Source organism: Anolis sagrei, chromosome 2 (genome assembly GCF_037176765.1).
Source record: "Anolis sagrei isolate rAnoSag1 chromosome 2, rAnoSag1.mat, whole genome shotgun sequence".
Classification (NCBI taxonomy): domain Eukaryota; kingdom Metazoa; phylum Chordata; class Lepidosauria; order Squamata; family Dactyloidae; genus Anolis; species Anolis sagrei.
The window spans coordinates 85956656-86072139 of record NC_090022.1 but is presented as its reverse complement, the minus strand read 5'-3'; the positions used below and the strand labels follow the sequence as shown (position 1 = coordinate 86072139).

Sequence of the window (115484 nt, the reverse complement as noted above, 5' to 3'; positions counted from 1 at the left end):
TACTAACTTTGGAGATGATTAGAAACAGCTTCCTCTGTCTCTTCCAAAATGAAAATGAGATAGATATTTGCAAGCTAAACTAGTTCAGGAATGCATCTGCATGCAATTAATGAACAAATAAAATATTTTTAACAGGGAGAAGGAAGGGAATAATTGGAAAGAGGGATTTCATGTGACAGTAATCTGGGCTAATTGCATGAGGTATTAATTTTTTGTACAAAATCTGCAGGAAGCAAAACAAACAGCAACAATTGGGGACAAATCGTGAGATTAAAGTACAAACAGTTCCCGCTCTTTGAACTATAATCAGTAGCAAATAATGGAGAAATTAATTCTGGTTTTGTTGTGCTTTCTGAACATTCCCAAGTCACAGAACATTATTTGCCACCTGCAGGAAGCCACTGTCAAGGCCATTTTGCTCTCTGAATGGCAATTTAACCACCACCATGTCTTTTCTTTAGGATAGGAATGATAATCATGTAGTCCTCCAAATATTGTTAGCTTGTAGCTTCCAGAATTCCTTGCCATGACTAGGACTGCTGGAAGTTGCAATCTAACATCTGCTATAATTCCCATCTAGACTTCAGGATCACCAGCTTTTGGGGGCACAACCAATACATCAAACACCCTTTTATATCCCTTAGAAATTGAGCCAGGGGTAAGGCAAATGCAAATTCCCTCTATGCTATATGTACATGGTTAATATATGTACACATAAACTACTAAATATGACTTAACCCATTTTCAGAGAACTGTCACCAGAACAAGAATGAAAACATTCTGCTTATTTTAAAGGAATATGCATTTTGGATTCAGACAAAGACATAGCAATGGTAAAAATTTAGGCCTCAATTTAGACGTACAGTACTTTGAATAGACCTACTAGAGTAAATGGGACCAACATAAATCCTATGGGTTTTAATGGGCCTACTCCAGCAAAGGCAAAATCTGGATCGAACCAAAGGCTAATTGCGAATGTCATCTGAGAAAGGGTTATCTTTACATTTGGACATCTGTGGAAGTTTGCAAATAAAAGGGAACCACCTTGATCCTCTAACTTTACTTTAACCACCAGTTTGGAGCTCACTGGATTTCAAACGTACCATTACGGAATGGTCTGTTCGTTTCATGGAGCTGGTGAAACTATGTTGGATGTGGGTGAGGAGGGCTTTGATATGCCAGAATTGGCCAACTTCCACCTCATTGCTTAATTGCACTTCTGTTTCCTGTCCTTCCATCTATGATGGACCTATTGGCTCTTGGAAGAGTGGACAAGGCAACACATTTATTGCAAGGCCCAATGTGCTCTGGATTACACAGCAATAACAAAAATATAACTCTGCACTACTTTCTGTCCCTCACTTAATAAACACAAAGCAGTAAAAAAAAAGATAAAGACAAAAAGTAAAAACTGTATATACATCAATCTTATATGCATTTCAAAACATAACACTGTAGTGTGACTTTTTTCTGGTATATTCTGGCTATGTAACAGGTGTGACTGGTTGAAAAAGGTGCATATATTGGAGTTTGTAATGTTGCAAGAGCTGTAAATTAAAATGTTATAGAAAGGTAAATGCAATACTCCAGGAGATGAGACTAAACATGAAACATGGATTTGAGACATTCTAGAGTTTAGTATGTTTCCATCGGAATGAAAAGATTCCGTTTTGGCTCATCTCTATACAGTTATAAAAATAAAAATAAATTGAAGCATGACACAATGACAGCAATGTGAAGAAACAGAACTAAGGAAGAGTGATCCACTTTTGGGGGAGGGGTGGAGGAATAAGAGACTGCATTATGTCTATAAATCTTATAGGAGTAGCATGGAACTCTGATTTACTATCTTCTGAGCTATAATCTTGTCAGTGGCCAAATGTAATCCCATGTGGTTTGGGGCTTTCTACTAGTATGAAACTTTGAGAATGTAGCACCCACTATGTCTGGTATGATTCTGGTAACTGGGGGCCCAACAGACCAGCATTTGAAATGCCTCTGTATGAAATGCCCTGTGATCATAGATTCACTCCCTTAATGACAAATTCCATATCATTCAGCTTTTGATTGAGGAGCAGTTTGAAGAAAAAGTTGAAATTGGACTGTTTTAGACTATGTTGCACTAACTAGTGGTGGACCTCACCTTGGCTGGTCACTCTACTGGCCCTGGTGTCAAGCCCAAGATTATATCACTATGTGGAGCCAAAGACAAACAAGGTTGTTCTATACTCCTTCGGGAAAGTAAAGGCACAGATTGAGCTCTTGCTAAGTCACTATTTGCCTTTAATGGTGATTGTGCTCTTAAAATGTTGGAATATTTTTCAGATGAGACTAAAATCCATTAAGTAACCAAGATGGTTACTTACATGAAATCAGATGTACCTTTTATAGGACTTCCACCTCAAAATCCCTCAATCATCATGACTATTCTGGGAAATATAGTCCAAAATACCAAGTTCTGATTTCACCAAAATCCTATCACTTCCTGCTAATGATTTAGAGAATGCCTTTTCTGGACACCCTTCCTTTTATATATAGCAGCTTCTTTCAAAAATACTTCTTGGTTCTATGGTTATTGCTTAATCTGTATAAACAAATACTGACAATGGCTAGAAAAAGAGCTAATACAAAATGGAGGAGTAGTAGCAGTTTTTTTTTTAAACACCCACATGTGACAAAAGTGGTAAATAGATTGCCCTAGCAGGAGAAAGAAGCTTTCCTCTGCCCATATTTCTGTATGGAAGACAGTTGAAAAGATGGTCCAAAATTATACAAAATGGTTGATAACAAAATGCTGGGAACACAAGTCGGTATGCAATTTTAGTAAAACGGAAGGGACACCAGTGCCAGAAAAGAACTAGGGCAGTTCTTGGTTTTCTAGCTGGTGACTTTGAGGCCGTAGTAAAGCTGGAGCTGATCTACACATAAGGCAGAATGAGGACCAACAAAGAAAATACATGAAGTCTGGTCCGCTATTTCACTTTTTTTCAAGTTAATGTAGTGGTCACTAGAGAGATCCACTAAGACTAACTATGGTGCAAGGGAAGAGACGGGTTAGTATATTCACCAGTATTTCAAAATCCTGCTGTCTTTTTGTCTTGAGAAGGAACCTACCACTGACTCCAGAGGCTGATACCACCCTTGAATCAATAGTACGTTGGGATGGTAGTGGCACAGAAATCTGCCACCTCATTCTGCATACGCATAGTTTGGCCCTCAGGCACATTGACAGAAATTGTCATGACTCACACAAAATAGACTGTTAATCACACTTCAAACCACTTACTAATCACTTGTTTGGCTAAATGGCATCTGATGGCAAAAGCTGATCACCATAGTAACATCAGCAAAGATAGAAGACATACCAAAACAAGAGAAAGGGACCTATTCGATCATTTAAAAATACTAACTTGGTTTTTAAAAAGATGGTTGGGTGGGTGCCTTTGGGATCTGGTGTCTTCTCACCTTAGATTATCCTCAAATGCTTATTTCTCATAAGATTCCTTCTATAATAATGCCTGGATCTGCATCTTCACAGAAAGTACCAGCCAACTCTCCCCTTCCCACCACTAGAAGAAGATCAGGATTGTGCATCTACTGATAGCAGACTGAGTGGTGTCCATCCAAGGTGAAGAGTTTGCTTCCATCCAAGCAGAAAGCCTGTCTTCCCAAGCGGCTCAGGCATTTTTCATTCTTGTATTGGCCTCAGACAGTTCCACGAATTCTGGTAAGATTAGTGATATGCTGAAAATATGTCATACGCAGAGGAACTTGGCAATGGGATGTCCTGCTGTTGCCACATTTGAATCATAAGCTGCCAGCCTCCATTTGTTCTGTATGGCCTTGGGCAAGGAAGATACTATTTGAGGTCCAGTTTAGACAACTGTAGAGCCTTAAGTACCTGTAATCCATTGTACCTGCAATACTGTACCCTTATTGCTAAATTGTTTGGCCTGCTGCTAAAACACTGCAGAACCCAGGAAAAAAAAAGAACACAGCTCAATTTAAATGTTTGAGTTTGCTCTTTTGATGGTCATCACCATAATACTGCCCTGAATGGAGAATTCTGGGAAATTGGCCAAAACTGTAGATAAGTCACTTCTCTGTGCCTCATTGTTGAGCTTTAAGCACATGTACACACATACACAGAAACTCACGCACACATCATTATCCATCCACATTTTTAGGACAAACTTTTAAAAGCTCTGATCCTCTAGTAATTGAATAGCTCCTGGTGTGAACAATAAACTTGCAAGTAACAGAAAATGAAACAAGGAAAGGTATTTACACCAGAGGCCCCTGGATGCCTTTTTCCCATATGATACAATAGGGCATGCTTTATTATAGAGAGCAGAGACTAGTTTGATCCATAAATATACCCCCCCCCTTGCAGTAGGGTCAAAGGGCTATTTAAGGAAGAGTGACCTTTCAAACAGAGTCTGAATAATATCTTGGTTTGGGATTGGGGTGTGTGGATGGAAAATGAATTCTCTGTTCAGACTGCAGTGGACAAAGTGTACCTTGCAGACTGCATGAGGCAGGCCCGTAGCCAGGATTTCGTTTCGGGGGGGGCTAAAAAAATTTTCAGGGGGGGTTTCGGGGGGGGGCTGAGTTTCGGGGGGGGCTGAATCTGAGTGAAAGAGGGTCTTCCCTAGCAAACCTTTTGTATCATTACCCCAATACCCCCATGCATATGGGATATATTGAGTATGGTGATCAGATCATGATATGAATAAACATAACAGTTTAAATAATGCACCAATAAGGCCTTTTCGCGAACCACCATGAAAATTTCGGGGGGGGCTGAAGCCCCCCGAGCCCCCCCCCTGGCTACATGCCTGGCATGAGGCCACTCAGGTCCATGTTTTTGGCCCACAGGGTTAAAAAAAGCGGTTAAAAAAACATTTTGCCCCTAAATGCCCACAAATTTGCATGTTGGGTCATCTGCTGCTGGGAGAAAAGCCCTTCCTTGAGCTGAAAATCCTTAGAAACCATTTGGGTATAAAAAATAAATGGCATTTTGTGTGTACTGTGCAAGGTCTCTCAGGGGACCAGCCCCCAACACAACCTCTAGTTTAAATAATGGAAAGAAAACCATTCCTTTTAAGGAGCATGGCAGCCACAAAAGCTAGGCCCTAACATACATTTTGCCTATGTTAATATGGACTGCAAACCTATTGTTAGGTAGGGATGTACTCTTAGTGACAGGAAAGTTTGTTACATGTTGCTATTTCTGGGTTCTGTTTTGGGCTGAAGAGGAAAGAAGGAAAGAATGTGTAAGTTTTTCATTAGCAGTCCCTACCACTACTGCCTAGCACTACTGCCACAGGAACATAGGCACACACACACACACAGAGGGAGCTCTAGTGACCCTAGCAGTCTGGCTTTAGTTCTTGTTCTTCTTGTTCTTCTTGTTCTTCTTCTTCATCTTGCTGATGTGATAGAGGGCTGTCACAGGATAGAGTAGATGATGTGTTTGCTTCATTCAATGTAGAACTGAAGGGGAAAATGGGGAAACAGTAAATTAAAATTGTCCACATGGGTGGCTGAGACCTCTGTGCTTCATAATTTTACTATGTTTAAAATTATCTTCTGTGTATGTGTGAAGCAGAAATGAATTTCATGTTTAGCCTTGGATCTCATTTCCAAGGTATCTCATTTTGTATACGCAAGTATTCCAAAATCTGGGGGGGGACGGGGACATTTCTGCCTTTAAGCATTTTGGATAGGGGATATTGAACCTCATATGAAACACTTTAAAAGACTGCTCAGGGCATATATTACTAAAAAGGAAACAAGTAGATTTCAACATTTTGGAAACTTTTCCCTAGTGTACTGCATGTTCATCAAACATTTCTCCCTCCCATTATGTTACAAACCTATATGGTTTGCAAAGAACATTTTCAGAATGGAGGAATTTTGAGATTCAACTGAATAATGTCACAGTAAAAGAGAAGATGGAGGAGATGCTCACCTTGCCCGACTACTGGAGCCCTCCTGAGGGTTGTCATTGACTCCTTCGGGTTTAGGGTCAGGCAAAGGAATGATGTAATCATTGTCTAGTCCGTTCTGCTCCACAGTAGTATAAAGCACAGAGCTTGAACTGGCATTGGAGTTGGCAGTGGACCTGGAATTGTTGAGTCCCACATTTCTGGGCCTTGTTCTCACAACTGCAGGGTGATCACTCTTCAAGAATTCTTCATTAACCTGTTGATACCTCTGAAAAAAATAAAAAAGGATGGCGCATAAAGGCACTCATGTACATGGCATGGCCTTTCAGTCTTATGTACAAACCAGGTCTTATTATATTAGCAAATCTTATCATGACTATGGATAATATTTCATTGGTAGATTTTGAATGCCATTACAACCATTAATGTACCAATGCTACAATCATAAGGTGCTTCTTTCTTCTCTATCATGCCAGCATGGGACATCTTACCTTCCTATAGTTTTCTGTCAGCAGATTCCCCAAGAGCATCACTAGCTGAGAGAAAGATGGTCTGATCTCAAATTTTTCCTCCCAGCATTTCTGCATGATTTCATAGCTGGAAAGAAGAAGGGTTAAGGAAGAGAAAACAATTTTGAAAATTATGTACTGGGAAAATGCATAACTTTTTTCCAGTGTATGAAAGATTAATATGTATGCTCACATCTCATTAGATGCATGAGTTGGCTTAGACATTCGGTAACCACGCTTGATGGCATTGTAGAATTGTTCATTCATGGGCAGTTCAGGATATGGAGTCCCACCTAGGAATTTAGATATCAAAAAGAGATTAAGCTAATAGGGTAATGGATAAACTCCTTATATTTCATGCCGATGCAATGTAATTTTTTTCTTGGAAATCTTTTTCATTACAGTGTAGCAGTGGTTAATAAACAAAGTAATAGAAGGCTGGAGTGAAAATGTGTATGGCATGAGAAGAACCAGAAAAAGAGTGTTTTTCCGTCCCCGCATATGAACCAGGAGTGAGAAGATGCAGTGCCAGAATATTTTTTGTGTCCTAAAAGCTCCTAACATTTTGATTTATATTTTGCTAGAAAGATTCCCCCATAAACACTCCCTGCAGAGCATGGGAAGCAGTTTTGGCACTCTCTCCTCTCCATTTTAGGCTCTGGAGAGGCTATTACACTGACACACCTCTCCATTCTTAATTCCAAACAGGATGTAATTTGGAGGTTTGGTTCAGAGAAGACAAAAAATGCTTACACTGGGGGATGTTGTGGGAGGTGGGTGTCCTCCCCTCCAATAGTAGGGTTCTCCAGCCCCTTAACTGCAAATTACCCATCCTGATTTTCATTTTGCAGTGAAATATAAAACACAGAAGGTATCAAATGAATGCTTGATAATATTGACCTGTATTACTTACCCAGAGTGAATATTTCCCATAGAAGGATCCCAAAGGACCACACATCACTCAAGGTAGTGTACAGGTTGTTGAAGATGCTTTCAGGTGCCATCCATTTCAAAGGTAAGAAGGTCTGTAATAAAAAAAACAAGTAAGAATACAGAATAGGCAGTCCGCAACTTAAGAACAAGGCTCTGTAGGTTTGTTCTTAGATTGAATGCGTAAGTCAGAACAGGTACATTTTAAAGTATAATTCCAGCCCCTGTGCTAAGCAAGCATAGGGAAGGGCTAACACCTATGTAGTGTTTATTTTGCTGTCTCTGCCCCTGTTCAGTAGGTTTCACCCCACTTTCTGTCCCTGTGATAATTTTGGAAAATTTGGCTGGTTGTGTAAACAAGGATTGGTAATAAAGTTTCAGTTGAGATACCTTTTCCCCATGTTAACTCTTTTAAGAGTGACTTTCCCTTCCTAGGAGTAGATTTCTATCACTTTCTGTTGTCTCACTCCTGTTTGTAACTATGAATCATTTGTAAGTTGGATATTAGTAACTTGGGATCTGCCTGTATGTTCAAGATTTTGATCAAGTCATTTGCAATGAATTGCTCTTTCTTTCCCACCACTGAATGGTTTCCCTGTGAATTTTAATGGAGACTGTATGCCAGAAGACTTAACGGAGTAAATAAAAGGAACAAACAGTTTATGAATCACAGTTGTTGGTTTTTTTTAAAAAAATGAGTCAGCTTTCCTTTGCGCTATGAAACATGTCTCTCTGGAGCTCAAGAACATCAACAGATCTCCAAGAATGCTGTCACATACCAAGTTCATAAGATATGTCAGGTAGAACATCTGAGATCACAATGTAAAAGCTAGAAAGACATTGTGACTAAGAAGAAGGAAGTGGCAAACTTAATTTGAATAAATTTGCCAAAAAATCCTATGAGAGACTCATTACCAATAGGGTACCTAGCATTATTTGGTGCTGGGAGTGCATCATTTACTAACACCTCAAAGAAGGTGGGGGAAAAGTCCAACTTTCTACCACCACCCACACATACACTTCTGGGCAAATATGTGATCTGGGAGAATGGAGCAAACTAGTCAATTAAATGTTGAGTGAAAGAATGAAAAGGAAAACAGTTTAGTGCAAAATGGCTTCTCCACCACTGCTTGGCTTGTTCCTACTCTGCACAGTACAGAGGAGTATGTGAATGGTGGTGGTGGGGAGTGAACCCTTTGCTTGGACTTTCCGCATCAATGGGTTCCCTTATATCTATCTGGCACCTCCCTCTCACCCCAACTCTTCCTTAAAGCTTGAACTCAAGCAGACCACTCCAAGCATTCTAACCTTGGTATTCCACTGATCATAATAAGTTAGAGTTGACTTGAAGGCACATAACAACAACAACAAGTATGAAAAAAACTATGCTTCTGAAAAAGATTGTTGACTGGTATTTTCCACAGCTGGAAAACAGCCAGCAAGGCTTTCCAGAGTGGTTGTATTGCTGGCCTATTGCAAAAGGGCAAGCATAAGGAGAGGAACACAATTCCCTTCTTCTGCTTTGCTGCTCAAGACAGGCAGTTCAGTTCAAGCCTTGTCACACACTGGAGTACCATTGGTACTGATTCTGACAGTAACGCCATCTTCTTCTAACATATATTTACTGTCTGTACCTCTCCATGAACAGACTTCCCAGCAAGTACACACACAGGCCTATGTGTGTATGCTTCCAAAGCTTAGGTGCCCATGAGCAATGCAGGGCTACTAGGGAATGGGCTTGGAAAGGAGCCCTCGCTACTGCAGGAACAGCAGCATAGTCTGCTGCCCTTTCATCAATGGCTGGAATATGTGGACATATAAAGGACAAAGGGTAGAAACTAGTAGTGAGTTTGTAATGATCTGGGCACTTATGTATGGACATTTCCAGTTGGAGCAGTCAGGCCCTGCAACTTTGTCTGGCAGAGAGAAAAAAACTTTATAAATACAAGAGGCACTGAAAAGACAGTTAGGAATTCAACTCTTGCTGTCCTCATTTCCTGTGTTCGTCTCCCCAGTTTTCAGCCCATACTTATTTGTGGCACATGAAAGCAGCCTGTTTCTGGTTTTCTGAGCAGCAGCTTGCGTGCTGCTTTGCTGCTTTCTTAGCACCTTTCCCTTTGTCTTTTGCGCAACCAGCACCAAAAATATTTTTCCAGGAAGGATTGCAACTGTCCAAGGTTTCATTTCCTATTTATCAGGGAGAGTGACCGGCTGAGGGAGATTCAAAAATGTGTCTTCTGTTTCCAGTCCTGTAAAATGACTCATAATAAGGCCTTCATTAGATTCGTTTAGCCTCTGAATTTCAGACTGGCCAAGAATATAAAAAGCATTCACCAACAAGAATATTTGGATGCAATGATATTCGTAACTGTTCGGAACCCATTTTAATTTTAAAATTCATTCCTGAAAAGTTATGTGGGTTTTTTTTTGTCCCAAACACATCATTTTTTCCATAGGAAATGTTTGTTGTGTATGCAACAAAAATTTACTTCCTGTGTTATTCTCACAACAGAAAACTATTTTTCCAGAGAAAAATCACAGAAATGCTGAGGTTTGAAGTATTTTCTGCACAAACCTCATCATACAAGGCATCATATTCAGCACCAAAAAGTCATGTATACTGTGGACAGTTGTCTTATTGTATAGAATATCACATTTTCTTTGCTGACTTTTTTTCGCTGAAAGCATAGTTATGATAATGCATTTTGAGAAGAAAATAATATCTTGCAAAAAAACCCCATCCATATCACTTTATTTCACAGAAAAACTATATTCTGTACCTTTTTTATTTCAGCAGAGCTTTGAGAATTGATTTTTCAGGGGAACAGGCCTTGTATAATGTGCTACACTTTTATTTGTTGTTGTTTTAATTGGTTTCACATGTTATAATGCTTGCAACCTTTGTAGACTGCTTTTGCTCTAGCTGTTGTACTATGCCTTGATACCCAAACTGGAAAAAGACAGGATATAAATAATTGCAGTCTGAGTTCGCTGTTTGGCTCACCCTACAATCTGATAGCATTCTTGAGTTTGCAAAGCTTACTCTTTATTTAAAACTATGAATCTCAGACTTCTCTTGCCCACCAACCAGCATGGGCTGAGAACCAGTGCCTGCTTGACTGCGTACTGTCATGGGATTTATGGTTAAGTGAGACCATATACAGAAAGCTAGTGACTCATGGTTAATGACCCAGGACTAATCTAGTAGAATTACAAGAGACACGAGGAGATGACAGGCAGTTGCAAAGAACAACATGTATCAGTATAAGCTATAGATGCAGTTATATCAGAAATAGCGTGATTACAACAGACTGCGAGTTGCTTATTTTTGTTTTCATATGACTTGAGGATCTTGACTTAGCTGAGGTCTAAGAGGATTAATTGCATCCTTTTGTAACACATGCCAAGACTCTTCTCAGAACTACAGTAGAGATCCTTCTTGTGTGTGGAGATACTAGAGAGCAATCTCCACTTTGGCAGAAAAAATGAAATGCAAAGATACAGAATGGGGGACGCCTGGCTCGAGAGCAGTACGTGTGAAAAAGATCTTGGAGTCCTCATGGACAACAAGTTAAACATGAGCCAACAATGTGATGTGGCGGCAAAAAAAAGCCAATGGGATTTTGGCCTGCATCAATAGGAGCATAGTGTCTAGATCTAAGGAAGTAATGCTACCCCTCTATTCTGCTTTGGTTAGACCACATCTGGAATATTGTGTCCAATTCTGGGCACCACAATTCAAGAGAGATATTGACAAGCTGGAATGTGTCCAGAGGAGGGCAACTAAAATGATCAAGGGTCTGGAGAACAAGCCCTATGAGGAGCGGCTTAGGGAACTGGGCATGTTTAGTCTGAAGAAGAGAAGGCTGAGAGGAGATATGATAGCCATGTATAAATATGTGAGGGGAAGCCACAGGGAGGAGGGAGCAAGCTTGTTTTCTGCTTCCTTGGAGACTAGGACGCGGAACAATGGCTTCAAACTACAAGAGAGGAGATTCCATCTGAACATTAGGAAGAACTTCCTGACTGTGAGAGCCGTTCAGCAGTGGAACTCTCTGCCCCGGAGTGTGGTGGAGGCTCCTTCTTTGGAAGCTTTTAAGCAGAGGCTGGATGGCCATCTGTCAGGGGTGATTTGAATGCAATATTCCTGCTTCTTGGCAGGGGGTTGGACTGGATGGCCCATGAGGTCTCTTCCAACTCTTTGATTCTATGATTCTATGATTCTATGATCTGCTCTGAAATGTGAAACTGAGAGATAGTCATGGGTTTATGAAGCAATACTTGTCGGTGAAGGTAATAAGACACTCATTTGAACATCCTGCAGTTTTGAGTATTCATTGAGTCTTTTAAAAATGAAATATACTGTGTTTAAGTTAAACTTATTATGCCTCAGTCACATAAAGAATTATGTTAAAATTTAAGATCTGTAGGAATTGTAAATTTAGGAATGTGTCCTTTGCCAATAATGAGAAAGGGTGGGATGGTAGACCTTTCACAAATTCTAATGCCTTGCAGGCATAGAGACCCCCAGAGTCCAAGGAAACATGCTACTTACATTTCCTTTGGAAATGTAATTTGAATCCCTCATGATATCTCTTGCTAGGCCAAAGTCACAGATCTTCACCAGCTTTCCTTCACAGATGAGAACATTTCTTGCAGCCAGGTCTCGATGCACACACTGAGGAATACAGAAAAATATGCTGTAAACAATTTTTTTTGTATTAACCTTCTCCCTACCCACTCAAAAGTATTATGATATTCTTTTGCAATGCCCTTTCCTGAAAAGCATTCCAAGGAATATATGTGGAAATCAATTAGCAATAACTGAGGCTGAGTTCAAAAGGTAGTTTTATTGAGACCAGGAAATGTCTTGCAAAATTCTCACTGCCTGTGCCTACATCTCTTTCTAGTTTATAGTGCACTTCCTCTGCCCTAGTATTTTGTAGTCTTTGGTGGTCTGTCACCAAAATCTGAAGTAAGTCCTCAAGCGTGCAATGTTTTACTTTTCATATGACTTAAAACAGTTGTTGATTACTCAAAGCAGATTTAGAGATATTAAACTGATGCGAAAGATGATGACATTTCTACCCCTGTGAGCAAGCAATAGTTCTCCAAAAGTGAGTAAAGATGCAAGGCCCCTATCCAAGAATATTTTCTTCGGTAATGTCCCTTATAGAACTTGATTTATTAGATGGGCAAGTATGATCTTCCAAAACTGTTGGACTGCAATCCTCACCAGCAATCATCATAGCCAATGGGGCTGGCTATTATGAGAAGTGAACTCCAAAAGCAACACGGAGATGTTGATTTTTTAGTCTCTGAGTTCCCAGTTGGACAGATTTTCCCATGATAGATTGAAGCTTTCTTGTACACAATTCTCTTGCTATTTCAGATTTCTTTCATCTTATATATATGTCAGATGAAAGAAATATGAAATAGCAAGAGAATTGTGTACAAGAAAGTTTCAATCAGTCATGGGAAAATCTGTCCAACTGGGATCTCAGAGACTAAAAAATCAACATCTTAGTGTTGCTTTATATATATATGTCGGAGCCCCCAGTGGCACAATGGATTAAAGCACTGAACTTATGGACCAAAAGGTTGCAGGTTTGAATCCGGAGAGCAGCGTGAGCTCCTGCTGTCAGCCCCAGCTTCTGCCAACCTAGTTGTTTAAAAACATGCACATGTGAGAAGATCCAATAGGAAGATAACAGCACTCCATGTAGTCATGCCGGCCACATGATCTTGAAGGTGTCTATGGACAACGCTGGCTCTTTGGCTTAGAAATGGAGATGAGAACCAAGCCCCAGAGTCGTACACGACTGGACTTAATGTCAGGGGAAAACCTTTACTTTTACCTATATATATGTCAGTTGACTCAAAAGGAATGTTCAGTTTTATGACAGAAATTATTTCCAGAATAATTCAAAGTGCTGGCGTTAGCCTATAAAGCCCTAAACGGTTCTGGTCCTACTTATCTCTCCAAACGCATCTCCTCCTATGAACCAACTAGGACATTAAGATCACCTGGGGAGGCCCTGCTCTCGGTCCCGCCTGCATCACAGGCACACCTGGCAGGGATGAGAGACAGGGCCTTCTCAGTGGTGGCCCCTCGGCTGTGGAACGCTCTTCCTACAGATATCAGATCGGCCCCCTCCCTGTTGGCGTTTTGGAGGAAAGTGAAGACCTGGCTGTTCGAGCAAGCATTCGATTAAGCAGTGTAATTGAATATAGGAATACGGAATAATGGATGATGAGATTGGATTCTGATTTTACTGATGAGACGCTAATGATTGTTATATTGATGTTTAATAATTGATGATGCTACTATTTGTTTTGTGATGTTTTTGCATTGAATGTTGCTGTTGTTAACTGCTTTGAGTCGCCTGAGGGCTGAGAAAAGCAGTATATAAATGAAGTAAGTAAGTAAATAAATAAATTCACCCTGTAGTTCTGGAAAGCCTCCAGAGTACCTGTAATGTAGACTGAACTGTACCTTGTGGGAATTCACACGAGAAAGCAACCATAGATCTTCAGTGCGGTGAACCATAGCAGTAACTTTGTCTGCAGAAGTGCTCACCACATTTACCATATTTCACTTTTCCAAAGTTATTATCAGCAAAGATTCTTGCTATGAAGAATCTGTCTCAGCCAGGGCCTGGGAGCTACCGTATTCTGTAAACTATAATAAAAAAGAGTAACTTTCCCAAGCTTTACTCTTAAGACTTATTAAGAATGATGCAGCTTCATCAAAATGTGACTGGGAAATTTAAGTCTGTGATGTGAAACAACAAGAGTAGTACATTGCAACCCTTTTAAACCATTTGATGTTTTCTAATTATTTTGTGTGTGTCAGGAGTGACTTGAGAAATTGCAAGTCACTTCTGGTGTGAGATAATTGTTTGTCTGCAAGGACATTGCCCAGGGGACACCCAGATGTTTTGATGTTTTACCATCCTTTTGGAAGCTTCTCTTATGTCCCTGCATGGGGAGCTGGAACTGACAGAGGGAGCTTATCCGCGTCCCCCCCCCCCCATTTGAACTTTCAACCTGTCAGTCTTCAGTCCTGCCATTGTGCCACTGGGGGCTCCATTATGTTTTTTAATAGGAAAACCCAAGAATGAGTGCTGTTGCCTATGGGCAAGTTCATGACAGTATAGCTCAAGTGCATAAACTCAGAGTGAAATGAATAAACATATAAAACAAGCTTTCCTTGTTTTTTCATTAATTTTTCACAAGCAATTTCTTTAGCTCTTTACACTTTTAGTAAAAGTCTATGGAAGTTGCAAAAATAGTAATAGAATAATCAGCATTTACAAAGGTCAGGGTGTGGAGCAGCAGAGATTGTACTGCTGTTTTCTTCACTGGGTACTGGAAGCAAAATAAGGTACGTAAAACATGCAGTGAGAAAATACAATGTTTACACTAGCCACAGCACTAAATTTGTGGCACAGAACATGTGATTTATTAAAATATTTATATCCCACCCTGTAATATAAGATCACAGGTAGCACACAATGGATTCTATTTAATCATTTTAAACAATTTAAGAATGTTAAATCAACAGCAACAACATTTTAAGCATCTAAAATCATACTAAACACAACTTAACAATGTAAAATATAATGCAACCTCCATTTACTAGGCACTCCCAAAATTGTGGATAATAGCAAACTCTATACTGGTATTTTGACTGTTCTTGAACTGGAAGATTACAATCAAATGGTACCAGAGGACCTCAAAAGACCCAGAAACATTTCTGGGCGAGGATTCTTTTTGTCGTGTGGGTAAGAGGCAGGATTTGAATGCAATATTCCTGCTTCTTGGCAGGGGGTTGGACTGGATGGTCCATGAGGTCTCTTCCAACTCAATGATTCTATGATTCTAAGTGAAGCTGTGGATATGGAATCCATGGATACCGTAAGAGAAAACAGTTCTAACTGTGTATATCTTCAGGTTCAGATAACATCTTTAAACCTCTCCGCAACCCGCACAAAGAATTCAATAAAAAGTTGTTTTTTAAAAAAACAACAACCTGACACCAGAAAGAAAGAAAGGTTAGTGCTAATTAAGCTTCTGAGATAAGAGCAATGCACAACTGGGGAACCACAGTAAAGAAGGCCCATGGGAGCCTTAAAGGAGAGCCTCTCCACCACATCAGCATGGCCCCCAAATTTAAGTAAAAAGGTAAAGGTTTCCCCTGACATTAAGTCTACTCGTGTTTGACTCTGGGGGGTGGTGCTCATCTCCATTTCTAAGCCAAAGAGCCAGTGTTGTCTGTAGACACCTCCAAGGTCATGTGGCCAAGGCGGGACCTATTGATCTACTCACATTTTGCATGCATTCTTCCAACTGCTTGGCTGGCAGAAGCTGGGCCTTCTGCCAACTGCTTGGTTGGCAGAAGCTGGGCTTCACCATGGGAAGACACCTTGCTCCCTGGATTAAAACCGCCAACCTTTCAGTCAGCAAATTTAGCAGCTCAGCGGTTTAACCCATTGTGCCACCAGGGGTCCTACATTTAAACTTCATTGTTAAAGCACAGCTTTGAAGGAATAATAGTAAAGAATAGTCTACTCTCAGAATGAGAAAGGCCATTCACAGGGAACTTCAAGCAGCTCCCTTTCTATCAGCATGCCACCCTCAGCCTGTGATTAAGATTTTGTTATTTGCCATCAAGTTGCACATGTCTTATGGCAATCCTATGAAAGAGAGTCCTTTAAGAGTCATCAACAGCTCTGTTCAGGTCTTGCAAACTCAAGGCATTGACTTTTTTATTGAACTATGTTTACTGGAGCTTAGCCAGTGTGGTGTAATGGTTGAGTGTTGCACTATAACCTTAGAGGCCAGGGTTTGAACCCCTTCTTGACCATAAAGTCCACTGGGTATGGTTGGGCATGCCATACTCTCTTAGTTTCAGAGGAAGACAATGACAACCTTCTTCTGAACAACTCTTGCCAAGAAAAATGTTTAGGTCACCATAGATTGCAAATAACTTGAAGGCACATGACAACAACAAACCCAATATGTCCATGAGAAAACTGGAAATTTATTGAATGAAAAACTGGATATTATAGGTTCAAATACTTGTTTGCCTTCAACAGGGGAGGGAAATGTTATTATAACCAAGTATGGGTCTGCTCCACATGTTGGAGTGATTAGGTAAACATTACTGTTTCCTTCTTCCTCAGAACAAGCAATGTGTAAAGGGCAATATATCAGCATTGAAAAACACATGAGTCAAAGGCAAAAAACAAAACAAAAACACCTGGTTGATACACCTTTGTGCTCTTCCAGCTGCTTCTGTGCCTTTCTTGTTCCATAAATAAGCATAAAGCAAACAGCTCCTTCTCTTGTGAAGCCAGTCACCCCAAGAAATAATGACATAATTCTGAATAAACAAAAATATTTACATTTTTGGAAGCTAAGAAGTCCATCCCTTTGGCCACTTGGAAGCTAACACCAACAAGATCTGTGTAGCTGAGGATAGGAGACTCATTTATCAATGTCACTTTCTCAGAAACTGGGAACACAAAACAGAGAAAGAATTATTGTTGTTTGCTTTCCAAATATCCCAGTGATATAAGCCTGCTTTAGCTATAGATCTCTGCTATTAAAGCCTTACTTGAACATAAAGATAAGAGGAGGAGGAAGAAACAATTTAAAAGCTTGGCTCACTTGACAACAGCTGAATCATTCAATAATGGCATAAGTGAAATACCCACATCTGTGTGTTGTTACCTTTTAAGCAATGAAAGCATTACAAATTGTGTGTGCTGCCTTCCTGTAACTTCCCTTACCTGTGGGTGAATAGGTGCCCAGCTCATAAGTGGTACCATAATTGGAGGAATCAATATCCACATACTTGATTTCACCTTTCATGTCTGACATGGGCACATAATCCAGTGATTCATCTTTACTCATATCCATATAGCCCCCATCACTTTCCACAGATAATGATGTATGGCTGCAAAAAACAGAAAGAGTTATTTAACCCACAAGCTTGTCCCATGAGGATAGAACTATGCCAAAATAGAGCTTCAAATGATAATAATTTTTTAAAAAAAACAAGGGAGGAGATACCATGCAATTGCACTTTCTCTCCTGATGTTCATTTAAAACAATGCCCAAAGTTGCTCAAACACAAACACAGCAAGTGACAAAGAACAGCACAATAAAATGGATCCAAGGCATTTCTCAGTAACCATTGTGGTCTTAGATACTGTGTCCCTATTTATGGATATCCAATGGAGACAAATGAATGTATACAATTTAATCAGCGGACCATGTGATTCTCACCTGTTTAAATGCCTTCCTCAACATACTGCAAACCAAAAGAAAAACAATAGTTATCTTTTACAAACCCCTGGTGTTTTTAGCTAGCTTTGGTAAGAGTTTAAGGGATTTTTCTTGAGTTAAAGTCAGGTATTTTCTGGTAAAGGACAAAATTGCTACAATACTAAAATACATAAATGCATTTGTGGCTCTGTATTGACACCTTTTCTTTTTAAAAGTTTTAAAACAAGTCAACACAATCTGAATCACAGGATTGTATGAAGCGGAGAAGGTTGCACTCATTATGCATGGGAAAAGGGACACTCAGTAACAATTTCTTAAAAAATGGCCAGAGTGGAACTACTGAAAGAAAAGTAAGGAAAGGGAAAGCAGTATAACTACCAATAGCATTATTACAGGCACAATTACTTTTATAATAATTATTTCCAAATTATTCTCCTGGAAAATATATTTTTTTTTGTGAACATAAATGCACATTGATTGTCTTCAGGATCTCAAGCTTTCTCTCTCATGCACACAAACACATGTTTTTAATTGAGTGTTAGTCGTTGGCTACATGTTCATATGTTTTATGTAATTGTATTTTAAATTGTTTTCATTTTATGTTCTGTTTTTAGGCACCTTGTGCTATGTGTAAGCTGCCCCAAGTCCCTTCAGGGAGATGGTGGCAGCATACAAGAATAAAGCTATTATTATTATTATTATTATTATTATTATTGCTGCCCTGAGTCGCCTTCGGGCTGATATGGGTGGGATAGAAATAGTATGTATAAATAAATAAATAAATAAATAAATAAATAGAAACACAACAAGATTAGTACACAGCAAACAAGACCACTCTGCTGGTTGTTGTATTGGATCACACGGCGGACACTTCCCAAGTGTCTAGGACTATGTGATGTATCGGTGAATAATGCATGCAGATCCCATTAGGGTGGCCTTTTGCAGCTGACACATGGTAGTTTTGTCAACACTGATTGTGTTTAAGTGCAGTCCAAGGTCTTTAGGCACTGCACCCAATCTGCCGATCACCACTGGGACCACCTTTACTGGTTTGTGCCAGAGTCTTTGCAGTTTGATCTTTAAATCCTCATATCGTGTCAGCTTTTCCAGTTGTTTCCCTTCAATCCTGCTGTTGCCTGGGATTGCAACATCGACAATCCATACTTTGTTTTTTAGCACGATGATGAGGTCAGGAGTAATGTGCTCCAAAACTCTGTCAGTCTGAATTTGGAAGTCCCAGAGTAGTTTGATGTGTTCATTTTCTGTAACTTTTCCAGGCTTGTGATTCCACCAGTTCTTTATTATGTATTTGGGACTTTTTTCCTCTTTGAAGCAGATAGCATAACTTATTATGGGGAAGGGAATTGAGGGGCCATATGCACACATAAAGTGAAAAAAAATGCCCTGTGGACTGAATATTTGCTTCATCCTAAGACTTCGTTATTTAGAATCTAAAAAAGACCTGAAAAATCAAGTAGATATATATATGTATGTATGTATGTATGTTGTGTGTGTTACCTTTTCCTCTAACTGGTGTCTTAATGTAGTTGTTCTAAACATCTGGGCAGTGACAATTCCCTCCTTTGTCAAGGAGCATGAAGAGTGGACTTAGCAGTTTATTGCATTTTAAAAGTAATCTTAATGTAGTCAATTTATTTTTGAGTGACTTGTCTGCTGATGAATACCAGGAGCCAAAAGGAATAGACTAAACAGCCTAAGTTGACAAGCAACATGAAGACATGCACATACATGCAGACATTGGTTTGAAGGAATGGACCTGTTCTGTGAAAATGGCTTTCAGATGCCTCCACCTTGTGGTGATTACTAATATTGCTCCATTATGGAAGTGGGATGCATCTAGGTGACCCTGTTTCATCAAAACAAACAACTCTGGCAAAGGAGTAGACACTGGCTCTTTTTGACACTAAGAGCCACAAAGTAAGAGAGACAACTCAGTGTTGAATTTGCCATTGTGAAATCTTGTTTACTGGTATAATCCTCATAACCTGCAGGTTTCTGTTTCAGTGAACAAGAAAGGCCATAATCCTGTAGATACCCATGGAGTAATATTAGTGCTTAGTAAGAACAGAGTATTAATTGAAAGCACCTTTGCACCCTGTCCTCTGTAGGGGCATTCCCATACACCTCTGTCTCTTGCTTTACTTTCTCGCTGCAGCACTGGAGGAAGGTGTGCTTGTTCCTGTGCAAGTAATCCACCAGGTCTCCATAGCGGCAGTATTCTGTTATGAGATAGATGGGACCTGCAAAGAAGAAGATCAGTTCTATATAAGTATAGTATTAAAGGACCTCTTGCCTATAGCTCAAACACAGAGTGGCTGTAGCCTCACCGAGGAAGAAAACAAGCAACAAGGATGGGTAACACCTGATAGAAAGGATGTAAAGAATAAACAATATCTCAGGTGTCAAAGAGAGCAGTTTTATTTTTCTATTAGCCCAAAGTCTTTTGGCTCGTAATATTTAACACCCTTCTTCAGGGGTTGATAAAAGAAAGAAAAGGGAAATACATAAATAATAGGCCTGGGCGGTTTCGTTCGTTAATTTTGTAATTCGTTAAATATTCGTTAATTTTAGCAATTACAAAACGATTACAAAACTTATTTTTAAACCCGGAAGTGTTTTTAAATATCGAAACGGCAGGCGCCAAAAATTTTTGTATTTCCGTCCATTTCGGAAATACGTAAGATGGCCGCCTGGCGATGCTTGCTGGGAGCTCTCCTCTCTCGGCGCCGGCTGAGCAAGCGAGCGAGAGGGCGAGCGAGAGGGGCGAGCGAGAGGGGCGAGCGGCGAGCGAGAGGGGCGAGCGGCGAGCGAGCGGCGAGCGAGAGGGCCCGACAGAGTGAGTGCCTGCCTTCCCTCCTTAATAATAATTTTAATTTCTCCTCCCTATTCTACTAAATTAATAATTAAATTAAAAAATATTTAAAAAATATTTTTTAAAAAAGGGTGCCATCTTTACAAAATGTTTTGTAAATATTAACGAAATTTCGTTAATACCGAACTTTTTTAAGGGAAAATTTTGTAATTATTTTAAATATCGAAACAAAAAAAACCCCCAATTACAAATCGATTTTAGAAACAAATTTTTGCGTTGTTACCCAGGCCTAATAAATAACACATTATCATTAGAAACAAGTAACAGATTACTATATCAGTTATATATACAGGCAGTCCCCAAGTTACAAACAAGATAGGTTTTGCAGGGTTGTTCTTAGGTGTGTGTGTGTGTGTGTATCTATATATATATATAGAGAGAGAGAGACAGAGAGAGAGAGAGAGAGAGAGAGAGAGCGCTTTGGATAGCATAGGGAAGACTTAAAACTCCTGTGCTGTTTGTTTTGCTGTTTTGCTCTCCGTGGCCCTGTTCAGAAGATTTCAACTTACTGTGATAATTAAATTCTGAAAAAAGAAAGGCTTGTTATGGAAACAGGGATTGGTGATAAAGCTTCAGTGGAGATAACCCCCCCCCCCCCATGATAACTCTTTCAGGAGTGAATTTCCATTCTTAGAGTTGATTAATCTCATTTGCTGTTGTCTCACCCCATTCTTAACTGTGAGTTGTTTAAATCAGATGTTTGTAATTTGGGGACAGCCTGTACATATATCTGCCATACAAAAGCATGTAAAATGTTTAAGTTTTCAACCACTTAGAGTGTTTTTAGAACTAACATGTAATCCAGTTTCTGAATCCAGATTATCTGTTTTGAACTGGATTATATGAATTTACATTGTCATATAATCCAGTTCAAAGCAGATAATCTGGATTCAGAAATTGGATTATATGGCAGTATAGATGGGGCCTCCACTGTAGAATTAGTGCAGTTTGACACCACTTTAAATGTCCTGCCTCAATGCTGTGGAATCACGGGAGCGTTTTACAGGGCCTTATCCTTGCCTAGTGAATAGTGCTGGTGCCTCATCAAACCATGACTCAGTGCTATGATTCCATAGCATTGAGTCATGGCAAATTGCATTAATTCTACTGTGTAGATGCACCTATAATAACCCAAATAAATATATATAGAAACAAAACTCATCAAGACTTCATTGTATCTACACTGTAAACCATAATGCAGTTTGGCATCACTTTAACTCCATGGTTCAATGCTATGAAATTATGGGTACTGAAGTTTTACAAGGCTTTATCCTTCCCTATCAAATAGTGCTGGTGTCTCACCAAAGTACAGTTTCCATGCTTCTATAGTATTGAACCATGTCCGTGTCCAATGAAAAACAAAATAACAGCTATTCCAGACTCTTTTTCCTGTTATGCTCATTTCCTGAGTTAAAACAAAAATTTTGGTTGCAGAATTTATTTATTTATTTACAGTATTTATATTCCACCCTTCTCACCCTGAAGGGGACTCGGGGAAGATCACAGAATATTCAATGCCTATTACACAATGACAAGACAGTCAACAGATAGAAGTATATATATATAGCGCCCCCCCCCCCCCCAAATCTTTCGGCATATTTGGAGGTTCCAGCCATTTGGGGGGGGGGAGGGTTGCTCCATCTCCTTGCCAAAGAGCTTTCTTTGTTCGTAAACTTTCCTCCTTTTTCTGTTCAATATGCCGTGCCTAAAATACCTCCCCACTTAATGCGGTTCCTATTCACCTACTCACGTTGCTGTTTTCAATCTGCTAGGTGGGCAGGAGAGCCGGGCTGAAGGTCAGGTGCTCACCCTGACCTGGCTTTGAACTGTCAACCTTTCGGTTGGCAAGATTTACTGTAGCTGCAGCTGGTGATTAACCTGCTGTGTTAAAGCCGGCCAAGATGCAGATTTCCCCCTAATTTATGTAAAACTCCCATCTGCTGTCTGAAATGATGCAGCCAAACCCAGACTGAGAACTTTGTCAGTGTATATGTTAGAGACAGAAGAGAGAAAATTAACTTCTGTCATTCCCTGTGTTTGATTTTGTCTTGTTGCAATATCTGTCTCTACAGTATGCTATCTCTCCAATAGAAAAAATGCACTTTTGAGAACAATGAATTCTCTAGTTCATGATCTCTCTACAAGTGACTTGGCCTCCTTCTTCGATTTCAATTGTTAATTCATTTTGATATCTCCACTGTCTTCAACTGATTTACTACAACCAAGGGCCATGGCCATGTCTTTATCATCACGGACAGTTTCATTTCCCCATTTAAAGTGTCAGCTATGGGTCAGACTATATTGTCTTTTTCTTCCACTTCCTGCCCTATGACCCTTTCCCTTCTTTCTTTATCCAGTCTTCTTGCCTTTACTTTTGTTTTATGCAATCATTGGCTGAATTGTTCTTTTTAAATCTATGTTTCCCAGTGCTCCTTTCAACATGCTGCTTCGGATAGAAAGATAAATAAACTTTCTCTGATCTGCCCTTTGTGCTAATTGTCATCTTATGTCTCTTCTCCCATTCCATTCCAAAATTTTGAGGAAAGTTGGTCTTTCTCAGTTGATACCTTATTTGGCTACACATGATCTTCTTCACTTATTTCAAATCTATGTCCTTCCTAATTGTGAAAAACCATGTGAATCCAGAAGATGTCTTCATAGTCATTTATTGGTCCACTGCTAAGACTCTACCTCTGGAAGACAATCATACTCAGCCACAGTGATTGCAAATGACATGATGTTGCAATAGTCTGTTGGTAGGTTTTCCTTGTTGCCATCTCTTTTTCTTTGGCGTTACATGCAGAACAGTGCCATATGGGTTGCTTTAATTCTCCCTCTTTTTTGTGTCAGGAGCAACTTGAGAAACTGCAGGTTGCTTCTGGTGTGAAAAAATTGGCCCTCTGCAAGGACATTGCCCAGGGGATGCCCAGATGTTTTATCATCCTGTGGGAGGCTTCTCTCATGTCCCCGCATGAGAAGCTAGAGCTGACAGATGGGAGCTCATCCTGCTCCCTGGATTCAAACCATTGATCTTGCGGTCAGAAGTCCTGCTGGCACAAGGGTTCAACCCATTGTGTCACCAGGGGCTCCTTTAACAGAAGGAACAGAAAAACTCAGATCCCTCCCTCTTATTGTAAAACAAGCAGGATAGCTTTAATGCTATCTTTTCTTTAAAAAATAGATTTTAAAAGTAGATTTAGAAACAAAGAGTAAGATAAAAAAGAAGGAAAATGGGAAGTACACAGGAGAAGTACATATCATGAGACAAGTCATATGAATGATACTGAAATAAGAATTACTAACAGTCATGAAAGGTAGAATTATTTGATGTGTTCTATGACAGTGTTTCTCAACCTGGTGGTTGGAACCCCTGGGGGGGGGGGGGGGGTTGCCAAACACCATCAGAAAACTCAGTATTTTCTGTTGGTCCTGGGGATTCTGTGTGGGAAGTTTGGCCCAATTCTCTCATTGGTGGGGCTCGTAATGCTCTTTGATTGTAAGTGAAATATAAATCCCAGCAACTACAACTCCCAATTGTCAAGGTCTATTTCCCCCACACATTTGACCATGTTGAGTATTTGCGCCAAGTTTGGTCCAGATCTATCATTGTTTGAATCCACAGTGCTCTCTGGATGTAGGTGAACTATAACTCCCAAATTCAAGATCAATGCCTACCAGACTCTTCCAGTATTTTTTGTTGGTCATGGGAGTTCAGTGTGTCAAGTTTGGTCCAATTCCATCACTGGTGGAGTTCAGAATGCTCTTTGATTATAGGTGAACTATAAATACCAGCAATTACAACTCCCACATGACAAAATCACACACCTCCCCAACTCCACCAGTATTCAAATTTGGGCATATGGGGTATTGGTGCCAAATTTGGTCCAGTGAATGAAAATACACCCAGCATATCAGATATTTACATGACGATTCATAACAGTAGCAAAATTACAGATATGAAGTAGCAACAAAAATAATGTTATAGTTGGGGGTCACCACAACATGAAGAACTGTATTACGGGGTCTCAGCATTAGGAAGATTGAGAGCCACTACTCTAAGAGAAGGGGAAGCCAAAGCCATCAGGATATGCTCCAGGTGAAGGGAGCAAGAAAAAAATTGTGTACCTCCTTTTGTGCAGGCACCAAGTAGGTTGACAATGTTCAGATGAGGCCCAAGGTGGCTCATGATTTTCAGTTCTGACATGAGTGCTTGTTTCTCACTGCTTCGTGCAGTAGCTGGAAGGTGAACAAATCAAATAGTGAAATAACTTGTTAAACATAGAGTAAAATATGATCTAAATACACCAAAAGTCATCAGAAAAATCTTAAATTTGGAAAGACACAGAAAAAATGTCAGTGGAAAGAAGCAGAAAGTATAGATGCAGACAAAGGGAAAAATCAATTTGTATTCTATATTTAAAGGATTATTCAACCATTGCTTAGTTGACTTGGCCCCTGTTGGCCACACAGTACATGTTCCCGAACAGCAGTGTTTCCCATTATGTTGCATAACAATGTGCTCACTTACATAAAATTAGCTATAAACCATGAGTGATTCCACATCACTCTGGATGTAGCAAAATATCAAAGGTTAACTGTGGCTGACATTTGCATTTTTCCCTTGTGAAGCATTTTCCTTAACAAGCATCCTTTATACGGTATGCTATGTGATCAAAGCAATGATGACTGAATAAACTGGCAGAAAAGTGGTGAATGAATGACAAAAACAGATGGAAAAAAAACACAAACACAAATGAGAAAGACAGGCAGTGGTGGTGAACAGTGCACATTCATGCAGGATGAGAGACTGAGAAGATTAAAAACTCACACTTGAGCATTTTCACAGCAACCCTCATGGTGGACTGAGAATGACTGAGGCTGTGGGCAATGGCTTCCACCACACGCCCAAAGGCCCCAGAGCCCAGTGTGCGTCCTGGAGCAGAAAGATGCATTTTCATGTCAAAAACAGCATAAGAAATCAACATGTTTTCTAGATCTTAGCCGCTGTTAACAATTATGGGAGGAGCCCAGAAAATAGCTGTGTGAACATTGCTGAGCTCCTCCTTTGAGAAACTGGACAGTACGAACTATTCCCAATGAGGAATGACAAAAATTGGGAGTTACAATGTCTGGCCAAGAGCTGGTTTCTGCCTGGCTGATAAAGCGGCTGTGCTAATGATGTCTTCTTCTTAAATAAGGCTGCATGGGTTCTTCCATGTGACCACTAGGTGGGGAGCTAATTGCAAATTCCACAGCGGCTCCTTCTGACCTCAGGGGTTCATGGATGGCTTGCTATTTCAGTACTAACCGTTAGATGTGTGAACACAAACTGTTTAGTACATGAACTTTTAAGAGCCAGTGTGATACAATTGTTTGATAGTTAACATGGACTCTGAGTGACAAGGAAACTCAGTGGGTGACCTTGCACAGACTTAGATAGAGACAATAGATCTTGCCAAGTAAGCTCTAGAATGGTATTACAATGAGTTGGAGCTGATTTGGAGCAACTTAACAATAGTAAATCAATTAATATTTGTAATCACGGTCAATCTTTGCCTAAAGAAGAGACGGGAACTTCTGGATCTTCAAATGTTGTTAGATTTAAACTCTCGCCAATCTCAAGAAGCATAGTAAATAATGGTGGATGATGTGGAATTCAATAATATCTGGATAGAGTGCAATAGGTTCCACGCCTATACAAGGTTTGTGGACACCCAGTATGTGATACTTCCCCATTAATTCAGGAGTGAAAAAAACTATAGTTCCCATACAGCAGCAGAAAGTAAGAAATAGGCCAGTTTGTATTAAAATACAAATTCTCCCCCTTTAGCATTGCATTGGAAGCGGCTACAAGTAAGATATGTGGCCATCCAAAAGAAAAAAAAAGCAACGTAAGAAGAAACTTCACATGTTTAGTTAGTTCTGGCTTTTTGTGGAACAAGCTTCTCCCTTGGTCTCCTTTTCTCCTCACCCAGCACAAGCTTATCCCTTGGAACCTCCCAACTGGAATCATAAGGAAGCTGCATGGGGTCCACATAGATGTATTCATGTCCATCAGAGCTGACTGACTCAATCACCTTCCAGCGGATTTCATAGCGAGGTTTCTGGAGAGTGAGAAAAGAAAGGTGGTAGAAAGTGGCTGTTTTGTAGAACAGAATATCTCCTTTAGTATAGTAGTATGTATTTTAATATAACACAGAGAGAGAAAGATGTATAGTATAGCAACAAGAAGAGATAAATCCAGAAAAGTCCCTATGTGATCTGTAAAAACGTCTCACATTCACATATATTGCCCATCTCCAACAAACTAAAGGGCTAACAAACTAATGATAGTGGCATTACAGTTGAAACAGAAACCATCACAGCATTATATATACTTTTGCCCTACTAACATCAATGGCATTTAAAAGAGTAGAGGAGTTCTAAATTGTGGCCTATTGTTTACTGTTCTAGTAACAGGGGTTGAAAGCAACTATGGATCTTTTGCTAGTTTTTGTAGTATCAAAAGAGAAGTACTTCTGGCATTTAAAAATATTCTTTCCCTAAAACCTCACATTATCACTGATACACACACAAGTGATAATGGGTTTGTGTGTGTGTATATATATAAAATGGAAAAGATGTGTAGATCCTACCACTTCCCATACTGCTGTAAGTTTCCACTGTGCATTAGATTTTTAATGAATAAATTCCTATTTGCATATATATTCCTATATATTAGGATATAGACAATGTAACCTATATTCTGATATAATGATCAGCCCAGAACACCCAAACTTCATCCTATTACTGTTAGAGAACTATGTTCTCTTGTGTAACATCTTATAATTGAAAACATGAAGCTTCATATTTGCTCAGCCAAGCCCTAAACAGTTCCAGCCCAGCTTATCTGTCCAAATTTATCTCCCTCTATGAACCATCTCAGAGATTAAGATTGTCTGGGGAGGTCCTGCTGTCGATCCCACCTCCTTCACAGGTGTGGTTGGTGGGGACGAGAGACAGGGCCTTCTCAGTGGTGCCTCCCCCCATTTGTGGAACTCCCTCCCAAGTGACATCAAATTAGCCCCCTCCCTCCTGACCTTTAGGGAAAAAAATGAAAACTTGGATGTGGAACAAAGTGTTTGGATAATTGATTAGTGCAATATATGAACATAGAAAGTTGCAATGACTACAATATTGGATTATGCGATTTTAATAATTTTAACGTTGATATGTTTTTAGCAGATGCTCTAATGTAAATGTTTTTATTTGCTGGATATGTATTGTACGTAATGTATGGCCTCGAATCATGTCTCTATCTGCACTGCTCTGAGTCCCCTTCGGGGTTGAGAAGGGCAGGATATAAATATGGCAAATAAATAAATAATCCAAAAATATTCAAACCACATTTCCTTAAGAGTAAGGGACTCAGATAATTTCTAGCTTTTCTGTATAAATCTAATCTATCCATGAAACATGGAAAGGAAGCAGAAAGACTCTTACCTTTCGCCACACAATGATGAGGATCACCAAAAAAAGAACCATAAGGACCAGCAAGGCCAGGATGACTGAGATGATGATGACTTTAAAGGGCAAATCTGAAACAGTGAGAACATGCAACATTATTAAATAGCCTTGTTATTTATGGCTGCCAAACAAGGAAATACATTATATCAGTTTACATTGTAATATTACTTTTTAGCCAGAAGGATTAATGGGCTTACAATAAACTAACAATAAGACATCAACATTAAACAAAATGCAGAAACTCTAGCAGTGGCTCATCTCATTTTAACACAGATTTACAGTTACTCAGAAAACTGCCACAGAGCCTTCTCCAACACCTCTTGATCTTTCTTGTTCTTTGTCCTTAAGCACAAACCCTCATATCACATCATGAGTGGAAGAGCAATTCTTGTTAAAGTCTATAGAGACATTTTCTTTCAACCAAGTCTCCCCTGCAGATAACAAGTGAGATCAAAAGAAGATGATGTAGAAGAAGAATGCAGTCCTCCATTTTAAACCTCTTGCTCATTTTCTTTTATCTTATTAGATTAGATTGGCTGTGTTATCTTTTCTCAGTGTTAATTCCATGGTGGAAACAACCCCCACCCTACAGACTTCTACATTGTACAATTAATGCAGCTTGACACCACATGTCTCAATGCTATGGAACCCTGGAATTTGTAGTTTGGTGAGATATCAGCACTCTTTGGCAGAGAAGGCTAAATAATGTTAAAATCCAGAGCTCCCATGATTCCACAGTGATGAGCCACAACAGCTTAAATGACGTCAAAATACATTAATTCTACAATGCAGATGCATCTTTATTCAATGATCCAAAGCAGAAGAATTTTTCCAGAGTAGAAGAATCACATCCTGTTCAGAAAGGCACCCCAGCCTTTCTTCATCTGGATCCTGTGGGGAGCCAGAACATTGAGGAGGAGCACCCCATGGGTTCAGGAAGACCACTGAGATGTGCAGCTGAGGGCCAACATCAGGAGTCTGTCTTTCAGAGCCTCTTGGGCAAAAGGTCTCCAGTGATGGCACTCCTGGACCAGGTTTCCTGGAGGAACCAGTCATCTTTACACCAGGGCCTTGCTCTCCACAGAACTGGTTCACCAGCACAGGTAAAACTTAAGACTTAGCCATGGGGAAAAGGGTAGTCTGGCCTTTGAAAGATAAAAAGTTTCAATCAAGCTAGATGATTCATTTCAACAAACTATCTATTTCAACATATCCAAAGCACTACGCAATATCAGCTGCTTGGCATAAGATACGCTCATAGATGCCACAGACTCCTTCTCATGATCCCATTCAATGCCCCATTCCAGGAGGACATATGATATCTCCATATTCAAAGTGAAATACAAAAATATTTCCCACACCTTTAACAAACCGCACAAAAAAACCCCCAAAAACACATGAGGGGCAGAGTGAGAAGGATAACATCTCCAGAAGCCTCCACGTGGCATGTCTTTCCCGATATGAGATATGTCCTTTGTTTATAATAACAAAAAAACACTTTTTAAAAAACAGGCATTTTGGGCAGGAAATACCAATGTAGTTCACCGGGGGGGGGGGGGGGGGAGGGAACCACAATACTGTAAAAGAATGCATATTTCCTGGGGGCATGGGGATTATGTGGCCCTCCAAGATGCTTTTGGACTACAACACCCGTTATTCCTCTCTACCTGTTATGTTATCTTGGAATGACAAGAGTTGCATTGCAACAATTTTTAGAGGAACACATGTTTCCAACTCTTGTGCTAACTACTGTGGGCATTTTTGTTTCTGTTTATGGATTTCATGGCCGGAATCACTAGGTTGCTGTGAGTTTTCATTCCCTCTTGATGTTTCACCCATATCTATGGTAGGCATCCTCAGAGGTTGTGAGGTCTGTTGAAAATTAGGCAAGTGAGGTTTCTATATTTGTGGAATGACCACAAATGGGTGGGAGGAACAACTCTTGTCTGCTTGAGGCAAGTGTGAATGTTGTAATTGGCCATGTTGATTAGCATTGAATGGCCTTGTAGTTTCAAAGTCTGGCTGATTCCTGCCTGTGGGCATCCTTTGTTGAGAGGTGTTAGCTGGCCCTGATTGTTGCATGTCAGGAATCTCCCTGTTTTGTGAGTGTTCCTCTTTATTTACTGTCAGGAGAGAATGCTTCTGGAACATGGCCATACAGCTCAGAAAACTCACAGCTACCCAGTAAATTCTTTTTATTGTAGTCATGAGATTATACTCAGATTATAATCCAATATAGTCTAGTTAAATTATTTTTTATTGTTTGAAATTGATTAAATTGATTTTATTACACACTTCCCTGAGATCCAATGACAAACCAATAAAAAAGAAGAGGTTATGTGACCAGTGCAACATAACACATATATACACATACACATATATACTCAGGCATATGCTGTAGAACTCACTGTGTGGTACCAAGGTGATGTTCTGAGAATCTGCGCCTAAGAGATTTCTAGAATCACAGCTTATGAAGAGTGGCTCATCTACTCGGTTGAGGCGCAGCTTGCTTGTCACAATGTAAATCCTTAGGTCATCTCGGTAGGTGGAGTTTGTTTGTAGATCCATATCTTCAGAAGTATTCCCCAGGATTCTGGTGGCCTCCCCATTACATCTGTTTCCAGAAGACACCAGGCAACAGAAAGAACAATATAAATGTCCTTTTTGGATGTCAGATTCAATCATGCTCTACCCATCCTATGCCTAATTACTCAGAAGGATGACCTACTGCAGTGGTTCTCAACCTTTGGTCCTCCAGGTGTTTTGGACTTCAACTCTCAGAAGTTCCAGATATCTTACCAGCTGTTAGGAACTGTGGGAGCTGAAGTCCAAAACACCTGGAGAATCAAAGGTTGAGAACTACTGACCTACTGGATTCAGAGCTTTACTTACAAGTAATAATGCATTGTATTGAAAGTTGAAATTCTAATCTTACATTGAGAGCATTAACATAACCCAGGGCATCACCTGACAGCACAGAATGGAGCTATGTAGCTGAAGTCAAAGAGTTTATCACATGACCTGTCAAATTGCAATTACAGCAATTGCTTATCACACTACTTTGCTATTTTTTCTGTTGTCCTCTCAGGTTAGATCTACACTACCACATGATCCAGTTTCAGAATACAGATAGACTACATTGAACTTGATTATATGGCAGTGTAAACTCATATAATCCAGTTCAATGAAGTTAATCTGCATTCTGAAACTGGATTATATAGTAGTGTAGATCCAGCCTCAGTGGGAGTCCACTGGAAGGTGATTCTTTTAAAGAAGGAGGTCATTAATAGGTTATTTGGTTTTGTAAAAAAAATGGTTTTCAGACTTTTTTCCACCAGGAGAATGATGGGAAAGTAATGATGTCATGAGATAAAACCTAGCCAAAGACACTGTTCTTCTGCCATAATTGCAATGTGCCTGCCTTGTGTGATAAGCTCCTAATTCAGATTGGGTCTGGCCACAGCTGGGAGGGGTGACATCCTGCCCCTTGTGCTTTTAATTCCATGTGGAGTGAAGGCATAATATTTCTGTAATAAAAATAAGGCACTGCTATTGATGACTGATTGAGGTTTAACTTGTGTTTAAACTCCTGGAGTGAACTGGTTCTGTATATATACTCCAAAAAGCAGTAATAGGAGAATTCTTCAGAGCACCTTAAAAAAATTAAACCAGTATAAAGAATGAAAAAACTCAGGAAGGTTTCTAAAACTACAAAGCCACTTTAAAAATGTAATGACAGAAAATTCATTCTCCCCTCCACTCTGCCAAAAACAGAGGGTTGAAGATGTTCACTGGGCATGGCATGTTCACTCTGCTGGGAGAGAGAAAAAACCCCCAGAAAACTGGGAACCAAGATTGCCTAGTGGAGAAGAAAATATCTATTGTACGTACAGTGATACTTCACTTTCCAACTGAACGCAAGCAGCATGGTGATTGCAAGCTGCTCTCTCTGTAACACAGTTATTGAAATTAATTACAGAGAGTCCTGCGTCATTCCCACTGCCATCTTCCTCACTCAGAGCTTCAATCACAAAGGCACTATGCAAATGGTGCAAAAGAAAGCTCCTTACCGCTTGACATCATTGCAGGTAAACCAGGTAATCTCTGGCTGAGGCATTCCTTCTGTAATACATGTCACAGTTTGTTCCCCACTGCTGGTGTTGCTGTTTTCTCTCAGGTCTGTCACTTTAGCTGGGACTGAGTACATTGGAGAAAGAATGGAAGACAAGTAGGAAATTATCAGCAAACAAGAAGGAGATGGTAGGAATAAACAGTTCCCCACCACAGATGAAAGAAAGTAGTATAGTCAGCATTGTCTTCAAAAAATCCTGCAACTCTCTTAGGAAGACAGCCGGACAAATGTCATCATGTTGGAAGGAGCAAAGACCACCAGCATTGAAGCAATGCTCCTACGCCATCAATTCCGCTGGACTGGCTATGTAGTCCAAATGCTCGATCACTCTCTCCCAAAGCAGTTACTATACTCCCACCTCAAAAACAGAAAATGGAATGTTGGTGGAGAGGAAAAGAGATTTAAAGATGGGCTTAAAGCTAATCTTAAAACTGTGGCATAGACACCAAGAACTGGGAAGCCCTGGCCCTAGAGCACTCTAGCTGGAGGTCAGCTGTGACCAGAAGTGCTGCGGAATTCGAAGAGGCACAAATGGAGGACAAAAGGGAGAAACTTGCCAAGAGGAAGGTGTGTCAAGCCAACCCTGACTGGGACCTCCTTCCACCTGGAAACTGATGTCCTCGTTGTGGAAGAACATGTGGATCAAGAACAGGGCTCCACGGGCACCTACATATCCACCACCAAGACACTACACTTCGAAGGTCATCATATTCAGACAATGAGGGATCACCTAAATAAGTAAGTAATCTACATGTACAATTTCCAAGGGATTTTTTACAGGCAAAGTACATGTGTACTTTCACAATTCAAATATCCTATCAGCTTTGATGATTTTGGTAGTAAATCAGTTATGGAGCAAATCTATGCTATTACTACTGATAATGGTGTAATGTCATGCAATGTCATGTAATGTAATGAGTCACCTCTGAAAAGAGAAAAGAGGGGTAGAAATGTCATAAATAAATAAATAAATAAATGATGTACTATATAGAGAAACTCTAGTTCAGAAAATAAGATCTCTCATATGTTTAGAAATTTTATTAAAGAAAAAAGAGTTGATCTTAGTATAAAGTTGTTGTTAGAATGGAAGGATTAAGAGCTATGCACTATATTTATAATTTTTATATATAAATTTTTCATGGGCTTCCATTTTAATTGTCAATTAGCAAAAACATTAATGAAAACAGATATCTAGGCTCAGACCACATGATCCCTCAGTTCATTTAAAGTGATTTCAACCTGTTTTTGTTGGTGGAATTTGGGGGGTTCTAGAAAAACACAATATAGATCTAAATTTTGAATTTCTCCATCTCTGTCCTCCATCACCTCTGGTTTGGTGCATTTGTTCAGTGGCAAAGAAATGAAAGTACAAAAGGAATGGCACCTGTAGCAGTAGGATACATAGGGTGGAGAGACCTGGACTTCTGAAATGCAATTTTTCATTTCTTTACATACTAGGTCTCAATGAGGATATATTTAATCCAAAATAATATTGCAAAGGGATGTGCTCACCATTAATCTGCAAGTAAAAGGAGAGGTCCTCCAAGTCATCGTCATGGAAAGCTCGGACAGTGTATAAACCTCCTTCACTTTGTTTCACTCTTACAAGGGTTAGAGTAGTTTGATACCTGGAATAAAGTGAAACTTACAAAAATTAAAATACTGGAGAAAGAGCTTAGGTCCGGCAAAAGAGGCAGAAAACCTGCTGCTTTGTGAAAAGGAAAATTTGAAAACCAAAGAAAGAAACCTATACCCTTTATGCAAGCTAGAATTCATTACTCCTGAGTTGTAACACTTGTATGATAATCCGGGAATTTGCTTTCAAGTATTCAGCAAGAAACCTCCTCTGGTCCCTTCTACACAGTGGAGGCTCATATAATCCAGTTCAAAGCAGATAGCCTGGGATCAGATCCTGGGATAGAATGACTGTGTAGAAAGAGCCTCTGTCATGGTAGACAAATGCTGTGAGACTAATAACAACAACATTTATTTATATCTGACTTTATCTCTCTTTATCCTATTGCCTCAGTGAAAGGATTTCGTCTAGGAGATTTCAGTTTATTCAACAACAGACTGTTTACCTGGTTTCTGACAAATTTCTGGTGCTGATGGCAAATTCGTTGTTGCTTCCTGAGGTCAGTGGCTGGTTATTCTGAGACCAGACAATAGTTGGGCTTGGATAGGCCTCAATCTGCACATGGAAAACGTGGCTCTTGTGCAGTTCAGCAAACACAGTGTCATTCATAACAGTGTGGAAGGTCACAAAGCCATGGTCTAGATAAGGAAGGGTGAAAGAGAAAAAATATGGAAAGGCAACATGACTCTGGCTTTGCCATTCTTCCATGTGGCAGGATTAAGGTGACATAGGTATATATGCCTAAGCTTCTATTTGGGAATTGATGTGGTGAAATAGCTGGAGGATCAGGATGGCAGATAGTACCTTCAATTGCCCCTTTAAAGAGAAATGATTCTTCAGTACATGTAAAATGGTTTTTCTTATTCAGGAGGGATGCCATCTAGACTTTGGTTTCAGAATATGTCTTCATCCCCAAATCTTAACAACAGCACTGTGGCAATTTCATTTGAAACACTCATGATTCAATAAGATAAGCCATAAATATGTTTATGCCTGCAAGTTAGCAATTGCAGAATTATGTTAAATGAAAAAAACAAACAAAAATAAGCAATTAAAGAGAGAAAACCAATAATTAAAGATCCATCCACCTCTTAAGGAAGCAGAAATCGGTATGGGTAAATTCAGGACAAAGAGGAACAGGTGAGGAAAAACGTTTTGACTTGACAAATTCTGCTGTAGAGAAAGTTAGAGGCAGGAGAGATGCAATTTCATGACAGGTAGAAAGTTTGAGGTGCCCCTATTTATATCTAGAAAGTATAGGTTTTCAATATCTTGGGTGATAAGCAAAAAGATTTTGGCCAACATACCAAGCACTCTGATATTGATGCCTTGTGCTTCTTTCCTCCCATGATAGGTATCAATGGCCTCACAAACATATGGTCCTTCATCTTCTAGCTCAACGTTGTGGATGGTTAGTGTGGAATAGTGGTAGATTCCTTGTGCAAACTGTGTATCTATCTTAACCACCTTGCCTACCTGCAGAGGGAAAGGAAGAAAGATGAGGCAAGCAGCACCTAGCAATAGAAGGAATGAAAGAGTTCTCCAGACTCGGCTCCTGTGTTTTGCTGGAGGAGCCCTCCTGTGTGTGACATCAGTCAGGGCAACATCATATTGGAAGATAAGGAATTTGCACAATAATGCACATTGCTTTCAAAGAATCAAGGCTTCTTTGCTGTGGCATCTCAGCTATGAAACACATTCCTCTTAGAAACCTAATCAATAATATTGTTGTTCTCATTCCAGTATGAGTAAAAACATTATTTTACACATATCTCATAGGATTTTCTAGGCAAGATTTGTTCAGTGAGTGAGAGAATGTGACTTGCCCAAGGCCACCCAGCATGTTTCCATGGCCGAGCATGGATTCAAACTTTGTTCTCCAGAGCTGTATTCCAATACTCTCAAACCACTACACCATGCTGTGCGTCTGACAGAGTGTGACTTTCCCAATTGTTTAATATGCTTTAGCCTTTTAAAATGATTTTATTGTTCACATTGTTGTTGGGTGCATCTTCACTGGCACTGGTGGGAGTGGGGAATCAGTTCTACAATGGTTACACAATATAAGCATAACACTGCATTGAATTATAATAACAGAAGTCACTGGATACTCTGGAGCTTTCCCAAAACTCTGCAACATCCACACAGTGACTTTGGGCACATGTAATCAACTGTGCCATTTCCTGTTCAGGAAGCGGCCACCACTGGTTACCCCACCATCCCATTTGGTGAATGGAGTATAGCTTCTGGTACCCCAGTCTGGATCAGCATCACCTTTTCTGCCTTGTTAAGATGCAGCCCCAAATTAATCATGTAGATTTTACTGTACACCATTTTCAGAACTTCAGATAGAGGGCAGGATATACCTTTTGAAAAATGGTGATGGTGATGATGACATCACACATTTGTTAAATCAAGCAACTATTTTTAAGAATGTGGCCAAACACCATGCTTAAATGATTAAAGATAAGATGTTTAAGAACACTGACAGGAAGTACATCTTATTCCTTTGTGTTCATATTACCCCTACTAGCATATAGCATCTGTATTTTATATAACTAATCAGCACATATGATGATGGAAGGTCTTTGGAGAAAAGCACATCCAATGAAAGAGATGGAATATACAAGACAAAGTTGTTCAGTATTGTTCAGTATGTTCAGACCAGGTTTTCTGCAAAGTGCCTTCTTTTCCTTTCAGACTTCAAGGAGTCATGCCTGAGTATAATGAAAATGTGATTATCATAATCTGCACAATGAATTACATTGCTTTCTGAGAATCAAATAATGGTAATCATAAAACAGAAACCAGACTTCAGCTACAACTTGAAAGCTAAGAAAAGTTTTTCTGGATGTGTGACAGCTGAGTTATGCAGGGCCAGAGTTTAAATGAGCACATTAATTAATCCAATAATGTTTTCATCAGTATTATTCTAGCTCAGTGGTTCACAACCTGTGGGTCCCCCAGATGTTTTGGCCTCTAACTCCCAGAAATCCTAACAGCTGGTAAACTGGCTGGGATTTCTGGGAATTGTAGGTCAAAATACCTGGGGACTCACAGATTGAGAACCACTGCTTTAGCTGCTCAGGAATAGATGTGTAGGACTACAGGCTCCAGAATTCCTCAGCATTGACTATTCTGGTTTAGGGCTGCTGGAAATTGCAGTTCCACAACATCTGGAGGGCCACGGGATTTCCACCCCTACTTTAAAGGAAGACTAATAAAGGCAAAACTTGACATATCAGTAAATACATTTAATGTATTGTTTTAAATGTTGAAAATAACACCTGTACCATGTGCAAAATGAACAAGGATTTGCAGTATATAAGAGAGGTACTGGGAGCCCCCGGTGGCGCAGTGGGTTAAAGCACTGAGCTGCTGAGCTTGTTGATCGAAAGGTCGCAGGTTCGATTCCGGGGAGCGGCGTGAGCTTCCGCTTTCAGCCCTAGCTTCTGCCAACCTAGCAGTTCAAAAACATGCAAATGTGAGTAGATCAATAGGTACCGCTCCGGCGGGAAGGTAACGGCGCTCCATGCAGTCATGCCGGCCACGTGACCTTGGAGGTGTCTACGGACAACGCTGGCTCTTTCGGCTTAGAAATGGAGATGAGCACCACACCCCAGAGTCAGACATGACTGGACTTAATGTCAGGGGACTACCTTTACCTTTAAGAGAGGTACTAATGCCAAATCTTTCTCCTAACATGGGACATGGCAATGAAAATGAGAGTACCAGTCCTCCTTTTCAACAACCAGTTAACTACCAAACATCAAATAAAAATGTTTTCTGCCAGAGAAAGGAAAGCTTAGAGGTGCTCAGGCCAATCTTGCACTGGAGGGAATTCCATAGCCTGGGAGCAGCCCCTGAAAAAACCCTCTTGTGCCTCATGACTAGCAATGCCTCTAACAGTAATAGGGCTGAAAGAAAGCCTTTCCCCAAGGATCTTAAAAATCAGACATGCTCCTATCAGGAAATACAGTTTTTCAGACAGTCTGGACCCAAGCTGTTCAGGCTTTATAGGTCAAACCCAGCCCTCTGACTTGTGTCTAGAAAGAATTTGGCGGGTATATAAGCTGCTGCAAAGAAGGGAATTAAATCTTCCCTGCAGTCTGGCTGTAGTGTTTTTGGACCTGCTGAAATTTCCCAATAGATTCCAAAGGGCACTCCCAGTAATCCAAAAGGGATGCAAACAAGGCATATGTCACCATAGCCAAATATGACATCTCTAGAGAGGGTGGTGCAGAAGACTTAACTGCAAATGCACACCAGGCCACTACTGGAACTGAACACTCAGACCTCAAGGCTGAGTCCAGGAGCACGCCCAAGATGTGCATACAACCCCAAGAAACAGAGACCGAATCTATGCTCCCTGAACTGCCTTTTGACTGACAAGGAGATCATTTGTCTTCTCTGGAGTCAGTTTCAGTCTGCTCACACTCATGGCATCCAAAACTGACAGCAGACACCAATTTAGAACCAAAACAGATTCCATAAATTTGAATGGAAATTAAAGAAATAGATGTGGGCATCATCAGCATACTGCTGTCAACAAATCCCACAGCTATGAACAAATTCTATGTTAGACATTGGGACAAAACAGAGACCTTTGTGGCCAGGTTGCTTAAAAGGGAATTGCCAAGCATCACCATCTGAGTGCACCCCATGGACAAGATCCAGAGACACTGTAAAACAGCAGCCTCATTCTTGAGAGATGGCCCAGAAGAATCCCATAGTGAATGGTACTGCAAACCACTGAGAGATCCCAGGCAAATCAACAGTGGCACGATACTCTCTATTTAGATCATCCCCCAACCTGCCTTAAGCCATCTTCATTACATAACACAGCCTGAGGAAAGAACGAAACAGAGCTATATGATTCGTCTCATCTAGGGACAGCTGAGCTGGCTCCAGTCGCCCGTTCACTGACAAATTCCTATTTAATACTACAACAGTGCCTTCTATGTGGGGCCGTCATTGAAGAAAACACAGAGGCTGAAATTAATGCAGTATGTGGCAGCTAAATTGCTGGCAGGAACACCTAATCCTATGGCATCACTTGTAAGAAAATCTGCACTGGCTGCTGGTATGTTTCCAGTCAGAATCCAAGATGCTACCAATGACATGGAAAGCTTTAAATGCCTGGGGATCTTGATACTTAAAGGAATTTCTGCCCACACATTGAGATCATCGGCAGGGCATTCCTTAGTGTTCCATGGATGGGAACAATGCAGTATTTGGAGACATGGGAGAGGGTCTATGATACCCTGGTTGAGGAAAGCCTTTCTCTTTAAGAGATGGTGGGCATCAGTACTGGGACCAGGTTAAAACTTGGCTCTTCAGTAAAGTTTCTGCAGCTCAGGAAAGCCTCCTATTTATGTCCCTTTCTATCCACACTTTTACAGTGCTATGATTCCACTTTATGTAATTGCCATGGTTTCATTATATATAATCCTGGGGTTTCTAGTTAAGTGGCACTGGAGCTCTCTGGTTAAGAATTTTAAATGCTCCTTCCCTAAACTGCAAATCCCATGATTTCATATGAGTTTTCCGTGGAAATTAATTGAAATCATAGCATTATAACTGTGCAGTGTGAGAAGGTCCTCAGCATTTTATTTCCTATATCATGGCACGAGCTCTTAGGATGTAGAATAAGCTATAAATACTTTATAAAATAAATAAATTTACATTTCAATAGAAATAGAATCACTTACTTTTTGACCTGGATAGCTCCAGGTGTAATTAACCAACTGAATACCTCTTACTGTACATGACAAAGATATATTTTCGCCACGCTTCACAATAGTTTGCATTGCGCTAACAGACATGTTGATAGCAGAGTTAGGTTGAGAAGGAACTATAAAAGAGAAAAGATGAAACAAATATACAAAGAAGCCAAGCTATAGCCATCTACAGGCATGACTGCTGACATAAATGAAAATTTGTCCTACTCGTAAGCCAAGTTGTCTGATGTAGATAGCAACAATGAAGAGGTTATTCTCTTATGGTTTTAGACAGATTGTTGCATCTCAAAACAATTTAAAATATGACTATAAAACAATAACATGGTAACAATACATCTTAATTCATCAGATACAGTCCATGCCATAAAATTAAATACAACCTGCAATTGCTAGCTGTATATGACCACTCAATAGTGTAACTCTAATTAATTCCACAGAGACCAAAAAATATGGTCAAAGTCCTGGGAGTAAGATATTAACAAGATGCTAAAATGACAGTAAGATTGGTGCCAATCCTGGTAAACTTCCCTAAGGAGCAACCACTGAAAATGTTTTCTCTGTTGTGGTTGGGTACCCAAAGGTGCATGAAAAATTAATCTGGCTGTACAGCAGAATAACCAGGAACCTGTTCCAAACCACAAAATATATTGATCAGCATGGCCAATTTCAAATTATATGAATAATTTCTGATCCGTGAATATATCCACTTCCAGGGGTCATGTTGCATAGTTTCCCCCACTGTTACTTGTTTTTAGGTTGTTCCATCAACACAGAGCTATACTGCTGTTATTATAGTGCAGATTTTTTTTACACTGATGATGGAATCTTTTACCCATAATGGTAGAGGGGGATATTAAGAAAAGGCTCACCTTCAATGCTGTAGATATAGAATTGCTCAGAGTCAAACTCTTGCTCATCTATAGTTGCCCTACAGATGTATGTTGTATCATCAAAGTATCCCTTAAACCCTTGTTGTGGGTTATAAACACCAGGGACTGGGTCATTAACCTTTTTTTCATACACAGTCACTGTAGTGTTTGGGTCTGTCACACGACATGGGATGATGTCCTCCACATGGCCAGTGCTAAAAACAAATGTGTCATCATGTGTATTTGGTAGGAATGGCAAAGAGGGGTCTGTAGGAAGAAAAATATTGAGAGAACTCAATCAGTTATTCAATATCAAGAACAATGTATAGCCATTCAAAATGAAAAATTACTGACACAGGTTAGCTATGAAGGTAATTTCACACAGTCTCAAAATATACTTTTAGCTCATACAGTTCCTTGGTTGTAGGATGAGAGATAAACAGAGTAAATGTAACCAGAAACAGACAACGCTAGTGTAAAGTTTAGTTATGGTACTGGACTATAACAGTGAGATGTCTTCTATGGTTTAGGCAAGGCAGAATCTGGTTTGTAGTTAAAAAAAATGGAAATGTGAGTAGATCAACAGGTAACGCTCTGGTGGGAAGGTAACGGAGCTCCATGCAGTCATGCCAGCCACATGATCTTGGAGGTGTTTATGGACAATGCCAGCTCTTTGGCTTAGAAATGGAGATGAGCACCAAACCCCAGAGTTGGACACGTCTGGACTAAATGTCAGGGGGAAACCTTTACCTATACACATGCACACGCACGCACACACACACACACACACCCCTGCATTACCTTAAGATTGGGGGTATCTATTTTAATGACAGGGACTGGTGTTAAGTGGATATGGAATTAGAAGAATACTACATGCAAGTCTGGATTTATTGCTTTTCAAATACAAAATATCAGCCCACCACAGAGATAAGTTTGCACTAGAGGCACATGTAGTCTGAGCATGGGCCACCTCATACAGCCACCCCAACATACCCAATACACTGGATTTACCATTAAACCAAATGACAGATGCTAGGAGTAAATGCAACAGTGAGATGCTGGACGATAGAGAAGGGAGTGATGTGTGTTATACAGCCTGCTCCGTTTCCCCTTAAGCCTGCAATCCTTGAAGCCAGGCATGTAGCCGGAGGGATGGGGCTTGAGAGGCTTCAGCCCCCCTCCCTGAAATTTTCAGGGTGGTCTGCAAGAAGGCCTTACTGGTACATTATTTAAACTGTTATGTTTATTTATATCATGATCTGATCATCATACTCAATATGTCCCATATGCATGGGAGTATTGGGATAACGATACAAAAGGTTTGCTAGGGTAGATCCTCAGCCCTCCCCGCCCCCCATTTTTTTTCAAAATCCTGGCTATGGGTCTGCTTGAAGCACTAAAGAAATTGCCTTGAGGCACCTCAAGGCTGACATAAAATCAAACTGGTTGGCTTCTGAACATAAAAAGGTCGGCTAGAGTCTTCTCGCTTGCCTCAAGTAGCAAAAGGTCTTGGAACAACCCAAGTCAACAAGCCATTATGCATCATCTTGTGAAATTCACGATCATCCTTCTAAAAAAAGGTATGGGGGGATCCTTTCCTCTGTCAAGGTTTGCTTTAGTTCAGTTGAAAGTGGGAAAATATGGTATGTACAGATGTTTTCACTAATAGTCATTTGTTAAAATCTTCTGGATCATAGAGCAATATCTGACTTTACAGAAACATGAACTACAGTTAAAGGAAGCCCAGGACTATTCTGGCTTCTGAAGAGCTGAATCAGTTGCAAACTTCCTCCAGACCTATGTTACACATTTCCATCTTCCATGAACACTGATAGAAAACATATTTCAAAGAATCAACATGCAGCAATACAAATAACAGTACCTGGTACAAAAATATAGATGGCTTTTCCCCCGGGTAGCTGGATGTAATTACAGGAATACTCGCCCGTGTCGAATCCACTCACGTTCCTAAGTGTGAGGGTGTTAAAAAAAGTGCCACCCTTTTTCTCTAGAACAGTGTCTATGATGTTATGTTTGTTGTCTTTCATCCAGAAAACCTCATCCTGTCCAGAACACGTCAAAGTAAAATCACTGTAGAGACTAAGGATGACTTCACGGTCATTTGGAGAGATCTTCAGACAGCTGATTCCTAGCAGTCCTTGGGAAAAATTGGAATAAAAGAAGATGATAAGAAGGATTCAAAGGATTCACTGAGGTTAGTGTGAGAAAGCTTTCTAATAAATGGCAAACTGGATTCCGAAATATAAACTATATATTCATCTATATAACATTAAACTGCTGAGCCGTTTGGATAGCTAAATATGGGCCAAAGTAAAGTCAAGACTGTCTAATAAATAGATTTTGCAGGAAAAATGTATTCATAGGCATATATAAAATAACTGGACCTCTTTCTCAACTTAATTTTCTTCCTCAAGAAGAAGAGGCCAATGCTTCCAGCATTACTACAAGATTCCTTTTGTATTATAACTATGAGGAAAACAAAGGGCTCCACATTTACTCAGTGATGGGTGTATTATGTTAACAAGATAATTTTTGGACAACCGAAAAGCACCAATATAATATGAATACTGTTCCTTCCTAGAATTAGCGGTATGCTGGCTTTCTCATGCTGTGGAAAGAGGGACAGCTTTAATCAATAGATGAATTCCTGGTTTACAGAAATGACACTCCTGATTCAAGAGATTCAACCTGTGCATTTTTAAGAACCTGGGTGACCACCATGACACAGATTTCTGTGGTATGACTTCTTTTGGAGAGAGTTAATCAGCAGTGGATGTGAAAGGAAGATGGCAGTATAACTAAAAATAAAATTGCCAGGAAATCTTTGGGAAATGATAGGGCAGACAACCATTTCCTGGATTGCTTCCTATGAGCCCATCACAGTTTTCAGCTTCCTAGCTAATACAGAGGCTTACCCGGGTTACCACTGAGAACAGGTAAAGAGATTGTAATAACTTTCACTCATAGTATAATAGCTATAGAAGTTTCTTAGAAATCCCACAAATTCAAGGGGGCATTTTTGTAGGTAAAGGACTGCAGATGTTTAATTATCCTCTTCACAGGGCCTTTCTACGCTGTCACCAAACCTGGCCTGGCCCCATATTTAATGGTACATGTAAATGAGCCAATAATTCTCTCCCAAAGGTAGTGGACCCTTTGTGGAATCAGTAAGTAGTGTCATTTCAACCATACACCACTTCTCATTGAATAGCACAATGCAGAGGGAAAGGAAACATTTACATTTAGAACTCTGTACTCTTAAGAAAGAGAGAAGGGCTCTTGAAGATGTCAAGAGAGTCCTTCTCCAAATGGTATTGCCAATGGCAGATTTTCAAAACTCATTAATATGGGCATCCAAAACACCAAAGCCTCACTAAGGCTTCATCTTCACTGGTAGATAAAATCCAAATTATCTGCTTTAAACTGGATTATATTAGTCTACACTGCCAGATAATCCTGTTCAAAGCAGATAATATGGATTTTATCTGGCAGTGTAGAAGGGCCCTTATATATTTAGTTTAGTGAAGGCGTTAGTTAGTTATAAGTATTCTAGGTGGCCAAACATTAAGAACAATGGTTGTTTCCCCACAAACCCCATTCATGGAAAGATTGGGATCCAGTAGAAATCCAATAAAGGGGGTAGTGATTTTCAACTATTTTCACTGAAACCCATAGCACCATCTTGCACACTGTGAGCGTCCAGAATTTATCTTTCCTGCCCCATGCATTTCTGCTCCATGCTAATCCAGTTTCTGCACTTCCATGTTCGACATTATCTAGATCAAATCCAATTGAATTACTAGAAACATGAGACAGCATGACTAATAATAATAATAATAATAATAATAACAACAACAACAACAACAACAACAACAACAACACTTTATTTTTAACCCGCCCTATCTTCCCAAGGGATTGCATTGGCATTCCAAATGTATAAGCCTTGATACAGAAAGACTTGTTGTTTTGGTTTTAATTTAAACAAACAACCATCCTGACTAGCATTTTAAATAAACTTTCCACCTCTGAATAGTTTTTGGCTTGTCTACAAAATGTCCCCTTCCCACAAATACAAAAACAGACGCTCACTATGCTCAGAAGGTTGTTTATAAAATAACAGGAATAAAAGGTGTAATTACTGCAGGACTAAAACAGGATGTTGAGCATTAGCAATGGAGACTTTGAAGCAGAAAGGTTTCAAATTGGGCATCAAGGCAGCAGTCCTGGCATTGCTCTCAGTCTTAAAGAAGCCGGAGGTGCTTGTGTTGATTCACTTTGTGCCAAAGCTCTGTAGGTCCCCTGCCTGAAGGATGTCAGAGAGACAACAACTCCAGCTGGCAGAAATCGTCTATCCCTGGAGCAAAACACTGCAGCAGGCCACACAACGTGCAGGCCACCAAAATGTGAACACAGTCCACAACAGTAAGTTTTTGTGCCTGAATCACCATCCTCCTCTTTTCTTTATTTAATGAGAATAGATACTGGACATAAGATGTTAAGTTCAAGTGATAGAAGTTCACCTCACATGGCATGCTTTACACTAAGGACCTCTAGGTTTACCAACAGAACAGGGGGAAATGGCATGGCTTAATCTTATGGTATGTAATGGGTGCTTGATGAGTACAAAAGAGATAAGGTGTGTTGCAAAGTGAATGTATGCATAAGATCATGTCTATGCATTTTAAGCTATTTTCACAAATAGAGCAATCTGGTGAAAAAATGGAAACCGAATACATACACAGAGTGTTTCCATCTTTGTTGTTGAACTGTAATAATCTCTCCCTTCCAGTGCTGACCATGTGGGGCTGGGCTGATGGGAATACAACAATATCCAGCTTTCCCCTAAATGCTGTAGGACTTTTTTCTGCACCCCATATGTTTAAAGAAGCACTTTACACATAGATGAACTGTTTTCCAACAAAGGCTCTCCCCTTCCCACCAGCTGAACTTTATTTTGTGGTGGCTGTTCTATATGTATGGTGGGATGTATTTTGTTTCCTGTGAAAACCTCTCCTAGAAACAAATGCTATTATTTTAAATGTAAGATTGGCAGCATGTCATGATGTATATGCTGCAGTCAGCCCTCCATATTTGTAAGGTTAACTTTTGTGGATTTAATTATTTGCAAATTTGATTACTATGGTTCTTTACGAATCTCTAGATCCTCCCACAGAGCTCTATGGTCACCTTTTGGAAGAAGGTAACCAAAGAATCACCATAGAAAACCTAGAGATTTGTAGAGAGGTGTTCTCTCAGGCAATACAAGAGCACGTTTTTTTGTTTATGATGTTTTCCACTTTTGTGTAAATCCTACACTCCTAACCCTAGTAAAGGTGGAGGGCTGACTATATCGTTGTGCATATGTTTGGCTATAGTAAATAATTGTTTTGTATAGGAGTTAAAATATTGATAGTTCTGAATTCCATGAGCAATTCAACCAGACACACTTATGCATTAAGTGTATATCACATGATTTTCTTACCTGTGAGGAAGAGGAAAAGGAAGATGGGCATCTTTAGAAGCAGATGAAGCAACATGTGACTCTGTTTTCAAGTAAGCAATTACCTGTTAAAAAAACAAAGTATGATCAGCAGAAATCCAGATCAACACAAGCTAGCTGGAAGGTGAGCAAGATAGATACATGTGTGACAAGTAAAATAAAATATTCTGTAAATCATACATTGGTATTCTCCAGATAATTTGGGCTAGGAATGTGCATGTTTATAAATTTAACTCATATTCCAGAAAGTGTGGATAAAGACCAGCTCACCAAACATCAGACTGCAGTTGGATTCGTCACACATATTTGCTTTAGACTACCATTTCTAAAAGGCTTAGGTTTCATAGCAAATGGTCACATATGAGGTGTATTATCATTCAAAACATCTGAAGAACACCAGGTTCCTTCCTTATGCCAGAAGCAGTCTCTTTCCTCCGGGCTTGATCACTGTCAGTCTTGGCTCTGCCTTCTCCTCTCCTCTGCTTTAGTTCTCAATGTTTATAGGCTTTCCCAATAGTGTAGAGACCTTCCTTTGTATTCGTTTTTGGGTGGAGCTTAAAATTCCCTGACAGGCCAGTCTTGGTTGGTCTAGTCCATTTCCCTGTACTGGACTCCTCCCTTTTCTATAGTCATTAGAAGCTTGGATATTTTTTGGAACCCTAGACCCAAGCAATCAAAATAGGCATTCTTAGCACCTGCTGCTTTTAACAGTATTATTATACCAACAATCCAAAGGACAACAGAAGCTTTTGGCCAGCCTAAGCTTCACAGGGGAGAAGATTAAGACAGTTTGTAAGCAACAACTTATAACCCATTGCTTTGCACCAGAGGCAAGAGAGACTTTCAAAGACCCCAGAAAGATGACTGCAACCAGCAAGATCTCCTTTTGTAATGTATTGTTTTAAATTACCTATGATAGTCCCGAGTGGAGTTAACCCTTTATTCATTTTGTTTCAGTAAACTCGTTTGGTTATCTTTTCACTTTGCCTCAAAGTGCCTCTGTCTGCTAAGGGTCTTAATCTAAACAGAAGGTATCAGATAGCCCCCAAATAAAGCCAGACAATATTGTTTTCCCAAAGGCTCGGGCGTGCCATCACAGTCAGCTCTTGCCTTGATAGCAGACAATTGAGCAATGTATGTAGAAATGAGCAAGGGCTATTGTTGTCACTGCTTGGCAGTATTTTAACAATGGACACTGAAGGACTTCATATACAAGTCAAATTCATACACTGCAAATGACTGTGCTTAGTCTCAATAAACAGGCAACCTCTGCTATAATTTGGCCTTCTGCTACTCTTTTTTGGATTATACTTCTCAGAACCTCCCAACCAGTTGGATTCTAGTAGTTGTAATCCAACCTCTATTTGAAGACTAGTCCAAGTGCTGACTATAGATTCAGTTTTAGATTCAGCTTTTTCTGGGCATCTGCTCTTTGGCATGGGAATGAACCATAGGATCCAAGTAACACATTGTCGATTGCTCAACTTTAGCTTTGGAGCAATGTTAGCATCGCATATCCACCACAGCATTCCAGCTTAATGAGATAAAAAGCATCTTGTGACCACTTGTCATATTTCCTGTGTTATTCGCAAGCCAATACTGGCCCACTGGATGCAGCAAACACATGGAGTGTGTATGTGTGAAACGTATACAACTTACATGGGGGAGGATAATTGTGTATGTCTTCTGAGCTTCAGCCCATCTTCTGTAGGTGTGAGAATCAGTTCTGTACCTAATGATTACTATTTAAACAGAACTTTCAAATTTTGCAGACCATGTAATTAAAGAAATTATAGCTTTCTCAAGTAAGTCCTTCATCTCCACATTTTTACATTCGAAGAACTGAGCCTGGAGATAGAAATTTGCCCAAGCCACAATAGTTGTTCTTTTTATTGTTTTATATGATATAGTTTATAATGATGCTATGTGTATCTCTGGGTATTTTAAGTAAGAATAATCATATTATTGTTGCTGCAAATAGAAATACTACAAACAATCACAACACAGAGCTGTGCTTCTTCAACTGTCTAATATGAGGTATTTTTTAACACGGCTGAAACCACATTGTATCCATCAGTTACAATTATTTCTTTTTTTAACGAACTTTGATAGATGCTAGATGTTGTGGTGTGATGAAAGAGTGAAATATAGAATGTATTGTCAAAGGCTTTCATGGTCGGAATCACTGGATTGTTGTAGGTTTTTTGGGCTGTATGGCCATATTCTACAAGCATTCTCTCCTGAGATTTCACCATCTGTGGCAGGCATCCTTAGAGGTTGTGAGGTCTGTTGGAAAATAGGAAAATTGGGTTTATATATCTGTGACCAGGCATGTAGCCCGGGGGAGGGAGGCTTGAGGGGCTTCAGCCCCCCCCCCCCAAATTCTCAGGGTGGTCTGCAAGAAGGCCTTACTAGTACATTATTTAAATTGTTATGTTTATTCATATCATGATCTGATCGCCATGCTCAATATATCCCATATGCATGTGGGTATTAGGATAATGATACAAAAGGTTTCTAGGGTAGGTCTTCTCTCACTCAGGTTCAACCCCCCCCCCCCAACTAAACTCACCCCCCCCCCCCCCCCCAAATCAAAATTTTGGCTATGGTCCTGTCTGTGACTATATATAAAGATATATAAACCCAGTTTTCCTAGTTTCCAACAGATCTCACAACCTCTGATGATGCCTGCCACAGATGCAGAAGAAATGTCAGGAGAGAATGTTTCTAGAACATGGCCATACAGCCCAAAAAACCTACAACAACCCAGTGAAATATAGAACCGCCAATTGAGCAGCAGCCCTGTGTCTTCTGCAGCATCTGTTAAACAACAAGGGAGATACATTATGACCTACCCAATGCAGTATGCGTTGGGTGTTCCTTATCCAAAAGACTTGGGATTTGAAGTGTTTTGTATATCAAATTATTTTTTTTCTTGGATTTTGGAATATTTGCATATACCAAATGAGGTATCATGAAGAAAGAACCCAAGTCTAGACACATAATTAATTTATGTTTCACATAAAACATACATATTTAACTTAAAGGTAATGTTATACACTATGTTTTAAATATTTTGGGCATGAAACAAAGGTTTGTGCATATTGAACCATCAGAAAGCAATGCTGGACAATTTTGGAGCTTTTTAGATCTTAGAATTCTGAATAATGGATGCTCAACCTCATGATAGCTACTCATGAGGAAACATTTCAGCAAGATGCCTATTTTGTATGCAGCACCCACATATTATTAGTCCCATCCACAAGACGTCCTTAAATATAGGCAAACTCCTGCCAAGTAGGAACACATCACACTGAAGCTACTCCCCTAATGCTGGATGGGAGTATACCAGAGACCATGGAATATAATGGGCAGCTTGCTTCATAAATTGTGACTGAAAAAAAGTGTGAGTGTAATGCAAAGACATAAGCCCAGTTACCAAATAGTTTCTTGAAGCATTCTGGAGTCCTGGAAATCTTCCTCAGTTTTGTAGCATTCTTCTTGTCCCTAATGAAAGGATTGGCCAGACATGGAGTATGGAATTTGTCTTTGGAATATTTTTATCTACCTGCCTGCTTTTAAAATAGAATGTTTTTCCCACTTACATGGATGTAAGGCCCATTAGACTTAATGGGACTGACTCTTGACTGTGGTTCTGTGCACATACTTAGATGTATCTTATGCTGAATACAGTGAAACTTGTTTCTGAGTGTACTGTATACCATTATGTTATGCCACAAGTCTATGAGAGCACATTAATATTTCTGTCCAACAAGAACGAACACTCAACTTACAATGGTAGCTTGATAGCTTGACAAATGCAATTTGTGGGAAGAAGTGGGGATCCATCTGCATGGAGAAATGCTTACTAATTCAATTTGCCTTATTATATATGCTCCCTTCATTCCCATACAATTTAGCTATCAAAGTAGAGAGAGCACTTGATATATGGCAGACAGTTTTATAAAATGCAAGTACTCTAGTTTATTTAATTTCTACAAGAAGCAGTATTTTTTATATAAAATACATTATGCGGCTATATGATTACAACTTTTTCATATACTAAAAGCAAGTCATTAATTTAAATTAATTTCGGGCACAGATTCCTCACCTAAGATGTGAAAGTGGGGCAAGGGATATGCTGGGTTCAAGTCACAAGGAAAACTTCAAATTTAATATAAAATATTTATATGCAATTTTCATGTCAAATTTATATTTCTTTTATAGCAGTGCTAGTCATGTTCTTGGGGACCTATATTTAAGCACTATGGAAGCCTAGGGGGGAAAATCAGGGACTATATGTGGTGCAACATTTGAAGCAGAAAATGTGTAAAATATCCCTCCTGGCAATTGACACCATAGACATGTCTCTGAAAATCTGTTGCCTGCACACAGATTAGATAGTGAGTGTTGGCAATACTGCAACAATAACTGAAACAAACAACAAACACATCAAGCAACAACAAAAGAATTCAACGAGGTTCCATTAGTGACACAGACCCTTTTGAAATCATTTCAGAGCCGATCTTACACTGCATTCCACATTGACAGCCATCGTGTGTCATCAATGATGCAATATAAATTTCACTCGGATTATTGTTCTTAGCAGACCACCCAGTCTCATTCAACCAAAATTTGTAAAATGTTCGGTTTTATGAGAAGTGTTCTCTAACATTTCCTCAAATACAGATAATTTTGTCCTTGCTTTTCCCCTGAAGACTTTTAAGAAATTATTTTTCATGCTATTTCAAATCATGTATGCAATGTCCATGTTACTAGCTTCCTCTCTTATCACTCCTATACCTTTTCCTTCTTTCAAGCTCATACTCTGTCTTCTTCTTTGAATATAATACTTCCTTTTTACCACTTTACGTATCAAATTAGAATACCCTGAAGTGTTCTACCATTCCCCTTTTAGCAAAATAAACCTTTTTTTCAGTTCACTGGAATAACCAGTCTTGCTTTCCTAATCAAATTCTACTTCATCCTCATGTGATGAAGGCAAGCTTTGGGAGGAGCAAATAACAAAAATAATAATAATGGGAAATTATACAGAAGTCCGGAAGGGTGGAATGTGAACTATTTAAAGAGAAAAGAGGTGTGTGTGTGTGTGTGTGTAAAGGTGGTGTAGTGGTTTAAACACTGGACTGAGACTATGGAGACCAGAGTTTGAATCGCCAAATAGCCATGAAAACCCATGATTATGTTGGACAAGTCACAGAGGAAGTCTCAGAGGAAAGCAAAGGCAAACACCATCAAACAAATCATGCCAAGAAAACTCTGTGAAAGGTTTATCTTAGGATCACCATAACGAAGGTACAAACCAATTTTTCTAACCCTGATGTGGGAATACTAAAATAACTGACCATATTCAAATGCACATCACATCAAATGCACCTCCAGTCACTTCTAATTTATAGTCTTTAAGGGCTCCTATCAAAGGCACGCTTTGTTTAAGAAAACTAACTGGTGAGACTGCACTAGGCATTAAGCTGTCACATACATTTAAAAAACACTGTTAATAATGTCCACTTAGCAAAGCAAGTCAAGGTCAATTGCATACTGAAAAAACACATGGATTGAAATTTTCAAAACCCCTCACTCAAATTGCACCTCAGGAATTAGTCCGTAGCCTTAGAAGAGCCAATATTCACTAATCTTTAGTTCACTATTGGTGCTAGTACCTGAAGAGCACCCTGGGTTCCCAGAATCTGTACCAATGGGACTTTTTGTATTTCAGGAATTTTACCAGCAGTAGTTTAGAAAGCCCTCTTCCTTTTTGCTACCCATTCTGTAATTTCAAGAATTTTAGCAGCCGTGTCTTAGTCCTCTCCTGTCTTGAGCCCTGATAAATTTGAGTCATTTAAAATTATTTCTTCAACTATGACATGTTGCCTTTTCCCCCTGATTTTAATTGTCATCCTAAAATGGGACATTTGGATGCAAACTAGTGACTTGAAGCTTCTCACTAGGCAACATGAATGACAAACAAAAGGACTACGTCAAATGTTGAGGCATCTGCATAGTTTCCTGGTGAGCTACAGTTTGACTCCCCTTTTTGTTTCTAGTGAATCTCCCATGTTGAATTTTGTCCTGAAACCTGACAATTTGGATGAAATCTAAAAAAGAACTGTATCAAAATGTGAGGTATTTATCATAATGTTTTGATGAGTTATGGCTCCAAAACAAATATTGAAGCTATAAGGAAAAATGATTTAGAAACAAACTGCACGACATTAAACAATAGGTGAGTTCTGCTTGTTTTAAAGCTCTAAATAGGTATCAGGAGGAAGATTGAGATTCAGGACCTCCTGGGAAGGAGAGCTTAGTCTATTATTCCAGTAAAAATTGTCCCCTGTTGGAGATGTTAGTTGGCAGAAGATAAAACTTGGCATTCATGGCTAATATTAAACCTGTTCTATAAATGCTATGTAGAGTTATTTCATCCAAAAATAAAGTGTACTTTATTTTTGGATGAAATTTTTGGATCTCGTAACCTCTGAGGATGCATGCCATAAATGCAGGCAAAACGTCAGGAGAGAATGCTTCTAGGACATGGCCATATAGCCCGAAAAACCTCCAACAACCCAAAGTGTACTTTCCTTGTTTCAGCTCTAATCTGGACAGAATGGTTTGAAGAATACAAAAAAGGCCATTTCTGTAATAGCAAGAGAAACAAGAACTAAACCAGAGACCCCACAGCCATGCCAAAGTCTTGCGCTGCCTCAGCACACATAGTGCCTGAAAACTGTGCCAGGCAGGCCTCACTGCAGGAACTGTCTGTTTTTGAACCAGTGAGTTGTGTCTTGGCCTCATGGCTGCCTGGTCAGCACAAAGGGGGAAATGAATTTCTAAGTGGCATGTGGTCATCAGATATTTTTCTTATTCTCTCGCTTCAGCTTGAATGAATTGATTTACCAGTAAACCCCAATGTGTTTCTGATTTATTCAGCAACCTTCCCCAAAGCCATGGGATTCTTTCTTTTCTGCTTTCCCAGGTTTTGTTCACATGAAGAATTTACTTCCTGTTTATTTAGCTTCTGCAGCTTTCATATGCCATAAGTACCATAGAGGAATCTACATTTATCTTCAAGAGAAAACAACACTTAGTCTGTAGCAGCTGGAATTAGCGTGCCAAAAAGACTGGCATTATTTCTGATTATCTAAAAACACAAGTCAAATATTATTGTTAAAATTTCTTTACTTGTACAAAGACTCTTAATAAAATAAAGAAACATGGGATTCAGCAGTGTCAGTCTCAACAAACAAGACTTGTTTATTTAAATAGTTCTTCTTTCCTATTTATTTAGGTATTTCATAGGTCAGCTTCCTGTATAAAACTCCAAAGGCAATATACTTGATAATAAAACTAAAGTGGAGAAAAAACACAGAAATAGTAACCATAAAATTAAGAACAGTAAGGAAAAGTGCCTGCTTTTCTAGGTAAGGATATAATAAATGTACTCTTTTCTCTGGCACTGAAATGATGGCCACGTTAGTTACAGGTGAGGTTAACTGAGAACAATTCACATGTGATTAAGAAGACCCTCTTTCTGGTCACAACAAGATGGAGAAAGTTTTCCTAAGATGAAAAGTAACCAGTTTCCAGTCATCCAGGGGCTTCTGGTTAACAGTCAGAAATTAAATGATGCCTTGCCTAGCATGGAACTGGCAATCAGTGAAACTTGTGAAATGTTGTTGCCCACAGTTGGTTCTAGTTAGCAGCCTGGTAACTGTCTTTCGTACTACTAAATTTTCTGGCAAGCCTTCAATGCACAAAACTGATAATGTTATCAGTGTATGTATAACTGTAGCCCAGCTACCTCTACCAGGAGAGGCTGCTATATATTGCAGCTTAGGAAACTGGGTTTTGTTTAAACTGGAGAAGAAAAGGTTAGTGTGTGATATGACAGCCTGGGGGACATCTTCACTGACCCATTATCTCAAAGGGTGATGCAATCTACAGTTTGAGCCATATTTTTAAAAGTTGTGGGTTTCTCTGAATTCTCCCTGAGAATGGCCTGGGACATGGGATAGCATTCACTGTCAACCCTCCAGTTGCTGTTGTACCAGCAGCCATACTACATATGGCATGGCTAGTTCATTGCTTGTGACCTGGAGTGACATTGTTGCCAGGACAATCAGAGAAGAAAGTGGGGAAAGGAGGGGATTATTCCTCCTTTTCCCCTCCCCTCTCCAGCATTGCTCAAGTGCCCTGGCTGACATCACCAACGGCAATGAGCAATGGACAGTAGCCATGTTTCACCCAGTGGCCATGGTTATGATGAGAATGGGATAGTCAGGACTAATTTCTGCCTCTCTAGCAGCCCAGGGGCTGGTGGTCAAAACCATCTGGGGCAATTAAAAAATCAGTACTCTGGATCAGCCCCAGGATAAAGTGTCCATGTAGAACCGCACCATATTTAAATATTTGGGAAAAAAGTCATATTGAGAAGGAAGCAAGATTTTTACTGCTACTTTAGAGATTACAACATAGAGCAATGATTGCAAAATACAGGAAAAGAGATTCCACCTAAACATTAGAAAGAACTTTGTGATGGTAAGATCTGTTTGATAGTGGGATACACTGTTGTCTTACAGGAAAGAGAAACATACTTGTGCTGGTACAGGTGTACCAAAAGCTCCAACTTCCTTTTCTTTCTTTGAAGTTCCATGCATTTTGCAATAAGGTGGCTTCCCTTGGTTTGCAATGACCCATCATCATTGTTAAGTTTTGGTTCCGCCCCTTTCCCCAGGGCTCTGGGAGGAGAGGGAGCCATTTTAGGTCAGTTTTGCATTGGAAAGCTTAGCTACAGGATGTGGATTAGCTCCACCTGTAGAGAAGCTTCGTTTCTCACTGCATCCGGGGGAAATTCCAGGGGAAAACAGTTCCAAAGGATTCCAGCTGGAGAATCTACAAAGCTTTGACTGGTAGGTCTACTCAGGACCCAAGAAGCAGTTTGGACTCGGGAGTAGAGCCCACACCAGCAAAGTTTAGAAAGTAGATTGCCCAAGGAGGGGTTAAAAAGGGTTTTCCTTTTAAAGAAAAGAAACAGTTCATGAAGCCAGTTGCCTGTCCCTTGTGGACAAGATTAAGAAAGCCGCCAGTTGATTCAAAGCCTTGAAGTATTTGTTTGACTTTTTGAAGATCTGAGAAGTATTTGATTGTTTTATTGAAGACCTAAGCAATAATAAAGGATCTTGTAAAACTTTTCAAGCTTCTAAAGACTTTGTATAGGAAAATCCTTAGGGCCTCTCAGCTGAGGCTCCCCGGCTTCCCACTGGGCACAAAGAGCACAGCCTTTTCAAAAGTCAACTGCTATAGGCCCAGCATGTGACAGCACAATACTGGTAGGGAAAGTTTTATACCCGTCAGTTTTATACCTTTTCTCCAAAAGAGCAATGATGCCACTTTGGTAATGCATGTTCCCATGATCAATCTTCTGCACTGCTTCACCTAACCTTGCCTTCCTACCCATGCCCACCCTATGTAGCATATGTGCACTATCTTATTTTCCTTTTTAAATGATGCAGTTGCACAATCACACAATTCCAATACTTCTTGGAAATGGAGGATAGTGCAAATTGCATAATTTCGGCATGCTGGTGATCCCCCATTGCAGTGCAATTGTGCAACTGTGACTAAACAAATTTAAAATAATAAAAAACCAAAAACAAAGAGCAGAGTAAAGAAACATGACTTCACCCAGCTTGGGAATAGGAGGGGGAGAGGATAAGAAGCAGCTTCCCACATACAACATGGCTTCTGGAATATAGAAACAACAGCAGAATAAAATGATTGCACCAGAAAGAATACTATTATTATTACTACCGTATTGATGATGTTTATTTATACCCCACTTTTTCTCTCCACAAGGAGACACAAAGTGGCTTAAACAACAGGGTTACTGGATTGCATCTATTCATACCTTGTAAGAGAACATTATTCCATGTGGGTTCTTCCCAGAACAGCTCAATACACCATATCATTCAGACATAGCAAATATTTCTGTCATTAATTAAACCTTGGCTTTTGTCTTTTACTCATTTAGACAGCTGTAATGCCTACACACACACACACACACACAAATTTCATTCACAAGCCATGAGGACTGTATCATTATGTCACTTGCCTGCCTTTCCCAGATGAAATACAAATCATTAACATCTTGTATTTGCATTTGCAGATATGAAAATATATCAGGAAATGGGGGTGGGGGTGAGAGAAGGTCACTGTGGATGCGTATGAGATGATAAACATGGGTTAAAGTGAGAAACTGTGATTGACTCAGGCTGGACAATGGAAGTGTGAGGAAGACATAGAAAGGAACTACCATGAAAATGAAAAGGGTATTGGCCAAAAAGAGAGCCCAAATCCCATGAAAACTATCCAGCAGGGCAAGATACATTAAATGTATAGGTGTTCAAGGACAAAACAGGAATATGCACTTATTTGTAATACTGTCAATTGCTGAAAAAGAATTAGAACTGCATATATCCTTTGATTTCTTCTCATAGTCAAGAGATAAGCTTTTTGAAAGGGGGAAAAGCTTTGTCCATCTTCATTTTAATGATTGAAAGGACAATTCTGAAAAAAATACATTAATCTTCTGGATTTCAGGAATCTGATCTTGCAGAGCAAAATCCAGTTTGATATTTTAAGCTTTAACCATATATTTCTTGTTTGCATTCTTGCCCCTGGTTCTTTAAGATGGCAATGGTAAGTATCAAATAATTAAGATGCCACCCTTATTAAGGTGCTGGAGAAGGGATTGGCAAGAGAGAACCAAGACTTGGTTTGGGCAGTGTTAAGTTTTCTCCCTGCTGCAGAATACATCTTTTCTACCTAATTAGAAAAAAGACACAGCAGTCCTGTCTTCCTCTGTTGATCCTGCTCATGCTCATCGTGCAGACTTCTATTCTAAAGCACCTTTTTAGCAGTTCTGCTAGTGTGGAGTAGTGCCTGAATAACCTCTATTGTGGATTATTACCAGAATTTAGATTTTTACTTTTTCAGAACTCCCCAGTCTACATTACCACTAGCAGGAGAAATCTGGAAAATGGTAGTACAAGCTCTGCTCCATCGGTCAATCACATATATAGCAGCCACTAAAAATGGCTCTGCGTTGGCAGAATAACAAGGACTGGGTATGCCTCACCTTTCTTATTTATTGACCGAGTGAAATTACATGGAGGTTCAAAGCCCTTTCCACTCACATCTCAAGAACAACACCCCATTCACAAATGGTCAGGCTGTCTGTTGCAACTTCATTCAAATCAAACCTGAAGCAGGGATGTGAAAACTCGACAGTTTCATTGTTATTGCGTTTCTCCGATTCCCACAACATTCTGGTTCCATGCAAGTTTCACATTGGGTTGCAGGGCCACTGCAGTTTTTTTCCAGTCCCCACACAGAAATTTTGGACACAATCTATCTAATATACACTCTGTACAGTTGTGAAAGCTGGACAGTGACAAAAACTGACAGGAAGATCAACTAATTGAAAACAGGTTCAATGAGAATTTTATGGATACCATGGACTATTAAAAAGTGGTTCCACGTTCGAATCAGGCCTAAACTCTCACCACAGAAGCTAAGCTGACTTGAAATTATTGTGCTTTGGACACTTTAACCTAAACCGTATTGTTAGTCCTCATGAGATTTAATGCAATTTAGCCATGTATTGACTCACGATTGAATGGGAGTACTCTGGATGAGGTTAATGAATACATTGAACATCATGACACAACATGACAATGCTCGATAAAATGGAAGATACCAGAAGATACCACATTATAAATGGAATGACTCTTTCAAAAAACTAGGACCTGAGCAACATGGTGGTCTTTCATACATAGTAACATCATATATTAGGAGAAGTCATAAGGAGGAGGGAGTAAGCTTGTTTTCTGCTGCCTTGAAGAGTAGGATGCGGAAGAATGGCTTCAAACTACCGGAAAGGAGATTCCACTTGAACATTAGGAAGAACTTCTTAATTGTGAGCGCTGTTCAGTAGTGGAACTCTCTGCCCCAGAACGTGGTGGAGGCTCCTTCTTTGAAGGCTTTTAAGCAGAGGCTGGATGGCCATCTGTCAAGGGTGCTTTTAATGAGATTTTCCTGCTTGTTGGCAGGGGGTTGGACTAGATGGCTCACAAGGTCTTTTACAACTCTGTGATTCTAAGTCATAAGCCGCTCTGAGTCCCTTTGAGGATAGGGGGTGGGATATAAATACATTTTATTTATTTATTTATAATCTGAAGACAAAAATTAGCAAGAACAAACGTATTTTTCACACGTGTAACCAAGGTTGGTGTTTCGATGTATTTTTCAAAGATGCTAACATTTACTTTTGTGTATTTATTTGTTTGAGGTAGGGAGAGAATTTGACAATCATTTTTCCACTCAGTGATGGAAACCAAAAGATATACATGTACTTCCATTAACAGACATGTCAACCACAAATTGGATAAACATGTTCCTAAAAATTGAGTTCAACAGAATTTTCTGTTTTATCCCTTTCAAAAGAATTAAAAGCAGAAAAATACAGATCTGGAGAGGAAAAACAGAGGCTTGAGTGAACATTTTAAAGCTTTCAACACTCTGTGTGCTCATGTGCCTTACTCCCTAACAAGCGTATAGAACAGTGATCTCTAGAGACCGCCGTTCACATCATCTTTTTTGCTTCTTCTTTCTTAGATAGGAATGTACTGCCCTTTCGTCACCACACATCTCAGTAACTGATATGATGACATTCAAATAGAACTAAAATGAAGTTTTGAAGTCTTGGCACCACCCCTACCCTAATCCAGTGACAGTTAAAAACTTTCACTCTCACACTACATCACAACTATTCCTAAAGGATTTATAACACTGCCACAGAGACATTTCTGATAAAGAAATGCTGTCTCTCCTTTTTGCTCCTGCCATAGGTCTGCCTGATGAGAAATAGTTAGCAGATTATCATGGGAAAGGCTTTTAAAAACAGATCTGTTTTGTTTAAAGAGATGTGGCTAGAAGAGGAGAGGTCAGACTGATCTGAAAGGGAAACAGAGCACTTTTGTCCCTGAAAACCGTATTGCTGGTATATATTGTAAAATAATAAAAACAATATATATTTTTTAAAAATGTAAATCACACTGGTAGGTGTAACACTCCTCCCTCATGAACCATACCAGAGCTTTGAAGAAGTTATTATTGTACTACAACTCACAGAATCCCCCAGCCAGCATATCCATTGCATGCCACAGGACTGCTTTACACATTGTGCAAGGTTGAATCTGTAAATTGAGCTTCCATATTATTTTATGTAGCAATATACCAGGTACATATGTCATGGATGATGCTACAGTATAATATAAATTAAAGTTAACTCACTCCCTCCCCCCAAAAAAGCTTGACTTGCAGACTGGGTGTCAATAAACAACTTAGCCACAGGGAAAATACTCTTAGAAAAAAGGAGAAAAAATACCTTAATCACACCTTTTTTTCTAGGATCCCTTTGATTTGGGAGTTTATTCAGCTCTTGCAGTAATACTTCAAATATGTAATATGTAAATGGCATCACCACTCCTCAGTTATACAATGAAACTAATGCATGTACTGTATATTTAAACAAATGTATCGATTTATTTATCGAATCAGAAGCAAACCAAGAGTACAGTTATAATGCATTTAAAAAGCATGAAGTTTAAAAACTTGGCATCCTTTGACCAGTAACTGGCCATTTGGAGTGCCTCTGGTGTTGCCCTAAGGAGGTCCTCCATTGTGCATGTGGTAGGGCTCAGACTGCATTGTAGTAGGTGGTCTGTGGTTTGCACTTCTCCACACTCGCATGTAGCGTGCCAGGTGCACTTCTTCCTGTAGATGTCATCTGGTGATTGTTTGATTGTATCACATGTATACAATCATATGCCTTGATTGTATCACATTTAGATTACTGTAACTTATTCAATGTGGGCTTTTTGGGGGAGAGGGGGGAGCTGGGTAATCCTATGAGTGAAAGTTTATGGTGACCCTATGAGTGAAAGACTTTCAGGTAATTCTGTTATCAATAGTCCTGCTCATGTCTTGCAAATGCAAGGCCATGAATTCCTTGGTTGAGTTTCTCCATCTTTAATGCAGGCTTTCTCTTTTCTAAATAGTTTCTACATTAGGTAAAGGTAAAGGTTTCCCGTGACATTAAGTCCAGTCATGTCTGACTCTGGGGGTTGGTGCTCATTTCCATTTCTAAGCTAAAGAGCGGCATTGTCCATAGACACCTCCAAGGTCCTGTGGCCAGCATGACTGCATGGAGTGCTGTTATCTTCCCGCTGGAGCGGTACCTATTGATCTACTCACATTTGCATATTTTCGAACTGCTAGGTTGGCAGAAGCTGGGGCTGACAGTGGAAGCTCACGCCGCTCCCTGGATTCAAACCTGCGACCTTTCAGTCAACAAGTTCAGCAGCTCAGCAGTTTAACCCACTGTGCCACCGAGGGCTCCTACATTACCAATCATTATTTTCTTTTCAAGTGAATAATGTCTTCTCATGGTATGGAGAAAACAGAGCAGATTAGTTGTTTTGGTTTCCTAGCAATCAAATTCTGACTTTATTTACTCCAAGTCCCATTTTCCTAAGGCAGGGGTCCTCAAACTACGGCCCGTGGGCCACATGCGGCCCACTGAGGGCATTTCTCCAGCCCGGGCGGCCTGGCCTGGTGCAAAGCCCCTCGCCGCTTGCGTCAGCGGTGTTTCTCTCTCTCCCTCCGGATCGGCTTCAGGCGGGGTTGCGCCGGGCCAGGCTTCTCCCTCCTTCCTTCCCCCTTTCTCTCCCCTTCCCCTTCCTTCCTTCCCTCCCTTCCCTTCTTCCTTCTTTCCCTCCCGTGTGGGAGGGAGAAGCCTCCTGGGTGGGGCCTCCGGGCCAGGGAAGCCGGCATTGCCTGGCCATGCCCACCTGGCGCCGCCTCTTCTGGGATCTTCTGTTGCAGAGCAATGGCATCCGCTCTGCTGTGCCCTCCGCGGCCATGAGGCGCTGTGGAGAGCAAGGCGGCCACAAGATAAGCCACGCCTGGAGAAGAAGCGATGGGTGCGCGCTTATCTGGAGCAGCAGTGGCTCCTGGAGCCCCCGCAGCACCACTCTGAAAAGGTTTGGCGCAATTCTATTGTTGATGGGGTTCAGAATGCTCTGTGTTTGTAGGTGAACTACAAATCCCAGCAACTACAACTCCCAAATGTCAAGATTCTATTTCCCCCATACTCCACCAGTGTTCACATGTGGGCATATGGAATATTTGTGCCAAGTTTGGTCCAGATCCATCATTGTTTGAGTCCACAGTGATCTCTGGATGTAGGTGAACTACACTTTAAAACCAAAGGACACTGCCCACCAAACCCTTCCTTTTCTGTTGGTCATGGGAGAACTGTGTGCCAAGTTTGGTTCAATTCCATCGTTGATGGGGTTCAGAATGTTCTTTGATTATAGGTAAACTATAAATCCCAGCAACTACAACTCCCAAATGACAAAATCAATTTTTTGGTGAAGGACATACATTAAGTTGTTAGGTGTCCAGTGGTTTTTGAGTTCTGTTAATCCCACAAACAAACATTACATTTTTATTTATATAGATTTATTTCCTATATTTATACCCTGCCCTTCTCCCCCTGAAAGGGGACTCATGCTTACATATGCCAAAAACCGCTTTCAAAATGACAGAAAATAGATTCCCCCCCCCCTCATTTTCATTGGAACTATTTTATCTTCAGAAATGCTAAAGCTATCTTTTTCTATGTATTCCTATATTGCTTTCAGTAGCCCATGGTTGGTTGTGTGCGCATGTATGTGCCTTCAGGTCTCCTTTTATTTATGGCAGCCCCATGAAATTAATAGGAATTTCTTTGAGAGGAAATACTCAAAAATAGTTTTGTCAGTTTCTGAAATAGAGCACCTGCTATTCATTTGTGGCTTCCCATCCAAATACTAACCAGAACTGGCCCTGTTTAGCATTCAAGATCAGACATTTAATCTTTCATTGACTTTGCCAGGTGTCATTCTTCTGTACAGTAGTCTCTGTTACCCCTGTGACCCAACTTGTACAGGCAGTCCCCAAGTTACAAACAAATTATGTAGTTTTGTTCTCACTGTAGGCTGAACAGTAAACATATCCATGGATTCCCTGCTGTTATATTAAGACTGTTACCCATGCTGTGACATGCTTGAAATCAAAATTTCATTTATTTGTAATTAGAAATAAATATTTCACAATGTATAATTACATATTGTTTTTGTATTAATCACTATGCTTTATGTTCAGATTGTAACAATAAAAATACATCATGTATATCAGATATTTACATTACGATTCATAACAGTAGCAAAATAAGACATGTGCAGTGTGCATAGAATTTGGTCATTGTTTTTTTTTTAAACCTATAGTCCGGCCCTCCAATGGTCTGTGGGACAGTAATCTGGCCCCCTGTTTAAAAAGTTTGAGGACCCCTGTCCTAAGGTATTCATGGCATTCGTAGAACCCTCCCCAGCACCACACTACAAATGAGCCGATTCTCTTCCTCTCAGCTTTCTTCACTGTCTAGCATTCACAGTCATACATAGAAATTGGAAGCATCACAGCAGGGACAATCCTGACCTTAATATACACAGGATATAAATGAAACAAACAAATAAAACGAATACATTTTTAAAAAAAATCATTGCTATTTTCCCTTATTTTTTTTCTAGTTTTCTTTATACCCTCAAACTTTATCAAGTTTTCACATATAACCATGGAACAATGAGGAACATAAGCTTAACCATTTTCTTTGGTTATAGTGGATTCTTAAAAAGCACTTAAAATTACATAGTATTCATTGGGAGACTTGAGGAGTGGTGTCACATGACCTTTTATTGTTGTGTGCTTTCAAGAAATTTCCTACTTAGGGTAACTATAAACCTATTGCAGGTCTTCTTGGCAATACTTGTTGAGGAGTTTTTATTTGTCTTTCCCTGAGGCTAAGGGCTGTTCCGCACAGCCATATAACCTAGAATATCAAGGCAGATAATCCACAATATCTGCTTTGAACTGGATTATCTGAGTCCACACTGTCATATAATCTAGTTCAATATGGATTTTATACAGCTGTGGTGAAGGGGCCTAAGAGGGTGTAACTTGCGCAGCGCCATCCACTGAATTTCCATGATCAGTTTGGGATTTGAACACAGCACTCAAACCTCTGCATCATGCTGGCTCTCAAACACATAATGTACATGAGGACAAAAATATGGATATTAAAAACATTTCTCCACATCTTTTTGCAATAAGCAGACTGATTTATTTCCTAATTTCATAGTTGTCACATATATTTTACAACTTTGTGTATAACATAAACTAATGATAAACACATATACACCATTCAGGATCATTTTCTCACTAAGAAATACATTTGCAAGCAGTATCTCAATAGCAAGATGCAAAGTATGTGAGAGATGGGCTATGCGACTTTTGCTTGCAAGGAGATTCTCTCTCCACCCCCCCCCCCCCAAACATGCACAGAAACAGTAATGTAAACAAAGGACAGATTATTCTGGTTCAAAGTAGGCGAAGGGTGGGTAGATGCTGAGCATGTGCAGCTCATTTTTTGCATTTTATTATGTGATTGCGCGGCACACTATTCGCATCACAGTCACATTATAACTGTGCTGCAATAATTTCTAGGGTGTATCTACCCAGGGGATCAAAATCTTAAACTCAAATGTCAGGATGTCTCCCAGATCTATACACTACACAAACCAGAGATTTTTCTGATCCCACTCCTGGGGCATAACATAGCTATTATCAGGAGACTACGTACTGCTACACTATTCTGATTCATATTATTTACAAACAAATGGCATAGTCATTCAATGGGAGAATTAACATATCATTATAATCTCTACTGTAACAGAATTCTGGCTTGCCAAGGATCAGCTGGCATGCAGTAGGCTCCAGTGTTCTGTCTTGACTTATCCCAACAAGCCAGAGAAATAATCATCATGTGAAAATCAAATAGAATAAAAGCTCAGAGAAATAAATAAATCAATAAATAATGTTTTCTCCTATGATTCTCTGGTTTATGAGGGAAAGACACTGAGATATCGCTCTTGCTGGGTTTGGACAAACACCAGATCAAAGAGGGCAACAATTATCCAGTGTCCACCACTGCCCCTTGCCACTCTCCAGCACTCCTCTAAGAAGGTCTCTTCCAATGCAAATGCACACTAGCATCCTGCATGAACATAGTGAGCCACAATTGCCATCTAACTTTGGCTTGTTGGGACATCCAAATCTAGCCTATCCATCTGACCTACAACATAGTTGGGACAAGGAAAAAACAGGATTTCCATGGCTATGCCAAATTCATATTATATAATGTGTTACGTACAATGATAATTGAGACTGATGTCCCACTGGTTAAAGAAGGGTTCTCCCCTTCAACTTTTTTGCTTTGTCAGGTAGATAATTTATCCCAAAATCTTCAAAATATCTTGTACCTTCTTTTGTTACATTTGTATTGATTTAGATGTCTTAAAACTTGATATTTTGATTTTTACATTTTGTATTAAGTATTGCAGGAAGTACATAGAGTGTTTGCAAAATAAATGAAATGTATAATAAATATTGTCTATCATTCTCTGCTGGTTACAGTGTTCTCACACAGCATCCTAGGGGTATGCAAAACTTTGTAATTCGTTTTTTGAATGTATTTCATTAGATTCATACATACGACTCAATATTAAGAAACACCAGGGGGCCCCATACAAAAAACTTAAGATTCAAAAACTGACCTATGACTTTTGGATGAGTTATGTAAGTCTTGTAAATGGCTCCTGGATAGCATTACAACCGCTGCTTCTCCCTCAAAAGGGCAGGGTTTGGTTCCCCCAAAGAGCCCTGAGGAGGATGGTGAGGCTGGAGTGGAGGAAGAAGCCCTGCTCTTTCCACAAAGGGGGTTGTGAAAGGGCCCCGGGTTGAGCGGGAGGGAAAAAAGAGATATCTGGATGGATGGGCAAAGAAGAAGCTCCTCAGGAACATGGCCAGCCCAGAGAGAGAGGTAGAGTCCACATTCACATTGAGGTTTTAAAGAGGGAAGCAAGGAGAATTCTGGGAAATGTAGTTTAGGGCGGGGTCTTTTGAATTCTCTGGCGCTGCTGGCAGCAATGCAGCATCTGCATTTTAAAAGTAACTTCTCCAATTTGGAGAAGGAAAACCAGGTTGTGGCACAGGACTGGGTTGTGGCGCAGCTGGTTAGGAGTCAGCTACATTAAAATCACTGCTGATTGAGAAATCATGAGTTCGAAGCCAGCCTGGGTCAGGGTGAGGTTCCGCTCATTTGTCTATCTTGTTGTCAACCTTTGCAGCCCGAAAGACAGTTGCATCTGTCAAGTAGGAAATTTAGGTACTGCTTATGCAGGGAGGCTAATTTAACTAATTTATGATGCCATAAAACTCTCCAGCAGTGTGCAAAAGAATGAGGAAGTACTCCATCGGTGTCACAAGTGGATGGTGAAGCAACAGCTCCCTCAGTGGCGAGAATTCAAAAAGCACACCCTCTTGAAGCTGGAAAGTTAAATAGCCTCTGTGTCTCTGTCTATATATAGTGTGTCTATGGCATTGAATGTTTGCCATGTATATGTGCATTATGATTTGCCCTGAGTACCCTGTGGGGTGAGAAGGGCAGAATATAAAAACTGTAAATAAATAAATAAAACCCAAGCACTTTAATGGGAAGCAAGCAGATTTCTGGGAAATGTAGTTTAGAGTGGGGCCTTTTGAATTCTTTGCCACAGTACTTATTTTCTATTTTAACAATATTAATTATCCAGTACTCATTCAGAATTTGATTTTGTAGGAGAATGCTTCAATATGTGATAACCACAAGATGCAAAGTGGTTTTGCTCTGAGATTGTATATTATAATTACCATATTGTACACATATCCACATAGATGACATTTTGACAGGCAGCACAAATATTGTTTCAGCTTCTGAACTTCATGTCAAAGGCCAATTCAATGTCTAAGGCTGATTTAAGCCCACACCAGAGTTCAGATTGACTCTGCAGGTGCAAATCCAGATCTTACTCCATGAGACCATACTGTGTTTACCCAAATGGGAAAATGTGGGCCTTGAATTAGATTAATCTACTTACCAAGGCCACTCATTGCAGCTATCTTCTGTTTGGTATTCAGTAGCATTCCTGGATTTTTAAACAATTTGATGTGGGTTAATCTTGTAAGCAATTGTTTCCAAGAACAAGACCATTAAAAGTTTACACATATGGAGTCATCTAGACTACTTAGAAGTCTGATACCCATATGCATGTTTGCAGTGGAGTGGCTAAGAAATCTGCAGTCGAGAGGAGATCCACTTGAAAGGCACTTCGAGGCAGAAGTACTTCCATACACCAGGCATGATGATTCAGCTTGCCTGACACCTCAAAGCCAAGTGGAAACATTGCCAGCCCTTCTGTTTATCCCTTAGTAGCCAAACCCTGTGCTTATCCTTGCTAGCCAAATGGCAGACTGAGGATTAGTAGGATCAACATGAGTGAGTGACACAAATTTCAGCCCAAATGCAAGTGCTTCAGGTATAAAAAATAAATATATACAAACCATCTCAGCCTTTTAGCCTTTTAACACTTTCCATCGTACATAACATCCACTTCTGATTTGGAATGTAAATATAAATATAAATATAAATATAAATATAAAAACAGTGGAGGGAGCCACTATCTGAGCATACCCGAGATGACATCCCATGGCACTTTAAATGGACTTTGTGTGTTATGAATTTCCACGCTCCCTGGCCTACCTCATCTGGCATGTGTAGCAATATATAGCCTTCTCTGCAATATGATCGGGAATCATCTGTCTAGCACTTGGAAACTACTACACAATGGTATACAATCCCTACTGTATTCCTTTTCATGACTATGAGTGAAGTTACCATTTCATCTCTATTGATAGTGGAATTTCACATTTAAGACTGAAGACACAAATGAATGCACAGTTGTATGTATCTTATGTAAATAAAGCCTTGGTCCTCATGAGAGCACCCAAGCAAGTGCAGATACAAATTTCTCTTCAAAATGTCAACAAAAGGCCTTTCATTCACAGTCTATATTGTTCTTATCTGTATTTTAAAAACAATTATGTAAGTGGCAATTAGAATAAAAACACAGAAATTGGACAGTAGCTTTTTAGGCATAATTAGATATAATTACAAAGCCAAATCAAAGACAATGGTTGCCCTGTATAGTGACATTTTAAAAGCATAACTTGTTTCTTTCTCATTTTTTAAAAAAGTGAATGAGGTAATTTACTGTGAATTTTTGATTCAAAGTTCTTTATTTTAATATAAAAATGACTACAAGCCATTGGCTGTGCTACAAAATATACTGAAGGCCTCAAACTGTACCTGCAATTACTGTAATTACTGCACTACGAAAGGAATGAGGTTATGCCTCTTTAAAATTACAATTTAATTAAACTATGCTTTTGTTACTAGGAAAAGGAACTTATTATATATAACTTGTCATTTATAACTAGTTAATTTGAAGATCTGTAAAAACATAACCAATAATGAATGAGTTTCAAGTCTGTAATACCTGGGCATTGTTTTTCAAATTCAGTATAATCTTGTGAACAGGAACACTCTTTCCGCACAAATGCCAGATCTGGAAAATGTACCCATGTATTTCATTGGCACAATAATCATAACAGCCTGAAAGTTCTATAAGTTTGTTAACTACTGTGTTGTGATTTTTTTTTTGTAATTAAAAAAGGAGCATACTGTCAATATACAACATACAGCAGGATTAGACCCGTGATTCCCAACCTGTTGTCTGTGGATCACAAGTGGACTGCAAGAACTAAAATATGGTCCACAGCCTCACTGTTACTACACTGTTGCAATGAAAGTGACTGGTCTCGCGAAACTCTCTCATAGTGCCGAGGCTTATTAATTTTTTTTTTCTGTGGGCGAGCAGATGGTGACTACTGAATGCCATATGTTCTGTATCAGAAACTAGAGCTGATGTGGTATACCCAATGCAGTTTTCTGAATCAGCACCCCAAATAACAAAACTTAATCTAAAGTTGACCAAAAACTGATTTGTAACCCTTTTCGTACCAATGTTGGAGAGTGGTCCCTGGTCAAAGTGGTCCCTGATCAAGCAGTCCCTGGCCAAACAAAGGTTGGGAACTACTGCATTAGACCAATTAAGTATTACACTTTCTTTGCTGGCCATTCTCATTACAAACAAATTAAAATTCTTCCCAGTCTATTTCTCCTACAAGTTCACACTAAATGGTGCATGATTATCATGGCTGCACTATAGAATACATGCCATTTTTGCTAGATTGCTGAAACAACTTCCAGCTTTTGTTTCAGATGCTGTCATAGAGGGGACTCTATAGCACTGCACACACTTTGCTGAATTAGTTGCATTTGCTTATTGTAAAGTTCATAAATAATTCAACTGGAGCACATGCTTTTCCTAAGAAACAGACTTTGTGTGTTTTCCCAGTGTAACATTTCAAAGGAAAACTCTCAGAAAGATCTCTGGAATAATTATGAAGTATGTATTCTGAAGTTTGTGGAATGTAAAATATATGATATGTGTTTCTACTGTGTTATGGAACTTTGTCCTTTCCACCCTCATCTTTGTTTATGCACAAGATTATAATTGTTGATACAACAGACATTGGCTAGCATCCTGTGAGTGACCTGTGTCCATGTAGTTTTCCTTACACATGTAAGGGGCATTGTGGAAAATAGTCTTCCTGCCTCCACATATGCAAAAGACATCCCCTCAACTTTCTATGCAGCTTTTTTTAGTCATCCTAGCCCTCACATAGGCATTTAGTGTCGATGGGAGGTCAAAGCAGTATTTGGCTATGGCACCTGGCAGATTCAGCACTGATGTAATAATTCTGCATCTGGTTACAGGGACACAGCCAGATGCTCCTCTGATTCTGCCCACTCTCCATAAGGCACAAAATGGCCATATGGGCAGGCAGCTGTAGAGTTTGGCTCATCTTAATGTAAGTCCATGTGTGTGAACAATGTTGGATTGCAGCCCAAATCAAATAAGTGAAAACAAATCACTCTTTCTTACAGTATCACAGAGTCATAGTTTAGTTATTCAAGAACACTACATAAGGGCTCCAACCTGACACTTGGCCAGGAGGCCGATAGTTCAGAATCATCCTTGAGATTAGCCTGACGTTATTCCTGTTTCTCTCCAGCAAACCTCACAAGATTTTGATAACAGATACAGGCATACAAGGAAAAGGTTTATGTAAATATCTGCATACTTGGTCTAGTTTATCTTTATCCCCTTTCCCTACTCCATAGTAGTGGGGATTGCAGATACTTCTGGGATAATAGGAACCTCTGGAGCACCATGAAGTGATTCCTAGACTCCCAGTAAATATTACTCCTTTAGTAACCTTACTCATCTCAAAGATTCTGCTCTTCCAGCTGTAGAAGCCAAGAACAAGCAGAACCAGCTAGCCAAAAAGCTGAACTTTGATCTACCCCTTTTCTCAAGTGAACAATGTTTGGTAACTCTAATCTCTAGATAACAAATTTGTCTTTTTGCTATTGTAAATCACCCAGAAAGTACAACTATTCATTACGCTTACTGAGATAAGTAAATGAAGCAATCTTGTGAGCCTACAGAATGTTATACTTAGGTAAATGGCATTTCTGGATTGGTCTAAACTTTCGTGCATGAATTTAGATCAGTGTCTTGCCTCATTTCAGTCCTGCTGCCTTTGTTTCTATTTATATGATAGTGACACAACATTAATTCACTTTTAGTTGACTTTATGAATTTTATTTTCATGTTAGAAGTGACTTGAGAAACTGTAAGTCACTTCTGGTGTGAGAGAATTGGCTGTCTGCCCAGGGGATGCCTGCATGTTTTACCATCCTGTGGGAGGCTTCTCTCATGTCCCTGAATGGGAAGATGGAGCTGACAGATGGGAGCTCACCCTGTCTCACCGATTTGAACCACAGACCTTCAGGCCAGCAGTTCAGCTGGCACAAGGGTTTAACCCAGGGGTCCTCGAATTTTTTAAACAGAGGGTCAGGTCACAGTCCCCTAAACTGTTGGAGGGCCAGATTATAATTAGAAAAAAAATGAATGAATTCCTATGCACACTGCACATATATTATTTGTAGTGCAAAAACCACTTAAAAACAATACAATTATTAAAATGAAGAACAATTTTCACAAATATAAATTTATTAGTATTTCAATGGGAAGTGTGGGTCTGCTTTTGGCTGATGAGATAGGATTGTTGTTGTTGTTGTGTGCTTTCAAGTTGTTACAGACTTAGGTTGGCCTTAAGCAAGGGCTGGGTAAATGACCTTGGAGGGCCGCATTCGGCCCCAAGGCCGTATTATCCCAGGTTTAACCTATTGCACCACCGTGGCTCCCATCTTTATGAAGGAGAGAATACAATATAATTCTTTTTAAAAAACCCCACTAATGCGTGTTGCTAGATGGATAATATTTTGCCATACCTTATATTCTATATTGACTATATTCTACAGCTGCATTTTTATAATACCGAAATTATACTATGGGCTTGCCCTGGTGACTTTGTCCTAATACCCCACCTTAGGTGGATAGCCATTTTTGCATAAGATAGCATCCAGACAGAAGAAAAATCCTATAAAGTTTGCTGGCATTTTTAAATGTTTTGGTTGGTGAAAAGGTTCATGGTTTTATCACAAATTAACAAGTGGCTTGACTTATATAAATCATTATCAGTGTATCAACTTGCTAACATTTTATCCTAGGGCCTCATCATATGGAGGTTCAGAAGCCGGGGACAGTGAGGGAAACCATAAGTCAGTGTACCACTGTGTCCCCTTACCATTGTGGGTAGTGGGCTACCATCCCATAGTGTTTCCTGCGGAGGTGTCCACTTCCTTTCGTGTTGTCTCCATCTTATTCTTCTATGAGGGTTCTGGTAGTCACTCGACTCATCAGAGCTCTGACTCTGCATGTGGCCAGCATGCTGCTGGCATGGAGGCCAATGGAGCCCCGCCGGAAGTAGTCCTGCATCATTTGATGGCCTCAGAGGACTCTGTCCTGGCAGCATGCTAGCATCATGCAGAGACAAGGAAAAACAACCATTTGATGAGGTCCCTAGTGACCCAATTCACTTTGGAGACTAATTCACTCTGGAGATGAATTATATACACAAAGATCAAACTATGCGGTTTAATAAATCTTGTCCGATTTAATACAGATTTTGATGAGTGTTACACTGTGGAGTATTAAAAAAGGTCATGGACACTTAAATCACGAAAAAGTTTGGAAACTCACCAGGCCAAGAATTAATGGCATCTCTACCCCACCAAAGGGGAGCTATTTCATAAAAAAGTATGTGTGTGTGTGTGTGTGTGTGTATATCCTATTTCTGTAACTATTTTATTTTTTTAACAGATTCAGTGCCCCTTCCTCCTGAAAACTCGTATAATAGCCCCTCCCCTCCAGTTCTCAATCTCATCTTAAATTTCACTATAGATGTGCAAGGTGGCCTTTTTCAAACATTTTAATTTACTCAGAATTCTTATTAAAGGAAGCAGCATTGCCTGTATTTTCTCACATTTATTTGAAAGGAAAGGCCACATGAATGAACCAAAATCTTCAGCAAAAACAAAGCAAGTTTAGAAGAGTATGTGTGTATGTATGCATATATGTGTATGTATGTGTGTGTGTGTGTGTATTCCTAAAGGATTTTTAATAATTCAGATATTTCACACTTAAGTTTCTGAATGCGTAGTTTGTTCTCTATTATGGCCTTTTCCTTATTTTATGAGAGTTCAGCCAGTCCGTGCTTTCAGAGAATCCCACAATGCTTTGCTAGACTGAAACTCTGCCAAATAAGCAAAGGACAGCTGTTGCAAATTAGGAGAAAATAAAAAAAATATATTTTATTTCTCCTTTCAAAAAATTGGATACAAGTCATTAAGTGAGATCATAAATGCCTATGTGTAATAAGGAAGCATTGCAGGAACCCTAGCATTATTTTGGCATCTACCAAGAACTCTGGTTTGATTTTAACACCTTTGGGAGATAAATTAGTGTCCCTAGAACAAGCCAATGCAAACTGCAAAAATCCCTCATCTAATGTAAGGACCTGCCTTTGCAACGAAGTACTAATCATCCCTCTTCCTGTCAACCTGGCCTCTGCGAGCCCATCTCTTTCCCATTCTATAATATAAATAAATCAAAGCATTCCTCTCTCTCTCTCAGGCTAGAAACATCCGTTATTGCAACATGCCTCCGCAAGGGTCTCCAGAGTCCCATGACACCATGTTTACTCATAACCCAGATTATCATGAGAAAGCCCTTTTCCCAAGAAGAGTATGCACATATGGGCAACTTTGAAACTGCATAAACAATTGATGATAAAACACAGGAACCTGAAATCTAAAACCAAGCCTGGACTGGTGGTCTCTGCGTATGTGTATATCAAAGCACAAAGGCATGTAATGCTTTTCCTAGTTAGCTTCAATTTAGAGTGATAGTCTTTTTTATATTATGCATGTTAGGGCCCAAAAAGAGGAGAATGCTGCCATTTGGGTCCAATGGAGTTTCCACTCTCTGTGTGTGCATGACACACTTGTGGGATTGCAGTCGGAAGAAGGGAAACCAGAGGGAACCAGACCAAATTATTACATGAAATGGCCACATTAATATTTCACTTTGGAATCAAAGTAAAGAACTTTACTGCCTCAACTAATAAGGAGTGCAGTTCTAAACTTCTAATTCAAGCATGTGTCTGTTGTACAGGGACTAGACACCAAAATCCCCTTCCACCAATAGAAATCCTCTGGTACTGTCTCAGAGATCTGCTGGCAAGCAGAGAAGCAATGGAACAAAGAAGGAAGAGGAGACTTTGGCCTGAAGTGCAGCAACACAAAGTGAGATTAGTGTTGTGCGTGTGTTTTCAAGTCGCCTGTCACCTAATGCCCAACCTCATGAATTTCAAGGGGTTTTCTCAGGTAAGAAATACTCAGAGGTAATGTTGCCAGCTCCTTCCTCTGAAATGTAGCCCACAGCATATTGTATTCATTGGTGGTTTCTTATCCAAGTACTAACAAAGGCTGGCCCTGCTTAACCTTCTAGATCAGATAGGACATAGAGCCTTTGGAGCACTTAGGCACAAATTAGTCTTATTAATTTTCAGCTCCCCATGGTTATTGGACTGCTTGGTGTGGCGTAATGTAAAAATAAACCATTTGTAGTTCATGTTTGCTCAACCCACACACTGCCTTGCCAGAGAAAGAAAATATGCCACACAAATGAACAATAAAGAACAAGTAGTTTACTCTTTGTAGTTCAGAACAACATATATACAATATGGTCAGTTTCATCAACACACATAATGTCCTTTTATGAAAGATTTAAAATGGTCTTTCTTTGTCCATGTGGATAAACTACTCCAGCAGCTCAATTAAGTTAGAGCACACTCCATACTCTGTCTCTCTGCGCTACTCTACTTCTGCATAGTTCAAGCCCAAACAAAAATGTAACAGTTACCAAAACTTCCAGGCTCAGCCATCTCACCACACAAAGCCCAACCGATCAGCTTCATGTGTCTTATTTTACAGTTCACACACACACACTAGCTGATTTCTTACATGCTCCAACACTTGGTTCATTTTGGTCTTGACTATCTTGGTCAGTTATTTGCTCTGTTAACCAGCAGCAACATCTGCCTCAATGCAAACTTGAAGATGCACATGATTTACAAAAGGATCTGTACTTTCTTTCTGATTTCCAAGAACATAATTACTTGCAAACAAGTTAGCCAGGGAACAAATATTGATGAACACGGCACTAGGAGCAGGAGTAGATGTGGTGAAGAGTCAGGGGCAGTGAAGACACTCCCCCCCCCCCCCCCCCCCCCCACACACACACACAAACCTTTAACTGCACTTTCAAGAACACAGTACACAATAGAATCATAGAATCATAGAATCAAAGAGTTGGAAGAGACCTCATGGGCCATCCAGTCCAACCCCCTGCCAAGAAGCAGGAATATTGCATTCAAATCACCCCTGACAGATGACAAATGGCTGGATAAATAATGCCATCTCAGCATTACGGAAATGATAAAGAGACCCATTTTAAAGAGATCCAGTTTTGTATCCTATCTCATGTGGAAGCATGTATGAATGGGACAGGATGGAGGTTGTTCTCAGTGCCTATACCTATTTATGGAACAAATTCCATATGGTTAGGCTTACTCGCATCTGCATTTTTTACTAGTTAGACAGTTTTACTCTGTCAGTCGTTTGGTAAATGTGGCAGATTAAATGCCCAAATCTCATTGTTATTCCTGATGAGACTAGACCTTCTGACTTAATTGGATTTACCTACATGTTGAATCATTATTCAACAATTGATTCGACAGCCCTACCCTAGCTTTTAGTAGCAGAATTCCAGCCAATGTTTTGGCTTTATGTCTCATATGTCAATTCTTTTTAATCAGTGCTGCTTTTGCATGGGAAAGGGAATTTATAAAAGTTGTAATATACCCTCTATAGTAAAAAAAAATATGTGCATGTTTCCACCATAACTATGACAAAATTTTAGTTTGAATACTCTGGGAATCCAGGATGTACATCTCCATTTCCAACAAACCTCATAACCTCCAAGGATGCCTGCCATTGCTGCAGGTGAAACATCAGGAGAGAATGCTTCTGGAACATGGCCATACAGCCCAGAAAACTCAATACAATCCATTCTTTCCTCCTTTACATTTTCACTTCATTTCTTTCTCTACATTCACTCCCACACATCTCTTCACTTTCTTCTTCCCTTGTACTAGGTAGCAAGGATATTGTCCTCTCATTATTTAGTGTTTGAAGAGTTATAGATCATACAGAAAAATGTAGAAGCTGAAGTTGTCCAGGAGGTCTAGACAACTAAAATGAACAGATTTTCATTAAACTTGTTTCAGGGGAATTCCAGACAAGAAACAATCAGGGTCAGCTAATCACCTCCCAACAAAGGACTCCTCCAGGCAGTAAGAAGCCAGACCCTTTAACTGCTAGGCCATTAAATGCTAATCAAGGTGGCCAACTGAAACATTCACACCTACCTCAAACAGACAAGAGTTCTTTATTCCACCCTGGACATTCCAACTCAATTTTTCCTAGTTTCCAACAGACTTCACAACCTCTGAGGATGCCTGCCGTAGATGCAGGTGAAATATCAGGAGGGAATGCTTCTGCAACATGGCCATACAGCCCAGAAAACTCACAATAACCCAGTGATCCCAGCCATAAAAGCCTTCAACAATAGAGAGAAAGGTTGCTTTGGGAGGAAAGAAGAAAGAATAATAGGAATAAGAAAGACAATGGGAGGGGCAGCTCAAGATTTTTGACTCTGGTAAAAACAAATAATACAGATAACAGCCTGATAGTTCTTGATCTAAACATAGGTAGGAAGAATTGTGGTACAGAAAGCCAGTCCTGTTCCTGTCTTGCACCAGAATGAATGTGGCTCTTGTTTGAAACTCATTGAATCATTTGGGTACAATAAATAATGGCAGCAATGTGTAGTGTTTTGAGCATTGGATTTCATTTCTGGAGACCAGGGTTTGATTTTCTGTTTGGCCATGGAAATTCACTGGGAGATCTTATGCAAGTCAAACATTGTCAGTTTCAGAAAATACCAGAATGTCACCTTAGGGCCACTTGGAAATTAATTGAAGGCCACAAAGGAGGTGGGGATAATTGCAGCAAAAATAAGTAATACATACATAGATAGATAGATAGATAGATAGATAGATAGATAGATAGGCAGACACACACACACACACACACACAAATAACTATATACAAAGGCTAGCAGTGGAACAAACAACAACTTCATTCCTTAGACTAAATGTGATGATGCATCATGAAGACTGGGGGGCTTTAATACTGCACAGGAATCTGTTTAGTGATAGGTTATCTCTAGTTCTGTGCCCATACAGGTTTGCTGACAGAAAGGAACTGTGCATCAGGCCTACAACCTGTCTGTCTGGTTTCTTTCTTGCCATCTTCTCTCTCTAATTTCTTGACAGACATGTAGTCGGGGGGGGGGGGGGGGGAGGGGGACACTTGAGGAGCCTCAGCTCCCTCCCCCTCCCGAAATTCTCAGGGTGGTCCGCGAGAAGGCCCTACTGGTACATTGTTTACACTTATGTTTATTCATATCATGATCTGATCACCATGCTCAATATATCCCATATGCATGGGGGTATTAGGATAATGATACAAAAGGTTTGCTAGGATAGATCCTCAGCCCCCCAACCCCCCCGCCCCCAAATCAAAATCCTGGCTATGGGCCTGTTTCTAGAGTAACAAAAGAAAGATACATGTTGGCACAAATTACTCTTGCTTTCATTCCTTCTATTCCTATTAGTGGAACAAGAATTTGTGGCCAAGATGGATTTTACTTGATAACCTGAACCTGTACTTCACTCTGAGCAACACTTAAGGTCTCAAGAACACAGGTTGTTCCTCTCAAGGTGATTGGGACACTACTCCTGAGGTATCCCACACAGTCCAACCTCTGTCTTCTGTGGTAGGATGGAACCTCATCGAACTATAATTCAGTCCTGACAACCCCATGTCCTATGTAGTTGTGAGGGATGTCACTGAGTTTTGACTATGATAATTGATAGCCACAAGCTTTAACAATCCAAATATCAGCAGGCAATGAACTAAAACAGTGGGCGCATCCACATGACATTTGGAGAGGCTTTATGTCAGTGGTTATCAACCTGTGTGTCTCCAGATGTTTTGGCCTTCAACTCCCAGAAATCCTAACAGCTGGTAAACTGGCTAAGATTTCTGGGAGTTGTAGGTCAAAAGCCCTGGGGACCCACAGGTTGAGAACCACTGCTCTATGTGGACACATGCATTCACAATCTATATGAAGAGATCTCTATGTGAAGCAGCTGCAGTTTTCCAGATGTTCATTGCTCATTTCAGGGTGTCTGACCTTTACAAATTTGAGTAATGAGCAACACAGTTACAATAGAGGAAATGACTATTGGAAACAATTATGGGTGCTTTTCTGTAGTATGCATTACATCAGTTGTGTGACTCAGCACTTCTGGTCTTAATTATTTTCTCATAACAAAACAGGCTGTCTCTAAAGGTTCAGTATAAATTTGTGTATCCAGGGTGACCTTTTGATTCTTTCACTTTTAGGCATATCAGTGCTACATTCTAGGTTAGCTACAAGCAGACGAATGAGGCCACTACCCCCAGTTTCATTGGAGGAATGGGACTTTATTTATTTAATAACAAATGAAACAATTCATTTCCTAAGAAATTCAGTTTTGTAAGTATTCAACTCCCTTGTGATATTTTCTTTCATTCTCGAAATTTCTAGCATTGCAGTGAGCAAAGCATTAACACTTTTCACATCCAGAACTCTTGTACTGCAGTATTTACATTAATTTTGTAGGTCCTTTTATTTAAATAACCTAAACTTTATTGATAAATACTTAATTAAAGCATTAAGTCATGGCCACTGGAATAAAGATACATTTGGAGTGCCAGAGTTCTAGATAGAGGTGACAATGACCTCATTTTGCCACTGCCACCATAGCTACAGCCTCCTAAAAATGGATTGTGAACTGCAGAGAAGGAAAGAAAGACCTAAGTTCACAACTGGCCTTGTGAATGGACAGAGTCATGTATGATCCCATGAGAGTGTGCTGATAAGTCCAACACATTTCCTCAAGGGAATACAAAGCATCCCTATTCCCAGCTTTAAAAGAAGGATGTACACAAGGGAGTCATAGCATGGCCCCTCGTGCCTACCACCTCACAACAATCCTATTTGGGGTTATGTGAAAGAATCAGGAAAGGAAGTCCCCAATATTAAGTTAAAAATAAAACTAAACATCTGTTTGGCTAAGTGCCAGTGTTATAAATAATACTTAGAGCATTCACCCCAGTCACTGCATTTGCTTCCTCTGGCCCCAGCTTCATATTAAAGAAGAGCCCCATAGTGCATTCAGGTTGCTTCTCAATAGCAAGAAAACATGGAACAGTTCATGGGAAAATAGCTCCGTGTATCTGCAAGGAACAAGCACAGAGGAAGTGAATGGATAGATGTGAAGATAGGGCAGGGAGAGAAAAATAGAAGGAAGAACTGGATCAATCTCTTTATAACACAGTAGCTTCTGCTTTTAGTAGTACATCCATATGATACTACTGTTGGTATTGGGCCAAACATCCCACACAGAACCCCCATGACCAACAGAAAATACTGTGTTTTCTGGTGGTCTTGGGTGACACTTCCGACACCCCCCTGGTGACCCCCCCCCCCCCCGCCCCGGGTCTTGACTTTCCAGGTTCAGAAATGCTGTCTTAAAGCCATCCAGTCCAACTCCCTCCACCTGGGCAAGAAAACATAATCAAAGCCCTGCTGACAAAGAACCATCCAGCCATTCACACACACACACATATGTATATGACAAATGCAGTATCAAAGATTTGAAAGGGACCCCTAATGAAGGACAATGATATGTTGCATGTCCCAGAGTAGGCAAACCAGACAATCTCCACATCAACACTGGCAAAGAAACAGCAAGAAATACTCTTTACCCACAAACAGGAAGACATTACATATATTAGAAACCAACACTTTCTCATTACTTTATTTTCCAGATCACCAGATTGGGCCACAGCAACGCATGGCAGGGGACCGCTAGTATATATATATATATAAAAAATAAAAAGCAAACTTTCGTTTTGCCATTGTATACAAGAGACATTGTTTCCCTATAATACTGTATATGAGACTTTAGCATTCTGATTTGTATTCCACAGAATCTGATGTTGAAATATTTTTAGTCTTAAACATGGCACAACATTTTTCTTAATTTCTTATACTGAAGTAGACTAACATGGCTATCTCTTTGAAAACTGTGTTTGTGTATGCAGTTTAGTTCAACCTTTTCTCCCCATGAGAGCCAAGGACAGCTACAAGGCTTTCCCCTTCCCACAAACATATGTAAGAAAATAAACTATGGTAAGTAAACCTGCTCTTAATCTTAATAGGAAACTAAGGACTCTGCCCACACTCAACAAAAATAGTCCCTGCCAGCTGCCCATACTCCTATCTGCACTCTATTCCCAATCAACTGTTTCATCTCTCACATAATCTTAACTGAACGTATTCCCATAAAATGGACTCATTTTGTTTTGGGCACCATCCTAAAGGTCCTGGAATATATTAGAAACACAGGATGGAAAGCAACATACACAAAATTATCAAAAGGATTAGCTTCAAGGCAGAGATTGAAAATATTAAGGGCAAAGTTGGGACTTAACTCCTGCAAAGAGTCTCATGCTAATCATCTCTGATACTGGATTTCTCCAAAATCGCTACTTTCGGTATAATGACAGTCCCCAAGTTACAAACAAGATAGGTTCTGTAGGCTTGTTCTTAAGTTGAATTTGTGTGTAAGTCAAAACAGGTACATTTTAAATTGTAACTCTAGCCAAAAAGACATATTTTAACTTTGGGTAGCATATGGAAGATTTAACACCCCTGTGGTGTTTGTTTTGCTGTCCTTGCCCCTGTTCAGAAGATTTAATCTCACTTTCTGTCCCTGTGATTATTGGATTTTGAAAAAAATGGCTTGTTGTGGAAACAAGAATTGGTGATAAAGTCTCAGTGGAGACACCTTTTTTCCTTTTATAACTCTTTCAAGAGTGAATTTTCCTTTCTAGGGATAGATTTTTTGAACTTCCAGTTGACTCACCCCTGTTCTTAACTATGAGTCATTTATAAGTTGGATGTTTGTAACTTGGGGACTGTCTGTATTGCACTAATCCTCCCATCACCCACAGCTGTAATTGTGTGCATGGTGAACATGCCCATATCACAGGGTTACTGCACTAGTACAGATCTATCTATCTATCCATCCATCTATCCATCTATACAACAAGGGTAGAATATACACAGAGCTATTTTCTTGGGAAGCCCAAGCAACACATTCCCAATAACTGTATAGCACAACAGCACTGGGCAAAAGCCAACATTGTGTGATAAAACTGAAATCACAACTGCAAATAATTTCCATTTATAATTTCTTGTGTTTCAGTTTCCTTTTGGGGGTAGAAATTTCCAGAAGCAGAAAATATCTTTATTTTTCTTTTCCCCCAGCAAATTTTCACTCATGGGGATGGGAGCAAAGAGGCTTCAAGGCAGAAAAATTTGACTGAGAAAAAGTTTTAAAAAGATAAGGGAAGAGAATGAGAATGTATAAATTTAGATAGAAAAACTAGTTCATCAGGTTGCGAGGAAGTGGTTTTTTAAAGGGACAGAAATTGTTCATGCTGTAAAATAAATCAAGAATTGCCAAGGGATTGTGATCCATCATTCTTGATTAATTAAAGAAAATGTTTTCCTAAGAAATACTTGTATTGGGAGGAAGCAGAGGAGGAGACCGGGAGAGAGCAGCTCCACAATGCTGCTGGTGAGTAGGAGTGATGCTTTCTTTATGCACTTGGTAGTGTTGCCATCATGGTAAAGACTAAACTAAGCAAATTCCCACCGTGTCCCAGGCATGAACCAGCTGCATTTGTTCCTTAGTGATCAATCTTGTGAAGGGCAAGAGAGGGAGGGATCACTTTGCAAATGAGAGACAATTTCTGAAAAAGCATTCTCCCTTTGAATTTCTGTATGAAGCAATGAGTTTTCTATCTTTTAAAATAGCTTCTAAAAGAATAAATAAGTTCAAAGTCCAACTAATCTGAGGACAACTGAAAATCTCTTGAGCACCATGGATCTGTCTTTTTACGTTACTGGTCTATTGCAAAGATAATGCTGAGTCCTTGCAAATGCTGCTTTGCAAACCAGGAACTAACCTTGGAAATATTTACTTCTCCACTTTTCTGTGTCTACTCTCCAATATGAATATACCCTCTGATATTCCTTGATGAATTCAGCCATAGTTCCATATTACACTTGTGCAAATAATAGCCTTGGCCATATCTATATGGCCAAGGGTGGGCAAAAGGGTGGGCAAATCCAAAGGGTGGGCAAATCAGTTCTGTGACAACTAAATGATCCATGGAGCTGACACAGGATAACATGGACCAAGGCCTTGAACCACATTAACCAAAGTTAAAGGTTGCTCCTAATTCTCCCAACAATTCAAACCAAACCATGACTTCAGGCCCCTGTAAATAGCTGCCAGTTTTGAGACAGAATCGGCCACTTTTGTTTACATGAGCACCCATATTTCCCAGGATTGAGTAGCCTGGGGCCACCTTCTGCTCATTGCATGTTGGTCGCCTGCCATCTGGAGTGACATTGACCAAAGCAATGAGGCAACTGGAGAAAGGAAGGAGGAGAGGAAGTGGTGGTTCCTCCCCTCCCCCCTCCCACATTGCTCTGGCATTCAGCCATCATTCCAGATGATGAGTGACCAACACTAACTAACCATGTCATGCCTGCTGCTGCCATGATAAGGAAAACACAGGGGGACAGTAAAGCTGGCCATCTGGCAGTACTGAAACGGGTTTGACATTATTGGATGGTCAGGACTTCCTTCCAACTTCATAGCAGCCAGGTAAAAACTGTCAGTAAAAACCATCCTGGGACCCAACCAATGTTTGCCACTACAGATCAGCCCTGGAATAAGTGGTTAGTGTAGATCCACCCCATGATTAACAAACTAACTAATGTTCCCATTACATTTAGGATGAGAAATGGAATTTAACCGATTTAGAAGCCAAAGAATGATGAAGATATTACAGCCTAGGTTACTGGGCAGGTAGGAATGTGAGAGGAAGACAAAGTATGTCAGTCCCAACACTTCCCTCAGGTAAGTTCAATAGAACTTCTAAATAGTAGCCATGTACAGTATTTACAAATTGTGTGTCTGTGTTGCACTCTGTCCATGCAACTGGGAATCTAGAAAAGAAAGCTCCCTTTACAGCCATAGAGTTCTTTGTATGTGTCACAAACTAAAACATGCCTTTCTTCACCTAGAATGAAACATTACACACTAAGAACAATGATAGGAAATATAATAGTTTATGCTAGTGCCGCCAAGATTGTAAAGTGTTCACATTATGAAATGTCTCTCTAAGAGTCTGTAAATGTTAATATTAGCACTAACTTGGTAATATGTATCACTTAAGAAACCCCAAATTTTCTAAATTGTACATTAAACACTAAGGAAATTCATTAAGGTGTCCTATAATTACATTAAAAAATAGAATTACAAAAGTATTAATAAAATAACATGAAATGTTCATCATTATTCAATAAAAATAACATTGATCTTAATCATTAAAACTTTAATTTTTAAGTGGTTTTTTTTGTAAAATATTAATAAATCAGAGGTAAAAAACCTAATTATTAAAAGATTATTTACAAACTGTAGGTTCTATGAAAATCTTTTCACATGTATGAGTGAATATGTATGAGTGGTTTGGATGACATTTGTGCCTGCTGGCCTTGAACCATCCTCCATGAATTCAGAAAAATAAAAATGTTGATCTTTGCTAATTTTCTCCCCTTAACAAATCCTTAAACATTTTCCCTCTGCTTCCACAGTCTTCTGTGCAAATTATCATTGTTTTGGACTCGGTGAGAATTTGCTCAGAAAATTGGATTTTCTTTGCAGAATGTTCTTTTCCGAGTAGAAAAGTAATATTTTTGTGCATGAAACTTGCCATTTTTTTAGCCCCAGACTGAGAAAATTCTGGTCCAGCCAGGATACTAAAAACCAGATTTCTGATATTTTGGAAACCACCTTTCTGTCTATGATTCTACAGTTTTCAAATATTTTAACCATTCCCAATTCAAATGAAGTGGGGGAGGGGGAGAGACATATGAACAAGAAAACTGTGCTTCAGGGTCCATGATTTTGTGGAGACATCATACATGCTTACAAAGGCTCAATGCAAACACAGAGATAAATATTCATGGGAGAGTCAGGTTCACTAGGCATGTCCCCACTCTCCAATACACATTCCCTCTTCACCAACTTGTAATGTAAGCATGAGTAGAACAGTTTGCTTCAGTGAGTAGAGCTATGGATTAGGGGTCAAGTGATTTTGACTCCAAATCTGGTGTCATTTTTAAGGGGGGGGGGGCACAAGAGGACCTGTTCTTTCTGTACCAGCTATAGCTATTTTAAGTCTATATCTTAAACTAGCAAGGAATTTTCACAGTGTTATTGTGGCAAGGGTTTTTCACCTTTCCTAGTTTTTTGCTTCTTACAATTATGGAATTAGAATGGAACACAAAGGCCATCCAGCCCAACCCCCTGCCATGCAGGAGGACACGATCTCACACCTGTTTTTACAAGTACTCATTCTATGGTTTACTCTAAGATGATCCACTACTTGTGTTCAGCAGATGAAAAATCCTCACTCCATCCCAACCACCACCGCCTTGGCCTTGAAAGGAGAAGGATGCAGACACAGCTCCATCATGCCTCAGTCGAGATACAGATGACAGGCCTTCTCTCTATCTCTGTTGTCACTGCCCTAGCCTTAGAGGAAGAGGATGGACAGATGAATCATGCATAGACCTACAAGCAAATGAAAGGTTATCCCTCTATCCTAAATGCCACTGCCCTGACCTTCTTAACCTTTATTATTCCACTAAACCCTTTGCCAGTCAGTTGAAAACTATGGACTCCTTCTCGGAATGTAGCAGCAGATAGTTTTATGATACTCAGTGTCGGCATGCCTTTAAGTTAAAATTTAAAATGATTACATTTTGCAACTTTCTTACAATTTCAGTACCTGATAACCTAACTGAGTGCGACCTCTGTTCAAATTTGCAGCAAACATTTAGAAATTCAAGTTTTCCCACAGTTCCATAAAATCATCTCTACCATCCCTACCAACCTTTTTGTAGGCAGTTAGTCACTACGCCCAGAACATGCTACGTCAAAATAAAAATCATACTAAGGCCATTCTATACTGTGTATATAGTTTTTTTATTTAGGTTCACAGACCCCATGAAGTCTTTCAAAGGACTGTCATGTGGTCCATGGATCCCTGGTTAAGAATCCCTGTCTTAGAGGAAGAGAAAAGGAGACAATGCAGGTTGGATGTAATCCTCTCCCTGACTGCCATCTCCTTTTCTATTTATGTCATGTTTTAGTTAAATTGCAAGTCAGAGGTTTGGTTATTATTTTACTTGTAAAGCAATATGTACAGTGATGATCCTATATAAATAGATTATGAGGATGGTTGCATTCATACGTGCTACTTTGTCACAACTATCAGTTATGAAGATGAGTGTAACTCTTTAAAATATCAGGGGGGAAATCCTAATGCAGATCTGATTTTCAGGAGTGTCAGGAGGACTTTGCAGGCTTGGATAGCTGCAGAGACACACTGACCTACCTGAGCAGTTTTTTACAGATTGGCCAGCCCAGCCCAAACATGAGCTAATTTTGGCTGAGGCATTACTATGTGCTCCAAGCCTGCCTGGCTGTAGCCTTGTCTGGACAATTTGGCAGATAGCTTCTCCCTACTCTGTTCTTGTGAACTATCAATGCCAGGAAATATTCCTTCTTATTTGTATACCACAAAGCTATGGCCTCTCACTTTCACTCGTCCCTTATCAGCACTCTCTCAGACCTCTTCTACCATATAAAATCCAGATTATCTGGTTTGAACTGGCTTATATAGCAGTGTGTCCTCAGACACTCAAACACAACACAAATTCAAGCAATAGAGCTTCTGGCTTCACTGTAACAGTGAGCGAACAAACTGGCTGAAGCTGTTGTAACTGATACAACCTTTTCTGTATACAACTTCAATTATTGCTAATGCACTGGGATATGTTTAATTAACAAATTATTGAACAATTTCTTGATATGCATTTGAAAATGTACTATATTGTTGATCAATTTTTATTTACAGTAATCCAGTTCTTAGGAGGATGTATTTCCAGTCGTTTTTAAAAAGAAGCAAAGGCTATCCATGAAAAGAACAGATATGCTTTTTAATTAGCTGCTGTCCATATGCCTTTTGATTAGCTTCTTTGTCCATATCAACAAAGGAAGGGAAAACTGGTTTTTACAATGACTTTAAAGGTTTTTGCTTCAATTTTCCACTGTCTACATAAATACTGTCTATACTCTATTCAGTCCTTCTTCCTTCCTTCCATTCTACCTTTCATGCGTACCTCATTAGGGTAGGATATATCCATCATACATCTCATGCCTGCCTTGCTACAGGAAAGTCTCCTCTTTTGTGGCAAAAATGCAAATACTGCTGAAATACTGCTGAAATGGCCATTTTGCTAGCACAACATTCTCATCAAAGCTAATTTCTAGCAATGATAGCAGGCACTGTATATGTGTGTATGTGTGTGTACATACATGCCTTCAAGGCACCATACAGAGATAATTCTGTGAAGTTCACATGCCTCTCAAGCTTTCGGGAATATGAAAAGCATAAGAAGAAACTTACTTATTCCAAGCATGGGATATCATTATCCACATTCAAGAGACATTGTAAAATGTCAAGCAGAATACTTTCTGTTATGTTTTGCAGGGAACAGAAATCAAACTAATGGGATAGATAGTACCTGTCTCTTTTTCCCCTTGGGTATATGTGAAAGTAGCTTTGGGAATTATTTTGAGTGGGAAATTAAAGTAGGAATACAACTCTTTTGCAGGGTATTCCAAGCCAATGTGAATACTGATTCTTCAAGGCAGAAAACGCCTTGGGAGAGCCAGAGAAAAATTAACAAAGAAATAGCACAACACAACATGAACTTAACTTTGGGTTGTGTCCAAAAACTGGCAGGCAGCAAGGAAATCACAACAAAACCTCCAGAAACAGAAAATGTTGTCAAACTGTAGAAGGTTAAGGGCAAGGCAATTGGAGTGAGGGATGTCTATCAGAAAGCAAAACCTTTAAATCTGGGAAAGCAGGCTCAGCTGTAACCTACTGCTGCTACTTTTGAGTATTCGTATTCAATTTTTTTATTCCCTTCCTTTCTCCAAAACAGAGATTCAAGGCTGCTTAATATATCAATGATATATTCTTCAGTTGCCCCAGGGCACTGTGACTTCCACCTTTTATCAACTACACACATGTGCATCTCTACAATGTTTCTTGATAATCCGCTTGTATAGCAGCATCCCAAGAGGAACAAAACCTCTCAAGGTGTTCCTGCTACATCACCTACAGTCAATGAGACCTCAAGTTAACCTTTCTTTCCTAATATACAAAAAAACACGTTTGTTCTCTATCTATATTAGATCTGGATATTTTAAATCATGAGCTAGTATTTTGATCTCTGAGGACTAAACAGTTAAAGCCCTGGTTTTTTCCCAGCTTGAAAGAATTCTTCTTCTTGCTGCAACTATGTCTTGGACAGTTCCCAAGTTTGGAAAAGAAAAATCTGCAAGAATGGGGGCAGCACATAGAGGCATAGAAATGCACTCCCAAGTCTCAGACAAGTCGGTCTTCTCTTTTACAGCTTGTCCAGGGCCAATATTTTTTTGTGTATGTTTTTTTTTAAAAAAAATCAATACCCTGAAACTGAGGAGGTGCCCAGTTTGCAAATGTTTGAATGTTGCCTTCAGAGAAAGAGGCTCAAGATGGTTTAGTTTCTCCTGGCCCTGATTCAAAGCAAACCACAAGCAAACATACTTTCAGTATAAATAAGACAGTGTGTCGCGCCAGTTAAAGCAATTCAAACATGAATGTAGCAATTTAATTGGTGCCAATTACTGTGTCTCAGTAGCATTAAGAATTCAGTCACAGCTCCTTAAAATCCTGCATGCATGGAGAAAATGAAGGTAATGCTCAGAAAAGTGGTGCTGTACAAATGATTAGTACTATTAGGCTGGCACTATATCTGTTGTCTATGGTTCCCACCACACAAGCAGATACAAGAGGGAAGGCTTGTCCAGACATGGAAGCCAGAATACTGCAAGGTGTTATAAGAATCAACAATTAGCAAGTATGGCACTCATTCCATTCCAATGAAAAATTCTCTGCTCTGAGATTATTTCCCCCTCAGAACAGACAGTAGGGTATTAAATCTCTTATTCCTCAGAGAAACAAATCTTAATTATAATTTTAAATCTCAAGCTTTTAAAAAACTATATTGGATCTTAGATCTTGCTGTATCCTCTATCCCACAACTTCTTACTGTAATTGACTTCATTAGAGGTATGGAGAAAGCTCACCGTGAAATTCATTTGTTGGACTTTTTGAGTTTTTGATCTTGAAAGACAACTCTGAGTTATTTTTCCTGCAAAAGATTTACATTAACATCTACACCACTTAAATGACCATGATTCAATGCTACTGAATGTCAATGTTGTAGTTTGGCCTTCTCTGCCAAATATTGTTGCTACCCCACCAAACTACAACTCCCATGATCCCACAGAATTGAGCCATGGCAATTATATTGGTGTCAAATTGCAGTATAGATCAGGCATGGGCAAACTTAAGCCTTACAGATGTTCTGGATGTCAACTCCCACAATTCCTAACAGCTGGTAGACTGTTGGGAATTGTGAGTTGGGTTCCAAAACACCTAGAGGGCTGGAGTTTGCCCATGCCTGGTATAGATGCACCCATGTCTGCCCCTTTGTACAATATTAAAACCGATCTCACAAATTTGGCTGAGTATACAACTTACTTTTAGTGTTTTCCTCATTTTCCTAGGCAGCCCATATTCCAATGTACATATCATTTGCATTTTCTGAAAGATTTAATTAATTATGACAAGAAATACAAAGACCACAGTCCTATATGCCTTAATATCGGGAAAATATATGCCAATATTATTAAAAGGGACCTCACAATTATGCAACCAAATGAGTAACAGCACTAAAGCCTTGAGCTCACCAGTTGAGCAATGGTCAAATGGCTCCTCACCCCCCAAGTCAAAAGATAGAGGGGTGTGTGCCATTGTGTGTGTTTGTAGAGTGACTATCTTTGGGCTCTGTGCTTACACAACCTGTAATTGGTCTTAAATTGTATTTACACTAGCATAAGGCCCCAACAAGATTCTGGCAAAAGCAAAAGACATTTAATTAATCTGAACTAACACTCCCCAAACTACTGAAAACATGTTTAATGAAACAGAACTCTGTATTCAGAGCAGGCGATTTGTATCGGGGAAGAGGGGGGAAAAAAACCACATGGTTCAGGTGATGTGTCCTTCCTGGATTAATCTGCTTTTGTTGTGAACAAGAAACAATTCTTTCCTTGAAAAACTGTCTTTGGCCTATGTAGTTGATAATATAGTAATTAAGATATCTATTTTACTTGTTCTAGCTATGAAAACTTAGAAACCATTTATTTCTACAATTCTATGTTGTTTTTCTAAAGTGGTTTTTCAAAAATGTTAATATAGCAAGAGAAAAAAATCTTTAACAAAATGTCTTGCAATTAAGCTAGAAAACACACAGTCCAAGCAAGGGTGCGTCATTTCAGAAAGTAGAGGCGAGGGGTCCACCTTAACAAAGTACAAAAGGCTGCTCATGAACAAGAGAACAAGAACAAAGCACAATGAAAATGACACAGCTTGGGACACTGCCAGCATCCCTAAAAAGCCACTACTGAAGGAAAACTATGCTTTTCCAAGTGGAGATTTTTCCACAATCTTGGAGCAACCTCACTTCCAGTCTGACAGTTCTCAGCCTCATCCAGAGTAACAACACAAAAGCAACATCTGTAGGACAACCAAAGTTGAAATGCATTCCTGAACAGAAGCCGGGGTCCTAAACCTGGGATGGGCAACATGACCTGCCATTTGCTGCTGGATTACAGCTCATAGCTAAAACTGATGGCAGTTGCAATCCAACAAGATTTTTTGCAAAAAGGGGGAAACTGCAAATGAAAACAGTACACTTTTTTAAACCTGAGAGAACACCACTCTAAGAATCTCCAGATCAGTGTTTCTCAACCTGGGAGTTGGGACCCCTTGGGAGTCATGAGGGGGTGTCAGAGGGGTTGCCAAAGACCATCAGAAAACACAGTATTTTCTGTTGGTCATGGGGGTTCTGTGTGGGAAGTTTGGCCCAATTCTATCGTTGGTGGGGTTCAGAATGCTCTTTGATTGTAGGTGAATGATAAATCCCAGCAACTCTATCTTCCAAATAACCCCAACCCCACCAGTATTCAAATTTGGGTGTACCTGGTATTTGTGCCAAATTTGTTCCAGTGAATGGAAATCATATCTTTACATTATGATTCATAACAGTAGCAAAATAACAGTTATGAAGTAGCAATGAAAATAATTTTATGGTTGAGAGTCACCACAACATGAGGATCTGTATTAAGGGGTCACAGCATTGGGAAGGTTGAGAACCACTGCTCTAGATCTTCTAACACAATTCTATGGTCAAATTGACCACAGAATTGAATCACACTGGAAGACGTACAAATGCTGATAGAGCTGTTTTCTTTAGGAAACTGTAAGTTCTCCAGTTCAACTCTATATAGTTAATTTCCAATGGAACTTGACCATAAAGTTCACCTGGAGAACCTAGAGATTCCTAGAGAGAACAGATCAAAAGTCAAACCTCCAAACGTGGAGGTCCAATTATATCTTAATTACAACCATGACAGCTCATGCTGTCAACCTTTGAGCAGCACTTTACCTTGAATGGATTTTTTTCTTTATATAAAAACATTCAAACAGTCTTTGAACAGTACTAGGATCTAAATCTTCATGCAGACTGCAAGCATTCCAGCTTGACCATAAAAGCTGCTGCAATTTCCTCTTCCAGCTACAGCTGTTCACACTGCCCTAAATGCCACTTTGACAGGGGGAAGTCAGGATTTTACAAATGGCTTTTTGAGATACACAGGATAGATACATATGGCTAGAAATATTAACATGCATGTAGGAAAGGCAAAGAACCGAACTACAGTTTCTGAAATAGTCTGAGATACTGAAATAATATAAGAATTATAAGCTTTATTATGTCTGGAAATGCATGTTTAAATATTTGCCTGAAAAATCAACCCATAAGTTGTAAATCCATTCCAAAAAAATCCTCTCTAATATCCCCCTTGTCTCAGCAAAAAATCCCAGCATCATTTGCCCCCATGGTGTCTCTCATAGGGACAAACCATGGCTCACAGCCACTCCAATGTTCAGACAAAGCTTGCTTCCATTAAGTCAAAAGGAACATTCTCAGAACCTAATGGGGAGAAAGGATGCAAACCAGAACTCTAAGGTCATAGAGTCACAGCTTGTTCTTTTTGTTTTGACAAAATGAGAGGAGACCTTTAACATCAATAAGGAGGCTATAAAACCATGTGAACTTTCTCACCAGAGACAGAGAGTCCGAGTCACACTAGAGACGATAGAACATCTAGTGCACTGCCAACTATTTGGGTGAAAGCCTCAAGAACATTTTGAAACAAATTTATCTTGCACTTATAAAGTACAACAATGTAGTCCAACATACATCTGTATGGAAACAAGTAATATCAAATCACAAACGAGTCCATGGCAATGGGTTGTTCTAGGTTTTTCGGGCTGTATGGTCATGTTCTAGAAGCATTCTCTCCTGATGTTTCACCTGCATCTATGGCAGGTATCCTCAGAGGTTGTGAGGTCCATGGCAATTCCTGCTGCCATAACTGCAAAGAATAATGATCTCATAGAGAATGTTTCAGACCAAGTATATGATTACATGTCATACTTTCCTGTGAGAACCTGGCCACTTGGGTCACATTTGTTGATCTTCACCCTCAACCTTATCAATTGGGGGTGAGGTTCACAAAGCCCAGCTTGTTGAACTCTCAAGTTCCAACACCTTGGTGTTCACTAATTCTTAATTAACCTGGAAGAACTGTCACTCAAAAGTTTTCATGCACTAAGTAAAGAGATTTAATTCCAACTTCATTCTAAAGCAAGGATAAAGAAAATATCCTACATTTTAAATCAGGTTCAATACATTCTTCATTTTTAATTTCACTATGAAAACTGGTAATCTAAGGCCCTTTCTACACTGCCATAGAATCCAGATTATCAAAGCATATAATCCACATTAGCTGCTCTGAACTGGTTTATATGAGTCTAAGCTGCCATATAATTCAGTTCAAAGTAGACAATTGGGATCTTGTATGGCAGTGTAGAAAAAGCCTTCAATTTAAAAAATGTTAAAAATAATTTTAAACTGAAATGTTAAATATATATGTTTATTTGGGCTCTTTACTCATTACCAGCAAATATTCTTATATTCTTTGCTAATTCAAATTAATAGTTCCAACTAGTGCAGAGCCGTTAAATCAATGGATATGACTCAATTTACGAAAGTGTTGTTAATCTGATGGGACCACTTTACTTGGGATTAAAAACTAGCTTTAAGTTTTTGACTTCTGCTGAATGTTTATCCAGCAGCACTTTATTATTTTGCTACATGTCATCACATTATGCTGTTTCTACATGTGACCGTCCCTCCAGCTGGAAGTGTATGCTGCAATGCAACTTTCTTATTTCTTCTGTTGATTCAGTTTCTCTCTCACCATCTCTTCTAGTGACAAATACTTAAACTGTTAAGTGTTTGTTGATAAGTATTTTTAATGTTATAAAATGGGATTTTTTCAAATGCTTTGTGCCCCTTCTACACTGCCATATAAAACCCAGATTATCTGCTTTGAACTGGATTATATGGCAGCGTAGACTCAGATAATCCAGTTAAAAGCAGATAATCTGGATTATTTGATTTTATAATCTGGATTATATGGCAGTGTAGAAAGGGCCTTAGTGGAAAGATGGGGTGTGAATTTTAGAAATGACTGACTGAATGAGATATGCTCACACACAGTAATGGCAGTCCAAACACCATTCCCAGAGTTTTCTGGACTAAATTAGCCTGGAAAACTGTGGGAATACCGACCCCACTCTCATCCAGCCCACAAACCCCTTTGAAAAGTAAAACAAACTTACCAGGCCTCCATTACAGTCTTGAAGTAGTTCTCCCAGCACATAGTAATGACACACCAGGAGAACCGGGGGGGGGGGGGGGCTGGAGGAAAATCCCTCCCCACTTTCCTGGCCCATCATTTCTATGTGCCAGGAGAGCTGCTCCAAGACTGTAATGGAAGCTGGGTAAGTTTATCTTGCTTTTCAAAGGGGCTTGAGGGAGGGTCCCCAGATGTTCTGCCGGGCTAGTCCTGGCAGAACATCTGGACACCCACCCCAGAAATTGCGCGCTTTCTGGGGTGGGTGTAGCCAGGCCCCCAGGAACCTCCATGTTTCTATAACATGAATGATCCAGGGATAAAGGCCTGTCTGGAACCGCCCCTCATATGCTGTTAAGCACTGGGAGTATTTCCTCTTTGAATAATAACACTACCAAAAGAGCTAGAAGCAATTACTCTAATCTTGAAATCGATAATAATCAGAGTTGACATCAGCATTTAATTTGTACACAGGTATGAGTACCGCTATGAGTCGCCTTAGGGCTGAGAATGGCGGTATACAAGTGAAGTAAATAAATAAATAATAAATAAATAAATAAGGATACTTATAGTTTCTGCATACTATGTTTTCCTCAGTAACATGTTTTTCTTCTTTAATACATAGGGCTCAATTGGAGATGGGAAGGTCTGGGAAAAAACCCAGAAAAATGGGGGAGGGAGGTTGTGGAAAAATTGGGGGGAAACAAAAAAAAACTTTAAAAGCCCATTACCCCCATTTTTTCTGGGGTTTTTTTCAGGCCTTCCCATCTCTAAGCTCAATGCATAAGTGCTTCTACATACTGAACCCTTTTTCATGCATAAACCACCATTGCTTAGTCCTAGCGCCTGACATTACATGTGATGGGATAACCTATCCATGTCAAATGAACCTGAGTAGGTTTCCCTGTTATACGTAAACTTGTGTGTGTCCACACATGTGAATGCAGATGGTGTACATACATTTTAAAAATCTCAGTTCTTTAATGGATTGTGCCTGGGGTCCAAATGAAATCAGAAGAAAAGGAAATGTGGTCAGAGATAGCAGAAAATCAGTACTAAAATGTTAGGCCAGAGACGAATGCAAAGTCACAACCAACTAGAAGGCTGAATCCCAAGCCAATAACAGTTTGTTGGGGGAACTGAAAACAGACACAAACTCTGGGCAGGTACCATAAATCGGGGCAGCAAGAAAGGGTATTGGGGGAGCAGAGACCTGTTAATATTTTACTTATAAAATGTTTATATATTGCCTTTAGTCCCCATAAAAGATTGGTGGGGACTGGACTCCTCATTAGGTTCAATGCCTTCATCCATACCGGCAAACAAGGTGGCTTGGCTATGCTATAAGGGCTTTCTATAGAGTGACACATCCAATTGGCACTTACACATCCCACATACTGAAAGAAGAGAGGCTGAGAGGAGGGGTAGAAAGTCTGCCCGTCATCACTAAATGGGGAAGCCAACAAAGGCAGTCTGGCCCTCAAGGATTAGCCTGGCCTTATTAGTGGAGGCTTTCAAAAGCCTTCTCATGCCACGGGCCTTGCTTCATGCTAGCAGGTGGACTTATCTGACAATCTTTGTGTTGCAATTGTAGCCTAGAGAATATTGTTTTCTCCAAGTCCAGATATTCAATAGTCAGATTTTCAAATTAAACTCATGTTTACTTTCCAATGACCAATCATAAAATGAAGGACACTAAATTCAAGATATGCGCTTGAAGAAAATAACATGCTATGACAAATAGCTGTCCTTCATGACTTGGAGCCAAAATAAATTTACTAATGGCATTAGCTAGTCTGACCTGAAGATTTCTTGCTGGTGGCTTTGGAAAAACAGCTGGGTATTTTTTCCCCATACAGGACAGTGCAGTATTTAAAATGCTGTCCAACCCAATCTTTGATGTCTTTTATATACTGAAAAAGACATCAAAGATTGGGTTGGACAGCATTTTAAATACTGCACTGTCCTGTATGGAAAAAAATCCCCAGCTGTTTTTCCAAAGCCACCAGCAAGAAATCTTCAGGTCAGACTAGCTGATGCTGAGCTACTAAACTTGTCGACCGAAAGGTTGCAGGTTCGAAAAAAGGGAGCAGCGTGAGCTTCTGCTTTCAGCCCCAGCTTCTGCCAACCTAGCAGTTCAAAAACATGCTAATGTGAGTAGATCAATAGGTACCGCTCCAGTGGGAAGGTAACGGCGCTCCATGCAGTCATGCCGGCCATATGACCTTGGAGGTATCTATGGACAACAACGGCTCGTTGGCTTAGAAATGGAGATGAGCACCAACCCCCAGAGTCGGACACGACTGGACTTAATGTCAGGGGAATACCTTTACCTTACCTTATATACTGGAAAGACCTGAGACATCTACTTTTTTAACTTTAGTAAAAAAAAACAACAACATTAGTTTAAAGGCAAGTTAGCAGCTTTGTTGCCACTGCCAGCCTATTGCTGTCCCACCACACAAACAGACTCCTCAAATGTATGGGGCGGGCTAAAAGTCACAAAGTGGTTTCAATATTTACAGTAATAACGTCTTTATTTTTTGTTTCTAATATACTAGACCATAGCATCATATACAGTGCATATATAGGAAAGTACATTGCACTACATGTAAAAACCTTTCAAGAAACATTTTCAAAAAGTTATTAGGACATTAGATACCTTTGTAACTTTTGGACCACCTTGAACAAAGAGAAGGCATTGCATTCTCAATGCAACTTCTCTGGAAACAGAGGCACATACCCATGCCCTATAGTGTCTCAGAAATATTTGAGGCTTTGAATCACACATTCATGGCATGCAGTTGGTACTGCCAGGGTCTCTCTAGCACTGACCAAGATGACAAGAAGAATGCCACTGCTTGAGTCCAAGTGCTGGGCATTGCCAGTCCCTGTGGTGGCAGCAGTGACAATGAGCAAGTGGAAATTGGGAGGAGAGTACCCCCACAACATACCCAGCCATGGATACAGGGTGGTCTGATCTTCCATGTGTTTCCTTAGAAAGCATCCCTGTGGTGGTCCATGGGAATCATAGAAAACATGAAGCACAGTCTGTGTTCAGAGTAAGCTCCCTGTGGACAATTTGGCAACTTTATACAAGCCTGCTCTGAATACATTCAACCAGTTTCAGAAGCTAAACAGGACAGGGATGGGTGTCTGGCAGGGAATACCAAGCATTTCCAGGTACACTTGACAGAAAAATCCTTTCTGAGGGCCTTGGCTGATGGTTAGAGCCGTGGCTCTCTAAAGAATCTGCCTCGGTTCCTGAGAGGCAACGTAACACCACTGAGTGGGTGCTGTTGGGGTGGCAGAAAGGAGTGCAGAATAGGCTGGCTAATAATAAACACAAAACAATGCAAATTAAAACAATATAGGTGCAATAATTAAAAAAAATAAACCATTACAGGCAGTCCCAGAGTTACAAACATCCAACTTACAAATGATTCATAGTTAAGAATGGGGGCGAGATATTTATATACTTACTTACTATATTTATATCCCTCCTTTCCAGGCATGTACCTGAGGGGGGGGGGGCTTGGGGGGCTTCAGCCCCCCCCCCCGAAATTCTGATGGTGGTCCGCGAGAAGGCCTTATTTAAACTGTTATGTTTATTCATATCATGATCTGATCACCATGCTCAATATATCCCATATGCATGGGGGTATTGGGGTATTGATACAAAAGGTTTGCTAGGGTAGACCCTCTTTCACTCAGACGCAGCCCCCCCCCCCCCCCCCCGAAACAAGATCCTGGCTACGGGCCTGCTCCTTTCTTGACTCCGAAGGGGACTCAAGGAGGCTTACAACAGAAGCAATAATTCAATGCCTTAAAACAATTCAACAATTAAATAAACATTCAGTTAAAAATCTAAAGAAGATTAAAAGCAGTTAAATCATGGACATTACCAATTACAGCTATAAAATCACATTATCCACAATCAAGGTCAGGCCATTCCAGTAATCGTTACACATAAATCCAAATTCATCTATTGCACTGTATTAGTTGCCAAAGACTTGATCACAAAGCCATGTTTCCACCTTTTTTTCTGAAGGTCAAGAGGGAAGGGGCTGATCTGGTATTGCTGGGGAGGGACTTCCACAGCTGAGGAGCCACCACTGAGAAGGCCCTGTCTCTTATCTCTACCAATCACGCCTGCGAAGGAGAGAAATTGATCTCAATTTCTGAGATGGTTCATAAGGGGAGATACATTCAGACAGGTAAGCTGGGCCGGAACCATTTAAGGCTTTATCGGCTAAAGTCAGCACTTTGAGTTGTGCTCTGTAGCAGATTGGCAACCAGTGGAACTGATGCAACAGGGCGGTTGTATGCTTCCTGTGCACCACTCCGGCTGCCACCCATTAGACCATTTGGAGGTTCCAAACAGTCTTCAAAGGCAACCTCATGAGATAACATGAGAAATCTACACCCCAGAAAGGGAATTCACTCCTGAAAGAGTTATCATGGGTAAAAGGTGTTGCCACTGAAGCTTTCTCACCAACCCTTGTTTCCACAAGGAGCCAAATTTTCAAAAATTCAAAATATCACAGGGACAGGAAGTGCATTGAAATCTTCTGAACAGTGGCACAGACAGCAAAACAAATACCATAGGGTTGTTAACCTATATATTGGGATGGAGTTACCCTTTAAAAATGTACCTGTTCTGACTTGTAAACAAATTAAAAACAAACCACAGATATATAAACCTCATTTGCCTTGTTTCCAACAGACCTTACAACCTCTGTCATAGATATGGGTGAAACATTAGGAGAGAATGCTTCTGGAACATGGCCATACAGCCTGGAAAACTCAACAGCAACCCAATTATTCCAGCCATGAAAGCCTTCAACAACACATAGAACCTATTTTGTTCACAACTTGAGGAATGCCTGTAAACCATTGTGTCACTGAAACATTAAACATTAAAATATTTAAAATGTATGAATACTCCCAAAACCCCACTCAATTCATTCCCAAAATCACATATGTCATTACTGTAGTCCAAAAATGCCTGATGACAGAGGGCTTTTACTGCCTTCTCCAAAGCCTGTAGGCAGGATTTCAGAGGAAGGAACTGGCAAAAACATCTCAGAGTATCCTCTGCCTGAAGAAATCCTATGAGATTCATGGGGTTGTCATAATTTCACTCGTCACCTGATAGGACTTATGCATGCTTTCTTTTCTGGAGAAGTTTGCCTGGCATCCATTTAAAGACATTTTTGTGTTTACCTATTTTTAACTTCATGATGCCATCATTTTAATACTGGATTCAGCAGACGGTTGTTACTAGGGGTTGTTGTTTGTTTACTTCAACTTGTTTATGCTGAAACAATTTAGTTGATTTATTAGTACTAGGAGTTGTTTATCCTTAATGTTTGGTTTGGATTGCATTGCTATATTGTTGCTGCTTTAATTTATACTATTTGTGTGATTGTTTACATCATTTAGAAAGGCGGATTAGGTTACTAATTTGTAACTATTGCTCAAGTTGGCATTTGTCAGTTGGCATTTGAGATCCAGTGTAGTGTAATGGTTTTCACGTTGGACTAGGAATCTGGCAGACCAGGGTTCATATCTCCACTTATAAATACACTCTCTCCGCCTTAGAGGAAAGCAGAGGAAATCTCAGGAGAAAACTATAAAATTAATTGGATTGCCATAAGTCAGCAGGTAACTTAAAGGCACATACCCTCACATGCCAAAACCTTTAGGTATTTTAAACCTATTTGCTTCTCAGCATATGGATTAAGTTTTTCTTCCCCAATGGTTTTGGAGCTTTAATATCATAAGTAGTGTTGCTGAACCTACAATATGTTTTGTTTCGCCCCATGTAAACACCCATCAGTTGACTCATGTTCACTGCTGAAGACTTTTCAGAGCAGAAATATCTGTTGGTTATCACTTCCATATTGCTACGGGCCTCATAACACATAGTAACAGTAGATGGCATTATAGCATAAACTTTTATATGAGTTTAGTCTTTTCTTTATGTTCATGATTTGTAAACAGGGAGCCTCAGAATATGCCTGATACCATTTTCACGCCCGTAAAGTTGTGACATACACCCTACAGGCACAGAACAGAAGTGATTCTGCTTCTGATAAGAATCACAATGAGTTTCTATCTCAAACAATGATAAGCATCATTTGCTATGCAAATCATAATTCAGATTTCCAGTGCTAATTTTTTTTCTTCTGAACTGTGAAAAGACCTGCCAGAAGACATTTGACAGTGAAATACACTGTTTGAATTTAAAACAGCAATAAATAGCTGTCTCTCCTGGCAGACCTAGCTAGGTAATTTTTCAATTGTGTAGTGAGTTAAAAAACACATTACTCTTGTGTATTCTTTTAAACTGATGTTTTAACTGGTTTATGCTGCAAGTCACAGGAACAACTCAGCAAGCAAGAGTCCAAAAGTGGCAGGTTAAAACCTGGAACCCCAATCTATGGCTTAGACCGGGTGAGAAACTCTCTCCTAGGCAGACAGAAGGCTGGGCGACTTAGAAGGTGCTGAACAGGCTATACTTTGGCATGACAAGATGCAGAGCCAACCTTAAGAAATGGGGCTACAAAGTGGAGTCCACAACATGTTGAGTGTGGAGAAGAGCAAACCACAGACCACCTACTACAATGCAGCCTGAGCCCTACCACATACACAATGCAGGACCTTTTCACAGCAATGCTAGAGGCGCTCCAAGTGGCTAGCTTCTGGTCAAAGGACATTCAGCATAATGCCAAATTTTTAACTTTGTTTGTGGTTTTTCTATACATTATAACTGTATTCACAATTTGCTTCTGACAAATTTGCCTCCTCTGGCTTCTTTATCAGGCAAAAGTGTTAAGAAATCATACAGGAAATGTGGAAAAACCTTTATATTTTGCAAATATAAAACTTGCTAATTGTAGTCCAAATGTTAAAAGTTTTATCTTTGCTAAAGGTAGAACATTCAAAGAATTAAATCCCAGTCTTGCTGAGGGCATTCAAGAGATGTAATTTACCCTTTGAAGGAAAAAGAAGAAAGTGCAAAGATACAGAATGGGGGATGGCTGGCTTGACAGCAGTATGTGTGAGAAAAATCTTGGAGTCCTCGTGGACAACTAGTTAGACATGAGCCAACAATGTGATGTGGCAGCTAAAAAGGCCAATGGGATTTTGGCCTGCCTAAATAGGAATTTAGTGTCTAGATCCAGGGAAGTCATGTTGCCCCTCTATTGTGCCTTGGTCAGACCACACCTGGAATAATGTGTCCAATTCTGGGCACTGCAATTAAAGGGAGATGTTGACAAGCTGGAATGTGTCCAGAGGAGGGCGACTAAAATAATCAAGGGTCTGGAGAACAAGCCCTATGAGGAGTGGCTTAAAGAGCTGGGCATGTTAAGCCTGCAGAAGAGAAGGCCGAGAGAAAACGTGATGGCCATGTATAAACATGTGAGGGGACGTCATGGGGAGGCTTGTTTTCTGCTGCCCTGGAGACTAGTACGTGGAACAATGTCTTCAAATTACAGGAAAGAAGATTCCACCTGAACATTAGGAAGAGCTTCCTAATTGGAGAGCTATTCAGCCACGGAACTCCTTGCCCCAGAGTGTGGTGGAGGCTCCTTATTTTAAACGGAGGCTTGATGGCTATCTGTCAGGGGTACTTTGAATAAGATTTTCCTACTTCTTGGCAGGGGGTTGGACTGGATGGGCCACAAGGTCTCTTCCAGCTCTATGATTCTAAGTGCACAGGAGTCAAGGGCAACAACATCCTCAAGAATGACATGGAGGATGCCGAGAGCTCATCAGTGCTTTAGGTTCTTAATGCATATAACATGCTTTAGCAGTTTAGCTCAATGATCACCATAGCAACCTAAGTAAACAATAACTACCATAGTAAACTGAGGCAATATTGCTGTTGCAATATGACAGTGTGGACCTGGCATAAAAGGCGAAACTGTCCAGTGAGATGACAGTTGAGTAGAGAATCAAACTGAAGGTTCCTGGCAGATAGCTTTTTTTTTTTTTCTTAACCACTTTGTTACAGCAGTACTTCCTCTGGTAGTTTGGGTCTGGAAAAAGAGACACAAAGTATGGCAACAGTAGCCAATGTCTCTTATTGTACAATGGATATAGCTTTCATGCTGTGAGAAACATTAATGTGTGTTTTACCATCCTGTGGGAGGCTTCTCTCATGTGCCCACATGACAAGCTGGGGCTGACAGACAGGAGCTCACCCCACTCCCCTAAAAGAATAGAAAGAAGAAAGGAGGATCAGGCTGCAGGTAGTTTGAAAAACCTGAGCCTCAGACTCTGGACAGCTACTTAGGCAGACAAATACAGTGAGTCCTTGGTATCTGCTGGGGATTGCTTCCAGAACTCCATTTGGGTACCAAAATCCATGGATGCTCATGTCCCATGATATACAGTGGCATGGTACAATGGTGTCCCTTATATAAAATGGTAAACCAAGGTTTGCTTTTGAAATTTTAAAAATATTTTCAAGCTATTCAAGATGGAATCTGAGGATAAAGAATCCATGGATACAGATAGCCAACTGTAGTGCAACTGTAGTATTGAGTAGCTTCCTGCATTTCCAATGTATATTATGTGACCAGCAGCATTGATGGATAAGACTGAACAACCCCTGTTCAATGTATTGTCGAAGGTTTTCATGGCTGGAATCACTGGATTGCTGTGAGTTTTCCAGTCTGGATGGCCATGTTCCAGAAGCATTGTCTCCTGATGTTTCACCCACATCTATGCTCAGAGGTTGTGAGGTCTTTTGGAAACTAAGAAATTGGGGTTTATATATCTGTGGAACATTCAGGGTGGGAGAAAGAACTCTTGTCTGTTGGAAATTGTGTGATTAAAAACCATGAAAATGAACAAAATCTGGCTACTAGTATTTTTAAAAAACTCTAACATCAGGACAGTAAATAAAGAACACCACTCAGAAAACAGAGGAATTCTGGACATGAATCTATAAGGGGCAGCTAACACCTCCCAACAAAGGATTCCCCCAGGCAGCAACCACCCAAGCATTGAACCTGCAAGGCTATTGAATGCTAATCAAGATGGCCAATTGCAGCACTCACACTTGCCTCAAACAGACAAGAGTTCTTTCTCCCATCCTGGACATCCCACAGATATCTAAACCCCAATTGCCTAGTTTCGAACAGACATCACAACTTCTGAGGATGCCTGCCATAGATGTGGGTGAAACGTCAGGAGAGAATGCTCCTGGAACATGGTCATACAGCCTGGAAAACTCACAGCAACCCAACCATTGTGACTGTGTGAAAGTAGCCTTTCTGATGAAGATGGGGTTTCTTTAGTAGCTCTGAAGTTTTGTGCTTTAGAAAGCTGTTCTCCCATACCAGGATGATGAGTGTTACCTGTTCAATAATCGGTCAAAAACAGCCCTCCCTCACCCCCTAGAGGTGCTGGGTTATGATGCCCATGGTCTCTAGAGGGAGATGCCAGGCTCTTCCTCTCCAGCCCTTGCCAGAAGCCACAGGCTGCCTGCCCAGCCTCCTCCTCCTGATCTTTTCCGGAGCCTAGAGGATGCTCGGGACCATCCCTTGGTATCAACGCTCCCCTGGCTTCTTGGAGGGCCATTTCAGAAGCAAGGGTGGCAAGGCAGGGAGAGGAAGCCCCAGTCCAGCTCTATTCGGCTATAACATCAAGAGAGCTTGGGCAAGTCCCTTCAGAACCGGCCCCAGACCCAGCCAAAGCTCTTGTAGCCCCTTCACCATGCGGCGCCTTTAGGAAAGGGGCGCGAGGGAGCCAAAGCCCCCCAAACAAGCCCGAAGGAAGGTCCAAAGGCGTGCAGGCAAAGGAAAGTGGCCAGGTTTCGCCTCTTGGAAGCTGCCCTGGAAAAGGAAGGGCGCTGCGGGCTCGCGCTCTCCACATCTGGATTTGTTCAAAAGAGTTTCCATTTGCAGCTCTGGCTCTCCGGCTGGAAAAGCAAAGGGGACCGGAGGGGGCTTACCTGGCTCTCCCACACTAGGGAGGGGGCACCGCTTGGCCCCACAGGGCGCCCTGGGCTTCCGCGAGGCTCCTTCGCCCGGCTCCCTCGGAAGTGTCTCCGGAGGCAAGCCCCACCAGCCTGGACTTCAGCTCAGCTGGGCAGCCCTTTCCAAACTCAGGAGGAGGAGGAGGAGGGAGCCAGCCGGGCGCTTGCCTCCTGCTCCCGGCCCAGAGAGGGGGGGGGGAGGGAGGCGGGAGGCGGGGCGGAGGGCCAAAGGGGGCGGGGAGGCAGGCAAGGAGGGGAGGAAGCCAGGAAGGGGTCTCCCGCTGCCTCCCGAGGCAGTCAGCCCGGCCTTCTCGCGCCCCCTCCGAGCACGCGCTCCGCATCTTTGGGCTCAGCGGCAGCAGGAGCAGCAGCAGCAGCCCTTCCCTCGCCTGCCACGGCGCCCCGAGCGCACGGATGGAGAGCGGCTTCTCTTTTGAAACCCTGCTCGGCTCCAACATTTGTTTGGACAATTTGGGGACAGAGAAAAGAAAGCTGGCCTCTTGGCCCTTTGTTGGTTTCCATTGGGGGAAGTTCTGAGGAAGCCCCAAACACCCAGACTTGGGGGCGGGGGGCGGGGATGAAGGAGAGCTCCCTTGAAAAACCCAGCTCCTTCCTTCCTTCCTCCTTCCTTCCTTCCTTCCTTCCTTCCTTCCTTCCTTCCTTCCTTCCTTCCCTTCCTGCCCCATCCTTCCCCTCCCTCCCTCCCTTCCCCTTCCTTCCCTTTTTCCTTCCTTCCTTCCTTACTTCTTTACTTCCCCTCCCTCCCTTTCTTCCCTTCCCCTCCCTCCCTTCCTTTCTTCCCCTCCCTTCCCTTTCTTTCCCTTTTTCCTTCCTTCCTTCTTTCCTTTCTTCCTACCCCTCCTTTCCTTCCTTCCCTTCCCTCCTTTTTACTCCGTTCCTTCCCCTTCCTTCCCTCTTTCCCCTCTCTCCCTTCCTTCCTTCCTTCCTTCCTTCCTTCCTTCCTTCAGACTCAGCCAAACAAATACAAGAGGAACCCAAAGTTTGGCCAAGACGTTTCCCCTCGGGGCGGCTGCCCCCCCTCCCCCCCGTGTGTGTGTGTGAGAAGGCGCCTGCTTTCCCCTCTTGCTTTCTTTCTCCTTTCCCCTCCTCCCTGCCAGCCAATCTGCCTGCCTGCCTTCTCCCCTTTCCCAGGATATGAGGGGATGTGCCGAGAATCCGCTGCCCACGCCAGGCGCTGACTCATGTTTTTATTAAAGAAAGGAGGCCGGGGCCTTCCATCCACGCCGCGGATCCAAAGCCCCGCGGCCCCCTCCTTGACACCCGGGGAAACGCCAAGGGGCAAAGCAGGAGGGCGGCTGGGGGTCCTGCCACTGGAGGCCTTATCGCCAGGGAGGAGGAGGAGGAGGAGGAGGAGGAGGGTGACTGGCTGACTCCGAGGAGCTTCGTCTGCTGGGCGGAGCCGCTGTTTACCAGCGCCTTTCTTTTGGGAACAATGGCAGGGTGGACAGGCCCGAGTGGGACGGGGGTGTGCGTTGCGCCTCGGCCTTGCCCGTTTCCCTTCGGCAGGAGGAGGGCGTGAGCAGGCTCTGTCTCCAGCCCAGCTGCGAGGCCCAAGGAACATAACAGGCCACTCGCGGGCTGAATCCCCTCCAAAGGAAATCTTAGTTCTGCAGAAGAAGTGCAAAGCAAAACCCCAAGGAGGAGGCCAGGCCCCTCTTCCACTTGAGCGTTTATATGGAGCAATGGGCAGCATTGGCTCCCTTGAATTTCTTTTGACTGCAACTCCCATCACCTTTCATCATTGGCTAGGCTGGGTGGGAGTTGTAGTCTAGATGTAACTAGAGCAGGGGCGTCTAACCCATTTTCACCAAGGGCCACATCAGCCATAAGGCCGCCTTCAAAGGGTTGGTTGTAATCTCAAGACTATACATGTAACAGTGTTGCCCTGGCATTGAATGCCTTACAGGCCACATAAAATGACTCTGCAGCCTGGATTTGACCCAGGAGCCTTGTGTTTGACACACAGTGATCTTGAATCTAACCAGTCCTAAAGAACTTGTTCTAAATTGGCATGGGCAAACTTCAACCATCCAGGTGTTTTGGATGTCAACTCCCAGAAATCCCGGCCAGTATACCAGCTCTTAGGAATTGTGGGACTTGAAGTCCAAAACACCTGGAGGGCTGAGCTTTGTTATGCCTGGAACAGGTATGGTGAACAGTTGACCCTCATTACCCACTGAGTCAGCCACCCACAGCTTGAAATTTAAAAGAAAACCCAAAGCCAACCTTCATTTTACCATTTTATATAAGGAACACTTTTTTTTTTACTATGCCATTATATATAATGGGACTGGGTTATCCATCAGTTTGGAAATCCACATGGGCCCTGGAAGCAAACCTCGGCTTATATTAAGATCCCACGGTACTGCCCTATTTGAAAAGTTAAAGAAAACTTCTAAAATGAAAACCAGTACCACAACTTCGCTTCAATATGATATGCATTTATTGTGTTTGCATTTGACAAATCTCAGTGGAATCCACAACAAAACCATAGCTGTGACACCTTTGCTGCCCCCTGGATTTGGAATCTAAGTGTCACATTTTGAGGGAGGGGGGGAGGGAAGGTCACAAAGTCCTTTATTTTGTATTACAGATGAAGGAAGTATTACTGCTTGAGGGAATGTATGAACTGCTTTAAAGTTTTTTCAGGGATCCCTTTTGTGATCTTTTAGACATTTTACTCCATGTTTGAGATATTATTAAGGTAAGCAGCTTATTTATCAAACCTGGGGACGTATAGAACTGATTTCAAAAAACAAATGAGGAACTTTGTTGCCCACATGGGAGACAAAGATTTCTCTGGAAGAAGTGCCTCCCTTTGGTTTGAGTAATGACAATGGAAGATAACGATGCTGGGGGAAATGAAAGGAAAAAGGAAGAGGGACCAACCAAGAGCAAGATGGATGGTTGATATCCTTGAAGTAACTGGTTTGGAAGGGCTGTAGAAGAACATGAAAACTTGAGAGGTATAATTAGCAAAATTTATAAGATACTAATTGAAATGAAGGATGAAAAAATAAAAAAGTGTACCCTTGAGATTTGGGAAGAGGATTTAGGGATGAAAATAAGTGAAACAGAGTGGCAACAGTTATGGGGACAAAGACATTTTAAAAAATTATCGATACGAGTTAAAGAAAATTATTACAAGTTAATATGGAAGTGGTACTTGACACCGGTAAGAATAGCATATATGAATAAAAATAACTCAATAAATTGTTGGAGAGGGTGTCAAGAACCAGGAACATATATACACATGTGGTGGCAATGTAAATATGTAAATAATTTTTGGGAGAAAGTATTTAGAGAAATAGAAACTATAATGAATATGAAAATAGATAAAAGTCCTAGTATAGCCTTACTATCATTATATAACAATAAGCAATTGAAAAAGGAAGATAAAGAAGCGATAACAAACTTACTAACTATAGCAAGACTGCTCATAGCAAGGAATTGGAAAAAAGAAATGAATATACAAATAGAGGAGTGGTATAAAGAAGCATGGAAAATAGCAATAAATGATAAATTGACATGTATATTAAAGGTTTAAAAAGGTACATGGAAACAAAGCGATTTTGATGCTGTATGGGGAAGATTTGTGGTAAATGGATTAAAAAATAAGGAAGGAAAATTACCATCACAAGAAGAAATGAAATTTTGGACAGATGAAATGTAAGAATGGTGGCTTGAGACGGGTGGAGGGGAGCACTGTGGTGATAAAAAGGAAAAAAAGAGAAAGGGGGGGGGGGGGAAATGCCAAAGCAAAACAATAAAACAACATGTTAAAGAGGCTGATGTACAAAATGCAATAGTATGTAATAAATGTGAAAAATCAATAAAAAATATTTTAAAAAAAGAAGTAACTGGTTTGGCCTTGAAGGAGCTGGGGGTGGCAATGGCTGACAGGGAGCTCTGGTCCAGGAGGTCACAAAGACTTGGAAGCGACTGAATGAATAAACAACAAAGACAATGGCAATGGAAGATCACACTCAGGGAGGAAGACTTTATGCTAACCAAAGGTGGATGTTTTGTTTTTCCAAGGTTTTTTTTTTTACTGCATCCAGATAAATCTACCTAGTTTGAGTGCAACCATGTTTTGCTTCATACAGCAAATCCCATCCTAGCTCTGACAATATACATAGACACTTTCTGAGGAATTCACTGCTTTCTTCTTGCAATACGAGTGGAACCTTTCCGGTTCCGGTATGGTGGTCGGCAGCAGAAACGCTGAGCTGCTCAGACCACAAATTAAATCCGAAGGAATCCTGGGTTCCCCCCTCACCGACCACCTTCAAATTGAGGGGGAGAGAGACCCTGAGCCTCAGGCTTCCTGCAGAGGGTCGAAGAGCCCGGGAGAAAGGCCGAGCCGCTTGCCACAGCTGGAACTGCGGCCTGTATCACCCTCCCTGCAACGGGTGGAGCCGCGGCTTGAAATTCGATCTTCACCCGGGAATAGAGCAAAACAAAAAACGGCCACCACTGCCGGCTGGTTTTCGATCACAGCCAGAGTGACTGCTGTCGGGGTGGTTGCGGCCGCTATTGCTGCCTTGTTGTGGGGTCCGGCAGGAGCCGCCCTCCCCACCCCCACCCCACCCCGGGATTGATACTGTGGTGAGTAGTGAACCCGCCGCACCACCGCGGCAGCTGCTTTGCGATTGCCGCCTATTGCGGGGGCCGACATCACCACCATCGCTACCGGAGGGGCCGACATCACCACCATTGTGACCGGAGCAAGACGTCGCCGCTACAGCAGCAGCCGGAGCGTAAGTCGAGGCCTGTAGGCTGCCATTTGAGTGGCTCCCAATAAGACCATCGGGAAGGGCCTGACTGCAACAGGGCGTGGCCTGTGGCAGAGTCCATCAACTGCGGCCTAGTAGCTACTAGGGCCCTCGACTGGCCAACCCGGCCACCTGGTGGCCTCCTCCGGCAAGTGTGTTGACCAACCTGGGGATCTATCCATCTGTGCTGACCGTTTTTGTGCTGCCCGACTGTGCAACGCAAGCCGTGTGTGGACCTTTATCTGTGCTGACCGACATTGTGCCGTCCGATCGTGCAACTCAAGCTGTGTGTAGACCAATTTGTGCTGACCAACCGCCATGGTGACCATCTCCGGAAAAACTGAAAGATCCATTCGCTGTTTACATCAGCCGTCCTTCGACTACATCTTGAATCACATTAACCTGCTAACTGATTTTGTTTACCAACTTCTCTAATGCTGTGTTTACATATTGCCTAATATAGCACTTTATGGTTCCTTGTTTATCTGCTGCTAATTGGTGCAAATAACTTGGTATAGCACTTTACGGTGCCTGCCTCTTCTGCTGCTAATTCGAACTAGCGCTCAATCCCCTTATCCCTCCATGCCGCACTTTAGATAGCACTTAGAACTAGACTTGGGCACTGTTGCACTTTAGACCTTGCACTTTATGAACTACCCCAGTGGTACGCAGATGTGATGCCTACTGTGTTTGTACTTAAGACTCTTGCACTTTATGAACTGCCCCAACTGTTCGCAGTTGTGACGTTTACTGCACTTTGCCACTGCCAGGTTTTTGAAGTGTTCCATCATTACTCATGCGGTACCCTATCCCCTTATTTGTATTGTCCTTGGTATTAGTGACTTGTGGAAGGGGCAAGAGACGAAGTGGGCTGGAGACCGCGGGTAACAATAAGGTGGGGAGGGGGGAGAAAGGGAATGGAGAAAGTTGGCAAGAAAAAACTCCAACAATCCAAACAACCATTAATGGAACAGAAAGTGAGACCATGGTCTCGGATTGCGGTATGGAGGAGGGGAGGTGTTCCACTAGCCGAGGGGCCCCCATAGAAGTCATGGTGGGGAAGGGGAGATGCGGGAAAAGGAGACCACAAATTCGGCCTAATTCGGACCGCATATCTACATTAATAATCCCAAACCGGTCTCCTATGGTAAATTGGTGTAACCAGGTTGGCGGGCCCTCCGGATTGAAGGTGGTGCTGTTGAACGCCAGATCTGTCAACGGAAAAACGACCTTTATCCAGGACTTAATCCTGGATGAGCGGGCAGATCTGGCGTGCATCACGGAGACCTGGTTGGATGAAGCTGGAGGCGTGAATCTAACCCAGCTTTGTCCTCCAGGCTTCTCCGTGCAGCACCAACCAAGATCCGGAGGGCGGGGAGGCGGGGTTGCAGTGGTCTATAGAGATTCCATCCATCTGACCAGGAGTCCCATCCCGCAGTCAACAAATTTTGAATGCGTCCACCTGAGGGTGGGTGACCGGGACAGAATAGGGATTCTGTTAGTGTACCGTCCACCTCGCTGCACTACAGTCTCCCTACCTGAGCTAGCGGGGGTAGTCTCGAGCCTGGCGTTGGAGTCTCAACGGCTTCTTGGGCTGGGAGACTTCAATATCCATGCTGAGGCGACCCTCACAGGAGCAGCTCCGCCCCAGGAGGCTTATGGATCCGAATGGATTCCTGACAGCTCTTGGGGATTTTCCTGCCACCTCGGTAGGTGACCCTGTCGAGGCCTTGGTCGCTCTCTGGAATGGAGAGATGGCCAGGGCAATTGACACGATCACTCCGGAACGTCCCCTCTCAAGTAGCCGAGCTAAACCAGCTCCTTGGTTCACTGAGGAGCTGGCAGTGATGAAGCGAAGGAAGAGGGAACTAGAGAGCGTGTGGCGTTCGGATCCGAGCGAGTCAAATCGAACACGGTTTGTGTCCTTTCTAAGGGCATATGCCGCGGCAATAAAAGCCGCAAAGAAAACTTTCTTTGTGGCCACTATTGCGTCTGCAAGGAACCGTCCAGCGGAGTTGTTCCGGATTGTCAGAGGTCTTTTAACTCCTGCCATCTCAGGCGGGAGCCCTGACAATTCGGTCACGCGCTGCGAAGCATTTGCTCGGTTCTTTGCAGACAAAGTCGCTTTGATCCGTTCTGGTCTGGACACCATGTTAAATGCAGTCTCTGAGGATGTGACACGAGCACCTGCTTGTCCTATTTTGATGGATTCTTTTCAATTTGTGAAGCCCGAGGATGTGGACAAAATACTTGGAGGAATGAGGCCCACTACGTCCATCCTAGACCCCTGCCCATCCTGGCTTCTGAAGGAGGCCAGAGGGGGATTGGCTGAGTGGGTAACGGTGGTGGTTAACGCCTCCCTTCGGGAAGGCGAAATTCCAGCGAGCTTAAAACAAGCTATTATAAAACCGCTGTTGAAAAAACCATCACTGGACCCCACTAAATTGGACAACTTTCGGCCTGTTTCCAATCTCCCCTTTTTGGGCAAAGTCATGGAAAGCGTGGTGGCCTCACAACTCCAGGTATTCTTGAGAGACACGGATTATCTGGATTCGGCACAGTCTGGTTTCAGACCGGGACATGGAACTGAGACGGTCTTGGTCGCCTTAGTGGATGACCTGCGCTGGGAGCTAGACAGGGGGAGTGTGTCCCTGTTGGTGCTCCTGGACCTCTCAGTGGCCTTCGATACCGTCGACCATGGTATCCTTCTGGGGCGTCTTGCGGAAATGGGCCTCGGGGGCACTGTTCTGCAGTGGCTCCGGTCATTTCTGGAGGGCCGCACCCAGAAGGTGTTATTGGGGGACACCTGTTCAACGCCACAGCCTTTGACTTGTGGGGTTCCGCAGGGTTCTATACTGCCCCCCATGCTGTTTAATATCTACATGAAGCCGCTGGGTGAGATCATCCGGAGTTTCGGGGTGCGGTGTCATCTGTACGCAGATGATGTCCAACTCTGTCACTCCTTCCCACCTGCTACTAAGGAGGCTGTCAAGGTCCTGAACCGGTGCCTGGCCGCTGTAATGGTCTGGATGAGGGCGAACAAATTGAAATTAAATCCAGACAAGACAGAGGTACTCCTGGTCAGTCGCAAGGCCGAACAGGGTATAGGGTTACAGCCTGTGCTGGATGGGGTCGCACTCCCCTTGAAGGCGCAGGTTCGCAGCTTGGGTGTGATCCTGGATTCATCGTTGAGCCTGGATCCCCAGGTTTCAGCGGTGACCAGGGGAGCATTTGCACAGCTTAGGCTCGTGCGCCAGCTGCGCCCGTACCTCGGGAAGTCTGACTTGGCCACGGTAGTACACGCTCTGGTCACATCCCGCCTTAACTACTGCAATGCTCTCTACGTGGGGCTGCCCTTGAAGACGGCCCGGAAGCTCCAGCTAGTCCAGCGCGCGGCAGCCATGTTACTAACAGGGGCGGGACGCAGGGAGCACACAATGCCCTTGTTGTTCCAGCTCCACTGGCTGCCGATCTGCTACCGTGCCCAATTCAAGGTGCTGGTGTTGGCCTACAAAGCCCTAAATGGTTCCGGCCCAAAATACCTGTCTGACCGCATCTCGGCCTATGAGCCCACGAGGACTTTGAGATCGTCTGGGGAGGCCCTTCTCTCGATCCCGCCTGCCTCACAGGCACGCCTGGCGGGGACGAGGGATAGGGCCTTCTCGGTGGTGGCCCCCCGGCTGTGGAACACCCTCCCTGTAGACATCAGACAGGCGCCCTCCCTTATGACATTCCGCAAGAGACTAAAGACGTGGTTGTTTAAGAAGGCTACAACAATTGGCAATGATGACTGGAACGGAATATGGATAACGAGCTTGGATTGTGATTCTATGATGAGACGTCGTGAATGATTTAGTGTAATTGTATTATTGATAGTGATGTTGTTATTGTTGTTTGTGATATTGCCTTTATTGTAAATTGTTTTTATATGTTGTATACCGCCGTGAGTCGCCCTAGGGCTGAGAACGGCGGTCTACAAGTGCAGTAAATAAATAAATAAATAAATAATACGACCAGTGTGCGTTTTGCATTGTGTTAGTGCTGCTATGTGTCCCCTACTATGTGGGATGTCCCATCCTGAAAAACCAGAAGACCTAATGTCACATGCCTTTCATTTTTGTTTCAGTTTATCTTTGGCAGATGTTTATTCTTTCTACATATTTTTCTTTGCTATGTTGTACAACAGTTTTGATGTGAATTGAGCTAGTTTGGAATGAAAAACTGCTCTGAAAATGTATTGTTCCACTTGGGATGCCCTGGGCGCTTTGAGATGTTTCCTGAAAAGATAGAGGTCTTCTCCAAATAGGATCCAAGGGACACATTGGCTCCACTTATCCCTAGGATAGAGAACAGCTTGGACTTCCAAAGGAATATGAAGGTTGCTATTTTCAAATGGGCTACCAAATGTTCTTGCTGTTCTTTTACTGCCTTTCTTGTTTTCCAGTGAGCTTCAGGGGGCACTGGGGTGTGCTTTGGCGAAACTATGACTTTGATAGTCTGCAGACCCTTCCTTCACACCATCTCAAAACAACATGCCAATTACATGACTCTGATGTTGTTGCTTCCCTTCCCCCTTTCCCCAGCATGCTCTTTAAAACCATCCTTGCCTGATGAAGAAATGTGTGTTGCTTAAGAGAATGCTGTGCCTTATCAAGTTGACCTAATCAAGTTATTGCCATGATATGTTCTTTGGTGTAACTGATCACTCAAAAATAACATGCAGAGATATATTTTTTTTTTGGATCAACGTTAGTGGAACAATTGCTATTTGGAGCCATGGATTAAAGGTTCTTGGATAAATACCACAAACTCTTATCAGCTTTTAAACAACTCATGCAGTCCTTTCAAACTTTGTGATTCTAGAATTCAGTTGACTGCTTCAATGCAAGATTAAAAGCCTTCTTCAGCTTATGCTGAGTTAACCTTCCAGGCACTTACACACACATCTTGGTTATCTATCTCTTTCACATTGAAAAGAGTCCTTCTAAAAGCCTGATTGTAATGGAAAGAAGCAAATTGTGTAAGTGTGCATCCAAGTGGGTGAGTCTCTCTGTGTGTTTGTGTGTAGAAAGAGCACTTGGGAAATAAATAGGCCCTGGAAAATCATGTTGGGGGCTGTTCTGCAATAGTAGCAAAGACCATCTGCTCTGAGTCCCCTTTGGGGCAAGAAGGGCAAGATATAATTGTTGTAAACAAATACATCCTAAATAGAGTCCTGCCCACTGTGGGATGTGACCCCTGACATGCTTGTAAGAACCCAGTTCAGCCCTTGAGAGGAAAAAGTTACCATCTCTGTGATGACAAGTTTTTGATAACAGTACATAAATGAGACTCTTTCTATATATGAAGGAAGTAACACAACTCCTGTTAAATTTGTGCTGATATAAAGGGAGAAGAAAAAAAGAAAGAAACTTGAGGTTTGGGGGGGGGGGAGGGGAGCCAAAATTGAAAGCAGGCACATAATCTGCATTTCCCCCTCTTTCCTAGAAAAAGCCATTCAATGAACCAAAAGTAGGTAGGTAAAGGTTTTCCCCTGACATTAATTTCAGTTGTGTCCGACTGTGGGGGTTGGTGCTCATCTCCATTTCTAAGCTGAAGAACTTGCATTGTCTGTAGAAGCCTCCAAGGTTATGTGGTACCTATTGATCTACTCACATTTGCATGTTTCCGAACTGCTGGGTTGACAAAAAGCTGGGGCTAACAGCGGGAGTTCACGCAGTTCCCCGGATTTGAACCTTCAACCTTTCGATCAGCAAGTTCAGCAGCTCAGAGGGTTAACCCACTGCGCCATCGGGGGCTCCAAAAGAACCAAAAGTACTGGACCTGAAACACTTGAACACTGGTTCAAGCTAAGTCCTCACTGGATCTGTTTTGAATATATATTCATTAAGAAATAAAGTTTTCACTTGAAAAGACCCTGCATACATTTGGCACCATTCAAGACCATCATTTTCTAATAGCTTGTTTTATTATTTTGTGATCCCAAAATAATATTGTATTGTCGAAGGCTTTCATGGCTGGAATCACTGGGTTGTTGTAGGTTTTTTCGGGCTATATGGCCATGTTCTAGAGGCATTCTCTCCTGTTGTTTTGCCTGCATCTATGGCAAGCATCCTCAGAGGATGCAACCTCTGAGGATGCTTGCCATAGATGCAGGCGAAACGTCAAGAGAGAATGCCTCTAGAACATGGCCATATAGCCCGAAAAAACCTACAACGACCCAAAATAATATTGTCTGCAAAGATAATGGTATGTGTATCAGTGGGCATTTTCAGTGGAACTGCTGGCTACTTTTGTACACATGGGATACTCTAGTCCAGTGGTTCTCAACCTGTGTGTCCCCAGATGTTTTGGTCTTCAACTCCCAGAAATGTTAACAGCTGGTAAACTGGCTGGGATTTTTGGGAATTATAGGCCAAAACACCTGGGGATCCACAGGTTGAGAACCCCTTCTCTAGGACCTAGGGTCTCATGGACTTCCAACAGGCAAAGGCAAATACTGCCAAGAAAAAAAAACCAATGATAGGTTTGCCAATCATTAGGCACACAACAATTCAAGAGAAGGTGATAGCTGTAGAAAAGGTGAAGTATATCTAGATAAAGGATGAGAGGGTCTCAGGGCAGGAGAAAGTTCCTTGGATTTCCATCTCCCCCACCTCTGATAAAATCCCTCCCTATTCCTTTATATATAGCCAAAGATGGGCTGGTCCTGGCTGTGGGTCATCAGCTATGAGTGAATGAAATGGGTTTGTCACAGGACTTGTATCACTTTCCGAAGCAGATGTTGAGTTTAGCTGAACTAGAGTCTTTTTATGGCTATGAACAGTATTACAAATTTACTCATTTTGGAAAAAAAATAGTCCCCAGAGGCATCTTTAGGGAACAGTCTGCTTTCAGCAGCACCAAGAACAAGGTCACAGAAAACCAAAATACCTTGGGGCCATGATGTCTGAGAAGGGAAGGAAACAAGAATCAGTATGAAAGCCCTGGGGGATTCTGTGACCGGAGTTGGCTTTCTTGTTTTTAGTTTTTCAATTTGGAGAAAACAGATAAAAAGAAGAAAAGGCCACAGAATATTTCAAGATATCATAGGTTTCTTCTTCAAAGAGCAGGTGTGCACGTGGGTGGAAAAGACATGCATGCATTATTGTTTGTAGTAACAGACACACTAATAATAGACAAAAAGATCACATATAGAAGCACTGGCAGATTTTTGACATATAAACATTTCCTGTTCATGTCAGTCTCCAAGAATATACGGAAAGAAATATGGGATATAGAAACATACATGACTAGTGCATGGCACCTCTTAAAATGAACTTGTCTGCTCATTGGGTGGTGTTTGTACTAGAATTTGGTATATACAGTAGTCTTGCTTATCCAACATAAATGGGCCAGCAGAATGTTGGATAAGAGAAAATGTAGGATAATAAGAAGAGATTAAGGAAAAGTCTGTTAAATGTAAAATTACATTATGATTTTACAAATTAAGCACCAAAACATCCTGTTTTATAACAAATTGATAGAAAAAGCAGTTCAATACATGGTAACGTTATGTAGTAATTATTGTATTTATGAATTTAGCATCGAAACATCAGCTTTTTGGTCAGCATCCCAGCCGGCACAAGGGTTTAGCCCATTGAGCCACTGGGGGGGTCTGCTCTCCAAGATACAAGAGGTTAAAAGCTGCCATTTACTACCAATAAAGGCTTCATTGTAATACATGTGCATGTATCAAAGTCCAGCATTGAACAAAAATAAGAATATAATCAAAATTTCTTGCTGCACAGTTACAAAGCCATATTGGGCTCACTACACATTACATCAAGGACTCAGCCCACTTCATAGAAAAAATCAGCAATCTCAAGCTAAATACCAACGACAAACTGATCAGCTTCGATGTGGTATCTCTATTTACCATGGTCCCGGTAGCAGACACCATGGCACTCATCAACCAGAGGTTCCCAGAAGACATCACGGCTCTGTTTCACCATTGCCTCACCACCAGTTACTTTCAGTGGGACAATGAATTCTACGAACAGAAAGATGGAGTAGCTATGGGGAGCCCTCTCAGCCCGGTTATAGCTAACTTCTACATGGAACACTTTGAAAAACAAGCCCTGGAGACAGGAACCAAAAAGCCCACTATATGGTTCAGATATGTGGATGACACCTTCACCATTTGGAGCCATGGAGAAGAAGAACTCAACAGGTTCCTGGACCATCTTAATAGCATCCACCCAAAAATCCAATTCACAATGGAAAAAGAAAATGAAGGAAGACGGCCTTTTCTAGATGTCCTAGTTATCTGCAAACCAGATCAACAATTGGGTCACACCGTCTACAGAAAACCCACACACACAGATAGATATCTACATAAAAACTCCAACCATCACCCAAGTCAAAAAAGAAGCACCATTAAAGCCTTGGCAGACCGTGCAAAAAGAATCTGTGAACCCCACCTTCTCCAAGATGAACTGAACCACCTCAACAGGGCTCTCCAGGCCAATGGATACTCCACCTCAGACATCAGAAGAGCTGCAAGACCAAGAACAAGCCACGAGAGTAAAGATGAAGATCCACCCAGAGGAAAAGTGTTCCTGCCATACATCAAGGGAACCACTGACCGCATAGGGAAGCTGATGAGGAAACACAACATACAAACAATCTACAAACCCACCAACAAATGCTACGTTCAGCAAAGGACAAGAGGGATCCTCTCACCT

At 40.9% G+C, this 115484-nt stretch overlaps 1 protein-coding gene across 2 annotated transcripts; it reads right to left on the bottom strand.

The window, feature by feature from the left end:
* Positions 1-4848: 4848 nt before the first annotated feature.
* PDGFRB (platelet derived growth factor receptor beta) lies at positions 4849-102155 on the bottom strand. 2 transcript variants are annotated; one of them, XM_067463671.1, is made up of 24 exons: positions 101939-102155; positions 96006-96120; positions 45967-46049; positions 42346-42621; positions 40464-40730; positions 39565-39707; positions 35161-35329; positions 34299-34491; positions 33730-33845; positions 32156-32282; positions 30494-30699; positions 28062-28156; positions 26551-26683; positions 25408-25512; positions 24705-24815; positions 19794-19947; positions 17188-17354; positions 16801-16910; positions 11946-12068; positions 7374-7485; positions 6654-6753; positions 6443-6548; positions 5975-6219; positions 4849-5496 (listed from the first exon to the last, which is right to left on the bottom strand). In XM_067463671.1, exons 3-24 carry the CDS (start codon positions 46019-46021, stop codon positions 5373-5375), a joined length of 3237 nt encoding a protein of 1078 aa, XP_067319772.1. In that variant the 5' UTR covers positions 46022-46049; positions 96006-96120; positions 101939-102155; the 3' UTR covers positions 4849-5372. The 2 variants fall into 2 exon arrangements, with proteins under 2 accessions (XP_067319772.1, XP_060621419.2); XM_060765436.2 differs by lacking the exon at positions 96006-96120.
* Positions 102156-115484: the final 13329 nt, after the last annotated feature.

Bases quoted from the DNA above. Each gene is read 5' to 3' on its own strand.
- PDGFRB (XM_067463671.1), bottom strand. From the start codon at position 46,021: ATGTTGCTTCATCTGCTTCTAAAGATGCCCATCTTCCTTTTCCTCTTC. The intron at 35,330-39,564 runs GTAAGTGATTCT...TTCCCTCTGCAG, and splicing joins GGAGCTATCCAGGTCAAAAA to GTAGGCAAGGTGGTTAAGAT. The intron at 7,486-11,945 runs GTAAGTAGCATG...TTTTTATTACAG, and splicing joins ATTACATTTCCAAAGGAAAT to ACCTTCTTACCTTTGAAATG.